Here is a 126,968-nt window from a genome sequence, read left to right on the forward strand (position 1 = left end):
CACATTCAGATTCGATATCAATCTTTCAACCATCAGCTTTGCAAGTCAAACATCTGAAGTGTCGAGTTTTGAATTGCACTCGAAACTCATTCAATTTTTACCAATTTCTAAATGATCCGCAGCACAATCGCGTACAAAATCAACCCACAGATAATAATTTAGAGTATAAAAACATTTTGTAAAATTGTAATGTTAATTTTCTTTTTTTACATCTTTTCAACCGTCAAAATTGTATTGGAACACTTGTAAACCATACAAGGACAATCAAAAATAATTCGAAGTCAAGAGTAGGGTTTTTTATATACCTCAGAGTTGGGTTTTTTTATATACCTCAGAGTTGGGTTTTCATATTAACAGAACTCTTATATAAACGTAGGCGTGACTTTCACCTTGCATCATAATAAAGGCGCAGATACACGTTTTTTTCTTCGAAATAGATGTAATGCGTTATAAGTAGAGGTAGGACCGGAAGCGCGCCGTCTATTGTTCCATTGTTGTAGATGCTTTGTAAAAAAGGTTCGGCAAACCTTTAAAAATGCATTTACAACATGTGAACAATGAACAGCGCGCTCTGGGTCCGCTCTTTAGTTATAAGAGGGTTGACTGGACAATACAATTTCTATCAAAATTTGAGTGACCGCTCCCAAAATAAAACTCTGTATGTATATATGTATAGCTAGCTGTTTTAGAAAATCTGTTTACTTGGTTACCATATCAATTAATCAACATTCAATAGTATTCTATATAATGTGAATATTTCGTGTTTTCCTATACTCGAGGGATGAAAAATTAAAATTTTTAAACAGTTTTACACGATTTTTTTTTTAATATTTAATTAAATTTAACGGATGCGGTGCATCCGCTCTAAAATTGAACGACGGATTAACGGACGGCTGCTTTAAATGCAATTCTCATCTTCTCGAATGATAGATTGCACATCAGATGACGGGTAACCTTTCGATGTGCACAGATGCAATTATTAAAATGGTAATTATTAAAATTGAGTTGGATCTTTCAGGCGAGTTTAATAAGGCAAGATTCGATAAGTTCCGAATCTTGCCTTATTAAACTCACCAGAAAGATCCAACTTAATTTTAATAATTGCATCTGTGCACATCGAAAGGTTATTCGTCATCTGATGTGCAATCTATCATTCGAGAAAACGAGAATTACGTTTAAAGCTGCCATTCTGTTAATCTGGCGATTTTAGAGCGGATACACCAAACCCAAATTTATCTTACAATTATACGATGAAAGTGACGCCCATTGATACGCTGAAAAATTAGGAAAGCGCCATGTGTGCGCCGTTTTGCAAAATCGTTCCGTGTGTTTGAAGGAAGCAAGTCTAAAAACGGGATTTGCGACACAGCCTTCCCGCTTTCATGGCAACTTTGAAAAGGGCATAAGACATTAGCCGAGAAACAGTAAAGCCTTTTGCCACCGCCACACAAAGCCCCAAATGAAAACTCGCAAGGAGCAAAACATCAAAAGGCAGCAGAAGGGCCCCGCAAATAATAATGCGGCGGCCGGGACGAATGGGGCCTTTTAAAATTAAAAACAGCGTTTTGCGTTTACCCCGCGAATTAAGCCGTCATGTGGAGTTTGCGAATGTTGCCATTATGAGCGCGGCCGCGGAACAAAGTGTTATTACTCACCGGCTTTCTTTCTTATTTATTCTTTGTGCACTTTGTCTGCGCGCGCGTGCGCGCGTGTGTGTGTTTGTGTATGTGCGTGACTTGTCTCCATGTCTGCCTCCGCACCAGCTACTTTGCGACCTTTTTCTAAAGACTTAAAATGCTAAAAAGCCCCTCTTTGACAGTTCTCATTGCCGAACATTTGTGTGTGTGCTTTCAGTGCCTACTATTTTTAATTAATATACCTTTGCCCCCTTAGCAATGTTTTATATACCAAAATGTTAACATTTTTATCATACATAACAAGTTGCCCCTAGTCTACATTCATAGCCAAATATATACTACATAAATTTATATGCATAAATGTATTTATTTAAGAAAACTTGAGAGAGGCGGCATAGCCGATGGTCCCGAATTTGAAGTCATAATCAGGCAGTCAGTGCTCACAAAAAATATTATGAGCCAATTTTTGAATAACGATTTCGACAGTTAAATCAGATAAATTAGAAAACTCTGGTAGAAAATAAAAAAATATGTTTTTACTTAAAATAATTATGTTTTTATTATCAATTTATGTAATTTAATAAACTGTCAATTTTCCAAACAAAATAAATAAATATATATATATATATATATATATTTTTTTTTTTAACGAAATCGTTTGAAATTAAACCAAATGACATTCGAAAATATGTATGTATCAGTGGCGGGTTTGCTACAAATGGTTGCAAACTACGCGGCTGCATGCTCATTTCGATTGAATTTTGACTGTTTGAATTTCAACATGAGATATTCACGGGGTTGCGCAGATGACATTTCGATGTACATTGATGATTGGCAATTCTTAAAATTGAGTTGAATCTTTCTGGCAAGTTTAAGAGACAAAAGTATGAAATGAGCATGCGGTCACGTAGTTTGCAACCATTTGTAGCGGAGCGATCAGTGGCGTGCCGTCTTTGGACTATAGGGACTAAGGGCCGGGCCGCACCGTGCAACTTTGTCGGCCGACTAGTTGCGCGACACGAAAAAATGTATAGAAATTTGTGCGACAAACAAGTTGACGGGTGTGGCATGTCCCATCTACCTGCATGCATTGGTCTGGTCGCCCTCAACCAAGTTGTTCGCGAGTTGAGCGGTGCGGCCCGGCCCTAAGGGCCTCAGCACACTTACCGGACCGTCCGGTGCGGTTCTCCCGTTGCGTACATCAGTACATCCGTTTTCATACAAATGAGCGATAGCCGCCAAACTATGCGGACCGCCCGCAAGCCCGTCATGCGAACCGCAGGCCTCTGCGGATGTTTCAATTCCGCATGCAGTTGTCAGTCGGTCGTCGGCGCGCGCATTCGTGTATAGCTTGAGTACTACACGATTTTCGACACCGGTCGATTCATTTTTGAAGTCCAAAGTAGAGTATGCCTTTGGGACTTGAAAGACAAAAGCTACAGTGATAGGATCGCAAAGAGACGAGCATGGGACGAAATTTTAAAAATTGTTACGATCGAGGCGGATTCCGGCTTCCCCCTCAATGCGGCCGCGATCGTCCGGAACGGCTACCGGGCAGCTTGCGGGCCGCACCGGACGATCCAGCAAGTGTGCTGAGGCCCTAAGACAGTCCACAAAAACCTTTAACCTAAAATTTAAAAATATCAACAATTCATATCGTTGTCGATATTGCTATGATATTGGCGAAGTTTGGAAACCGGAATCGGCCCTAGTGGAGCGATAGTGAATTGTTATGGTTGGAGATCGGCGGACAAATTGCTTTTGTCCACAAAAAATGGTTCACTATTGTCAATTACTATTGTCCTAACGAATCAAGAGAGCAAAAAAATTGACAATAGTGAACCATTTTTTGGGGGCAAAAACAACTTGTACGCCGATCTCTGATTATGGTATGGTTTGACGCGTCGTTCGCTTGCACGTACTCCGCCGTTTCGGTTATGTTCTCTTCGTGGTACTGGTGAATTGTTACGTAGAATTTATGGAATTTTCACTAATAATATTTTGATTATTGTCTATCAAACATCATTCTGACTTATTCTTTTTGTTAATAACACATTTACACAGAACTTCTTGAGTACACGTATGGCAAGGGACTCGACTCGCGAAACGATTCCCTCAAAACAAATCAGTGTGGAGTGCGCGGAAACAAATAACGAGGCCCTTGGAATGTTGCATTCTCGATCGATTGTTCGACAAATAATTCAGAAGATTAGGTTTTGAAGACAAACAAGATGCTATTAAGAAAGGTAGGCTACTTAGGATATTTCTGTTTACAAAAAAATATGCTCATATCTTCAAAACAAATTACTATAATTCAAAAATTAAAATATTTTCTTTTATACATATATGTACATACATATATATTTTGTCTATACCTTGTCCCCTGTTTTAAAAGTCACGACACGCTACTAATATGTGTGTATGTATGTACGTAAAGCACTTTTATATTAATTGATGTTTATTTTAGTTGATAAATAATTGACAAAGTGTTGCTAACTCGAGTGCATTAATATAAATGTTACTTTTAGACCTGAAATGCAATTAAAATTTATTTGGAGGTTTTGTCTTATTTAGGGGCGGTGTTTGTACAGTGCATTGGGATGCAAAATGGAAGGAATTATGTGTGATCCAGTATGATTATCTATCTAAAGGAGTCATAAAGCTTCGTCTTATATGTATATGTATGTACATATGTATTATACCTTTAGAAAATATCTAAACTTCAAACTTATGGCACAAACGAAATTTGTACTATAATATCACTTTCTCCTATAGTTAAACAAGTAAACGATGAAAAATTGACAAAATTAGATAAAAACTTAAAGTTGGTTGTATATCAATTCAATCTTTGTGCAATGTTTCTTTGTAATTTCTATCACGAAGGATAAGCGATTGTAATAATGTAGAGTATGCGTCCATGAACTTTTTCTATAGAAAACAAGAGACGAAGAACAAAAATACTAGATCAATGCAAAAAAACTTTTTTTCTATTTTAAGAAATACATATGTATATTAAGATTAACCTGTTGATACTGCATTATTTAGATATATACCGGATAATTGCAATTGGTATGTACCTAATAGATATTTGTGCGAAGACCTCTAGTATTGATGAACATCCTTTGTTCTTCGATTCCGTTTAGTTTGATTGATCAATTCTCACAGCGTGCTTCCATCTAGTTACTTTTCAAAGAATTAAGGGTGTTTTCCCGAAGGTCTTTTGGGACCCGCAAAGCGACCGGAAGCCGACGAACGGAAACGTGCATTAGTACCTCTCGAGACCCTCTCAGGAACCATTTGTTTTGTTTAAGGCTATCGAACAAAATGTATGTATTCTCTTAGATTTCATTAAATAGTACTTTTCGTTAATTTTCCCTTTTACTTTCATCTGTAAATTTGTTTTACGTGAAACTGCGTATTTCTCTGTGAGTAAACTTGTGTATACAAATTAATTATATTGTTGCATATGTACATACATATGTATTTGACGGATATAAAATTATATTATATCTATTTTTTAATAAACATAATATACATTAAAATTCAGCATCACGAAATACATACCTTACATGAACATCTGGGTAGGGAAAATGAATAATAATAATGATATGTTTAAGATTTTTATAGGGACCATGTAAAATCATTTTTGGTACAAAGTTACACTCGTCATTTCAGGGGTTGACATTAAATAAGCGTATTGCATATTATATATCAGGTACCATTTATCGGCCCGGCAAATAAAAAGAATGCCCCTCTCTAAAATAGCTCGCACGACAGATTCCGTTTTCGGCCGGCAGATCAAACGTCAAATGGGTTGCCAGTAACAAAAATAAAATTTGGCAAAAATAAATACGGACCCTAACAACCTAATTTTAAGTGAATAGGGCCAACCCGAAATTAACCTATCTTACCTAACCCTTAAATAAATAGGTGTTGGCTACTAAGATATAACGATTACCCAGTGAAAATGTACCTGGTTATGATTTCATTGAAACGTCAAATTTTATTTTTGTTACTGGCTACCCGATTGACGTTTGATTTACCGGGCGAACGTCGATTCTGTCGTGCGACCTATTTTAGAGATGTTAATTTGACATTAAATATCGTTTTGACATTTTTGTGTTATTTATACAGCCGTGCCAAAAATATTATCCCTTATATATGTATGTACATATATATCGATGTAACGCAAAGTTAATTAGCCAATATTTTTTTTCGCATCAGTGACACGTTTGTCGATCACATTCCTAGTATACCAGCAAAACTTGATACAGCGAATTTTTATATTTAATATTTAATCCTTAATCAGGATTTATCTTTAGAACGCGAGAAAATCAAAATAAAATATGGAAAATTTTTCGGTTTAAAATAATCTTAAACCGAAAAAAATGGCACGATACTTTATATTTTTATCATTATTTACTTATTATTTTAATTTATGTTTTTATTATTTATATTTTTATCATCTAAAAAGTAAAATAAAAACAAATTAGATATTTACATTAAAAATTACTTTTTCCTTCTTTTCTAAAGTTCATTTAAAATATCTTTTCCTTTATACATACATATGTATGTACATATATGCATATGAATATTTACATATGTAAAATAGTCAAACCATTCAAACGTTCTTGAGATGTAGTGTTTCTCAAATGTGTTTATTTGCCTTCGAAGAGTTGACTTTTATTTTCAAAATAATGACGGGAACATGGAAAAAATGAGGATTTTCTGAAAAGAACGCTTCCCCCATACAAACACCCATTGCGAGAGCGGGGCTTTTTGTACGGGGACTTTCGGGCGAAACGGCGACCTTTAATACTCATTAATCAGCCAAAACTAATCATTGACTAATTTAAAATGACGTAGTCAATTTTTGAACTACTTTAAAAATTGAAATTATTTTCAAAGAAGAGAATCCTACTTTTTCGAAATTTTTGTGGAGATAAATCGAGAGGTTAGAGGCACAGGGCATTGTTTAAAATTGATGAACTTTTTTATTTAGCAATTCTCTGATGCGACAAATGTTTTCAACTAAATCAAAAATTTGCGTTTTTCGCTCAGGCCGTAATGTACATATGATTTAACTTACTTTTTTATTTATTTAAATTTTCGACATATCCATAAGGTATTCTATATATTTAGATTTTTTAAATATATTTTTCAATTAATAGAGATTTATTATATTTTTTAATGATTTTTGAGAATGCCTGCTCGAAAGTGATTCACCCATATATGCCCCTCACTTCCCCTGTCCTTTGTGAGGCTCGGCGGTTTCCCTTTGACGTGTATGAATGTATTTGGCCGCGCTTTTGATACAGTTTTCGGGTTTCGGTTTTGCGTCCTACTCCAGCGTAGATGGCACAGTACAAATTTTCTATGCGGCTTATTCGCTATATTACATATAATCGGTGCATAGTTCGATTTCAATGCAATTACATCTAAGATTTCACCGTCGAATTGCAAATTAGCTGTATTGAATGTGTACCTTTATGTCTATAAAGTTGTTATTAAATGTATGAAATGATATCATATATTTATTGTATTTATTAAATACCATAGTTTTATAATGTTATGAAATGTTTTAAGTACTATTGTAGCTATTTAAATATACACACATACATATATTAAGAATTAAATTTTCGCTTTTGTTTTTCAAACGAGGTTATTCATTTGTTTCGTATTGATGTTTTTATATATGTAAATATTTGGTATTTTGTTTTGTTTCGAGTTTCATTAAAAATATCATTTACTTTCCAATGAAAACGTCAGCTGCATATACGTGAGAATAGAACCACCACGACGACGATCGTGACAAATAACGTTTTATATTATTTTACAACTGAAAGCACTCTTTCAGATGAATTCATCACATATTAAAGCCTGTTGAGTGGTTTTTACTTTTTTTATTGCCTACGAAGAAAATCTGGCGAAGACAGTTGTGAAACTCCCTACACCCCCACCCTATCTTCCAACAGAAACTGCTCTTCATAACTTATGAATGTCATGGGTTCTTTTTTACTTTCAATATACATATAAATAAAATATATCTTAAATTAATGATATGAGTATCTACGGAATAAAAATTGTACTAAATAGGCTGCAATTATAGTATTGTTGTTGTTTTAATCAACAATTCAAAGCTAACACAAAAAATAAAAAAGGAAATTTGACAATTCATCTAAAAATCTCTTCGCGTAAAAATATCTGACTCTAACTATCACAATATTGTTGTAATCACTGATGTCATCGGATTTCCGTAACAATGGGCTTCCGACAAAAATTCTTCCAATATATGTATACAAACTATTTATAAGAACCATTTTATTAGCCGTGTTATGATGATATTTAAGTATTCCTATAGACGTGATTTTTTTACTTTATCATGCGAAAATTCGAACTCGAGACTGACTGATTCGAACTCAGAATTGATCACTGATCACGTTTTCATGATTTAGAAAAAATGTGTGTCTGTGTAATTTGGGGGTTTTTTGAACACCGTTAGTCCTATCGAACTGAAATTTTTATCGACACGACTTACATTTTTTTCAAATTTTTAAGTTGACTGGAAATGGTGCCTTTCCTTATAGGTGTCCCATTTTTTTATGTTTTTGAATTCAATTATCTCCCCAACCGGTAACTGGATCGGGCTGATTTTTTTTATATACATATGTATACTGCTCGATAAGTTTCTCATCAAGTATAATTTATCACAAATTCATATATGCTCATTGTTATTAGGTATATAGAAACGGTTCAATTTTTTTGGGGATAGTAAAATAAATGAATAAGTTTACATTTAAACTCCAGATACGCTTTTTTTAAGACTCGTTCTACTATTTTGACTGCGTGTAACTGTTACTAGTAACCTGGTGCACACATTACTGCACTTGATAAAAAAATATTCGAAATCCATGAAGTGAAAAGATCACTAATCCCGAGCTAATGTCCTTTCCTTTTTCATCTTCGAAGAGACATTAACGTGATTCAGTATCTCGAAATTTGACGATTTATACTAAAAATGATGCTCCAGAAATGTAAGTTTATTAAAAAATGATCCATAGATGTCTCTATGTTGCTCTGTTAAACTTATTCTAAAAATTGTATATCGATGTTTGTAATTGGCAAGGAAGACGCATTAAGGTTTACCTATTAGGCCTTCCTGGAATGCAAAATAATGTATGTAAAATAAAAATATTAAAAATTACCAATAATTCAATAAATTGGGTTTACATGTAAATTTTTAGTGATTTTTTTAATTCCTTTATTTTTTTGTAATTTGAAAATCGCTATTATTTTATTACCAACAACTTTATACGTTGGCAAGAAAAGCCAATCTTACTAAAATCGTTCAATTTAGAGTCGGAGTCGAATTATAAAATAAAGTCAGAGTCAGTAAATTATGATCTGACTCCACAGCCCTGATTTATTAGTATATTATCGTTATGATTAGTCACCGGAGCCTGAGGGGGCCGTGTATTGTTCAGAGGTTGTAAATGCATTGTTAAAGGTTTGCCGAACAATGGATAGCACTGTGACTATCCTACCTCTAGTTATGATCAGAGATCGGCGTTGGGGTGCAAAGATGGGCTCACCATTGTCAATTTTTATAGTCAACCTTTTTGGTGTTTCTATGTTCATATTTGAACTCGAGAAGTTCTGTGTAAATGTGTTATTAACAAAAAGAAAGTCAGAATGATGTTTGATAGACAAAAATTAAAATTTTATTAGTGAAAATTCCACAAATGCTAAGAGATGAATAAATTAAAAAAAAAACGGTTTTTTCGACGGAACGCCCATACGTAACAATTCACCAGTACCGATGTACCGTGAAAGAAACATAGCCGAAACGGTGGAGTACGTGCAAGCGAACGACGCGTCAAACCATGCCATAACCAGAGATCGGCGAACAAGTTGTTTTTGCCCACAAAAAATGGTTTTTTTGCCCTCTTGCTTTGTAGGACAGTAGTAATTGACAATTGTGAACCATTTTTTGTGGGCAAAAGCAACTTGTCCGCCGATCTCTAACCATAACAATCCACTAGGGCCGATTCCGGTTTCCAAACTTCGCTAATCTGAGTGAGCAATATGGACAGCGATATGAATTATTGATGGCAATGGGAATGAACTCTCTTTCCTGGAAAATAGCACCGTCGCGCCGTCCTTTAGTTATGATTTTCTCCAGAATTGGACCGTTCAAGTAGCACTCTGCCTCTGGGAATGTGTCCCCTCTCGCCAGCCCTGTAAAGGAGTATCTAAAAGGACTTCACCATGTGAAAACAATTGAAGCCGGCCATGCACCTGTGTATGTAGATAGACACGGCTTGAATACATTTGCATGGAAAGCAGTGCGACCAATTTGAAGGCGTGAAAATAATCGCTTCGGAATACTGTTTTGATTGGTGAAGTTTGGCGTCACGTGCGACACGGAGCAAGTCGCGTCCATGGTCGAGTTGACGGCTGTTAAGGCCAGTGTAGTTAGCGGGCGCGCGTCGGTGAAGCAGCGCGCTGCGGGCGCCCCCCTGCCCCGCCGCCCCTCCACCCCTTCGCCTCGCCCCCTCTCATGGAAGTGCGACCCGCCCGCCAGCGAATGCCGGGTATTTCATCACACCCCACGCACCCCACACACCCCACCAACCCCACCAACCCCGCACACCACACACACACCACGCACGCCACCGTCCCCTCCCCTCTCCTCTCCCTTTGCCCTTCGTCTCCGTGTGTCGTCCACCTCGCGACCCTCGACCTGTCAAAACTCACAACAACTCCTTCCTGCACTTCTTCCCCGCCGACATTTGGCACTCACGTCTCAAACATTCTTAATCGTTTCAATGTTTTTATTAACCCCATACTTGCACCTGACCGACTCGAGAGTTCCAATCGCCCCAGGTATTCCACACCAAGTCAACCTCACACTCACACATCTGCTCCGTTGATTGCAGTGTGTGTTTCAAATAGTCGATACATGACCACCTCACTGGTGGACCGATTAGGGGAGATGTTTTTTTTTTTTATGTCTGTCTATAAACAGATTTTTTTTATTTACTATTTGTCTTTCAAGAAGAGCACCATATTTTATATTTATTTATAGAATAGGTGAATTTACATGTGTCTTATATTGTATATTCAAAACAGAAGTTTTTTACTCGTCAAATAAAATAAAATCTATTCATGCTTTATGAACTGCTATAGACGTATTTGCAGTTTTGGCAGTCATGTCAAACTCCTCCATTGACTCTTGTTTCTAATTTAGTGGCCTTCTAAATGTTACTGTCGATATGTGAATGTAAATATATGTATATTGTTTCCAAATTTCTAAAAACAAAAAATATTTTTGTTAATTCACAAAGTTTTATAAAAGTTAAAGTCAAGTTATTTTATACTTACCATATTAGTTCATTAAGAATTCAACGCCATTCACAGAATTACAAATAATATGAAACTTCTACACATGTATTACCAAATTGGTCCAGCTATAAAACGAAGTTTTTAATTAACTTGTATTTTACTGGTAGGTATTTTTGTTACATACCTCTTCTTACTTCGCCTTATTGTCAGTATTTATATTAAACGGCCAGTATCCATCCTTCAGTACACAAATGGCCAGTATTACTTTTTGGTCGGTATCACCATGACCTTGATACAATCTTTATGGACAATTTCATTATACAGACATTGCTATTTATTTTGGCGAATGTACGTCAGATTTTTATACTGTCCATTTGTTATTTATACTGACATTTAATAATATAATACTGACCATTTTGTTAATATATTAATGATTGAAAACTGATTTATATACTTACCGAAATTGATTATAATATTGGCCATTTAATTTGTCGCTTTTTTAATTTAGTAAAAGTGACACGAATATAATCATTTCTCAAACAAACTAATGAGTAAATGTTTATTTCCAAAACGCAAATTAAAAATAAATAGGGGCCATCTTACAATTAGAGCACCGATACGATATATGAAACATTCCATATGTGGAGTTCTCTCCTGTTGATATAAAACATTCCTTTTTTATATTTTATCATGCAATATTGTATCCAATTTTTAATATTATTAATAAAATATAATGTTTTTACTTACATTGTTTGTGATGTTGTATTTTTTGAAACGTGAACATATGAACATCTAAATTATCTCTATATTTAAATATTGTAACAGCAATAGCACTTCTGTAAAAATACCCGGTTAGTAATGTGGCTACGGTAAAATTTACTCGTGCACATTACTCGTACACATACGTCGAAGTAAACAAAATCATATTTTCTAATAATAAATCTTTATGAATAAAAATAATACTTGCTAATATATGTTGTTGCTCCGGTTATCCCATATCAAAATATTCTATTGTGTGGATTTGACATGAGTCATAGCGTCTGTTGAATATCGATCGATTTATGCCACGCGCAGATGCAAACGGTACACGCCACGGGTGGAGTTCAAATTTGGCTTCCGATGAATACATTCAATTCATGAAAAGCATGCAACTCGATCTCAAAATGTGTTCCTTGTTAACCTTTTTATATCTACAATGTTTAAATATGCTTTTCATATTTATTATATTTCATAAGTCTTCTCCGCTCATTCGTACATGTGACTGCACCACTTTTCAAGTACTATTCTCCATCCCTTTCCCGTTCGGCTTTGCAATACTTGAAATGTTTTGAATGTAGATGTGTGAGTTAGTAAATATATATTTTGTGGTATTAAATTGAAATTTTTTTTTTGTTCTAAAACTTTTTGACATACGTAAGAACAATAATAACAAATTGAAGATGTTTCACTTTTTCTACAACAGAGATTAACTTAATTTGAAACATATGTAATTTTTCACCTATATGAATTTGTTTATTCAATGTCTTACTTGACTTTGGCTTCTGTATAATTGTAGAAAAAATTTCTTTACATTACCAATTAATATCTATAATATATGAAATACACTTCAAAAGGATTCAATTTTACACTTATTTTAAGAATTATCAGTGTTTAGCATAAGGAAATGTTTTTAAATTCATTTATATTAATGTAAAATAGATGTGTGATAATTTTTACACAAATATTTTGTACACGTTAACCGGTGTAGTTTTTTTTTTTCAATGTCTTCTCCGCGCACACACACACTCGAGCAGCGTAGAGCATCACCGATATCGTCGCACATATTTCCATCTCAAATTTTGTATGCGTCTATTCGTTTCTCCGACATTGATCCCGACAGTCACTCCGGCTGTATCGATTACTCCGTTTGTGGTCTCGCATCATTACGTGCTCGGAATCAAATATTTCTAGGGCAAAAAAACTCTTTTTGAATCGAGAATATCCTAATATGGTATGTGTTTTGTATTTTATTAGCACAATGTGCATTTATTCCCTTATTTTTTTTCTACCTATTGTGCATTATGGGTTCGTTCACGTGTAAACAGTTATGATATGATGCTCTTCGACAGGCGGAATGAATGGTTCATTTGATGCAACCTTTTTTTTTCTTCATCTGAACCTATTCATATATTTATAAAAAAACATTTCAATAATGGTCAACACCAAATTAAAGCTTTCTGGTTGTATATATATATACGTATGTACATTTGTGTGTGTATTTTAGGTAAAATTGTGCTTGTTTACGTTTCTTTTGTATTTTTTTTTTAATATTTTCAGCTCCAATACACTCTTTTGACATCCATTTATGTTGAAATTTTTATTTATTCCAGTGTCTGTCTCGCCATGCTGTTTTTGGGTGGGAGGAGGGCCTGTGCGCCATGAGCCACACCCCTGGGGGCGGTCACCCGCAAGGTATCATCTTAATATATTCATAAACATTTCCTAAAATTGTTACAAATGAAGTACCCAATCATTCGATTTGGTATTTTGTGCTGCTTGGCTAATTTCATTCTCTGAATTGATTTTTTTTTTATTTTTGTGCTTTAATTTTTTGTATTATTATATTGGTTTATGCTCTTGAAGTTTTATTAGCAGTTGCATTTTTTGTACTTGACTTTTATGTATGGGTAGATAAGAGAAGATGGGTGTTAGGTTTCAAAAAATTATCTGTTCAGTAAACTAACCATTAAAAAAAAAAAAATAACAGTAGAGTTGATTCAAAATTTTGTACCTTCAAAAGTTTATATATATATAAATATTTTCCAATGTTTATTTTCATTTCTTTTGTTAATTTGATACCAAGACAATTTATTATGTGTGTATGTATTGAATTACAGTAAAAATTCAACATTGATATTTTAGTGTTAATTAATTTAAAAACTATCTCGTTAAATGGATCTTTATTATTATTTTAGGCTGGGAAAACAAACTTGCTGACAGGTCATCTTTGCCACCAGTGCCAGGAGAGGAGAGGGGGCGACCCCTCACCCTCTATCCAGAGGTTGCAGGTTCCACAAACTTTCACAGGTTCGTTAGTTATATTTAATGAAAGTTTTCTTACTGTATACTGTGTCTAACTAAACTTTCTATTTGTTAGATATCATGGAGCTAGAGGATCATCTGGTCGAAAAAATGTTAATGTCGCCGGGAGTGGAGATGTACCAAGTGGAGGACGTTCTTCTCCAGCCTATTTACGCTGGGCACGTAACTTGCGTGACTTACTCGAGGTGCATACATTTTTTTTTAATATGCTTTTCAGATTTTTTTAACATTATTATTTTGCATTTTAAAAATAGAATAATCTAATAATCTCAATATGTGTAGAGAGTTCTTAACATGTTTTTCAGAATTGTTTTTTATTTTTCGTAACTTTGAAGTATGAATTAAGTTTTACTTACTTAACATAATTGACGTATTGTTTGCGTTTCGTGAGAGAAAGAAATTTTTATGGTATGAAACTTCAAAATAATATTCATTTCAGGATGCAGAAGGCGTGTGTTTGTTCCGGAAATATGTCCAGGAAGCAGGGCCACCACATGTGGACCGACTCAACTTTTATTTTGCGTGCCAGGGGCTCAAACAAAACAAAGATCCGACACTACTTAAATCTATTGTTGCAGCCATATACAGGTGAATATAATTTTTACTATAAATACATAATGCACCTAGTAGTTCAATGACATTCAGTGATAAAAAATATTTTTTTATAAAATATATATTTTTTGTGTAAAGGTTACTTAAAAGATCGGAGCTAACGATTAACGAAGACGTGCGGCGCAGGATTAAGAATGGACTTCGAGATGAAGGCTTACTTGATGCTGAAATATTTGATTCCATGCAAATCGAGGTGAGTTTGTTTTAATTATTTTAAATAAATTATAAACTTTAAACTCTTAAAAGTTTTTTTTATTTATTAAATAAAAATTGTTTCAGGTCGAAAAATTAATCAAAGAAACCACCTATGTAAGTTTCCTGCGTTCTGACACGTATCTTCAACATGCACAATCTGCCCATTCCACTAGTACGCATTCTAGTGGAAGTCTATCCAGCTCTTCCAGCTCTAAAGAGGTACAAAACTATTTTCAAATCATTACGATTTTTTTTAATAAAATGAAAATTCTATTTTTATCTAATTTTTTTTTTATAAATTTATTTCATAGCTATGTGGCTCTGTATTACCTAGTACTCTTGCGACGTTGCACGAAGGCGAAGAACTTAGTATTCAAAATCAGTTAATGCCAAACACATCTCGAATGCCCCAGAGATTAACTAAAGATCTACTCATGGCAACACAAAAAAGACGGCTTCAACCTGAAACTTTTACTGGGTTTGTACCATTTCTTTGAATGTTGCGATTCATCTATTAGCTTTCATTTGTTTTAAACTACCTTTCTTAACTTTTTTTTCAATGAATGATTGCATGTTAGAATTTTTATGAATAGAAAGATTGCAGTATGTAAAATTATGTTATATTTTCTGTTACATTATAAGTCTTCAATAATTTTTTTTAATAAAATTGAAATGGTTTTCACCAACTACACTCTGTAGCAGATATAACCTTTTTTTCATACTTTTGCATATTTATTTTCATATAAGGCTTCATTTGTTATTTTTTCTTTCCCATGTTATGTATTTATGAAATGACACAAAGCATGATAATTTTGTTTTATATTTTGAAATTAATTTTTATTTGTATCTAATTTATCGTGAATTTACTTCACTGTTTATTATTTAAATTATGTACATTGCTGATTTTAACGGAGTTTGATTTTTATTTTTCTTTTTCTTTTTTTTGCTTTCCCCCCATGTTCCGTTGCTGTTTTTTGCTTGCCGATGCTGCTACAAATACTGCTGTTTCTTGGACTTGTGATACAACTGCTGAAATCAAAATCGGTTCACAATCAAATGCACACATGTTTTGCAATTTGGATGAACAATAATTCCTGTCAATAACACAATCTGAAATATGAACATTGACATAAACGATAATGGCATGCTGCTTTGTCCCGATATATTTCCCTTTTATTGACATTCAGTGGTGTGAGAAATTATTCCGTTTATTCGCACCCACACTTGTCATATTCAGCGTATTGTACAACGTCAAGACAAGACTCCGAATTGCAATCAATGAGCAGTGGAAGAACAGATTCAGACGCTTTGTCCATGTCTGGTAGCAGTGTGTAAGTATTTACACAAGTAATCCATATTCATGTTTTTATGAACTTGGAAATATTTTAGATTTAAATTCTTTCGGAAAAATATATACATATACTTATTACGCTAAAATTGTATATAATTATGATGTGTTTTATCAAATGATTTTTTTTAGTGACGGAATAAGTATGTGCCGTTCCGGCCATGGAACAACAAGAGAGCATATTCGCCATCGAGCAATCATGGAAAGTGCAGCTATGAACAAAACTACCCGTACTCATGACATGGTTTGTATTAGTCTCTTTTTTCTATTTCAACCCTTTTTTAAAAGCTTTTATTTAGTTTGTTATACTTGACAATTGATGTGATCTATTTGTAAGAACAAGAGAAATGTTCTTTATTTATAGTTATAAATTCTTTCAGGTAATACCTCGAACTTTTCGATTACAAAAAGGACAGTGTACGGCTATGAAACCAGATGTATTTGCTACATTATTAATAGAAAAATTAGAAAAAGTAAAGCGGGACCAAGAAAATCAAGAAAAACTTGATAGAAAACTTATGGAAGTATGTGCTTTTGAGTACAAAACAACTTTTATAAATATATTCGTAATTTTATCAATTATTTAACATTTCAAAATTGACTCTTCCAGAACAACGACGATGGTCCTGTTCAATCAGTACATCCAAGAAATTTAACTTGTAACTTGGCTGCTGCACTGCGAGAAAAACTTCAAGTGGACGATGACAACAATGATCAGGATATTTTAGGTAAAACTTTTATAATAATATTTAATTGTATAGTCTTAGGATGATATATTTACATATTACACAGTTGTGTAAAAGATTTCTATAACCAATCAAATTACTTTCATTTGCAATACAGATCAGCATGTGTCTCGAGTTTGGTCAGATCTCACACCGGCACGCTCTCCTGGTAGACCAACTTCGCCTCCCCATCCACATGGTCACAATCGAAGATGCCGTGACCACCATTCGACATTATCTGCCCAATCTGCACTTTCAGCTGATTCTGGAAATGTTCGAGACTTCGGTGATGCCTCGAGTAGTGAAAGAACCAGCAATATGTGCGTCAGCAAGAGCCGGTCTGTTCCTGATTACAACGATCCATTCCTGAGACAGTCCATTGGAAGAAGGTTAAAAAATTATAAATTAATAAAACTTAAATGACTGGATAATGTGCTTAATATTTTTATTTAAATTAACTTTTTTCGTCGTTTATATACATTGAGTACATTTTTTTTTTTCATTTCTATAATAAAATGCACATTTAAGTGAATGCGTTTTTATTTTAATTGTAAAATTTTAGGTCGTCAAGTCGCAAAACATTAACTGACCTCACAGACAGTGGAGTTTCTGTTGTTAGTGACAATCTTCCGCTTCATTCTTCAGCTCTTCCTTCCTCACATCAACCACATTCTCGTATACTTATGTGGATACAAGAGGGCGCCAATAGTAATATTGACAGGTAAGGCTAACTCATTTATTTGTTATTTTCTTCAAAATGGTTTTTAAAATGTTGAATTACTCATGTTTTATTGTTTATTATAGATACGGTCGTAAGTCATTTAGTCGTAGTGGGTCTGCTGAACGACCAGGACAACCTGTAGCTACAGATCCACAAATGCCTCCTTTACCATCACCGCATACACCCACCCAACTCGATGAAGCACGTCGACGTTTATTATTAGATCACCATCAACTTCCTTCCGGAGGCTCCTCTGCTCCTAATGCAAGACACTCAAAAAGGTACACTTATTAATGATGGAGTATTATTTATTTTATTGAATTATTTAAGTAGAAAATATTTAGTTTTTATTGTTTACATTCCATTTGGACAGATCTGGACAAACGAGCGGAAAAATTGCCCCAGTGCCACAACACACTGATATATTGTCTACTGTAGTCATGTTTACATTTTTGGACGAGCCTGTCCCCTATCGAACAAAAATACCTGCCGCCCCAGTTACGTTGAAGCAATTCAAGGAATTTTTACCCAAAAAGGGAAATTATAGGTAATTATTTTCTATATAAAAAATAAATAAAAATTTAATGTTTGTCTATGCTAAAATTTTTATATTTTAATATATTTCACTTATTGGTTTTTATAGCACACTTTTAGGAATTAGTCAAAATTACAGGTGAAAATCATATGTATTTCTCTTTGTCGTGTCAGTCAATACAGTCAACTTTATCGAATTGTTGATTTTTCAATTGCTGGTAGTTTTCTTACCATTTTCACCTGTAGTTTTTTTTTATCAATCAATAAAATTTATTTTATTATATTACGTTACCAAATGTGTAATTATATTTTTATTTCAGATATTTTTTCAAGACCGAGTGTGAGGAGCTGGAGAATACACCTATACAAGAAGAAATATTTAATGACACAGATTTCCTTCCTCTATGGGAAGGGAAAGTTATGGCGAAAGTGAAAAATTTTGAGTAACTATAGGAGGAACAATTTAGTGAAATTGAAATACGCTGAAAATATTGAGTACTTATTTTTATTTAATATGTTGCATTTAAACGGGTATTAATGTATGTAATCACGATGCATTTGTAAAACACACATTCACACTCCCAAATGAATATTTACTAGTTCCACGATTTTGCTATATATTAAATATATCATAATTTGTACTTTGCATAAAAGAAATTCAACATATGATTGGTTATTTACAATGCAAATAAACTATTGAATATTTAGTTCTCACCGCAGTTGTTATTTAATTGTATCATGTCATAATTTTAGGCCATTTATATTTTTAATTTGTTTTATAAAATATTTTAAAATTATCTGATGAGCACCAAAATGCATTCGCATGTGTATTGTGCGATAATCAATGAATTAAGGTATTATTAAATTTGATACCTAAGTTAATGTTGACTAATTTTCTCAATTAGACGTTAATGTTTAAATAACCCCTGATATTAACTTCTTTGAAGTTAAATGATTGTGAATTATTTATTTCTTTGTTTTATGTTTTTGTACACTACAATTACAAAACCTTTTATAATATAATTTATTTTAATTTTGTACATATTTTAATATTATTTGTAAATTTATAATTTTAATAACTGAAATTTGTATATTAGACTTGAGATTGCATAAATCTTTGAATTCCATCAAAATTTAAAGATGCAATACCATTGGCAGCAAGTTCCCATCGCATATGATTGAAAAGTGGATGTGAAAGCATTGTGCTATATCTTTAAAACGTCTGCAGTTTTAAACTTCATGATATTTTACGACTTTTCAAATAAATATTTAATTTTTTATTAAGAATTGGCTCCATCGGCCAGATTTAATTTAATTTTCTATGAAGGTGACCCTAAAATTAATATTAATTTTAAATCGAAATTCATATTGGGATGAATAGTTTTCGAATTGGTTGTGCAAATTTTCGTAAAATATATATTTTATCTGATTTTATAAATTCGTTAAAGAATTGATAATTTTTATATTTCGCAAGCATTCATAGTACAAAATATTTATCATTTTATTTGCATCACTCAAATTTTGAATTATATGCGAAAAAGGTGCATACTTATTTTTATGTTTGTCAATGAATTACCTTTTAATTAAAAATATGTTCCAAGTTTCACCATATTCATCGTAAAGCGTGTCAATCATGCTAGTCTGTGAAAAAGTTTTTATTCAATCGTAACAAAACTTTTGTGCCATATGTTGAATTGGGACAGACTCATCGTTTTCAAATTGTTTATTATTACTATGAAATATATTTTATTGCATTAAACCAGATTTAGTTTTAAATCGAAAAGAAAGAATCAATGCAAATATTGAATGGACGATATATTTACGTACTTGTTGTATTTTTAAATTGTAACACAATTGAACAATGAAATAATTTATATAGTATATATAATTGAAAAGAAATATTCATTTTAAAAAATGCACATGCCTAGTAAAAGATGTGTTTGTAATTTAAAATAGATGACCAAATGAAGTATGTTGTCTAAATGCGTCGAGTGCATTTTGTTGTGAATGCCAAACAGGGATGAACATTATATGTATGCAGTGATGCATATTCTCACATCTATTTCGAAATTCTTTCATACATATTTGTCGGATTATTTAGAATGAAACATAATTACTATTAGTATATTAATATTATTGGAATATCCACAAGAAAAATTTTAAAGTAGTATTAACGCATTTATTGCATATCACAATTACCCCGAAATGCGAAAATATACGAATCTCTTATATGTAAATTGAAAGAAAATTTTATAACTTTTACGGAAAGAAAAGGCAAATTTTCATTATTTAATAATCCACTTATAAAAACATTTTTTTTAATATATGTATATCGCCTAATTGAAATATAATGAGATGTATTCGTTCAGTTTCTCATCCCTGTTGTGTGTATGTATTTATTTGTACATGTTTATAAAATTAATGGTCAGGTTTGCATGCCTAACGTCCAATGAATGAATATTTGTTTTGCTGGCACTTGTGCGTGTCCACCGTACGTATTTATATTTATATGAAATAAAGTTAATTACACATTGTATATATTTAATTCGTTAATATATTTTTTTATGAATTAATGAGATTCATTTGTGATCTCTTGTAACCTGGCCATAAGATATAGGAAATAAAATCAGGTGCGTTATATTTGTGCCTTTATAACGAGTTAATCGATTAAATTACATTTGTATATTGAAGTAATTAGTGATTGTATCTGAAAAATTAAATGTAAAAATTTAATACAATTGCTTGACTTGCACTGTTAGTTTAATAAATTTTTTTATGAACAAGTGTATTATTATTTTTTATTTTGTTCCACCGTCCTTGCATCTCCCTAATTGAATGGAAAACCCCAATGTTATAAAAACAATTAACTTTTCGAGAATTTTATTTTAAAAACACTAATATTACACTTTACATTGTGAAATTCTATGATAAACTTAAAAATGCATAATGGTTATGGATACATGCTAATTCATATTTATATTATTTCTATTACAGCACCCACTTTGGTGAAAGCTTCCTTTAATTTTTCAGCTTCCTCTTTAGTTGTGTCTTTTTTTATTATTGTCGGCAGTGCTTCGACGAATTTCTTAGCTTGTACAAGATTATATCCCTCCAAAAGATTTTTAACTTCTTTTATCAAGGCGACTTTTTGCTTCTCATCAAATGATGTCATTTTAACCTTAAAATAAAGAGATGTACAAATTAATAGAGCAGATGACATTTAAGAAAAATGATAATTTATAAATTTATTATGCTTACTGTGAATTCGGTTTTAACTTTGGTAGCAGTCGCGGCGACCTCTTCTTGGTTTGCAGCCGGTGCGAATGCTTGCATCGAAAAGTTAGCGGGCATCATCGGCTGGTCAGGAAGGTTAAGTCGCTTTTTTAACAGCTGGCTAAGTTCGCTTACTTCCAACAGATTTAATGTCGAAATATCTGTAGCTATTTTTTCTAATTTCGGTGAGAAAATTTTATCTAAGCTCTCTGATGTAGGAATTGTCAAAGGTTCTGGAGGAATAGCTGGTCCAGTTGTAGACAATTGCTGAGCAATGGAGCTAAAAACCATTACAACGATCAAATTCAAGTCGAAACACAGTAAAACCATTTTTAAGTTTTTTCAAAATATTAAGTTTGAACATGTATTTGTAGTTTTGGTTATGTCACATATACCACAAATACTGTATTTAATAAAATATTATTTATACAAAACTTAAGAAGAATATTTAATACAATGTTAATTTTTAAAGTCAACATATCGATTAAACAATTTTGAGTTCACATATAGAAGCATTTGTATAGCGGTGAAATTTAGGTTATGTTGCATCTGAATAAAAAAGTAATAAAACGAACCATTTCGAAAAGTGACGATAATGTGTGAGGTGGCGCCGAAGCAACATTCTTGGTACAAGCATTTTGGGTAAATAAGTGGGGGGCGTAGCACCGGAAAATGAACTCCAACCAGCTAAGAACCCACACTCAAAACCACACTGAAACTCGCCGTAACCTCTCCTATTGCGTCCATAAGTTTTATATTATTTATTATTTTTTTCATGGAAAAGAATCGGTGAATTTTTGACATCGACATTTTGATTAAAATAATACAGTCACATAAATTGGCGGTAAAATAATACATTTCTGTCAGAAAGTAATTAACAGAAACGTCATTGAAGGAATAGAATATACAAGGGGTTCTTCTTTTTACAAACTTTTTTAATTTTAAAATCTAAGTTGATGAAGTTTCAGTAATGATGGTTTAATTAAGGCCAGGTGTACACATAGGAAAGTGGTCCAGTAGGACAGGACTGCTCCTTAGATTTGTCGAAGAAAATGTATATTCAAAGAAAAATTAAAATTCGTTAAAAGTCTTTCCTAAAAATCATCGTCTTTAAAATGTATACCTACAAATAAGTATAAATTGTTTAATTGCTATGTCCTACTGGTTTATGGAAATAGTCTTTATGCTATTGTTTAAACGGTAAACGGATTATTGCGCAAATTGGGATGGCGCACACAACAATCGTTGTTACAAAAATCGCGAATACGGAATATTTGGCACTCGAGTTTTCGTTAGTACAATATTTCGCGTGGAGTTTTTGGGTACCAGATGTTCCGTGATCCCTGAAAAAATGGTTCGGTGATTATTGCCCACAAAGAGCTCACCCAAAAGTGATTAAAATCTCTATAACGGAACATGTGGCAGCCGAAAAGTCCATCATACTGTTACGTACGCCGCGGATTGAGCGAATTGCACTTAGACCAACGGATATCTGTTATCGGATTAACTAAATGCATGCACTTACTTCCAAAGATTATATCTGGACTCTAAGTGCATTTAGGCTAAACAATGACCGATATTAGTTATTTCTCAGAATCGGTACGGGGAGACCCAATATCGGGGAAATACATATCCGAATACGTGACTATACAACAGGTAAACAGATTAGGCGTCCTGAGAGATCTACCCTTTATAAGGCGGTACGTAGGCGATATAATTCATTCTGGACGGAGCAGTGACACTGCGTGTATCTCCTTAATCATCAATAAATGCTGTGAAACGACTGTTGGCCTTTTACTTGGATCCTCCACCCACCCCTACGCAACAATACTAACAAAAACTCGTGTGCCAAATATTCTGTATTCGCAATTTTCATGCCAAAAATTGTCTTTTAGGCGATCGCAATGTGCGTAATAATCCAATTACCGAAAAAATATACCACATACACAACTGATTAAGGCCTAAAAGATTAAAAGCACGGCTTTTTAAAATAAGTACTTGTGTGTATTTTCTATTTCACATGCAAATTTGCATGCTTTAGATGATTTATTGTCGTTTATATTTGTAACTTTACCATAATAATGGTCGTAGATTCAAAGCATCGCTGGATTGATTTTGTTTGAAAGTATGCTTTGACCGCTCATGGCCCAGTTTTGTACTTTTACGATATACTCACAAGAGGTCGCCGAAGGTTGGAGAGGAAGGGAGGAGGGAGAGGGGAGGTGACTCGTGGTTATAAATACGTGGGGTGAAGTTTTTACATCAGTCGGCATTCGGTTGTTAGCGGCAGGGTTTCGTTAGAGGTGTGATTGAATGAAGGCGTGCGAGACGAGTGTGTGCGTGACGTGTGATTGTGATTGTAGTTGTGGTTGTGACTGCGACAGGCCAAGTGTGATGTCTCTGCGTCAGATTTCGCTGAACTGCAGTGGCCACACCCGGCCAGTCGTGCACCTCCACTTCAGCGGCAGCACTGCTTGCGGCTACTTCCTCATCTCGGCCTGCAAAGGTACGTCCTTTCATCCATTCATCCATTCAATTGTGTACTGAATAATGCAATGGCGAGCTGGTCGCGGTTGGGGTTGGGGTCGGGGTCGCGGCCTCGCCATCGCCATCGCCTAAATAACGCTCGCTCAAGGAGATCAACCGTTGAAAGCTTTCGCCACGATTTCGCCAGACACATCGCAGATCGCAGCCTCAGCCTCTCAAATTCCATGCCACGTTCTTCATTTCCAATTTCACCTAATATTTATTTTCAAATCGTCGTTCATAAATAGCATAACCCCATCACTCAATACTGTACTTTTATAAGAAATGTGAAAGTGCCAAATGTATAGCATTGAACTCATTAAAATTATATACTATTCAGATTATGTTGAAATACTTTCATATGTATTCAATTCAAATCAGGGCTGTGGATTCGTTAAAAAAAAACTTTTACTCTGGTTTTAAAAATTTAATATTTCCCATAGTGTTTGTTTCCGAATGTTTCTAGAGTAATTCTGGGTGCCACATATTATATATGTATATACGTATATAGTGAGTTCATAAATCGTTAGCTTTTAATTAAATTTTTAGTCGTAACAATTGGTTAAATATCATGCCTATATTTGATTTGGGTCTACCTCACGGGACCGAAAGTGAAAAGGTCGAAAAAGCAAATATCGGAAGGCAAAGATCGAAAATCGAAAGATCTTAAGTCGAAAGATCAAATAAAAAGGGTGCATGGTAAACGGTACTATGTATATATAATATATATATATATGAGTGGCATGCGGTGAAATTATCTCTTTTTTTTTGTCATACAGCCTTGTTTAATGTGCGCACGTTGTATACTGCTCGCGCAAATTAAGTGAGGACGTACGCAGGGGAAAGAGAGAGTTTTATCGCACGCCATTGATATTTATACCAATATATTTATATTGATATTTATACTAACCGTTTTTCATATGTATGCATGATAAACGAATATTTTCGACTTTTTCATGGTCACCCATTTGATTTGACCCAAACATGAGAAAAAGGCAAAGTTAGAAAGTCTGTGTCTGTCTATTCAGATACATTATTGAGTAAAACAAAATAAATGGATTTAAACGCAAAATCAAAGTTGGAGAATTCGAACGTCTTCAGCCAAAATGACAACGACTCAAATTTAAATTCAAATTAAGGAAGAAATTTTCAAACTTGAATATGAATGAGAACTCAGAAAATAAATTCGCGTTGTAAAATACCATTCTTGCAAGTAATTTTATTTTTATTTTACATAGATATATACGAGGAAGGCCTAACAGGTAGAACCCAATGCGCCTTCCTGGACAATTAATTACAAACATTGCAGCATTTTTATTACGTAAATCGTTGTATTTCGAGAAGCTGAAGAACACGAAATTAACAATTAATTAATTAATTAACAAATAATAATACTTAATTGCGATAATGCCAAATTTTAAATGTTTTCAGAAAGAAATATCGACAAAATTTCAGTAATTATCTTTTATATTGAATACAAACAATTCTTATCTAAATGCAACTTTTGCGTTCAAATTAATTTAATTAATCAAGACATTGTATACTTATCGGAATTGATATGCCCCCTTATAATTATTCTTTCACCATTGGCAAAAAAATCAAAATCTATTAATTATGAGCCGTTATATTTTTAAGTGGTATAAGTCCACTTTTATTTAATTCGATAATGTTTTGCGTTTAACAATATTTAAAAATACTGTTGGCCTGTAATACGTTTATTTTGTCAATTTGTTCTTTTGTGTACACTTGCAAGATTGGTTCGTGTATGAACAAACTAGTGTGTTCATGAACGAACGAAATGTACAGTTGGACTGTAACATATACACTAATCAATGTTCGTTTAGATTATCGCTTTGAGAAAGCTATCGTCAAAATCGATTTCTAAACTGCACCGAGTGTTTCGTCTCATCGAGTCAGATTCATAAACGCATTCAGAAATTCAAAATAAACATATTATTATAGATCGTGAACTATTTAACTACTTCAATATTAAAATTTGCATTCTCACCGTTGAATGTGCAATCTAAAAAGATACATTTATCACATGTGCAAGTGTTGATTGTGACGTTTACCTTGTGACCCATATGTGGCGCCGTAACTTCCTGCATGCAAGTTTTAATAAACGAGACAGTTTCCTCGGTACATGCTCGTGGACAGTTAGTTGACCTTCCATTTCTCGACAAATAGGAAGCACCTTGATTTATACTCTCCGACACGTTGATTTATCAAAGCGTGACCAGTTCACCTTCGCAATTGCCCGAAAGCACTATACAAATTTGTATTATATGTACCTTTCAAAGCATTATGTTGATACACATGATTCTCTTTCCCCCTATCAATAGGTCAGTAGGTGTTCATATGTAATATAAAATATTTTATTAATATTTCGAACCGTACAAATGCGGAACATTCGAATTTAGAATATCAAAATGTAGAAAATTCACTTGTATCTGAGATTAAGAGGTAGATCAGTCAGTAGGTTATTATTATTCCTTGATATTTGATACTAGTGTTGTACCCGATGAAATATCATTGCATGGCTGTTGACATTTTAAGTTATCAAATAAAAAAATAAATAAAAGTAATGTGTCGGTCCTGTGTTCGATCCGCACGCGGTCGAATTTTTTGCAAATACCTTTTAAATATATTTAATTTAATATTTATATTTAATTGTTTAATATGAAAATAAAATGGTAAACAACATAAAAAACCAATAGAAAAATAAATTTTCAATAGATGGCAGTAAATTCTCTGCCAAGAGGAAACATTGGTAGCAAATAGTATATATATATAGACGTTTTTTCTTTTATTGTTGTATTCCTATATGTATACGTTTTGGCAGTGGTTTAGCTGTGACGTATTTATGTATGTCGAATCGAAACGACTATTATAGTACGGCGAGCGTTATCTCAGACAGACAGACACAAGGACAGAATAGCGATATTATATATATGATAATTTTTTTAAGTTCGAATGTTCTACATTCATACAATTAGAAATATTGATATTCTATGTATAATATACAATCATTTATTAATCCAGAGTTAGGTTTCAGATTCGATTTGTATTTTTTATCGTATATTAATTTATCACGTTGATTCCTATTCATTTAAATTATTTCTACTCTTTTTTTATTCAATTCAATAATTGCTCAACTTTTTGCTTCATTCTTAACCTTCGTGAATTAAAAAAACGTTCATTTTTATTATGTTAAACATTTCTATAAACTGCTGACAAACTGTGACCTCTAATTCTGCCCTTTATGAATTTTTATGCTATCTATTATCTACTTATTTGTTATTCTTACCTTATATGTATACGTAATTGCATCAAAACATCTTTTGTTCAACCATATTGATATGTATGATATGATATAAGTATATGCGTAAATAAGTATATATTTAATATAAGCATATATTTATCAACGCGATAATTCATTTTAAAATACTGAGAATCACAGGTCTTTTAATACTTTTGGACTTCAATAGTTCTTTATTTTCGAAAACTAAATTGTTTTATTAAGTTGAATAATAGTGAATCTACATACATATTTATTCCAATTTCGTTCTATACAAACACTTTGATGAATTTTGAGTATTACATTGATTTTTTTTCACCGAAATAGTTCTAAAGATCTTTTAGAAAAAAGTTCAAATCATCCAAGAAGTTTAAAATAAAGCACGACTTTATTATTTGACAAATATATACCAGTAATTGGATACTGGCATCAAAATTGAAAGGTTTCTCATATACCCAATTGTGGCACGTGTTCTAGTTTGGATTTATCATTTAAAAATTTGGCTTCCTATTGGATATCTGCTTGTGAAATTTTATTTAATCCATATTCAACATTGTTCTTAGATGGAAACCCGATGTTACGACAGGGTGAAACCGGAGATTGGATTGGAACATTCGAAGGCCACAAAGGTGCTGTATGGGGTGTAGCATTAGATAAGCCAGCGGCTCGAGCAGCAACTGGGGCAGCAGATTTCACAGGTTTTTCCTATTTTCAACACAGTCTATATCATTTTGAGACGATTAGCTGTCAATTTTAGAATGTATTTACTATTTTTAGCGAAACTGTGGGATGCTGTATCTGGAGATATTATTCATACTTTTGAGCATGAACATATTGTAAAGAGTGTAAATTTTAGTGAAGCTGACAAATATTTAGTCACTGCAAGTAATGAAAAATTATTAAGAGTGTTCGACTTGAACAGGCCTGAAAATGGTAAGCCTTTTTATAACAAGCTTCTTATTATTCTTTTTGGTTTTAATAGTCATCAAAATGATAAAATTTTGTATATTTTTAACAGTCTTACAGACGTTTTCTGGACACACAAGTGGAATTCGACATGTATCATTTTTCAGAAATGATTCTGCTTTAGTATCTGCAGGAGACGATAACACTGTTAGAGTATGGGATAGAAATTCTGGAATGGTGAGCATACATTTTATATTTGTTGAAATAATTTTTCCTTTAAATAAACTATTTCAAATTGTTTTATATTTTGTAGGAAGTGCAAAAGATAGAATTTCCTTCTGTGCCAAATAGTTTAGAAGTATCGCGTGATGGAACTATAGTTACAATTGCCCATGGTAATATTACAATTGTTATATATTATTATAAAACTATTTTTTGTTTTGTTTTTCAAAAATATTTCATCTAATTTTTCAGGAAGTAAAGTATGTTTCTTAAATTCAAATTCCTTGGAAAAAATCGCTGAAGTTACAGTTCCTACCAATTGTTATTCAGCTTCCCTACACCCAGATAAGAAGGTATTTGTATGCGGAGGAGAAGATTTGAATGTTTACAAATTCGATTTTGCTACCGGAGAAGAAATCGGTATGTAACAAATAATATACATATTATAATATGTACTATTATATATTTTATCTTACATATTTCTCTTTATGATTTTTCTACAGAATTCAATAAGGGTCACTTTGGGCCTGTTCATTGCATTCGATTTTCACCTGATGGCGAGTTATATGCGTCAGGATCGGAAGACGGTACTGTCAGGATGTGGCAAACGTTTGTTGGGCGATCTTATGGTTTATGGAGATGTTCTGAGAATGGTCCTCAACAAGCACCTAATATGGAATTGCCGGCCACACCTAACAACACTTCCGATGTAGTTCACGTAAATGGAAATGGAAACTATGACGAATTTGTGGACAGTTGTAAGTTAATTCTTATATCATAACTTTGAATTTGATTTTTAAAATTTTTTTATTGAAGACATTAATATTTTTTTTGTTTCAGAGTGTTGAATTGAATATAAAAAAATTGTATTTGTAGTAAAAGTGAAGGGACCAGGAGTACTTGTGTTAAAAAAAAAAAAGTGAAAAAAAAAAAGAAAAATACCTGCAATAAAAAACATATTAGCTAGAATTTTATCTGCAATATGGAAATAAAAATTGAAAAAGTAGTTATATTGATTCTAAATAATGTAACATATTTATGAAAAAAAAAACCTTATTTATTTTTATTGAATATTATTCAGTTAATAATGTTCCTGAGTTTTAATGTTATTGTTAAGAAATTATTGAAATTCATTGCGTTAGTTTGAGTTCGTAATATTCTCAGATATCTTAACAAAGTAACTTAAAGCTTTAACTATATTGTTATCATAGTTTAAAACCATTTCAGTGCATTGTTGCTAATCTTATTGTTAGTAAATTATTATACACACCTCTCATATAGTAATAATGTAATAATAATTCTAAGGGGATTTATAAAATCATGTAACATTTCAACCTCGTTGGCTTTAGTATTTTATCATATTACTGAAAAGTCTGAAAATGTTTTAAGGTATATGTAATAAAACTCAGTATTTTAAACTAATTTTCGGTCACGATTCGGGGGTTGACATTTCGATGGAAAATGTGCCTTAATGTCGCTTACCAGTAGCTTGACATTAATGACATTTCACCTAAAGATGGTGTGTTATGAACTTCACCAATATATTTATTTTTTTGTTGTTTGATGTTTTTATTAATTGCATGGATGCATGCAAAATTTAAGTATGTTTATTTGTTATAAACACAGTGGTGTATCTTTAAAAAATTAACTTTAAATTAGGTCTGTCACTTTTATTACATTCTATTTGATTTTGTAAGTTTTTTTTATCAAGTAATTTTTAAGTATTTACATACATATAGGAGAGACGGGGAATTATATTTTAACAATTTGCATCCTTTAAACTCAAAGAAGGTGTGCTGATCTCTGTTTTAGGTCTTTTCAGTGTTGCTGTTGCCTTCAATTTGAAAACGATGGAACGAATGAGAAATGTTTTTATTTTTCATTAACGCCAAGTTATTTTAAACGACGTTAATTGGTTTAAGTATATAGTGTAAGTGACACTGAAAGGGAAAACATCCAAGTGCTTTTGTGTTTAAATTTTAATATAGATTTTGAGAAAATATCCAAAATTTTCATTTTACTTTTTGCATTATGTACCTATGTATTTGTGATTTATTATATAATTCGATTATTATGAATTTTTTAATTGAAAACTTTCGCTGATGTCGAAAACTTATTTTAATAACATTTACAAAATAATTTTTGTTTCATTGTATTTCGCATATCCATATGTATATTTGTATGATATTTCATTTGAGTTGATGACTTTGATAAATGATGAAAGATATTATATTCTTTGATTTGCAATGATAACTGTGATTGCCGATTTGAAATCGAACTACATATGTATTATGTACTGTCAAATCAAATATGCTTGAAAATAAATCAAAATGACTGAAAATACTTTTGTGTTTGTTCTGGTAAAATATTATAAGATATATAAGATACCAAATATTTGAATCATACATTCAAATATATTTTGGCTACATGGTTAAGAGAAGATCTCATGAAATGAAAAATACATATATTTCGGAAGTTCTGTATTTTTCAAAGAGTATGTACACACATAAATGCATCACATTAATCAGAAATCACAATTTCATCTTGATCAGTGGTGCTTTCTTCTAATGTTTTACTTCTTTTGTTTTTACTATTCTTATGATTGTCTTTAGATTTCCTTTTTGGAGACGACACGTTTTCTTTTTTTAGTTCACACAATTTTTTTTTTTTTGAATCATCTCTGGGTATATTTGATTCTGGCAATTTAGTAGGAGCTGCTTTTTCTAAATCCAGCGTATTAAAATTTTTTATTGTCATTTTAATTTCAAAGTTTTTGTCTAATAGTGTCGATTTCGATCCTACTTTTATATAACTAATAGTGTTATAAGCAGTAAAGTGAAAATCTTCTCTTAAATAACCTTCAATTAAAAGAAACGTAACAATACTTTCTCCTTGTCCTCTCACAAAAGTCGGGGGTGTGACAGACGAAACTCTCAAGTTCACTGCACCTTTACCATACCACAAATCAATAAGTTTTTGAGCTGTAAGCTTAGTATCTAATCCGGAAGCATTTTTCAAAATTTTGTATAAATCTTTGCAGTGATTTTCTATACGAATTTCCTTAAATTTGTCATTAGTATATAAACATCTATCACACATTTTGTGGCAATCCTCAGACCCCCATTCTTCATCGAAATGCTCGGCAATAGTTTTCCTCCTGCATGAAAATGGTTCTAAGCAATATCTTACCATTCCGTACAAGTGCTCTAAGCTACCAGCTGATGAAAATACCATGGTGCTAATTCGGAACACATCTTGCATTCTAAACATCATGACACATTCAGCTCTATCACCGTCTCGGCCAGCTCTTCCACTCTCTTGATAATAACTTTCCATTGCTTTACTGAGTGAGTGGTGCAGCACGAATCTGACATTAGGTTTATCAATTCCTAATCCAAAAGCGACTGTCGCAATTATAGCTTGATAATGTTGCTGCATCCACTTTGTGTGGATGGTTGATCTCTGTTCTGGTTCTAAATTTGCATGATAACAAGCTACTTTAAGGCCTCGGTTCCTCAATCCTTGACTTAAATCTACACAGTCTTTAATACTCATAGCATAAATTATACCGGATTGATTATTGTATCGATAACGTAAGAGCTTTTCGAAAATATCGATACATTCTTCAGAAGACGATGGTTTTGATATTATTTGGTAAAATAAGTTCGGTCGATTAAACGATGATTTAATTAGAAGACATCCTCTTATATCCAACATTTTTTGAACGTCAACGAGCACTCTAGATGTAGCAGTGGCTGTTAATCCGAGAATTGGTATTCCAGCAAACATTGCAGATAGTACTCCTAGAAATTTATAGTCTGGTCTGAAATCATGACCCCATTGTGAACAACAATGAACTTCATCAATTGCGATTCGTTGCAAGCGACCTTCTGCATAAGCTTTTTGGAGTTTTGCCATGAAACGTTTACTTTTAGCAAAACGTTCTGGCGTAACATAAAGTAGCTTGACAGGCGAATTCTTATCTGTAATATCATTGAGTGCAGTGTTAGTTTCTTGTTTTGATGTAGTACTAGACATTAATTTAGCACATATGGATTTTTTCGTCAGTGCCATGACTTGATCTTCCATTAAGGATATAAGAGGAGATACTACAATAGTAATCCCATCGGTTATAAGAGAGGGGAGTTGGTAGCAAAGACTTTTTCCAGCACCAGTGGGCATTACAACGATAGCGTGATTTTTTGCTAATGTGGCGTTTATAGCGCTTAATTGTTGTGGCCGGAAAGATTCTATACCAAAAATACTATTCAAAGCAATGGTTAAACGTTGAGACCATTCGAAGTCTGAACGTTCCCAGTTTTGACTGCCGAGTTCTTTGGACGTTTCCAAGTGTTTTTCATCTTGAAATTTTTCCTTCATTTCAAGTAATTCCTGTTGGCGAGATCGGAGCCTTCTAAGGTCGGATTCTATTTGAGCTAGTTCTTTGTCGATTTCACGACATTTTGCATCACAATTTTTAGACATCTTTTAGATTTCAAAATTAATATAATCCCAAATTTTAGTAGGTGCTGAAATCAATAAATCGAAACTTTAACATTTATTTAAATAACGATCATATGTATGGCAGTAAAATATTAGAAAGTAGAATTCACATTGTCAGGGGAATCTTGGTGGTGAATGATACCATGTGTTCCACAATGCTCTTCGTACGAATATGTAATTTAATTACGAACAAACAAAAGTTTTTGGGTGCACAAATATATTTGTATTTTACAGCATATACAATAATTAAACCCAATTGTTTCAATGTTATTAAGAGTCTTAGATTTTCATCTCATAACATGCATAGTCATAATTGCTATAAGTTATAAGAATGTATTTAAATAGCACGAAGTTTCTTATAAATCACTAAAATTCTTCAATCAACACTCTTCAAAACGATTGCTTATTAGAATTTGATTCAAAATATGTAGTATACCTATACAGGATATAGGTACATAGCGCACTCTTTGCTTTTTAAATTTTATTTTCTTTTACATTTGGCCGATCGATCTAGCTTTATAAACCCAGTTTAGACAATGAAATTATCAGCGTGTCGTTTAGCCTTTAGAACGATAAGGTTCTAATAACAAAAGTGGTGGTTGGTTATCAAAAACTAGTAGGGTTAAGCCTTTTACTGATACCATTATATTACTATGTAATTCACTAAAACCCTCACTATTCCTCGAAAATGCGAATTCTACCCTACCCAGTAACTAACTTATTTATCAAAGTTCCACACTATGCACCGCTGCAATCCATAATGACATAAATGACAGCAGGCAACGACTGTTTACGGTGTGACCATAGTGAAGGCTGAGGCGATTTCCATTTCTTTTCTGTTTTCTCCTTTTCTCTACTAGGCCAACCGTAGCACAACTCTTATATAGCTTAAAATGATGCAAAGGCCATTGGTACCCAATATTGTATTTTTACACCCAATGATTATTTTAATAGAAAAGATTAATGTCACATAGTGATGACTAATCAAAAGTATTCTCTTTTTAGTATAAAAAGATTATTATACATATTTAATTTGTCACGTCAGCATTAAAAGATACAAGCCGTTTGCATATATGCTAATTTCACATTACTATGGAGGCTCTTTGGTTAGAACTTGTAAGCATTATTTTATTGCGTTGCACTACCTTATTTAACAAAAATATTGCCGTGTAACTAAATCTTTATAGTTATTAATTAATCAGGCTATATTTATTTTCTACCTGGAATTTAATGATAAGAAATCAGAATTTTGTGAATTATTTTTATGTGGATGTGAAGAGGAGTTTCTAGATTGTGAAAGACGCGGTGAATAATAGTGGTAGAACTAGTTTATTTTTTAGATTTCGGACAGCCAGCTTCAAATGAATCAACGTTTATGGGTAATCCTCAGTGGCGGCTGGTGAGAATTCACAGTGAAGGCTGCAGAGATTAATTGGGCTGTAGTACCTCGTTGACCATACCAGTGACCAAATGCAAACAATGCATGCATATGTACTATATAGGTCTACCTCACGGGCCCGAATGTGAAACGCCGGAAAACGCAAATATCGGAAGGCAAAGATCGAAAATCAAAAGATCTTAAGTCGAAAGATAAAAAAAGGGTGCATGGTAAACGGTACATACTCACTTAATTTGCGCGAGCAGGATACAACAGGAACAAGAGGAACAGGCTTTTCCTCCCGTATTCTGCGCGCGCACATTAATACGGGAGGAAAAGCCTGTTCTTCTTGTTCCTGTTGTATCCTGCTCGCGCAAACTAAGTGAGTATGTACCGTTTACCATGCACCCTTTTTTTATCTTTCGACTTAAGATCTTTTGATTTTTGATCTTTGCCTTCCGATATTTGCGTTTTCCGGCGTTTCACATTCGGGCTCGTCACGGAGTCCGGTACTATATATACTGGGAGATCTGCAGCCCGCAGTCCATATGAGCATAAAAAATAGCATGTATATGGACTATACTGGGGAGGGCTGCAGTACTGCAGCCCATATGAACGAGCCGCCACTCTTAATCTTTTATTGATAATTGAAGAACCAGCAGAGTAATCTGCCGAAGTTTTATTCTCAACATATTATGTGGGGTACGACTGGTTTATATAAAATACGGGGAGGAAGCAGGGACATCATTTGAGAGGGGGAAAGGGGAGAAAGACATTTGCCAAGGACATGCATGTCATTTGATAAAAAAATATGAAGCGTAATCAAATCGACTATTCGTTACTGAAAATTTATACATGAAGATTAGAAAAAATGGTTTTGTAAAATATTGTTGCGTAGGGGAGGGTGGAGGATTCAAGTTATGGGGATCTAGTCTTGTTGTGAAGGTCTTCTTCACCACCAGTCCGCCATGTATTATAGACAGGTTCGTCTGTGTTCGGTATTAATACAGCTATATGTTGAATATGGTATTTATTTGGTAGTAACACGTATACACAAGTATGGTTAATTGTTGGTAAAAGTATGTCGTTCAGAGGTCTCTGGATGTGGTAGAGTGTCGCTGGCTCGGCATTCGGCTATGTTCAGCAAGTCTCTGGATACGGCAGTGTGTTGCTGGCTCGTTGTTCGGCTATGTTCGGCAAGTCGCTGGATATGGTAGTGTCGCTGGCTCGGCATTCGGCTATGTTCAGCAAGTCTCTGGATACGGCAGTGTGTTGCTGGCTCGTTCGGCTGGTTGATCTTCCAAGTCCGCGTAGTGAAGTGGTGGCTGGTCAGGAGCTGGATGTCGACTGGCGTTGTTTGGGTTGTACCTCCTTTTATAGTGTTTCTGGAATCACCTGATCGATGGAAGTGGTTGTTGATGCGTACGAGAGGAATTTGCTTTTGTCGAGGGGTAGAATTTTCTGGAATGCTTGATGGAAGTGGTTGTTGATGCGTACGAGAGGAATTTGCTTTTGTCGAGGCGTAGAATTTTCTGGAATGATTGGCGCCGTTCCGCTCGATGTAGTTTAATGGTGGCGGCGTGTTTCGACCGTTTTGGTTCCACTCGACTGGTAGGGGCGTTCCGCTTGAGTTTAATATAATGGTTGCAGGTATGCGACGTCTGGTTTTCGGGAATGTATTCTGCGTCGCAGTAACTGCTTTGATGAATGTGACGAGATTCCCACAAAGTAAAAGGCCAACAGTCGTATCACAGCATTTATTGATGATTCAGGAGATACACGCACTGTCACTGCTCCGTCCAGAATGACATGATATCGCCTACGTACCACCTTATAAGGGGTAGATCTCTCAGGACGTATAATCAGTTTACCTACTGTATAGTCACGTATTCGGATATGTATTCCCACGGTATGAGAAGTGCAATCATTGTTTCATGCACTTAGCTTGTCGCTAATCCTTATAACCACTTACCCCGGTCACACGGTCTCTCAGGACGCTACCCGGTCTAATCCGATCGCAATTACTCGGCGGCTCTGTTTAGTATACGTTACAATATAAACACAAACTATCCAACTTTTGCCCTCCCTTGCTTTTACCCTAAATCATCGAGATTATCCTTGGATACGTGTACGACGAAATAATTCTTCTAGATGCCATACTTTGTTCCTGCAGTTTTGTGGTGGTACGCATAATTTCCCACAAGCGCATTTATTAAATACTAGTGGTTTTACCCGGCTTCGCTCGGTATTTGTAATATAAACAGCTTAAACATGGCAAAAAATCTAATAGTAAGGCCTGTCGCAAACACAGCCACTTTTGTTCGCCACTTTTCGCTTCAGAGAGTAGTGTTTTTGTGTAGTTGAAATATGGACTCCGACTCGGAAGCACTCTTTGCGCTGTTGACAATACGAAGACGTCGCATTGTCAACAGTGCGAACCGTCGAACAACAGTCGAAGACCGTTGAGGGGCGAATGGCGAGTGGCGCGTCGCCGTGTTTACGCGGGAACAAAAGTGGCGAGTGGCGACCACTCGCTGTGAGAGCCGTCTACCGCCCTAGCGTGTGGCGAGTGGTTGTGTTTGCGCGCGTCCCATACGAACTCTATGAGAGTGGCTGCCACCGGTGGCTGTGACGAGTGGCCGTGTGTGCGACAGGCCTAAACATTAATTTGTTTTTTTTATTAAATTTATTTGAATCGAAAAAAAAGGAGGTTTGTAAAAAAATGATATTCAACGATATCGATATCGTCGTCATAGAAACTTTGATTTGTTTTCAATGCTAACAAAAAACCTTTAAACCTTACATAGATACAAAGTTTATTTCGAAATGATATATTAGATGGTGAGTGAAATTGTGCAAGAATTACACACGTACTATTTAGATTGGCAGACCTGAGGCCGCGAATGCGTGTCCGTGTCCGTGGCGGTGCGGTGCGGTGTGTGCGATGTGTGCGTGTTGCGCGTGGTGTGGGTGTATGGGGGTGTGAGCGAGTGTGTGTGTGTGGTGTGTGGGTGTGTGAACGAGCGGTGGAATCCGCGTGTGATGCGCTGTTCGGGCGGCTGGCTCGGCGCCCGCCCGCCCCCCGCCTCGTCGGCGTCCTCGGCCTGCGCCCCCGTCGCCGCGTGCGCCCCCCTCACCACCCCCGCCCCCCGGCCCCTGTAGCGCCTCTCGATGGAACATGAACCTTGACCCTCTCTCGTTTTGTTTGACTCAGATCAGTCAACTGGTTGACGCGCTCACCAAGAAGAACCTCAAGCAGACGGGACACGAGCTCGCGCAGGTGACACCGCCCCCCACCCCAACCCCCCGCCCTCCCTCGCGCTGTCATTCGGCCGTTTGCCCCTCCCCCCTTCCCCCTTCCCCTTCCGCGAGTCTTCGCACCCGAGTCCACCTGTCGGCCGAAACTTACTACTAATTCGTTGTATGGACTCGTTTACAAATTTCTTCCTGAAACCGAAATATCCTTGACCCATATATTATTTTCGCCATATTGTTGTATGTGTCTCGATCGCTAACCTCTCATAGTGCGATGCGTAATAATCTCTTTTCGCTTTAGATTCTTTTCACAATTTACATTCGACCCACTGAAACATAACCTAACTTCCGCGCTTCGTCTTTTGTTCGATTGTAAAATTTGCGCTATTCTGCGTTGTTGAATTATTATCAAACTGGTTATTCAATTTTTACTGCCAGTCACTTATCATAATTTTAAATTTCAATAAATTATTCGCTCATAGCTTTTATTGTCTAGTACAACGGTATTGGTATTGGGTTCTAAAGACTTCCAATGTGACATTATAGTTTTTAGTTTACCCACTGACGAGTTCTTCGTAAATAAAAAGCAGATTTCACAATTAAGAAACTTTCGACTGGGTTTCATTCATTCCTAGCGACAAGTTTTAGTGTCAAATATCTATTTATTAATAACCGATGATTTCTTCGTTTATGTTCTTGCAAGAATATTTTTTTTCTACTTATATACACCATTGCTGAAGTGTTGAAACTTGTAAAATAATGATGTATTACAATATATTTATTTATTGTACAATACTAGTACTATATTACAGTATATTATTGTACAATAACACCACACGAAATGTATATTTAAACATACTGACAATAAAAGGGTTAAATCTCAGAACAATAATTTTCATGTCCCGAAAAATACGTTATCAGGCAATAATGTAACAAAGTTAAAAATAAAATAAATTAAAACATGAATTTTCTATTGTTATTACTTCTATTATAAGAATTTGTTGTGTAAAATAACTGAAATGTTTTTCTTCGGTATGTGTACGTTTGTATTTAACATTTTTATATTTTATCCATAGCTTGTTTCCTTGCACGGCTTGGAAGCAGATAAACAATTAGTCAAGTGTTTGGTTAAAGAAGCATCTCGTGGATTGTGGGAGATCGGAAGAGCTGGAGCAGGTGTAATACACGCATCGTTGTTAACTCAACAACTCAGCGCTTTGCTCAATCACCCTATACGAGTTTCTATTCTCTGCCATGCTATCGACAGACCAATCCCAAGCAATCATAAGGTCATTTTCAATTCTATTTTTCATGTAGTGCATTAATATTCAATTGCTTATTTTATTCATTAATTTCTATGAATTGAAATATTGTTTGTTTTTTTAGGTTCATAAATCATCGGTTGCTCCTTTTAGTCAACTCTTTCGCGTATTGAAACTAACTACTGTACAAGAGGTAGCATTTTGTCTCGCTTTGAGGAAATCCAGCAATATCGAAGTTGCCAGTCTCGCTCATCAACATTTGAAGAAACGTTTGCTCGATCTTATCCAGTGTTATCTTGATACTGGTATGTATATCAATTTATAAATTCCCAGATGTGGGTTACATTTAATTATATTCCTTTTATCTCTAAAATTGGACAATGTTTTCACCTTGAATTGGTATGCAGTCATTTAGTTATATGTACAGTGATATGTAGGTATGAATATTTCATAATGACTACAATAATATTCAAACTTGCAAATGATTTTAAGGACTTAGCTGGCTAAAACTAAATGCTTACCATTAATTTGATGCATATGTTGTAATTTTTGAATTTTAGATACTGGTCGACAAGCTGAAGGTGGTGGATTACAAGACTGTAGTCCTGAAATACTTCAATTAATCCTCGTAAGTTTTGTCAACGAGAACTTTGGTCTTGCAGCTATAACTAAAGAACTTTTCCTTGAAAGACTAAGAAGAGAATTTCCACGGGAACTAGTTCCTGTTATACTTTCGCCTCTTCTTTATCCTGACGACACAGAATATCCTTTAGAAGAAATGACTTCAGCTGACGATATGGCGGGAAGTTTAATGAAAAATTCTTTAGCTGATCTCGTGAGAGAGATAGGTTACTCGTTCACGTCATCTGTAGAAGAATGTAAGAGTAACATCTTAAATTTAGGTGGACGCGATATATCATCAGCAGATGTGGCCAGAATACTTATAACTATGGCAAGAAATCCTACTTTTTCATCTGATAATGCTCCACTACAAACACCTGGAAATTTTTGGATTAGTAGAGATTCAATTAAAAAAGACCCAATCGGTCATGGATCTCAGGATTCGTGGAATGTGGAAGTTTTCGTACAAGCACTAAAAGAGTTATTCCCTAACCTAAATTGGACTGATGTTGTTTTTCAATTGGATCATCCAGAATTTTTGATCAAAGATCGCCAGGGATTGTTCTTACTTATTTCAGCATTAAGAATGGGATTGCAAATTAGCTTTTTAACAACGTTTCCTACAGATCTTTTTTATCGACATTGGACAAATACCGAAGGACAAATGAGTCTTATTACTCATATTATAAAAAATCCAGATGTGTTCAGCTTTGGAGAGAATTTGTATCATCCAGTAGCAGTCGATATATTAAAACTTCAACCAGAGTCCGACAATAAAGAAATTTCAAATTGGCAGTCTTTACATTTAGTGGAGTTATTACTATATCTCTCTGATAGAGGATTCTATTCTCAAGTTCACGAATTATTCAAAATACCAATCCAACTTTGTCCAGATGTGCTATTTTTGGCTATACTTCAAATTAATATACCACCAACAATTTTATGTCAAGAGTTGTTGCAAACGCTTATACCTATATTTCTCGGTAATCATCCGAATTCTGCCATCATTTTACATCATGCATGGCACCAACAAGGCATCAATGTTAAGTCTATAATTATGCATGCCATGGCTGACTGGTATCTGAGAGGTGAACAAGATCAGTCAAGACTTTCACGAATTTTGGATGTAGCTCAAGATTTGAAAGCTCTTTCACATTTATTAAATACAAATTCGTTTGTATTTGTAATTGATCTTGCATGCTTGGCATCGAGACGAGAATATTTAAAACTTGACAAATGGTTGACAGATAAAATCAGAGAACATGGAGAAACCTTCATACTAAGCATGGTCAAATTTCTACAAAGGCGATGTCCTCAAGTTATTGGTGGAAAAATTTCTGATGAACAAATGCCAAAAGTGACCCAACTTCCACAAGAAACAATTGCAACAATGCTAAGTTGTTTGCATATTTGTATTAACAATGTACAACCAGAGTTGTCAGAAATGATCATGTCGGTTTCTAGTAATTGTTCTATCTTATTGAACAAAGGAAGACCAACGATACCAGCCGGTCCTCGCACACACCGAGGAATTGACACATCATTCAATCCATCTGCACTCAGTGGCCAGATATTTAACGCTCCAGGAGCAGATACTATTTCGACACTAGGCACTAACTTGGCTAACATGACATTAGGAGCACCTGGCAATACTTCCTTCCCATTGCCAGGATCGCTCGGTCCTCTCGTAACTACTCCTGGTTCACCCTCAAGATTAATAACTAGTGGACCCTCAAATAGTCCATTTACGATGATGCCTTTTCAACATAATACTAATATACCAAATATGATAATAGCAAATAGAGGTAATTCGGTTGCAACAGTCGCTGACAAACGAATAAATGAAAGTCAAATTCTGTTTCCTGAGATAGTTCAAATGGTGTCTAAAGAAATAGAAGATGAAGCGAATGGGTTCTTTCAAAGAATTTATAACCATCCACCGCATCCCACGTTATCGATCGACGAGGTGCTGGATATGCTCAAGAAATTTCAAGAATCCCAAAACAAAAAAGAGAGGGAAGTGTACAGTTGCATGCTACGCAATTTATTTGAAGAGTACAAGTTTTTCCCACAGTATCCAGAAAAAGAGTTACACATCACTGCCCAATTGTTTGGTGGTATAATTGAAAGAGGACTCGTAACAAGTTATATGGCCTTGGGTTTGGCTTTAAAATTTGTTCTTGAAGCGTTAAGGAAACCTCATGGCTCTAAAATGTTTTACTTCGGAGCTGCTGCTTTGGATAGATTTAAACCACGGCTAAAAGACTATCATAAATATTGTGAACATATTCGAACGATTGACCATTTCTTTGAGTTTCCCCCACATCTCATAGAATATGTGGAATATGGATTGCAAGGGCAAGAACCGCCTTCAAAACCTCAAGGACCAATATTTTCGTCCAGTTCGTTTGCTCCACCCAGTACTCCAATTGTCACGGGCAGTACAACATCACTATACAAGTAAGCGTATTCGCATTAATTCGTTCGTAGTTTTAGAAAAAAATGTAGTTCTAGTGGTAATAAAACAATTTTTTTTTCTATTTCAGACCTGCAGTATCTACCGTACCATCGACTGCTAGTTTTACTACCAAAATATCAACAACACATACCAATTCAAGACCTTCGATCGCGAATGCCACAAATATTGATACATTGCTAGTGGCCACAGATAGAGAAGAAAAAATTACTATTCCTCCAGATACAATTCAAGATAAAATCGCCTTCATATTCAATAATTTGAGTCAGCTCAATTTAGAAGCGAAATGTAAAGAATTGAGAGATATAATTGGAGATGATTATTGGCCATGGTTATCGCAATATTTGGTAATGAAACGAGCGTCAATTGAATTAAATTTTCATGTATTATATTCAAATTTTTTGGAATTCCTCAAAGTAAAGGAATTATGTAAGATGGTTACAAGAGAAACGTTCCGTAATATTGGTGTTCTTTTGCGCTCTGATAAAGGTATAGCTAATTTTTCTGATCGTTCTCTTCTTAAGAATTTGGGACATTGGCTTGGAATGTTAACGCTGGGTCGAAACAAGCCGATTTTATTTGTCGATTTGGACTTTAAAGGCCTGATTTTGGAAGCTTTTCATAAAGGTCAACAAGAACTATTATATGTTGTACCATTTGTCGCAAAAGTTTTGGAATCTTGTGCAAAAAGTAAGGTTTTTAAACCTCCCAATCCATGGACTATGAGCATAATGAACGTTCTGGCAGAGTTGCATCAAGAACCTGATTTAAAATTGAATCTCAAATTTGAAATTGAAGTTCTGTGTAAGAACCTAAGTGTAGATGTTACAAATTTGAAACCCGCTACGTATTTGAAAGATGCTGATAATTTGCAAAAGATTCAAAATCAGCTCTCCAATACCATCAAAAAAGAAGCTACAACACCCGTTTCTCAAACAATGAGTACACCTGTGCCATCTACTGTTATTGCCTCAACAGCTCTTGTGCCTTCTGATGAAGTCAGCAGAATATCAGTTACCCCGACTATGATTCCAGGTGAATCTGGAATGTTACAAATAGTCGGTATTCCAGAACCGAGATTCAATTATGTAGATTTAAATGTTTCCAACACATCTCAATTCAATCAATACATTGTTATAAATCCTCATCTTATTCTATTCCAAACTAATCCACACTTAAAACAATTCGTGAAATCGGCAATCGAAAGGTCTATCCAAGATTGGATACATCCTGTGGTGGAGAGGTCTATTAAGTATGCATTGCCTGCTTGTGAACATATCATCCGTAAAGATTTTGCTTTAGATCCTGAGGATTCTCGTATGAGAACTTCGGCACATCACATAATGAGACATGTTACAGCCGGATTGGCAATGACTAACTGTAGAGAACAATTGGCGAAAGCAATAAATGCAAATTTGATAAGTGCTTTCGTCAATGGGTTGATCGCCCCAAATGCTCAACAAGTAAGCATTTTTGTATTAAGTTATTTAATATTTCTTTTTTAAATGTATTTGTAACTAAACATTTCTCTTAACTAATTTTCAGAAAGAAATAATGGAAACTGCTGCTTCAGTTTTAGCCAATGATAACATGGAATTGGTTTGCGCATTTATTCAGAAAACATCTGCCGAAAAGGCTTTACCCGAGTTGGACAAAAGATTGATGAATGACTATGAATTGAGAAAGTCAGCACGTGGAGAAAATCGTAGATACTATGATACTTCCGTCCTCAATTATCACAATGAGAGAATGCCAGATAGAATTCGGCTAAAAGTTGGCGGTGCTAGTGAGTCACAGATGGCAGTGTACGAAGAATTTGCACGAAATATTCCTGGTTTTGCTCCGATCAAAGAACGGAACACGGCATTAATGGTACCTAAACCTGTCGCGCCAAATCCCTTGCCATTTCCACCGCTAGTGTTTAATCAGATGAACCAAAACGTATACCACGGAGGTGATGAATTGAGTAGATTTATAAGAGACGCGGAATTCGTACTCGAGACTATGGTTGGTGTGCCAAATATTACACTGCAAATTAGAAATATGCACGCTATATTAGATTGCCTACATTTCATTGCAAGATCACAAGATAACTTGACGTCTTATAGTCTATTATCAAAGGTAAAAAATGGACACCATTTTAGACATTGGTATTTTGGTATACATTTAATAATTTATTTATTTTTTACAAAAATTATAGGCAGTTGAAGGATTATTGGAAGGTTATACAATAGTAGGAGTTAATTCCGAACAACTGGATGCTATAAATCGTTACAAAGAGGTTCACATTAGAGCGTTAAAGTTTTTGCAAGACTCATTGCTCGGTCAAATATGGACTAGCAAACAAGTGACAGGATGTCTTTCCGAATGTCGTGACGAACTCAGGTTCTCTAATTTAGATGCAGTCGATGCGCTTATCCGTGCCAATCTTGTCAATATACAACAGGTGAGAATCAGATATGAATTTTAAAAATATTTTCTAATGGTTAATATGTGCAAATTCATGATACGTTCAATTTTCATTTCAGTACGATGTAGCATTAGCTCAGTGCATGGATAACGGCAACAACTACATGGCTGTAGCTTTTGCTATGCAGTTTGTGCAGTTGTATTTGGTGAACGAACGAGATTCGATATTAATGACTGAGTCAGATCTTGTAAATACGATAGATGTGCTGGTGAGAATTGCGTCCCATTCCAGACAACCACCTGAAGGTCTGGCATCGTTGGTCAAGTTGCTCAGAGTCGATCAAGATATATCGAACGTGTTAGGGAATAGACCTCAAATTGCACCATTGTCGCATATGCACTCTGGTGTTTTTCATGCTAGGGTATATAAATTGAAACCTTGCGGTGAAATTTATTTTATTTTTCAAAATATGTTGAATATGGTTATACTTTTAGATGCGAGATGATTCTTGGGGTGTAAGCGAAAAAATAGAAGGATTATTACGCGACTGGGTGAATTTGTATCATAATCCAGCGCCGAATAGGGAGATCATGAAAACGTTCAATATATTCGTGCAGCAGTTGAATGCGAATGGAATCTTTAAGAATGATGAGGCGATTACGCAGTTCTTCAGAGTCGCTACGCAGTTGTGCATTGATAATGTTTATGTGTTGCTTGAAGAGGACCGAATAAATCCTCCAGACAACACACAAAGAAATAAGTTCTATCATATGATTGATCCTTATGTGCGACTTGTAACACTCTTGATAAAGAATTCCGGCGACGCCGGCAATACTATACCTAAAATCAACCTGTTGAATAAGGTAACTTAGTTTCAATAAGAAAATGGATGTTTTTGATTTTAATATATGTATGTATAACGAATGAAATGTATTTCAGGTTCTGACTATAACAGCACATTGTTTAATACAAGATCATAAAGAGAGAGGCCCTCTTTTCCAACAATTGCCCTATTATCGAATTTTGATTATGCTGTTTTTAGATTTGAACGAATCAGAACCAGTATTGGAAGCCATTAATTTCCAGGTATGCTATTTGAATTGGGGACGCGACAATTGTTGCAAGTCCAAAAGGTTCAACGACAAAATGTGCCCGAAAATTAGTGCACTGACAAAATGTACCTGTGACAAAATGTTATTAGTATAATTGTCAGGGGTTCTCAACCGTATCCAATATTTACTTATTTAAATTGAAATTGAATTTATACTAATGTTGCGTAGGGGTGGGTGGAGGATCCAAGTAAAAGGCCAACAGTCGTTTCACAGCATTTATTAATGATTAAGGAGATACACGCACTGACAGTGCTCAGTCCAGAATGACATGATATCGCCTACGTACCGCCTTATAAGGGGTAGATCTCTCAGGACGTCTAATCTGTTTACCTACTGTATAGTCACGTATTCGGATATGTATTCCCACTGTATGAGAAGTGCAATCATTGTTTAGCTTACATGCACTTAGCTTGTCGCTAATCCTTAAAACCACTTACACCGGTCTCACGGTCTCTCAGGACGCTAACCGGCCTAATCCGATCGCAATTACTCGGTGGCTCTTTTTAGTATACGTAACACTAATTTAATAACATCCGCGATCTATACAATAAAAAGTACCATATACATCGATAGATATATAACATATAATACAATAAAAAGTTACTTTTTCCATTAAAATAGGAAAATTTAGGATTTTTGAACATTTTTTCGCTTGAACATTATTTCCGTGGACATTTTGTCGCGTGAACATTTTGTCGCGGGTACATTTTGTCAGTGCATTAATTTTCGGGTACATTTTGTCGTTGAACCTTTTGGACTTGCACCAATTGTCGTGTAACCATTTGAATTCAACTAACTTATGCATAGTGTATGGGTTTTCTAGTTATTATAAACTTTTTTTTTTATTTTCAGCTTCTTACAGCATATTGTCATACTTTACACATGGTACAACCGCTTGTAGCACCAGGTTTTATCTATGCCTGGTTAGATTTTGTCGCTCACAGAGCTTTTATACACAGAATGTTGGCATCTACTCCTCAACAAAAGGTATTTTACTTTTTATTTGTTTTTTTGTATATCTTTTTGTACTTACAAGCATTTTAAAACGTTATATATAAAATTTTAAAAACTACCTTGTTTCCACTTTATATACTATTTTTTTATATCAAGCAGTCTTTTTCTTTTCAGGGATGGGGCATGTACTCACAACTTTTGGTTGACTTATTCAAGTACATCAAACCATTCTTGACCAATACTACGCTTCTCAAGCCAATATCCTTGTTGTACACTGGCATTCTGAAAGTTCTGTTGGTTTTGTTGCACGATTTCCCAGAGTTTCTGTGCGATTATCATTATATATTCTGTGATGAAATATCACCAAATTGTATTCAAATGCGGAATCTCATTTTGTCTGCATTTCCTCGAAATATGCGGTTGCCTGATCCGTTCACTCCTAATCTTAAATTCGATTTATTGGCTGAAATATCTCACGCCCCTAGAATATTGGCTAATTATACAGCTTTAATTCAACCGCCCAGTTTTAAGAAAGACTTAGATTCGTATTTGGAAGCAAGGGCACCTGTTACCTTTTTGTCAGAACTACGAACAATTATGCAGGTATTATCAATATAAATAATGAAAAAATCAATTCATGAACGTTTTTTGTGATGGTCTAATACTACATATGCTATTTTTTTTTATTAGATATCAAATGATCCTGGGAAAAAATACAATGTCCCTTTAATGAATGCTGTTATTCTTTATGTGGGTACTCAAGCCATAACATATATAAGATCGAAGGGGCAAACACCGAGTATGACAACGATAGCCCACACGGCACATATGGACATATTCCAAAATTTGGCTGTTGATTTGGATTATGAAGGAAGGTAATAAAATGTACCATTTTGTTGAATTAATTAATTCTAATATTGATGCATTTGCTTTCTTACTGTGTATATAAATAAGTTAAAAGTAAGTTGTTAGTATTTAATTATTTTTATTGTTATTTTTTAGATACATATTTTTGAATGGAATTGGTAATCAGCTACGGTTTCCCAATAGTCATACGCATTACTTCAGTTGCGCTCTACTTTACCTTTTTGCCGAAGCAAATTCTGAAGCGATACAAGAACAGATAACTCGTATGCTGTTGGAGCGGATTATAGTTAATCGACCTCATCCATGGGGACTTTTGATAACATTTATTGAACTAGTTAAAAATCCAACATACAAATTTGCAGATCACGATTTTGTACACTGTGCACCTGAAATTGAAAAGTATGTTCTTTTATTTCATGTTAATATTGCTCTCATTTTACAGAATTCTTTTTTATCGTTCTTTATTGCTTTCAGGTTCTGTTCAAAAGAAAATATAAAAGTTCTGACAAAAAATTTGCTTTAATTTGCTTTAATATGTTAGGATATATGCTGTTTTTGTTATTATCAACACTATTATCATTTTCTAACATTTTACCAAATGTTATTATTGTTTTCAGGTTGTGTACGAAAGAAAACATCCAAGCAATATATACTGCAAAGGAGAGTAATGATACCCGAAAATGATAAGCAGTTTTAACTGAGACTACAATACGACACTTAAATCATATATGTATTTAATCTATTCTCCATATGATAGTGCTATTTATTTTAAAAAATATTTGATGAATGTTAATTGAGAACATTATTAGTTATTGGATATGTATAATTATTACCTTTTATTTTGTCTTTAAATGTTTTTATTTTTTTATTCGATTCTTTTATAGGAATTTAAATTGAATTTGTAATTTAAAATATGTCCATTTCCATCCAAGACGAAAAAGTTAACATTTTATTGTATTTACATTGTCTGGATTCCATATAATGAATTTTCAAGTGTCTTAAGTAGTCAATGAATTTGCACAGTGCATTTTATGTAAGATTGTGGATAATTTAAGCTGTACATGCAGTTGAAGCATTTTAATTTATTCAGTCTTATCATTTTGTTAATTCTAATTGAATAAGACATTTTAAAGAATACTTAGATATAATAAAAGTTGCTCTGTAAAGCGAAGAAAAAAATCAGTATGACAGGACCATATTGTAAACTGCTGTGATAAAAAACTAGTTTTTATAATTATGTATGATAATAAACATGCAATTTAATTACTTCTGATATTTTTGTTGTGGTCATTCGTGTCATGCAGATTTCATTCTTTGTTTTAAAGATGCCTGTAGATCTCTTAATCTTGATTATTGTATAGGTTAGGCAGAATTGTGTAGTTAATGTACATTTAATAAGGAATTGTTCCTTTTGATTACATAATTGTAACATATGTTTTTTTTTGTATTAAAATAATTTTGGTATATTGTAATAATAAAGTTTTCAAATAAAGGTAAGAATTCATTCTCATTTTAATTTATTTTCATTTTACACACTAAATAATAGCACATATACACATGTTTTTATATTTTACATTTGCAAAACATTTAGGCGACTTATACATGATCTGTTTATTGTATATCGCAAACAAAGGGTATAGAAATAAGTATACTTGATAGTTACTGTTATAAATAGATAGATTACTGTTTCTATACATTTTGTTTTTAAAATATCAATATATAATATTGTATCATGTATGAATGGCCAAACAGTGAAAAAGATACATATATAATTTATTTCTCAGAATTTACACAATTCGCATGCATACAAAAATTGATTCATTCTTTTTTCGTTGCTTGAATATTTACACATTTACAGCAAATCATTTGTTTATAAGTATTGACCATTTCTATCAGAGGTATTTTTTTAAGATTATGCTGATAAATTCAGTCATGCAAACATTTGATCCTGTTTTATCAATTTTAATGCTTTCAAAAATTAAGTATCATTAAAAATATTTTAAGTAATAAAATCATAGCTTTAAATATTAAAGTGAGGATATTTTAAAATTACATTATTTACATGATTATATAAAAGACAAAAGATTGGCTACATGAAAATTAAAATACTACTAAAATACCAACATTTCAAAGTAAGAAATTTTTGAATCTTTTCTCTTTGTACAAATATGTATTTCTATGAGCATACTTTTGAAAATTGGAAAGATCTAATTTAATCATTTAATTTAGACTACACAAATTCAGTGCAATTTTCGTACCTTTGGATTGGGTCAATATTTCAAATTCTGAAAATTCGTTATAACCAAGAATCATAAATTATAATGGCACCTAATACATTAAAATATTCCTTGCAGTCGACATTATTCGATGGTTTGAATTTCAATACATGTTGTTTTTGAAGTCATATTTTGACATAAAAAAAAAGATGATCACTTCGCGTGTAATTTACAAGAGGTTGTAATTCTTTTTGTAAATACGAAAGGTATGAAGTTCCAACTTATGTAGATGTCAAATTTGTATTGGTTGCACTGTTGTCCTGTAGTTAAATCAAATATATAATACAATCTACACATTTAATCATCCGGACCTTTTATATCGATTGATGATAATTGTATACAAATTACAATTAACGTGATCTCGACAATCATCTTTCTAATTTTCATAATTACATACATCTATATACATTCATAATGTTTGCATTGCAAATCAGATAAAAAACTAAATAATCTCAAAGAAGATCCTTGAGCACTAGTATAAAAATTAAGCTTTCATTTTTTATTTATCTACATATTTTACCTGTACGAAAGCTTATTTTTATAAAAAAATATTTTTTGACATATCACAAGTGCTACATAATAAACAGGAGCAAAATACAAAGTATGTATGTATATGTAAAGGGCACTTTTTCTTCAAACACTTAAAGTTAAAGCATCTAGGTTGTACATATACGCAGTTTTGTAAGTTAACATAAATATTTTCATCCCGTTTTGTGATATTACACAATTAAAATTAAATTAACAATAGCATTGTATATCCATCATTTTTAGTTTTCTAATATTTTCAATTAAAATTCATACAAATGTGCATACACAACAATACATATGTTCACAGTCATAGTAATGGCGCTCCGAGTGAAGGTCTTACGCACAAACATATATTTTTCAAACATTCTGATTTTTTTCACATACATACATATATATAAAAAAAATCATCTTTGCATACATGATTTACACGTATATGTACATAAACCTTCATTCTCTCTACTAAAACTTAATGCACATATGTATTCGAATAGATATAAATATTTACAGAACATTGACACTCGGTAAATTGTTAAATACAATTTTTTCAGGGCTATTTCAGTACTAAAGTAAGTAACAAATATCAACAAAAATGCATCGAAAACAATTGGTTTAAGTCTCTTTATGTGTTTTTTTTTTTTTGTAGTTTTATTTGGACACAAATTGCGCGAGATCTGGTACTTTGAATCCGGAGAAAACACCCGGATTTCTTCTAGCCTGTCGCGGTGGTGGAGGTATCAAATCTTCAGTTATGCCGGACGATGCGGTCAATTGAGCTGATCCACTCAGGATAAACCCACCGCATTGAGCTGAACACACATCGTCCCGCAGTATCGCCTCCGTCGGCCATTCTCTTTGCAACTGTGCACAATCTGTTATACGAAGCGATGCACATTGAGCCTGCAATACAATATACAAGAGATTTAGTAAAATCAGTAAATCGAGGATATTAGACGATGGCTTAACAATATTTCATACTCCTTCTGTAGTGCAGATGCATGATGTGCAAGGCGTTGGGAAAGCAGAACTGCCGACAGCAACATTTCTTCCTGCAATTTGACAACCTTGTGCCGAACTCTCTCTCCATGCAGATAAATCGATTTGTGGCAATGAATGACACTGTACCCGAGGATTTCTAAAATGTTTAAATTATTTTTAACTGCATCGATAAATAATATACCAAGCCGATATGTTACTAGACAAAATCCACTTACAAGAAATTGCTTGGAAGATCGAATGCAGCTTTCTGGATATCAGATTGTATGTCAAAGTTTTCGCATAAAATTTTAGAGAGTGTTGTTTTTCTTAGTTCTGTCATTTGTGCTTCTGTGAAGCGAACAGCTGGATCTTCATTTTCATACCTAAGATAAATTTTAATTTAATTATTAATCATAGAGATGATCAATAAATTGTATCATGTCAATATGTTTATTTTATGATTTGAAGAAAATGTTTACCAAAAGCGATCACATTTTCGGAGTTGTCTGAATTGGATGGCGATAATGCAGGCAAAAGTTGGTCCAACTAAACCTCCTTGAAGTGGTCGTTCGCTCATTCCTCCAGGGAATAGATCAATATCATCAACTGTGGCATAAATGCGCTTCAATCTATAAAATAAAACATATTTTTAATACTAATAATAAAATAGTGCAGTACTGACTACATTATAAATGTAGGTATGTGTTATATGAATTACCTGGCAATTACTTCTGGAGGAATTTCTCTTGACAAATCTTCAAATGAAGATGCTCTCTTCAAGTTACACAATGCTCTGTAATTATTATATGATGGGATTCCGTGGTCGCGAGCTCGTTGTACATTAAGAGCAATTAAATCAATGCCTGAAAATGGAATTCGCCTGTCTTCAAACAAATGATTGGTGACTTCTCCAGTGATGAATTGATCCAACGTTTCCATTGGTGTTGACGCTAAGCCACGAATTAATTCCTCAGTCATAGATGGCTGTGAACAATTTATACAGTTAATAATTGATCAAAAATTGGGGATTGAATTAAAAAAAATGGCAATACCTGAAGGAAGAAATCTGTTCTGAAAAAACCATCTCGTAAGAGAATTGGTGGATCGATAGGTTGGTGTGTGGGAGACAATCTAGGAAGATGAGGTCTAAGTAACGAATGACCAATTCTAAAAGCAGCCGCTCCAAATTCTGTTACTATAGCTGGATTGCAAGTAGGTGAGTAGTCTTTGTAATATCCTACAATAATTTTATTTTTAAATTAAAAGTAGTTGAATATAATTTTCATTGATGAAAATAGTTGCATGTGATATTACCAGCTGGTAATAATTTAAGTCCATATAAATTAACTGCATTCCAACTTAAAATACGTGGTAAAAATTCATTGTATGTAATGTGTTGAATTTGGGCTATGTGGATTCTTCTTGCATGTTCATATAATCTTTCTCCATCCCAATGAGGGTTTACACCTCTTAGACCTTCTACAATTCTGTTATGCTCTCTCAAAAACATTGTATGAAGTGCAGTTAAACCAGGCTGTTCAGATGCTCGTCCGTCGCCTATTTGATTAATCCATAAATTAATAATTAAAATCATATACTACTTTTCATTACATTTAAATTATTTACTAACCGGCGACAAAACAGTATCCTGATGCTGCTTTACATTCTGGATGAGAGTCAGTTCTTGGTAAAAGTTCTTTTCCTCTGACTGGATGCACAGTTGAATTAAGACGACCGTTAAATCCCTTCAGAGAACGAGCTACACAACTGTTTTCTCCGTAAACCATTGAACCATCTAAGAATGCTGTATTTTGATTGACTTGCTCACGAGGTCCTATAATAAAGAAAACGTGAAAATCAACTCTCGATCTCTAATCATTTATAACAATTTTGTAAGTTTATGCTTACCAAGCTGCTGCTGTCCGGGCAAACTTCTCATGAATGGGAAACAAAGTCTTTCACCACTGGTAACGTTGACTTCTGGATAGAAGTGATCTCCACGAGGTACTGGGAATGGATTGCATTCTGGATGAACAGTTCTGGGCGAGTCGCAAGATCTGCAATTGGGAATCGATTCGTGGAAACCTTTGTGAATGGGTGTCATCGTCAGATCGTGATCCAATATTTGAGCATACTGCATGACCATAAGAGTGTATCGATTATGAAGGTTGGATATGTCAGGATGAATCACAGTCGAAACGGTTCTTGGCGATGGAAGTGGGGCACCGGTGACAGAATTTGATCTTGGCCTAGATACACCTGAAATATTTTCAAAATATTGTATTAAATTTGAATATAAAAAATTAAAGGTATTAAATAATAATTATACTGACCATCTTCATAAACAGGTGGTAATAATCTAGCAAATGTCGTTAAGCTTTTTCCTAATGTTGGATTACGAAGATTGTTACAATGTCCTGTAAAACTCCTGAATGGCGTTGAGGTGTCACAAGTTGTTTCAAAATCATCACACTGGGCTTCTAAATGAGGTGCTTGCGAATTTTGTAAAAAGCCACTTACATCAACACTTTGTAGAGCATCAACAAAATCGTTTCCAGGAGCAAAATTAAGAACATTACTGTCGAAAATTTGACGCTTCTTTCTCCGTTGACTGTAATACAAATTGATATGATTACATATATATGGAAAAAACATAGTTTTAAATTTATTTTATGGTTATATGAACTTGCTTACCCCATGACGTTATTTAATATTTCATTTGTGGCATATTCAAAGAACAAAGATGTGTTTGCAAGTAAAAGTGCATTTTTGTTAGCTTTTGAAAAGGAAGCTGCTGTTCCTGCAGGAGATTTGGGATCGACTCCTCCAGCTACAAAATGTTATATTTAGATTATTGAAATTATAATAAATTGAATGATAGTTATTTATATTATACAATATAAATATTAATTTACATTGCTCCCAAAGTTCATATTCAAGCCTCTTTCTTTCAATCATGTCGCTTTTGGCTTTTTCTACAGCACTCATCAACATTTCATCTGAAATTTCTCCCATATCCATGTGATCTTGATCTAACCACGCTGATAGTTCCAATCGAGAATGCTGGTTACAAGATTGTGGGGAATTTCTAAAATAAAATTCAACATAAAAAAATTAAAACATGCAAACTATACTTGAACTATAATAAGTAGCCATTTCAGTTTGACTTACAAGTAAGAATCCTCAACAACAAAAGCCTTTGGTTGTACTTCACGCACTTTTGTATTGGAAGAGCAAAGCAGACCAGCAAGAGAGACTCTTCTGATTGCTTGCAGTTGCTCTGGAGATAGCGATGATGGTGGCAAATCGTTCTCATACCAAAATCTATGAAAGAAAACAGATGTAGTGAAAAAAAGCTTGTAATAAACAGCAATATAACGGAATTCAGTGTGAGAATATTACCTATCACTGTTTCTTAGCTTAATAAATTGTTGTTTAAGCAGGCAAACGGTTGTAGGACCAACCATTGCTCCATCGATCGGTTGTTCTAAAACTGATCCAGCCAATAAATCTACATCATTTACATTACTGCAAAAAAAAAAATTTGGTTAGTAAAAATTTAATGGTTACATATCGAATGATTAATTCTTTTAAAGATATCAACATACTTGTACAAGGCACGTAGTAACTTTTGACCTGCTTCACCGATTCCGACCTTACCCAAATCTTCAAACTTAAGTTTGGATACATCGGGATTCACTTGAGCTTCACAGAGGTTTAGGAATTTTACATACGATGGTAGTCCATGATCTCTTCCCTGGTGTAAAAGGAATGATGCGAAATCTAAATCTGAATTTTTTTGTGTGAAGTGCAACGAGGGTGACCTTGCTGGAGTTTTCAATAAAATTTCAAGGGAGAGTGTTTGGTTCACCTGTTGAATGATAAGATAATACAATATTAGCATAATTTTAATTTGATTATTTATTTATACATATAATTAACACATAAAATATATTTCAGATAGCAAATTATTTTAATGTGTATTTAATTTGATAAACTTATGTACATATATAAAAAAAATTAAGACTTTAAAAAAATAATAAAGACACATGTATTTTGAATACAATGTAAAATACTTGGAAATCAGTTAAAACGTTTACCAATGATGAATGTATCATCGATTTGAAGGATTGAAGAGCACTCATTGCCACTTCATTGTATATACCAGCTCTATTGGTACTGGAATAGCCTTGGAAATGACCGTTGCTGAGGGGACGTAGCTCTGACTTGGACATCACTATCTGAAAACGAATATTTTTTATTAATTTTTTCATCGTTTTTTGTTATCTAACATACATAATTACTTTTATATATGGAATAATACCTCTCCGAGGACAGTAGTAAGAAATTCAGTGTAGGTGATGTGTTGCAAAACTGCTGTGATTATTCTCTTCGATTCTAAGAATAATGTAACATCATCCCAGTGAGGATTCAAATTACTCAAAGCTCTTGCAATTCTGTTGTGCTCGGTCAACAGAATGTTGTAAAGGGGTGCTAGAATTGTTTGTTTGTCGTTACATCTGAAACGAATTATGATTCAAGAATTTTAGTACATAATTGACTATAAGATTACTTCTAAGGGACGATATTGCAACTAAATGGTATGTGCGTGCGTTTAATATCGAATTTATATTTACAGTGAACCATTTAGCATTGACTTCGTTAGTGAATCACACGTTTGCTCCATCTATCTGATCTTTCAACACATTTACTTAAAACTTTGTTTGGTCGCTCTTGAATTAAATATATAAAAAATTCAGCCCTTTATTTATTTAAAAATAACAAATTGCTAATTGAATTTGTTACAAATAACAAATATAATTAACAAAACTTTAATTAGTAACCCTAATATAATACAATACCGAACATTGCATTTTATTAAACTTATATATTTACATCATCTTCCACAAAGGTATCCATTAACACCCTTCAAGAAAGCACCAATGTTATTAGCACTTCTAATGTTCTCAGGAAGGGCATTATAGATTTGAAAACCTCTGTGAAAGACACCTCCTGCAGTTCTTGCTTTTTTACTCTGCCTATAATTAATTTATTCCTATTTAAAGTTTTATAATTATGTAAATCTCTATTCCTAACTATGTAATTATTAAAATATTTGGGTAATAGATTCTTGTCTAGCTTATATACAAATTTTAATGTGCTTAATTTAAGACTGTTTCTAATATCCAACCATTTCAATTCATCTAACATACTTCATACTTTAAAATAGTGTCGTTTAAGAATATGTTGTTACTGATGAGTGTTTACAATATGTCGTGTACAATATGTCATAGTCGTGTCTGTGATTGCATAAGAATGGAAGTAAAAAGCTTTCCAATAAAGTTTGCGTGTTGATTGCAGAGGAGTGCGGTAGTTACTAAGCAAGAGTCAAGGTTTTTTGCATGAGTTGAATGTGCTTTGACACTGTTTTGAAGTTTCTATTATGAAATATGACATTACACCAGGACAGAAGTCTGCAACTATTTTATTATTTATTTATTTTTAATCTTTACCATGAAGGCCTAACAGATAACCCCAATGCGCCTTCCTGGCCAGAAATATTGTACATTCGATACAAGTATTATACAAAGTAAATACATGTCAATTAACACCCACAGAGACATCTATGGTCAAATTTGTAAATTTGCAGCATTTTAAACAATTCAGCGAAATTCGAGATTGATGAAAACTCGAGATTTGCGAGAAAATGGGTAAGGTTGCCAATTTGCTGGAACCGTTTCAATGAAAATCAGATAAATTGGCAAACTCTGATAGGAAATGATCGACCTAGAGTCCCAAATTCAAGGTCTGGTCAGCAGAAACCAGTGGGTTTTGAACCCGTGACCACTTTGTTCAAAGCATTACATGCTAACCACGAGTCTATTCTGCTGGTTATTTTATAAAACTATCATTGTTTTATAATACTATGTAAACTATATGTAATGTATGTATGTACGTATGTATGATAAGAATCCAAAATTGTATTTAGAATTTAATATTAAAGCATGTTAAATAATTAACAAATATATGTTAAATAATTAACAAATAGATGTTAAACAATTAAAAAATTGAATCTAAACAAATATGTAGATGTTGTATAATTTAATTTGTTAATAGAAAGACATTTATAGCTCGGTGATCAATTGAAAAATTGTAAATGAACTCATTTTAATATAAGAGTATTAAAACTTGTGTGGAATGCATTTATTATTAAACGAGAAATGATCCATAAATTATGAAATTTTTTTCAGTTAATTTGCAAACCTATTGACGATGTCTGGATTCCAACAATGGAGGTAAATGAAATTGTAAATTGATGAATAAGAAAATTACATAGTGCAGATCTAAAGAGGATGTGTCCCCAATTCCTATAAATCTTATCCTATGATTGCGGTTAATATTTTTTACCTTGTACAAAGATACAGGTACCTATCTAGCTTTAAATTTAACGGATGAATGTTTAACAATCACCAATTTAATTTGTGGAAATGATTATGCGCACACGTATACAATAATGTGACTCAATAGTAAGAAAATCTCATGGATATAGTGATTTTTTCGCAATTAAGTTTCCCATACAAGCGTACAGACATATATTGTATTGTGATTATATATTCAATTTATATATAAAATCAAATTCATCGGTAGATATTACTATTGTGCAGTTTCGTATGTTTGAATTTAAAATATAATATCAAATGTAAACAATTATATTAAAATTGTTTTATATTCAAACTGATTGGCTATTAGTATATGTATGTAAATTAATATAATGATATGAATCGCTAACCTTTTGCAAGCAGCTACATCTACTTTTCCGCCATCGTAAAGTCGTATAGATCGCAGTTCTTTTTCAGTCACTCCATATAAATCAGAACCATCGAGGAAACCGGATGCAAGGTTCATCTGTTCACGTTGTGCTATTATAATGATTACAAGCGGGTAAGTATCTGTGTGCATATATTATACTTGAGGATAGATAAGTTTACATAAATTAATTTACTTACAAAAATTGCATTGTTCAACTTCACGACCTGGAATTGTTCTCATGTACTCCTTGCAACCGCCTTCTGAGACAATTTCGTAGCACTCTTCATGATTTGGCACATTCACAATTCCGCTACAGCATTTGATCTAATACAATAATTAAACATTTATTGTAGCATTGTTGATAAAAATGTCTGTATATACATATATTTTTAAGCAGTCAATTATGTGCATACATATGTACGAAGGTGTAAGAAAGACCTCACCATATAGGCAAGGCCATTACGGTCTATGGTCACGACTGTTACATAAAGTGATAGTCACAGTAACAACCGTTTATTTATTATTTCACATTTTTCCGAAACATGTTTGGTGATGGATTGAGGAAGGAAGATTGCGAAGAGACCTTGGTTTCGAAGCACCGTCGGCGACGATAAAACTTCAAAATCGAAAGCGGAAATCGCCCTGCAGCCGCGGAAGTTGGGGAAGCGGTGGAGGAGGAAAAAGCGCGAAAAAAAGCTCAACGTCGATCGTGATTAAAAACGAAGAAATAATTTCTTTGTTTTTGCCATTTGTCCGAGTCGGAAACGAAAGTTGCGAGTTGCGCAACACCGATGCATTAAATAGCGTGTCAATATCATCGCCACGCAACTTTCTCGATGAAAAGTCCGACTTGCGTAAGTGAGGCATTCATATTCGCGATCAAGGATGCGAGGAAAATTAATTTTATCATACAGGAAAAAAAATACATTCGTAAATAAAATTCATAAAAAGCTGACAGAAATTGTCATTAAAAATATAAGTTTTCAGCAGAGGCTTGGAGCAGAGCTCGGAGCTGGAGCATAGAGCAGTGTAGCAACGAGACTTTGTCCAGAGCAGGAATGGAGCGATATGTTTTTGTCTGAATATATTTCTTCAATAACTATATAAAAGTAAAATTTGTCTTTGAAGCTATTGATTTTTATCCAGAAATGATTCAGACAGCATGTCATTGCATCAAGTATGCCCACTACACACAATGAGAGAAGACAAATAATGAAAGATGATTTGCTCTCTACCATATTATATTACAATGTAAATAATAAGATGAATGTATTTATATAGTTTGTATATACATATGTATATAGCTCTCATTGAAACTTTTTGCCCGGAGCTTGGAGTGGAGCACGGAGATTAGCTGTAGCAAATACTTTGATACCGAAATGGAGCTGGAGCAGAGCAATTAAAAAAATATATTCCGATTCAAGCCTCTTGTTTCCTTTCCGGGAATATGAAAATTTCGTACTGAAAGGTGGCACAGAGGCTGTCTTCTGATTATTTTTCATATTTCAGAACTCTAGATAGAAAATAGTTAACCCTACCTTAATTTATGCAGACAAAATTATGATAATCCCAAATTTTTGCTGAATAAAATGTCCTTTTTTTAACACTAGTTTAACACTAGAACATATTGAAATCCAACAACGAATTGAAAAAATAGTCTAGTAAATTAAATCACGATAAAATTCCAGTTCAAAAATCAGGTTTTTCCAGGGGGGAGGCATAAGTTAGTCTGGCTAGTATGTGTTTGTATTTTATAAGACCATCTTTTTTTGGAAGACGCTTCTTATCGATATAAGGAATTAGATATTAAGGGCGAAAACACACTGAGAGGCCCGAGGCACGAGTTTTTTTTAAATAGTTTTGCACACGTAAAAAAAAAACGCTAGCACGCATAATCTTTTCTATTGAGTATTTTCGGTGATATATTTTCCTTGTATTGACATAAGTTTGACAGTGATCAATAACATATTTGAAGAAATATAGTAGAAACTTTTCGAAATAACAATGATATAAGACATGACAATTCACATCTGGATTCTATCTATTCTATGTGTCTGCCACCCTAATTCGTTGAAGTTTCTATTAAAATTTTAGTAATGAATAATCAATTTGATTAAGATTCATAGTATTTCACAAATGACACGCATGTTCCTGGTCTGGCTAGATCTGGGGGGAGGGGCGATATCCCCCTCTGTAACAAACCTCGCCTACCAAGCATAAAAATGTATTTTTTCCACCCAAAAATTCAGTCTATTATACTGAAAAATTAATTGCTATCTATCTAATTGACTATTAAGCGAGTAGCAATTGTACGATGAAAAGTATACATGGGTCTATTAGTCGATATAAAGATAAAAGCGTTGATCTGTTAGCAACATCCTGCAACCTCGACCTGAAAAACTATGTCTAGGAAGAGAAAAGGTCTAATTGAACCGTTAATTTTGAATGTTATGTAATACGTAGTTGTTGAAGCAATGCGTGAGTCACATTTATTAAACTTACTACGGTAGGAATATTTTATACCTTCATATGAACGTACCCACTCGAAAAATAACTGCTCCGCTATTATAGCTACGACGTGAAAGATTCAGACGGAAGAGCGGAGTTCAAGCCGATGATTAAAAGTCATGACGAAGCACATGCTCGACCGGATCATAATCTCTCGTCAAATTGCGGAACAACGGTGCACGATTGGCAAAAGATGGTTTGCGGTGTCGGGCCGCGGCGCGGGAGAGAAAACTCGCATTTTCTGTCGGGAAAAATTAACGATTGTTGCACAACGAAAACGCTTTTATGCGAGAATTGCACACTTGTGCAAGAAAGAAGCGGTGCGAAAATCTGCATTCCAAGCTTGCCAAACACTGCGTCGACGCCGCTAATTAATAAACTTGATTGCCTTCTAAGGTGATCAGATCGAATAATGGTCGGAGATAACGAAATAGCGTTGCGATCGTGATCGCTTCTATACGCTCTCATAGCATTTGGAAACAATGCCAAAAATACTTGAACCAAATGCATTTTATAAGAGCGAAAGTTTTCGTATGCACATCGCGGGCAATTGGGATGATCATCCATACATATGTTACATTGAGTAACTCTTCACTATGAAGTTGGATATAACCGAAATCAATATCTATGATAAAATTTTATCAATCGTCCATGGACTTAAGTGCCGACACATATATGTATATATTTTGATACTAAAATATTTAGTAATCGTGATTATTGGATGTTTATCATACATGAATAAATTTGAAAAAGGTCATAATATATAATATGAAGGACTGAAAGTCAACTCAAGGATAAGTACACAACAAATGACCTTAGGGAGTATTGTTTTGTGATGGTATATTATATTGTTTGAAATTGGAATATCAATGTTTTCAATTGAGCGTCAGTTTCGAAACCAAAATCGAATGTTTTGATTTTTGCCGTCGATAATTTTCACTAGTATTCGTCATGAATGCCATGGCCGTTTGAGCGATAAGTTGCAGACATAATTTACATAATATTTAGATACAAACAAACATGACAGACGGATCTGTACATTCTCAAAAAAAGACAAACTTTAAGCATTCACTCGGTTACTAACGATTTGTAGCGCAAACTTTCTTCCAAATTTTCATTTACATATAAAAAGTTTCATCTATTTTTTTTTAATTTTATATATAATACTAAATATACTACGTATAAATATGTAAATACTCAATTTTCGCACGGAAAATGTTCATGGAAAATATCCTACATTATATGACTGATACGATCATGTATGTATATATTTTAGAATATTGGATTGTTCATCACTTAATTTCAGTCTATAATTTTACCTCTACACACACGAAGTTTTAAAAAAATCCGATTGTACATATATGTATGTACATAGTACGGAAAAATCCTAGCTTTCTACTAAATTTTCCCGTATGATAAGCGAGCATTACCGCTAGGGACTGCAATACCGATAGTACCGATACCAGTACTACCGGAAGCGACCTTCGGTGTTACCGGTTTTAAAAGAAATACCGGTTGTATCGATGTTTTTCAAAAGCATAAATTTTATTTGTTGAAAAAAATATCTCAATATCTAAAAACTACGAATGCGTACATTTTTCGAAGGAAAGATGCGTATATTTTTAATAAACAGACAATACAAACTATGTAAATAAAAGCTTTCAAAAATGCTTATTCTGGTAAATTAAATGTGTTGTTATCGGCGTTGGATTTCAATATAAAATTATACAGTATTTGCGTATCTATTTTTCGGCATTTCAGGAAAATTTGCAGTTATAAACAGATATTGGCGCTAGGACGATCCTTTTTGCACAAAAAATGGTTCACTATTGTCAATACTATTTGCTCTCTTGCTTTGTAAACTAATGGAACGGTCTATTATTATAGTTGTAAATAGTTGTAATTTTACCATTTTTTTCAAACACAAAAATCTACGAAACATTATAACCCTCTGTACCTGGGCCGTACCTACTTCACAGTATTCTGTATTTTAATGTTTGGTTTTGGCGCCTTTTTTAATAAGCATATTGAAACATGCAAGTCATACTCGGTTCATCGGACGTATTGGTCATTTTTATTACTGATTAATTAATTCAAAAAAACATTACCGAAAGTACCGATATCACCGTTTTTTCCTTTCGGTTATACCGATATTGAAAATTTCGATATTTTTGCAATCTCTAAATAACTCTAAATAACTTAATAAATATGTAGTCAACTACGTATTTATACCGTACCTTATCAACTTGAGGGTTGACTGTTTTGCTCAAATCTTCCAAAACCATTTCACCCCATGCTGCGAGCAGACTGTTAACATACATATGATCGCTAGGAGGCACGGCCTGTTTTATCGAACGAGCCACAGTTTCCCCACTGGGCAGAGCAGACGTCCCACTCGACGCCACTCGCGGTTGAGAAACCCCTGAAAAACGGAAAAAAATATAGTTAGCAGATTGATTAACCTCACAGTGACGAAATTAATTAAATAGAAAATAAATCCATTAAGTAATTTGTTAGTTTGTTGTGTGTTGCCAGTTACGAAAACGATAGCGAGTACACGGTTGAGCACGTTGCGCAATATCTACGAGCGGTTAGCTTAATTCACACTTTATTTCACGACAGCCAATACATATTGTGTATGGCAGTATGGCGCGTTGGAACGCTATTGTCTCGAGAGGAGAAAATGTACCCAGAATGCTTTTGTGTTATTGGTAGACGCAAACGCCAGTTTCGACACTCGTCCATTGTCTTCCGCGTGTTCGTACTCACTTCCAACGTCGTTTTCGATAACATGGAAGAGCCAAGCTGTGGGAAAATTGACCGCAAACTGCGTCGATTATTTACACTTTTAGTCTTAGGCGGTTTCGTGTGCAAGCTTTGAGATAAAAATATTCATGGCTCGTCTTCGTTCGTGACATTGAGCTACTACCTCTGCGTAGTCGCCGGCAAAACTTTGCTGCGTGACCGGAAAATGTCAAATCGACCGAATCAATGAGCGATTCGTGGGTTTGCACCTAAATCGGAAAATAAAAATAAATATATCGATATTTCGTCAGATCTAAGGAAAGGTCAGGCTTAGCTTGTGGCGTTTATCTTGTTAGAATCTCATACGAAATTTTCGGAGATGGTTGGATTATGTTTCCATTTGCTAAAGATTTTTAAAGCCAGTATTTATATTCATAAGTGACATTTAGTTTTATAACCTAGAATAGAGCAAGTATGAACGCATGAGAAGAATGAATGATGAGGTGGTAGCATGTAATGTGACCGACAGCCTATGTCTCCAGATCCTACACATAAATGTATGTACACATAATACCGTCAATTTAGTATGAATCTCGATTTTATTGCAAACAATCCTAATATATAAAGTACATATGTACATTACATTCAAATTTTATTACCAGTTGTAATATATTTTGACTAGTTAAAATATAGTTCTTCTATTCCGCGTAGCCATTTCGTATGACTTAATAGATTTACAATCTGACTGGTCAGCAGTAAATATGTATTTAATTCTTCATTGTATTCCGTTTCTTTAATCTACTTTTTGAGAATGATTCACATAACCTAGAGCTTTCAATGTGACCTGATTTCGATTTTATTTAAAGAACTGCTCTTCGTGGAATCGTCAATTGACTAATAATTAATTTGAGTGGGAAAATCTATCTTTGTTATGAGCAAATCCTTAGAGCGCAGATACACAGAATCTTACGTGGTACGTATTTTATTTTATATAATTTTGCAAATGTAAAAAAAAAACGCTACCACGCCTGATCAATTACGCGCCAAAATCACCGCATGGAGTGTACGAACGTACGATCGAACAATGACGTGAAGAAACGCCAATCACCGCTGGAGTCTGCCTAGGCGTGCCGTGTCGTACTTTTGAATGTGTTCTATCATAAGCAGCATATATCAATGGTTAACATGTAATGCTTTGAATTGCGTGTTCACGGGTTCTATCCCTGGTGTATGCTTCTGGCCAGACCTTGGATATGTGACTCCGAAATCGATCGTTTCCTATTAGTGTTTGCCAATTTATCTGATTTCATTGAAATGGTTGAATGAAATCAGATAAATTGGTTCAATGAAATCAGATAAAACCCAAAAATTCATCCCAATTCTGACTAATTTGTATAAATGCTTTAAAATTTTCCATACATGTCTCCGTGAATATTAATCGATGCTTGTATTTACCTTGTATAATATTATACAATACTTCTGTAAAATGCTTGACCATAGATGTTGTGCTTAATGTAAATATCTGAATATATAATTAATAATTTTTAATATAGTTTGTATAGCACACTCGTCGCGTTGGAGCAATCTGTTAGACGAGTATGCATGCTTGATTGAATAAAATAAATAAAGGTTTTCTTAATATGAAATTGTTTTCCATAGTTTGCATAGTATATGTAAGTAATATTTACTGTTGGATCCTAAAACACTCTGTAAAAAAATCTGAATAGTCAAAGCATATATACATACATTTACTGGATATTACCAGTGAAATTGTATTTTTGGCTGTATAAACATACATCCATATATCTACTAGTAGATTTGTATTCGAATATGAATTTCTATCTAATATATATTTTAGTTTGTAAGTATTGTTGGTTGATAATCGAAAACAAATCAGCATCGATTCAAATAAATTTAATAAAAAAACAAATGAATATTTACTATTAGATTCACCATGTTTAAGCTGTTTATATTACAAATACTGAGCGAAGCCGGGTAAAACAACTAGTTACCTATAATGCCAGATAAAATACATTACAACTGGCAATACACTTTGACGGCAACATTTACAAACCACTATCTAATTTGTATGCATCGAATAGATACGTTGTACGTGGGCGAATGTAACAAAGTACAATTTGAAACATTAGATATAAATTTGGTTGCAATGCGACTTTAGATAAATCAGTGATACTAGCGTACAAGAATTCATTTTATTGCGTACTAGCTGAACCCCGGCATGCGTTGCAATGCCATAATAACGCATGCAATTCCCGTTCCCGTTCTCGTTCCCGTTCCCATTCTCGTTCCCGTTCCCATTTGTCGGAAAAACGCAGGCAGCGAACACATTTGAAATTATTGCGTTGCAATGACACTCATTCCCGTTTTTCCCGTTTTTTTCCCACAGTAATCTTCCCGGAAATGCATACAACAAATCCTGAAAGTTCCATCGTAATCGGTTCAGTGGCTTAGGAGTCTATTCGAGACACACACACAGACATTAATTTATATATATATATATATGTAGATAGATGAACGGAACGATTTCGCGACTGAGTGTAAAATAAATATTCGTGGAAAATAAATTTGTAATTAAATATTTGACATATTATGCATACAAACTATGTATGTATATATGAATACAAATTTAAACTATAAAAAATACACGGTACAATTTAGAATTAAATAGCTCGTTGCAAAATTTGACAAATAGTCCAGATACTGAAACAACCATTGTAACAAATTGCATTGGTGGTCGTTACACCAGTCTTGATTTGTGTGACAGTTGCTATTGGCAACAACTGCTTTAATTGCTTTTCGTTCAGTTTTTGATGCAATTCCTTGCAATTAATTTATTTTTTTGGATTTTGGCTCACCGTCAGCATAATCAGGTTTCATCAGTCGCAGGAAGACGTCTCCTCTGTTCGCCCATGATCTATGGCGAACATTGTTACATTCTCCGGTTGGACTGCGGTATTTGCTCGGCGGACATGGTGGACCACCAACCCCTTCTTCGGTACACGATTGATTCGAACTGAAAATTAAATTTTAATTCATTAAAATATTCTGCGATAGAAAATTCCATTCTGAATGAGATTCGCTTAAAAAAACCGGGTCGTTGACACAAGGAATATATCTATTTTGAATACGAATGCGACTACATATGTACATATGTATATACAATGCGCGCGCTTATACACGTTTTCACATACTTTCATTGGCAATTAATCGAAGTTCATTGTGTTTGTTTGACGTGTAATTAATTTATCATGAAAAATCATTTCGATCGTTTTAATTAACCGGATACGATTCTATCTCACACTTTTACATAGTACATATGTATATACTTAAATGCCAATTATTCGTTTTTCTTCGACCGTTCGTTAAATGCAAATTAAAATCATCAATTACTATACAATTATTTTCTACTTGGAGTGTAATTTTATGAATTAAATCAATTACTATCGAACTTAGCTGTTATTATTTTTTTTACGCACACGATAATAATTAGGGGTTGTAGCTTACATTTCTCTGGCTGGTGTTCTTTCTGCTTGTAAAGCCTCTGATAATGATCTTCTCAAATCAGCCGGCGCTGCCAAAGATGCATACTCGTTTATGGAGTGTCCTTGCTGTGCCGAATTTTCCACGGAAAATGCATCCGTGCAAGCTAAGACGAAGCAGAGCAGCGACCAAGGCAATAACCTGTTAAACAAAACAAATCAAAACATTAAAATTCAGTCATGTTGGCAACATTTTCTTTGCATAATCATGAATCGACACTTCTGAGCTTAATTGACATTAACCCTGACTTTCGATTTTCATGACGAGATCATGTTTTACAATTAGAGGAAATTATTCAATTGGTTTTATTTATCTTTCCGATTTTATAATATGTACTTCAGTGGTAGCCACGGTGGCTTTTTTAGGCGTAGTTTATATTTTGGGTGTCAAACTTTTTTTCCGGCTAATACAGGACGAATACCAGTCAAAAAATTGATATTCTTCTAGCAGCTTTTGAAAGGAAATAACTGCAATGAATACTTATGGTATATTAGTACTTGCTATGCCCGTTCATTGAGACTATTTTTGTATGAAAATACTATTAATTAAATACTTTGTTCTCCAACCAAGACATTATTTAGCTGCCAGTAGGAATGTTAATTTTATTTAAAAATAATACTCTCAAAGGAGACCAATAGTTAATAGACCAACAACAGGAAATAATGTATATGTATTACGAACGGACAGACCGATGTGCAAACCTAAATATAAAAGTAGGTATAAACCTCCCCGAAAAAGAGAAAAAGGAAACGATTGATCTTATCTAAAATATTTATTACGAAAATATTTATAGTATTATTGATTTATTTTATAACAATACATAGTACTTGTTTATTTATATTATTAAAATACATATTATATTTTATTTTGAAAACAATTGTCAACTGCATCTATAAAAAAAAAATAGGCTAAAAGGATAATATTGGAATAATTAACTTCGCCCAAAATAGCCCACCTGGCCACCTCTGATGTACTTACTATGTGAGTTCTCAGTTAATTAGTACTACATACATACATTTGTATATACAATACATGCAAATTACCACTGCTGCTGAATAACCTTGCCGAAAGCAATAATTGCGTACACGCACTTATATGTTATGTTTTACAAAAAAAATAATGATTTTTCTATTTTAAAGCCGGGAAAAATCATCATTATGTCATTAAAACAATGGAGTATGCGAGGTTTACAAATGAGTACGTATCAACATCTACACATATGTACATATATACTAATTTATTTTTATGTGTGTAAATAATAAAATAAGTATATCTAACTAGTTTTTATGTATAAATATTAAATAATGTTGTTTTCCTTCACCTCGGTTACCATGTATGTATGTATTTATATGGAGATTCGTAGTCGTGATCGTTAATATATTAATGAGAGTTTTTCCGTTTTCTTCATCACTTACAAGTACTGTAAGTATGTAAATATTCAAATTATATCATTATAAAATGAATAGTATTTTTTATAGATTTATAATCAAGGTCATAATAGTTGGCACCGAAAGTTAAATGGGTGCAATGCAATTATGTTTTTATTTATTTATTTATTTATTATGTCGAGTCACACTCTAGGATTGTTAGCGTCGACTTCTGACGTGTTTTGTAATAAAATAATTATGAAGTATAAAGTTTAATTTCGTGTATTTTTTATTTTCACAAAACGCGACTTCTAGGAAGTACATATAAAGATCGTGTGATATATGCATGAAAAAATATTACACGTATATCATCTGGTTTGCCCACATACTGGTCCGCATACAAATCAGTTTTTGTCGGTCCAGGTGAAAGTTTTTGAAACAGTCGCGAAGTAGAATGCGAGTTGGATATTTCGGGTTTGTACCGTGATAGGTTGTGAATGTTAATCATTGGCGATTATTCAATGACTGTCATAACGAAACGAGTTTGATTATTACAATCATAATTAGTGCATAGAGTCATTGTGCGGGTGACGTCACAATCGATCGCATACTTCCATTGCACGCTGAAACATGCGTTTACGGATTTTCGTCGAGCAGTTGTAATTCTAGAGATGTATTTGCAAAGGTATTTGCAAAATCGATGGCACCCGGATGTCGACGAGTCGCCAGGGAAGGTCAACCGAAAACCTGGCTGACGAGAAAAACATGACGACGAACACTATGACACCGATCGACCATTAAAACTGTGGCAAAAAAAGTAGTTGCAGTTGAAGATGGAGATTTGCCTTGACCTCTCGTCTCTTGTTTAGCTTGAATTGTATTTGAACATTGGTATGTGATGGGTGGATCGATTTGATTGAAAGCTTGTCGTTTTCATCTTGTAATTAACATATTTATCATATCGACATATGTATGATAGCTGTGTCTGCCTAAATTTTCAAGAGAACTATTTACTCAAAAATAAATGAAGCGAAAAATAAAGTTTTAAAAATAAAATTTTGTTTTATTTAAAAATAAGAAGCGATGAAAAAATTGACGATGCATATTTGAATTTTTTCTAGTTCTAAATATAATACATAATTACGAAATTAATTATTCATTTTTATGTTTAATGTTAATTTGTTGCTATTTTAGTCCATTGCCTGAATGTTGTACATATGTATGTATATGCATAATTTTAATTCACGATTTTGTTGTAAAACTTTTTTAATATATGTACGTTTCAAGTACATAGGTGAAAATTTACTGTGAAGAGCAGTAAATGGCAATGATTAATGTCCTTTGAATAAATAAAAAAAGGTTGTGGCTATTTGCAGGTACTATATGTGCGAATTATTGGCTATTTGCAGGTACTATATCTGCGACAGGCGCAAAGCCTTCTGCGCATGCGCGTGAACTTATAATCTGATTATAATTTCTTACATTTATAATGTATGCTATACTTGTTTAATCAATCGTTCATTAAACATGATAAAAATAAATTTCGCACGTTATTATAATAGATTTATATCATTTAGCTAGTTCGCGGCTTGTACTTGTATGTAGGTATTATATGTTATATATGATAATAATTTTCTAACAATTAATAATATTAACTAATTTGGATTATATTTTTTACTCTACGTCGCTTTACGAGTTCGAACTAAATTTTAAGAGGTTTAAAAATTAAGAGGCTTTAGATATATGTAGTACCTGTAAATAACCAATAATTCACAGATATAGTACCTGCAAATAGCCAATAATTTGTAGATATAGTACCTGCAAATAGCCACAACCATAAAAAAACGACCTTAAGTATTATATTATCCAGCAACGCACGTCAATAGCTCGGTACGACACAGCATGGAACTACTAGTTCTGTTCACACTATACAGCACCGCTCGTTTTCGGCACGTTCATGCTTGCTTTGGACGAGTGCAAGGCAAAATCGGCTAGCATATACATTACAGAGTGTGACGATATAGCGCAATTTAGCTTGCTTAGTAATCACTGATCATGATAATTCAAAACTACATATATACACATATTCATTTTATTCATAGGTTTTGGTATTTGTATCAGCTGAAGATATTTTAATTATTTTCATTACACGATGTTGTATTTTCTTTGGATTTTTATATGGAAAACTCACTCCTTGTAGAGATACGTTTTTATTGTATTTTAATAAATTGAGCAATCATCTCATGTTTAAATATATTTTTGAACGTTTTAAAGATATTTTTGAACGAGTGTTTCAAATTTTAAGGTCATCATAAACATCATCATATTCGAACACCCCTCTAAAGTCGATGCACATTTTTCTTTTTTATTTGTGTGTGGGTTTTGTCCTTGAGCATTTACCATTGTCTCAATTGAAGTGTGCACGACCGGGTCAACTTTTCTCAATCTGACTTCGGCTGATATATTATAATAACAATAACGAGTCACGCACGTATCATTCAAAATTCATCAACAAGGGAAAGAAGATGCAGCGAAATAAACGAGGTCGACCAAGATGGTTCACACTGCACGTTGGAGAAAAATTTAAAAAGAAACTATTTAACTCGGAACAAGAATTAACATATGAAAAGGTGAATGAAAAAAAAAACCAACATTTTTTTAAGAAAATGTAAATAAAACAAGTGTCGTATGGTCGAAAAAAAAAACAACAAAATACACTTTCGAAAAATTGCAAGCGTTCGTTGAATGTGTCGTAATTTTTTGTTTCTCCTTCGAAAGAGTCTTGTTTGTTTGATGATTTTTTTGTTGCGTTAACACTATTAGCGACAAAACGGATCGTATGAAAATGTTGCGGCAACGTCTGTCTCTCCGTCCGTCGATTTCCGCGTGAAAAAATGATTTCTTTTCAAAACGAAAAACAACAATTCTAAAAAAAAAGGCACAGCGATCGGTTAATAATAATGATCGAGTGGCGTGGCTCGCAGAGCACCGGATAATAACTATTTCGAACGCCAAGATAATACCGTGGAATTATTATATTATCACAATTAAGCGCGAAAATGTTCGAAATTGACCCTAGGGGTCAAATTGCCGACCTCTAGACGACCAAAATACTCATCAGTCGAAGCTCGAGACTGACATGTGTCAAAATAATTGCAAATGCTGAGGTTGTTGCACCACCATTATTGTTGCGTGCATTTAGTACAATATGGTTGACCTCCAGCCGATTAACCGATCGATTTCTTCCACTGATGCAAGATTGTGAAGGTTGTCAAATTCGCTGGTTGGTTCAAATTTAAGGCCACTTTACAAGTGCCTTTATAGACACAGTACAATGCATGCGTTTTTGATATTATACACATATTTCCATAGTCATAAGATAGAGGTACTCGTCACGATTTTGCCATATTGTAAAGAATCATTGATTTCCACTACATATATCATATTATATTATATGCAATTGTGAATAAATCACCATTGTCAATCAGTAAAATAATTTCAGCCACATTATACATACATACATTGTTTAAGAATTCATTAAACGATTTCAAATTATGAATCATGCGGTGCATTTTTGTGAATTGTCATCATCGCATCGTATTATATATGAAAAACGATTATCAACTTAATATTCGGTATTCTTTTGTAATATGATATGTAATTACGTGCTTTAACTATGTATGTACTTCCTTATAATGAGTACTCTAATTTAGATCGAGTGTTTCCCAATCTTTTTTGTCATTTCACCTATCGGGACATCGATCGATTGCGCAGATGTATAAATAGATAGCCCTTATAAGCGATCCGTGTCAGTTGTGCCACTTTCGAACAATGATGCTATAACAATGTCATCACTTGTCCACAAAACATTACTCAAACACCTTTATACGTTTAAATGAATATAAATAACAATATAAACGTTCGTGTGTGTGTGTGTGTTCGTACGTTTAATTCAAACGATTATGCTTGGCAGAGTCGTGACTGTGATGAGTCCATAGGTATTTGAGGCACGCACAAAAATGCCTCAAAGCACAGACTTTACACCTGTGTTGTAATGGCGAACAGGTCAATTAAGCTTATAGAGTCGTGTTTGTAACGTATACCTTTGTACTGACATTTTACAGTTTCGTTCCTAATTATACACATCGGGTTTTGTTTGAAGTTGGCGTAATAACTATATTCAATGCGAACGTAGGTATTGTCGACTTGACAGCTTTAGATTTATAGTTTAAAAAATTAAAATACAGTGAAACCTCGATTCAACCCACTAACAATGGAAAGGGTTCGTCCATTAAACTCAAATATTTATAAAGTCATTATTAGGTATTGATTTAATTTAAATAATCGTAAAAGGAAATATTTTAGATAAGAAAATGTCTAAAAGGCGTTTAATCATCTCTATATTTTCATAGATTCCGAAAATAGCGACATTTGTCACAAAAAAATTCACACTACCGATAGTACTGATATATACCGGTATTAGTTTATTGAAGCAGTGTGCAATAAAATTTAATTACAAAATTTATTGTAGGTTGATAATTCATTATTTTAATCAACTAATTTTAATAATTTTATTTATTTACTTACTAAATAACAAAATTATTCTCCGAGTCCTTCTACATCGCACGGTCTACTGATCAGTTAATTGAAATTAAAATGTATAATTAATTTTTATGTGGAAGGGATGGTTTTGGCTTATAAATATTATATACATATGTATGCATTCAAATTATTGTCAAGTGAAAAAAATAGGTTTCTAAAAAAATCGGAAGGCGACGAGGCTTCCCATTGTTATAACAGTCAGTTATAAATCAATATACTATGTATGTATCCGGAAATAGTCTCAGGTATAGGTACGATATTTTTGGCATACTTTATCCTTGAATTAAAATTTATGATACATTTAGCAGCTTCTTTGAAACGCAGGTCAAAAATAATCTTCATTCTTGACTCATTTTTGATTAATCCATATGAACTAGCCGATACAACGTTTACTTATAAATTGAAATAAATTCAACTATAATAAAATTAGTACTTCGGTAGTCTATTTTGTACTACCGGTAGTACCGAAGGTAGAATTGTGACCAAAAACCGTTAGAACTGGTTTCGATAGTACTGGTATTGGATTTCCTATATCCAATGTAGGTACATACATATAAAGACACAAAGGAAATTAATTCGAACAAATTTTCATTGCGGATGGAGAGAGACGTCTAGAGACATATAATTTGAGGAATCACCAAAAGGCATACCGGCATATATGTATGTATGTATGTACGTACATATGCAGTACGAAGAAAGACAAACATTCCATTTTTGGAAAACATGTCAGGGGAATGTCCGGTGCATATATAATATGTACGTAAGTTTTTCTGTAGATCTTGCATTGAGTAAAAAACATTGTTAGCGCTCAAAGAGCTTTTCGGAAACATTACGAGGGAAAACCGGTCGGAATTTTCGTTCAATGCGGATTCTTCTCATCAAAAAAAAAAAACAGGTATCTTGTGTCTACATAGTTTCAGCAGTTTGATAAATAATTCTTGGGAAGTGAAGGTCGGTCAAAATTCACGTACGGTCATCGAATGTATGAGAAGCGCGACATTCGAGGAATCCTGTTAAATGTTACCGCGAATTTCCATATACCAACATAAATATATACTTGTCGTCTCGACTAAAACTCATATGCAAATTGAATGATGTTTTATTTCGTGCGGTTGTTGTTAACTTTATTGTGGTCTAAGTTCATTGAACAAATCTACATTGTTAGGCTGATTAGGTTGATTTGCATAATAGCAAATGAAATTCAATGATAATTTTGTACGAAGTGTAAATTAGGTGCTAGTTCATGTTAATGTATAAAATCAAGCACAGATGTATCGTGATAATGAAGCTGAGTTTATTAATCAACAAATCAAATATTATTCGCTCAAGTTTAAAGTGCTGAAAATATGCGATTTTAAATAAAAGTTATTTTTTTACACTAGTAAATTTTTTGAAATGTAAATTTCTGTGAAAGTTACCTACCCATAATAAAATTTCAAAATAAAATTCCAACATATCAAGTGCATGTAAATCGTTTACTAATTATAGGAAGTGATTGTATGTACAGAGTTTGATCTTGGTTAGTCGTATGATGTTGACATGTACAAGGAAAAAATATATCGACATTCAATTTTAGTCTGCGGTCATCTATCAAATAAAAAAAAATCATATCGAAAACATAAACAATCTGAAATGTTGATTTTATATTTACTTTCTTAGTTCTATATGTATAAAAATTTAAATATCAAAAAAATGTATGGAAAAATTCAAGTTTTCCACAAAATTTTCCTTTTTCTTAAGAGAGAATTATTGTTAGACAAATACACATTTTAATGTTTTGTATTATTTACATATAAAACAAAAATATTCGAATTTATAGAAAGACTTCAAGGTTGCATAAATAATATATTTTATCGAACGGAATATGAACATGCATCTGAAAAAAAGTTGTCACCTGCTATGCAGTTTTCCGCGTCAAATTATAATACAATACGACTTCATAACATAAAAAATTTTCATACAATAATATAAATATATGTAAATACTATGTATGTTATATAAATATTTTTGTTTATATACGGATTTATTGAATCTAAATGTATTAAAAGGCATATACATATATGTAGGTGCAGATATTCGAGACATATCAGTGACGTTACCTCTGGTTGGCGGCCATTCGAAGAGAAACCATACAGAACAATCGAATCCACGTTAGATATACCACTCACTCTCTAGACTAAGCTAGATTTTATATTGTCTGTAATATATATTTATGGTTTCGGCTACGAATATGTCGCTACCAGTTGCAATGCAATCCAACGAAGCGGATGTGCCTCCGTTGAACCGTTTCGTGGTCTGCGTGGGTGGTTTTAACCTTTTGAGCGCGTGCCACCTTTCCGAATGCGCTTTTATCGTCGCACACCCATTATATGTGTGTTTGGTATATACCTATATACGAATGACGCGAATATATTATTGAGAACTGGTGAATGCGGGCAAAAACGCTCGCAATCACTCCACCGCCCGTACATTTATCGGCGATTTGTTGCAAAATCGCGAAAAGTTACGCTCATTCGAATTGTTTTGACGTAAAATATTATTTTTGTTTGGGCTCGTGAAAGTTATGCGAATTTTACGCAATAGTGTTCGTAAGTGTGGTGAATAGGTTGTGTATAGGTCAATGGCGTTGTTCTTTTTCTAAAGGTTTCTTATGGGTGGTAAATTATATATGTTTTAATAACAAATAAAGTACCTGATTCCGCGTAGGAAGCATTTTTACTATATTTATGATACATTGGAAATCATACTAAATATTTTGAATTAAAATAAAAATAAAAGAATAATATTTATATCAGTTTTTTTTAATTATTATGTTCTGTCAAATGTACTTCGTGCATTGTTTAATTATTGAGAATATGAAGTATGATAAAGAAAGTGTCAACATTTAAGTTTCAACATGCTAAAATAAGCTTTCCACAAATATGAAAACATGCAGTATTGTAGGTTTGCTTTGTAAACAAAACATGTATTATATATACAAGTAACGTAAGTCAAATGCTTTGATTCAGTTCGTGCTTTAATATTGTTCTTTAATTTTTCAGTAAAGAAGATCTGTATGGATTATTGAGTCCTGATATAAATTTTAATACTTCGTGCAGGCTATAAAAACTGCTGAAGTGAATGGTATTTACATATGTACATAGCTTTAATGAAGATGCTATAACTATTTTTGTGGTTGTGAATTGTACACAGGTCGACAGTAAAAATTTTAATACCGGTACTATTGGTTTTAGACGAAATGTTTTATTTGGTACTACCGGTAGTACCAAAATATAATAATTTTATGTTAGTTGAATTGCTTTGACTTTAGAAGAAAATGTTATATCGGCTAGCTTGTATGGATTAGTCGCAGAGCGAGTTAACACTCAACATCCTATTTGACCTGTTATTCAAAGGAGTTGCTAAGTATATGATACAATTAAAATCAAAGATAAAGTATGCTAAAAATATCGTAGTCAAACCTTAAACTATTTCCGAATATATACAATCGCATTATAACTGATTGTTAACAATATGGTCGCCTTTAAATTTTTTCGGAAACCGAATTATTTGAATACTTGTTTAAAAGCTATAATATTTAAAAGCTAAAGAATTCTACTCAAAAATTCTTCAAAGCAAGGATCACGCAAAAATTTACTTACTTCATTTTAAAACTAGTCGATCGGTACTTTGCACGGTATAGAAGTACTTGACACATAATTTTGTAATTAATTAAAATAGGTTGTGACTATTTGCAGGTACTATATTTGCGAATTATTGGCTATTTGCAGGTAATATATCTGCGACAGGCGCAAAGCCTTATGCACATGCGCGTTATATCCGATTATAATTATATACTACCTGCAAATAGCCAATAATTTGCAGATATAGTACCTGCAAATAGCCACAACCATTAAAATAATTTATGATTTACCAAGAATGAATTAAATTTTATTGCACTAATTGTTCAAACAAATCAATATATATTTTTGGGTAGTGTCGGTTGTGACAAATGTCGGTATTTTTAGTCAACAAGTACGTATGTGAATTTTTCAAATCTATCATACTCGTACCTGAACGTAGGTGTAAAAATGTCTGGCAATTACTTTTTAACAATGGACTGTATATGCACACATACAAACATACGTACATAAAGTCATCTCAACAAAACTGACTAAATATTATTTTGCATTTTATGAGATACAAAACAGTAAAAACAAATTGACGTTTGTAATGTTACGTTCTTCCTACTTTCTATAGAGTCTATGAATAGGTCATTTGGTTTTTTACGGTACGTTTATTATATTAGGTGCGATTTGCACACAAATGCACATTGAATTTCGGTTTGATATTAATTGACGACGATGCTCTCGAGTTATTTTCCACGAATGCGAATGAATAAATACGTGTACGAAACTAGTTTTGTAAGTTTATGATATTACGAATCTACGAGCGGCGAAATCTCACGGACGTCGAGTTTTGCCGTAATAAGACCGTTTCATACAAATAACCTGTTGCGATATATGGGGACATACCTAATGCACTTTCATGAACTATGAACCTTGTGAAAATACACTAAAATTTAATTATATATTCAAAATTATGGTTAATTGTACTGTCGGCGAAGCTGATGTTAATTTTTTGATCAAATTTGTAACAAAAAATGTGTGGTTGAATGTACATACATACATACATGTATATTCATTATCTTCACGGCTTTTTTCATTAGCATACATAAATTATTAAATAAGTGTGTGTTCATTTGATTTTACACCAATGCTTTTCTAGGGTTGATTATCATTGACGAAAACACGTTTTTTGATTATGTTAATTTTGGAATACATAATTTTGCTTTTAATTTTTAGTATACAATTAGTGGATATATATTGTGTTGTTGTGTTAATTTGATATATAAAGATACGTATAAAATATATTTCATCCTAAATTCAAGGAAGTTATTGAATTATGAAATATTTTTGTATCAAAAATAGCCGATTGCTTAATCCATTTGGAGAAAGGAAAACAACAATTTCTCCAATTTCATAATAAGTAATTAGTTGCACATGTGCTACGATCGTGTGCACTCATCATATAAAAAACTGATACAAGATACATATATTATACTACATATACATATGTAGATAGTAAATTTAAATTAATTTAATTTCAACAGCGTTTTTCAAGAAGGATAAACGAACAAATTATGTTATTTTTTAACGTGTTGTTAAGTTTTTAATAAATAAATTAGGATTTACATACAAAACATAGCAAAAATAATATCGAATTGACGTAATATAATTAAATTCAAATGTAGACATTCGAAACGATGTCAGAATGTCAAGGGTGCCGAAATGTCAAATTTTAGCGCAAAAATGAAAAAAATTACATTAAATTAAAATAATACACATATGTATGTACATAATTGCCGAAGAAAATGTTTGCTAATTTGAGATGTTGACTAATGGTGTATTGTTCTTCATTTTTTTGGGTGTTTAGAAAGTGGAAAAGATGCGTACGCAATCTTCAAGCAATTATTATTGACAAAACAAATTAGAGCCCCGGTCAACGGTAGCGTTGCGGATTTATTGAGAGGAAAGTGAATTCACTGCTCGTTTTCGTAAACATTTGAATGGATCGATAGCAAATGAAAAGTGGGTTGAACGGTGTGAAGTGGATTCCGAAAAAACTCCGTTTCCATGAAGATACATCAGTGTCTTTCTCGTATCCATGCGTGTGAAAGAAGATAAGACATCCATTTGTTCATGTGCACTTTATGGATGGAAGCAATGGTCTAACAAAACCCGTCATATACAATAGTAGAACGCAAAAATGATTTTAACGATTCATTTTTGAGAGTTTTAATAAATTGTGTTACATGTTCGAGTCTGGCTCCTTTATATGGTCTCCCTATCAACTTCGATACTCTCTACTGTTGGAACGAGTCCTAAGGAAATTCCTTAGATTTTTTTATATTTGAAGACATTTGGGCTTTATCCATATCTGTTCCCTAGTCTTGGGACCTTTGGGTTTCAACTCCCTGGCAAAGAGAATAGATTTATTTCTTGGGAAATATTTCGTAATATTACTTAGAGGAGAGATTCACAATCCCGCTATCCTGGAGAAGCTGAAATCATAGGGTTTTACGAAAGCATGTTATCTTGCTGCAAATTAGGCTCCCCCCTCTCGACAGCTGTTCGACTCCTTAAATTACTGGCAAATTCTTTGAACCTCTTCAATGCCAGTTATGTATGTTGAGTTGTTCGAACACTTCCTACATAGCACGATATAATTATTTAAATAAAATAAAATGTACTTAAAAATTAAAAGATATGTTTATGTGTGAATAGAGATGTATCAATCGGAATTTTAAAGGTCGTTTAAAGTGAAACAAGTTTTAATTTTCAGCAATTGAATAGTATGTAGTATAAAGAGTTAAGTTAATATAAGTATATAGAGGTAATGGTTTGTGATAGGTTTGAACAATGTCTATGGCAAAGTGAAGGGCCCAAGGTGGTCACATTTTTTTCCCAGAGAGAGGAGATTGAAAGAGGGGAGGTAGGTGAAGGTTGGCGACACCTGTTCGGTGAAAATGAACGTACAAATAAATGCTGAAGTGGTAAAAGTGTTTCGCGACCGAAGCTATCGATGTTTGGGCCGCGGGCTAAAGAAAGTGAACTGAAGAGACTCGAGTATGTGTCTGTCTGGCTGTGTATTTGTATGGGATTCGATACTTCCGCGAGACTCTCGCACACCGTTTTGTTACTCGATTCGTTTGTGGGTCGTAACAGTCATTCGATACCGTGAAAACTTCTCGAGAATAATATTATATCTATGTACTTCCTATGGTAATTATAGTAAGGCAATTATTTCAACTAGCTCGGCGCTATGCATACAATATTATAGGTAGATATGCTTCCGTTGAGTGCCTGTTCAATACATTTTTTTGCAATGAAACGTCTTCACATAAGTGGTGAATGTAAATATTCAAAACAAATTCCTATTGGGTCTTTGAAATGGAACTTTTAAACGAAGATGCAAATTTTAAGGAAACTGTCGGAAAGTATAAATCCGTCAAAAACTGGCGGGAAATTGAATGCGCTGTCGAAATTTAAGGAATGATTTAGTCGAACAATTATTTGAGCCGTTATAATATATTTGTCCATTGTCCATTTATAAGTCCATTTTTCTTTATTTCGAGAAACATCTCGCAAAATATTAAATATAATGTTTTGAGTTTTAAAATATTTATGTAGAAATACTGGTGATACGTTTATTCTGCTTTCTCGAGATTCTAGGCATATCGAATCAAAAGCAGTGATAACAATTTGAGAATAAAATCAAACTGAAATAGTGCTTTTGGAACTGAAAATTGGACTTTAGCCACTTTCAAATATAACGGCTCATTTATAAAAAGTATTTTTTTCAAATACAGCATGGTTGCCATACGAGATTTTTTCGGGTATACATAGTTTATATTTTGTTATGAATCTTTTTTTTGGCTTATAAAGGACGAATACATACAAAGGAGTTCATATTGTTTTTGTTTATTTTTTTATTGTGATTTATTTTATTAAAATACATATAATATTTTGTATAGAAAACCTCTGTCCACTGCATGTATAGATAAAAAATCGTTTGCTAGTTAAGAAGAGGTATGTAAAAAATAAGCCAATAGGATAATACTGGAAAAATGAACTACATCCGAAAAAAGCCCGCGTGGCAACCACTGAAATACATCAGCATTATATTTTTATTCTTTCAAATAATTATCATGTCGTATTTTTTAATGAAGGTATAGAAAAATCTAAAATTGCTTGAAAAATTACGTGATTATAATTTGTTCGGCTATAAAAAAATAATATAACTAGCCGAAATATGGTTATAAGTCGTCTAAAAATAATTAATAATAAAATAATGGCATATGTATGTAAGCATAATAGTTTATTTTAGGAAAAAAAATTACCCAGTTAAAAATGTATAGTTCAATTAAATTGTCATTTGGGGGAACTTTTTTCAAAGTCAAAAACTTACCGAATTTTATCCAAAATTATATTAAATTAAATAATTCAGAGTTCAGATGATACATTATGTTTTCTTGCGTCTATTTATCTACATAAACAGCGCCGATGTGAAGCAATCAAAATTCCATTTGTTGCGTTGTGTGTGAACTTAATGGCGCCTAACGATACGACATTTTGTTAATTTGCAAAAATGAACTTTGGCGATTTTGTTTATGGATGCGTCGCTTTTGCAACCAAATTTCGCAAATTCATTACAATTATATTACATAGATATTTTTCGTGCGCGAACAACAAGAAAAAAATTGGGACGTTCGGTGCAATATTAGACGATTAGACGGAGCACGACTTTGACAATTCGACAATGCGAAATTTTCTCAGAAGTAATTTATTATCAATTTTTTTGCACAGTTGATTACGACCGGTGCCTAAAATCTGGCCCAGTTTCAAACGGCTTTATCGTTGTTATAATGTATATAATACTGCTGTTGTTACGCATACGTTACGACAGCGATTCGGGACACGAGAAGATGGGTGGAAGTCGAACGAAAGAACGAAAAAAAAAATCTTGACGAGACGTGGAGGAAAAAGTGGTCTTTGTTGGCTCGGTGTCCAGTAGACGCACCACCTCAGGTGAAATTCACCAGGTAGACGAAATTGAAAGTAAAAGTTTTGCGCATTTGCTCGCTAGCTTCCTACGACGCATTCCTTGGGCGTATATTATGTATCATATATAATACACGTGTGGATTATATACACACACTTTCATTCGCTTCTGATCATTTACATAATGTTAGGTAAGTTGCCGCTGCCAAATTTGAACATCCCCTTTTGGGAGTCGAACGTGAGTGACGCATTCAACCTTCTCGTGTACTGTTAAATGCGGTCAATGTGACAAAATTTACAAAATAAACAATTTTATATCATCTTCACCACGCTGAGATTAAATTTGAATGAATTAAGTTCAATATCAGAATTGATTTTAGCATAAAATCGATGTATGTATAGAAATTTTGAATTTGTACACAACTTAGCCCTGTATCTAAAATGACTATATTAAATTTTACATTGATTTTTCAATGATATTAAAATGGGCCGTCTTTATATCTAAAAACGTGAAGACAAGAAGTTTTTTTTTAATTTATATTTCCCCATTATGGTATTACAGGTTGCCCCTGAGTGACACCTATGCTATTAAACTTGTACATATGTATGTATATAATTTTGGATTCATATTCAAATAGAGGAGATATATTGGGTTTTGTTAATTTGATGAGGAACCGTTTCAACAATGGAATCAAATAAATTGACAAATTCTGATAGGAAATGATCGACTTGGAGTCATAAACCAGCAATGGTTAGCGGTAATGATTTCAATTGTGTGGTTACGGGTTCAATCCCTGGTTGCTGGTTAGACCTTGGGTATGTGACTCCAAGATTGATATTTTCCTATCAGAGTGTGCCAATTTATCTGATTTCATTGAAACGGTTCCAAAAAATTGGCAAACCTATACTATTTCTTTGCAAAATTCGAGTTAACATCAAATTTGCAAATGCAAATGCTGCAAATTTGAGCATCTCGAATACGTCGATTTATAAAAATATGTTGCATTTTTATAAATCGCAAAGATTTGTAAAAATGCAAATTTATCAAAATGTATCGATAGATGTTTATATGATGCTCTGTAAAATTGCTCTATAAATTGTTTATCGATTTTTTTAATTGGCCAGGAAGGCGCATTAGGGTTTACAAATGAGCGCTTCCCGGTATATATACATATATATGTATGTACATACATATAAAAAGATCTGTATACAAAAAATAAAAAGATCTGTCAATCAAAGTTTGTTCCTGTTGTGCTATTTTTAATTCGTACTTATAAAATATATTCATAATAATTTCAAAAAATATAAATTCAAGTTTCAAGTGGGTAGTCCATACATTCTCGTTCGCAGAGTGAATTTCATAGATTGTCAACCTTTAGTTCAATTCAATTTGGCAATCATGCAGTGTTGTGCATCTTGTGAAACGCAATTTTCTAATGGAGTTCAATGTGCTAATTGTAAGAGGCATTACGATTTTAATTGTGCCAAAATTACTGAAGGCGGCTACAATAAATTGGGAGCTACTAAAAGGGCTACATGGAAGTGTCCACGATGCCGTAATCCACAAAGTCCTCAGTCTTTGACCGAGTCACCTTCGCCGTCATTGGGTACACTACTTACGGAGATCCTGGATATCAAACGTAACATATCATGCCTGCCGTCGCTTTCAGAGGACATAAAAACGATAAAAACTGATATTAGCGACCTCAAAGCTACTTGTGAATTTAACAGTTCAAAGATTATTGAGGCCGAAAATAGGATAAGTGCAGTAGAGGATAAAGTTAAAGACATCGAGTCACTTAAGAATATTGTTGATGTATTACAAAATAAAATCGCAAGCAATGAACAGAGATTAAGGCTCAACAATGTTGAAATAAAAGGAATCCCTTGTAAAAATAATGAAAACGTCTTTAATATTTTTGACTCGATCTCCAAAACTGTAAATTGCAATATTCCAAAATCAGAAATTAATTATATCACTAGAGTTCCCACCCGCACTTCGGATAAACTACTTGTAGTGAGCTTCATCAATAGATATATTAAAGAAGACTTTGTTGCGACTACCCGTAAACACAAGAATCTCACAGTTAATGATATAGGTGTTGGTGTTGATAATACCAAAATCTACATAAATGATCAATTAACCATTGCCAATAAGCAACTTTTGACCAAAACAAAATCCTATGCTAAAGATAAGGGGTTTCAATACGTCTGGGTAAGAAATTCAAACATACTTTTAAGAAAAAACTCCACTTCAAAGATTCTACACATAAAGACTTTGGACGACCTAAAAAAGATTATATAAATATTTTTTCAATGAATAAGCAATCAATTCTAATTTTTTATTTATATTTTTCTTACCTTCTCTTTTATGTGACAATTATATTTACCGATCCTGTTATTCTCTTCTCTATATTTTATATCTACATTTCTTACTTTATTTTTTACTGTATTTTCCACCACCATATTTTTTACTATATTTTCACTTTTATTAATAATAATTATTTGAATATAAATATTATTATCAAAGAATATACACTAACTAATTCCATATTTTATTTTGCTTATACTTATTTCAATTCAATTGCTATCATCAATAATTGTTGTTTGATAATTGATTCTATATCTTCATTTATAATTACATATACTTGTACATGCAATTACATTTTTTACTGTAATTTCTTCCATACTTTTTGCTCTATTTATAACTATAGTTTCACTTCTATTATTGATTATTGTCTTAATATTAATATTATTGTTAAAGAATATAAACTGGTTAATTCCATTTTTCACATTGTTAATATATGTTCAGATTCATTTACTACCATCAATGATTATTATTTGAACAATAGTTCTATATCTTTGTTTATAATTATTGATGCATGCTCATTTGTATACATATGTCTATGCTTACCTACGCATGTAGACTTATACGTCTATCTTTATGCACTCTATCAATTCTACCCATATATTATGGTTTTTGTTTTCTTTATTAATTATTGGTTCTTTCTTATATTTCTGAACGCACTTTATTTTCAATTCTATCATCAATTGTCATCTAAATCATTGTTTATTATTATATTATGAACAAATACTTGCCAAAAAACTATATAATTCGCTTTATTAATTTTATTTTAACTCAATTGGTATCACGAGTGATGGTTTGCTCGGTAATTCCGTATCGCTTCTATGGATGCAAGTATGTATGTGTATATTTATATTCATATACACATAACTGCTGATATTTATGCTTCTAGATATCTACACGTCTATCACTACGTACTCATCAATTGCCAATTCTATTTACGTTTTACAATTTATCTTATTTTTATTACATTGCTATATTTTATTCTGTGTACTTTCCATGTTCCTTATTTCCATGTGCTTTATTTTCCTACTCTATTAATACGTTTCATTTTTATGTTTGCATACATATTGACATGTGTATTTTCGTGTATAATTGTATGTACATATGTGTGTATGTGTTTATATGCATTTGTATATGCACATATATATATGTGTGTGAGTACCTTTTTATTATTTTTCTGAGACCACTTAATGGATTCTATTAATTTATATTATCAAAATGTACGTGGTCTCCGTACAAAAACTGATATTTTTTTACGAAATATAAACATGTCCAATTATGATATTATTTTGCTTACTGAAACTTGGTTGATGGACACTATAAGTGATCAGGAACTCTTTGATGAAAGATATATAGTGTGGCGAAGAGATCGTAATTATGTTAGCTTAAACCAAATACGTGGTGGTGGTTGCCTTGTGGCAACTAAGCGTGAACTTGGAGTTGTTTCACGTCCAGAGTGGCACTCTTCTGCGGAGGATATCTGGATATCTCTCACTTTACGCAGCACCACTAATCATCGCAACCTTCTCAAATTTCATATATGTGTATTGTATTTATGTTCTGAGAACATAGGTAATTCTTTTAATACTCAACTTACTAATTTTCTTGAAAACATGTCTACTATTTCAACTAACTACCCGGATGATAGATTTTTAATTGTTGGAGATTTCAATCTAAGTAACATCCAATGGTCCCAGGATATCTCCAGAGGAGGACTTATACCTATCAATTCGTTAAGAAGCACCGAAATGACTCTTATTGATGCATTACATTTTTGTAATTTTAAACAATATAATGGAGTACTTAACTTATTCGGCCGTATTCTTGATCTAGTTTTATCAAATGAACATTTGGTAGTAGATGCCTGTTTAGATCCTCTCGTTCCTGAGGATCCTTATCATAAATCTCTGTTAATTACTGCTGATCTAACTTTTTATCGATCACTTAAATCTAAACCTTATACTAGATTCCTTTTTGATCTTGGTAACTATAACGAGATTCAAAATGAATTAAACTCTGTTTCTTGGTCTTATTTACATACTGTTTCTCTTGATGATGCTGTAAATTCATTTTATAATCTTATATATAATTTAAGGGATAAATATATCCCACAGAAACATGTTCAAAGTAGAAAATTTCCCGCTTGGTATACTGCACCCCTAAAAAAAGTCCTGAAGGAAAAGTACAAATTTTTTAAGAAATTCAAAAATTATAACAACCTGGCTGACCATCATACCTTTGTACTATTACGCAATCGGGCAAAAACTTTAGAGAAAGAATGTTTCAAAAATTATATGACTTTAGTAGAAAACGACATTTCCTTGAATCCCAAAGCATTCTGGTCCTACATTAAATCAAGGAACAAAAACAACGTCCTACCTCATATTCTGTATCATGGTGACATTACTGCTGATACGGGGGTGGACATTTGTAATTTGTTTTCTTCCTTCTTTTACTCGACGTTCCTTAAACCTGTCTCTAATCAATCGACTTCCTCTTATCCCTTACCAACCAACGTCTGTTCTGTCACATCTTCCTCTGAAATTGGATCAATTGAAATTCGAAGTGAAAAAGTATTAAATATTTTGAAATCAACTGATATTCATAAAACAGCAGGCCCAGATTTAATTTCTCCAATTTTTATCTCAAAATGTGCTGAAAGCCTAACTTTACCACTAACCATTATCTATAAAAGATCTATTAGTGAGGGCCTTGTACCTTGTATCTGGAAATCAGCATTCATATCTCCTGTACATAAGAAAGGAAAAAAAAACGAAATTTCCAATTACAGGCCTATATCAAAGCTATGTATATTTGCTAAGATATTAGAAAAATTAGTGTACGACCAACTTTTTCCAGCTATCTCGCAATCTCTTAGTATGCAACAACATGGTTTTCAGAAAGGACGCTCAGTTACAACAAATTTACTACTATTTAATGATTTCGTTACTAATGCCATGAACGATCGGTCTCAGGTTGATACTATATATACAGATTATAGTAAGGCATTTGACAAGATTGATCACGATATTCTCCTTGAAAAACTTTTACAGATCGGTATTCATGGTGATCTCTATAGATGGTTCACCTCATACATTACGCGTCGATCACAGGCTGTCTCATTAAATGGATTTATATCGAAATGGATGAATATTCCTTCTGGTGTTCCACAAGGCTCCCTCTTGGGACCTCTATTATTCAATATTTTCATCTTCGATATTGAAAAATGTTTTCAGAATTCAAATGTACTATTATTTGCTGATGATATGAAGATTTTCAAGAGAATAGACAACCGAAATGATGCTTTGGCCCTACAAGATGATTTGTTCAGACTAGAGGCTTATTGCAGCATAAATAAGTTGGAAATTAATGTAGCAAAATGCTCCTGCATAACCTTCACCAGAAAACTATGTCCAGTTGACTTTCCTCATTCAATTAACGGACATAGACTCACAAGGGTATCGGAAATTAGGGATTTGGGAGTCTTTTTAAACTCTGATCTATCCTTTAGTAAACATATTGACAATGTTGTAGCTCGAGCGTCGAAGGCCCTCGGGTTCGTCATCCGGTCCTCCAAATGCTTTACTTCTATAAAATCATACAAAATACTATATTGTGCATACGTAAGAAGTATTGTTGAGTTTGCATCCCAAGTTTGGAACCCAGATTACTCTGGTGCAAGAGACAGATTGGAGCGCATTCAGAAGAGATTCCTGAGGTACGTCAGTAGCCGTTTTGGATTAACCTATACTTCCTATGAAGATGCTTGTAGGTGTCAGCATCTACTTCCTCTTGTTAAAAGAAGGGAGATAGCTGACATCTCAACAATTTTGAACATCCTTAACGGCTCGATTGACTGTCCTCAATTATTGAGCAGACTATCATTGCGTGTACCAAATAGAATGACTAGATGTAATGAGCTCCTTTACATACCTAATACTTTTTCTAATTATGGAAGAAGCTCATTCATCTGGCGTGCAAGCTCCACCGTCAACACACTAATCTTAACAATTTCTATGTTTGACTTATTTAATATTAATGCTATACAAGCTAGAGTAATTATTGCAAATTTGTTTTTCGATGATTAATTTTAATGAAAGTTTATGATTATGATTATGAATTTTTATTTTGATGTATTTATTTTGTCTTTTTGTTTTTTGTTATATATTATATTTTTTATATTATTTCATAATTTTTATCATATTATTATTCTTATTATTCTGATATTTTTATTATACTGTTATTTCTATTTTTTTTCTTTTTTTGTTTTCTTTAACTATCTTACTCTATTATCATTTTTGTTTCTTATTTTAAATGTTTGAGCTTTTCTTTTTTTACCTATATGTGAAAATTATTAATGGTTTACTTAACATAATTATATTTTTTTTACTATCAATCTAATAAACTGTAAACTGTAAATTTTCCAAATAAATAAAATAAAATAAAATAAAATAAAATAAAATATACATATTTTTAAAATAAAGAAATATCCAAGTCTGGACAGCAGCACTACAGAAATACTTCTGAATAAAAATTAATTTTAAAAATCAATTGCTTCAACTGAGGTTTGAAACTCAATTTAAATAAACCTATGGATCTGAAATTAGTGTTGAAACAAGAAATCAAAGAACAGAAATACATATGTATATTGTTTTTCTATATTGTATATAAAAAATCTACACAAATTTTATCAATTCAGAAAGCACCAATCCACGGCTTTACCGCATTTGAAATAACTTCATGTGAAATAGCGCTTTGTTTCCGCTCTGTTTTTTCTGCCATTGTACTGATTTTAGGGAGATACACAGATTTACGAATATTTCACTAACACGAAATACATACATATGTACATTAACATACATATGTATGTAGGTATATAGCAAATGAACGAATCATGATTTCCCCACTGTTGTTTAAGACTACAAATGCGGTTTTAAATTTGTCTTTTATACTTGAAGTATTCACATCATGTTATATGCATATCTTTTTAAGTTATTTATTGCCAGCCATTTAAAAAAATACGAATAAATGTGTTTTTCCCTTTTTTATATACATATGTATGCAAGTACACTAATAAATCATGAATGAAAAGCAGATAATTTATGCGATGAATAGAAAACCAAAATTCAAATATGAATGGTCGTAGCGTGTGCATATAATTTTTTTGTAATAGAGAGTAAAGCGATTTGACCTACAAGTGAAAGTTGACCTACTGACGTTAATGACGAATTTATCAAGTTAAAAAGCATGTGAAGAACATCGCGTTTATCGCTTGTAATATAATATAGTTCATATTGTGAATGTAATTGATGTACACGCACGTCAGAAACATATCCTGATTATATCATAATTCCGATAAACGGAAGAAACGATGACGTGACTTCGATCTTCTGCGAAATAGACGTGCATTTTTTCTGAAGCAATTTATTATGGAAATATTATTATTGTCGACAGGACTACAAATCACGTAGTATGTGAGGTCAACGGTTGAAGATGAGTAAAAAAAATAATCAGGAACATGTGAACGACCTGTTAAGGAAAATGTGGCATGTCTATGGAATGTTTACGGAAGACGATTATTTTCAGAGGAAGTTTCTGGGCTTTATTTTGTGACCTTGCTTTCAAAAGTATATTTTTAATGATTTCCATAAAAATGCCAAACGTTTCAAAAATTAAATAGATACACCGAACGTTTACGCGTATTAAAAAGAATGTGATCTTGAAGTGAAAAAAATCGCACGGAACGCTAATTACCGCGTGGAGTATGCCCATATTAATCACATTCCACTGTGTAATGATGACGTTATTTTAAATAGTATTCTTATTTTATTCTCATCGGATGGTGACTGAATGTTGGTTTTTATTTAAAAACGGAAAAAATAAAATTCAAAATTGTTTGTAGTGAAAATAATATCAGGTTTTGTTGAAAGTTTTGTTAAAAATACTAAAATGAGTTTGTAAATGGCTTTTACTTCCAAATGAAAGGAAAAGATTCATTATTAACAAAACTAAATGCATTTATACTGGCGTAAACTTTTTCATTTTTCAGGTATCGAGAAACCTTTTTTCCCAAAAAGCTAATACTTTAATATAAATAAGTTATTTCTATAGTGAAAATCTTTATAAATCAAGGAAACATCTTTAAAATTTATTTAACTCTCTATACCCACTAAATATATTTAAAAACACATTCAAAATTAGACTTACTTGAATGCGAAAATAAAAATGGCCAACTTTAAAGATGATTATAATAAGAAAACGAAAACTGAAAATAGATACCAGTAAGAGGAAAATCTAGTAGAAAAAAATTTCGCATTAAGTTACGGTGGTTTTCCGGGTAGTGTTCCACAATATGAAAATTGCCACGATGATGGTTAGAAACCTCCCATAGAAGACAAAGAAAAATAGATCAATGATCTTACTTTTAGATAAAACAATAAACATCTCATAATAACAACTGAAAGTGATCGCATATTATGTGATCTAAACATGCGAATAAAGACGTGTGTTCAAGGTTGTGAACAATCTTCATTTCATTTAGCTCGTCTTCGAAGAAGTTGAGGAACTGTTTGCTAAGGTTAAGGTTAAACACGACTGCGGTGTATTCAAATCGATCGCGCACATTCTCAATTAAACGACCGTGTTTTATTTGAAAAATACTGATATAGAAATACGTCTATTCGTAAGGGTACATATTTGCGTTTAGCCACTACATACATACATATATTGTAAATCGTACTCATATTGTTGAATAGAACAAGAATAGCGTTTAAGCTAGTGATTTTGCTAGTGAATTGCGTCTCGTTGTGACGATAATAAATAAAACTGTCATTAGTTATATTTATATATTTATATTAGTTACGTATGTTTTCAATACAAATGTACAAGAAAATTAAATAAACAGGGCTGTAGAGTCGGAGGTGTCATTCAAAATTCGAGCGACTCTGACTTCGCTTTTAAATCGCATTACTTATGTCTTTACTTATTAATGTACATGTGCATATATGAATATTGAATTACTAACGACATTGTTTCAATCTTCCGATGTTTGACAAATACGTTATGCCAAATGCGTAAATTTTATTAGTATCATTCGTAAATGAAAAAGCAAAATATTGAAAGAAAAAAATAATTGAATTAACAGTTAATGATTTACATGTGATCATTATTACTCTAGAGATATTGGAAAATCAATTCAATGGGAAAAAATTGATATTTATAATCGGAGTAGGATTTGAGGAATATGTCGGAGTCAGAGTCGTAGTCGAAGTTGTGGTTTTTTAACGACTCGACACTTCTGTTACTTTGCGTTTATATCGGGGATGTGAGCTCGGAGTCAGAGTCATGGAGTCAGGATATTTCAAGCGGTCGGAGTCGTAAAACATCAATCAAAAACCGACTCCTTTTTGTTGTTATTTTTTAATTAATAGTAGTACGGTATGTGTCAACTAAACTCTAGAGTCTCCAATTTTATTGAATTAACTCGATTAATAAATTTAAGTTTAATAATTGCTTTATAAAAATCTCGAATTAAATTATGTTATAAATCTTGAATTGCATTTATTTTGATGTGTTGTGGCCGAAACCGATTGTTTTCTCGGTCTCATACTAATTTTTTTATTCTCATTTTTCTAATTAATTTATTTGTGTATGCACTTTTTATTTATATTTGTATAATAATCAATAATTCAATAAATTGGGTTAAGTGTAAATTTTCAACTATTTTCTTAATTCTTTTAATTTTTTATATTTTGAAATACGCTATTATTTAAAAGTTAAGCGTTGGCAAGAAAATTCGATCTTACTAAAATCGCTCAAGTTGGAGTCGGAGTTTGGAGTAGGAGTCGGATTCGAATCATAAAATAAATTCGGAATCGGAGACGGTAACCGACTCCACAACCCTGGTTTAAGTACAGGGGTAAATCGTCTTCTACCTGAGGAATTTTTATGTAGCTTAAAATCGCGACGAAAGCATTATTAATTTATAATATTAGAGAATTGTGTAATTTTATTTGGTTATGAAAATTCTATGAGATTCACTCGTTTGGCTTTGAAGATAATTATCGCCGTAATGAAAATTTGAGGTGTAACACCAGTGGCCAAGGTCGTCGTGTCGTCGTGCCGAATGATAATGGTAAAAGCGGTAAATTTCGTCGAAATGTGGTAATCGCTGCGGTCAAAGAGATTTTGCGTAATTTCGCATCACTAGTTCACAATCTGAATTATTCATTCGAATTAGCATGCAAGCGACAGTCACACGCTAAAAAACATTTATCGGGCCATTTTTGGTATATCGCGCGATAATAGGCCTTTTACGTTTTACCACATTGACAAAAAGTTCAATAGTCATCGGGGTATTTTTACCGTGAAATGGTCGTGTCACAGATTTATGTATGCATGTATGTAGTAGCTGGTATTTCCATGCACTTTGATCAATATTAGTCAGAAGCAGTGGGAAAAGAGCATTTGTAAAGTGTAACAACAATGGGTAGACGAATTGCAAAATGCCGGTATGCGCACATCCTCGTCGTTGTGCAATTCTCTTGTCTTCCATTTCTGCATACAACAAAGAGGCAAAGGAGTGCTGATAATTATCGCTGGGCCTATTATCCGCCATCGTTCGGTCACGAGGAAGAATGATCACTTCTTGTTTAGCATTGATAAGTGTATTAGCATTTCAGGTGTGTGTTTTCAGAATTATGATAGCACTACGGTAAGTTTTGTTTAACTAAAAATATTTAAAAAGCAATTAACTACTTGTTTTTTTTGGACAGATAAGTGTGTTTACATTTCAGCTACGTGATTTTTTTCTAGGAATTTTTTAAAATTATATTTACATTGTACTTTTTTAAGCTCCCTTTGCGTTTTTTTTTGTTGGAATAAGATTGTTAGCATAAACATAGTTTGAATATGGTAAATCATACAAATTTCCTGTCAACTAGTTTTATTACTGTTTTTTTAGACATTTATGCCTACTATTTATTTCTATCTAAAATCGTAAAGTATGTACTATATATATAATTGTGTAAGCTATGCACCCTCCGATAATTAAGACAAATCTATGACTAATATTTATAATTTTTAAAGCAAATATGTATTTTCAAAAGTTTAATCAAACGATCTGATTTAATCAATAAATCGTCGTTGGCCGTAGCCAGGATTTTTCTAGTGTTTTAAAAAAATATCTATTAAAAAAGCTATTTAAAAAATATAATTTCATAAGCATTTTTTACGTACCTAGGATTCGCGCAAATTTGAATTAATTTATAGAAATATTAGGTAGAAGTTCTTCGGCACATTTTAAAGAAATATTTGTCCAGGGAATTCAATTAATTCATTTTTTCGAACCAAATTATCAAATTAATTTTGCTACGTTTTAATTTACTTAATTTTGGTGCTTCAATAAGGTTTTCTTGTTTATTCAATATATTAAATAAAATATGTGTGTAAAAAGGCGCAAAGAATTTATTTATGAACAAGATATATATCTTGACATAATTCTTATCATTATAATATATTATTTTTTAAATTTAGAGGGGGTTCTGGAACCCCCATAGCTCCCCCTTGGTTACAGCCGTGTCATGAGTAGTCTTCGGCATTAGCTAGGTGCTCGTCAAATAATAATAGTATACAAAGTAAAATACTCCATCAGTATACAAAGCAAAAGAGCAAAAAAGCATAGTTAGCAATAGAAATTGACAATAGTGATAATTTTTGGTGCCAAAAGCATCTTCCCAACGCCGATATTTGGTCATGAGCAGACTTAGGCGTTCGCTAGGTGCTCGTCAAATAATAATAGTATATAATAATATACAAAGTAAAATATTCCATCAGTATACAAAGCAAAAGAGCAAAAAAGCATTTTTTGTGTCAAAAGCATCTTCCCAACGTCGATATTTGCTCATGAGTAGACTTAGGCGGCCAAAATGCTTTCACCCTCAAAAAATGGTTCATTTTTGTCAACTACTATTATCAATTATTTTTTTTGCTCTCTTGCTTTGTAGGACAATAGTAATTGACAATAGTGAATCATTTTTTGTGGGTATAAGCATCCTAACCGCCTGAGTCTGGTAATGAGACATAAGTATTGTGATCATGCACCAATTCCACTTGTTACCAAGTGTTCTTTAACTTGATATGTATTTTTTGTATGGACAAATTGATTTTTATTGGGAAACTATTCGATAATTGTCAAACTTTCAAGTTTAATTTTTTACGGAATTATTCTTTTTATCCTTGTGTAACGTAAATATGAGTTGAATTAATAGAAATGAATATTCAGTAGGTTAATGCTACTTTATCCTTAAAGTAATTTTTATTATGATTCAACGTATATAATAAGTTAATTGATAATGAAAATGGGTGTTGAATCATATTGCCGTCATAAATTTACACCATGCTAGTGTAATTGACAGTTTGAGAAGTGACATTTTAAAATGACAGTCGGTCAACGCTGAACTAGACCGTTCGTATACAAAACTGCGAATGGTAATCGACGTTGCGCAATCGGTAAAAACCACTGTTACAGTTTCACTTTCATTATTATTATAATATAGCATTTTTTTATATTTTTTATATTCCGTCGGCGTCGTTCACGTCTCTTGGGTTTTCTTTATATAATAAAAAATTACTGCAGATAAATTTCGGCGCGTCAGCCGATTGAAATTGGTAAACGATGACAGTGACAATGAGAAATATGATAATGAGGAGAAAGTGTATGGCTGTATGCAAATGAACAAGTATGGATCGCAAAGATCTTTTGGCCAAAATTATAAATTTAAATCTGCATCTTCGCATCGAATGCGATCTGTCGAAACTTTTTTTAACGCGTAAGCTTCCTTGTTTGTTTCGTTTATTTAGCTAGAATCTGTTGTGTGTGTGTGCAGAGCTGGCAGTACAATATTTAAATCGAAAATATTTATGTAGTTAAAAAAAGGAGGAAACAAAGATAGGTTGTCTCCTAAGTCGTCGCGTTATTCGTATGCTAATTGTTAGCACAAATTTCTCTCCGCATTATGTATATTATTGTGAATTCGTCACATGAAACTCAAGCCAAAGACGAAAGTGTGAGAAACGCCTAATACAAATGTGCACATTTAACGTTTTCTCATATTATATTAGTAATAAAAGATAAAAAAATTGGTTACAATGAGTTAAAAATGCGTATAAAATAATAAACGATCAGAAAGAAAATGAAATATTGTAGAAATTGTCGAGAGGTAAACGTTTAATTAAAATTTTAGTACAGAGCGAATAATAAACCGAATCGATGAAAGTTGCACGGTTTGTTTATTTTAAATATAATTTAAGATAAAATTTTAGAACTTATGCATATTTTGAAATATTTTATGGTATTGAAGATCATAAATTTAGCGAGATTTCACCTTTTTTTGCTCGAACGCTTATTTGAATAATGTATACATCCGAAATAATCCAACTATAATATACATATATGTATGTATGCAAGTCTACCATGACTATTTTCGATCGCTTGAAAAACCCTTAATTTGAATCGGCATTTCACGCAAAAAGATCAGATAAAATCGCTGAATGCAGACAACTTGAGCCATTCAGGTATAAATATAAATTGCTGACTAAAAACTAATACTGAAGAATGTATACATTTTTTGTTTTTTGTTTCACAAAACCAATTTAAAATGCCGAAAAAAAAGCTTAATTTTCCAAATACAAATCACTCGATAAACACTAAACAAGGAAGCTTCATTCGAGGTCACATCAAACGCTTTAAAAATTAACTGGTCCATGAAAAAGTATGCACACATTGTTGTTATTCCATCTGCAATTAAAACACTAAAATTTCACTGATGGGATAAGTCATCGCACTTACCTCATTGTGATGGTGGAACTGCGAGACGCTTTTCCCGGAAAATTTGGCGGCTGCTGACAGCACTTGTAATCACAGTTAGTTCACACTGAAGCACACTTCGATATGATGTAAGTTATCGTCGGACCGTCATAATAATTTCGCGTGTTTTTATATATTATATATGTATATTATATGGGTGTTTATTGTCGCGAGGTGCTCGCAGCACGGACGCCGAGCACACAGTGATGTCCGTTGGCGTTCGCGTTCTTCTACTGTCGGAGAAAGTGCCGAGGAGCCTTATCTGAGCTGAGAACTGCTCAAAGGTCGCACAGACTCCCCCCCTCTCCACCCCCTCAGAGACTGCCCCCTTACCAGATCAAACTGGATCCCAAGATTTTCTGGATTTTTGTTTTTACGTTGTGATGTCATTCGGTAGAGGTATTTGGAATGTAGGTTTATGTTGCGGGACAAGGTAGCGCCGGGTATTTTACATATTAGGAATCACGTGGTCAATGTGGTCAAGGAAAAAAGGATGAAATAATGAATCTCTCTGCATTAAGAATAATAGTGAGGAGAATAGAGCAATCCACATTGTCCATGTAATCTAATATATAATTTCGAAAGAGTTTAATGTACACATTATGTAACTATGTATGTATGTAATGTATAGGTGGTGGAATCCGTGATGTTAAATTTAATAAAAAAAAAACAAATGCATATATTCAAATAAATTTAAATAGAATAAAACTATTCAAATAAATTTAATAAAATGTTTACTATTGATTATCCATGTCAACCGGTTTATATTATAAGTACCGAGCGAAGCCGGGTAAAACTACTAGTAAATAATATATATAGATGTGTAAGGTAACGCCCGCCACACTATGATAGTTGTTTCGATTCGACATACAGGTGTTAAAACACTGCCAAAAAAACGTACGAATATAATTATTATTTATTTAGGTAAAAACAGTTATATACAATTATTTAATAAAACACATATGAAAAAACAGATCTAAATTACCATAAATTTGAACAATCTTATGAATAAATGGCGGTCAAAATCAAACAATATAATGACTATGAAATAATAACAATATACTCAATAACTATGAAATAATAACAATATACTCGAAACTAATGCAACAACAAATCACCCAATCTTTTCCTGAAAACAAATGTATCGGAAAATATATCAAGGTCATTCAAAACTTTATTAAAATGTAAACAGGACCGTCTGAAAAAGGTATTTTTCGCGTAGTTCGTATCAAAATAGGGGATTTATAATAGAATGTATCTTTTGAACGTGAGTAGGAAGACTGAGGAATTTTAAAAATATATATATATATATATTTTATATATATATATATATATATATATATATATATATATATATATATATATATATATATATATATATATATATATATATATATATATATATATATATATATATATATCATCATCATCATTTACAGCCATTCGCCATCCACTGCTGGATGAAGGCCTCTCCAACACGCTTCCACTCGTCTCTGTTTTGCGCAACACTCATCCATCTCATTCCGCACATTTTCCTAATTTCGTTCACCCATCTTCCTTGCGGTCTTCCTTTTACTCTTTTGCCTTCTCTCGGGTACCATTCAAGCACTTCTTTTGTCCACCTTTCGTCCATCCTCCTAGCTACGTGACCCGCCCATTGCCATTTCAATCTCTTCATTCTATCCACTATGTCCACTACCCTTGTCATATTTCTCACCCACGTGTTCCGCTTCCTGTCTTTCCTCGTTATGCCAAGCATACAGCGTTCCATACTTCTTTAAGTGCATTGGATTTTATTTTGCATCTTGGCGTTCAGTGTCCAAGTTTCACATCCATACGTCATCACTGGCAAAACGCATTGATCAAAGATCCTTTTCTTCAGGCAGAGTGGCATTTTTGATTTAAAAACAGCATTCATCCGTCCAAATGCACTCCACCCTAATTTCATACGTCTCTTTATCTCTTCATTTTTACATCAGACATGTCAATTATTTGACCTAAATATAAATAATTATTTACTACTTCTACTGGTTTATCATCTAAGGGGATGCTATCAGGCATGCAATAACTATTGAACATTAGTTTAGTCTTATCTACGTTAATTTTTAATCCTACTTTTCTACTTTCCCTGTCCAGCTGTGTTAGTCTGATGAGTAGGTCAGCTGAATCACGAGCAACTAGAACTATATCGTCTGCGAACCGAAGGTGACTCAAAAAGCGACCATTGATGCTTACTCCGGCTGTATCCCAATCCAATTTCCTGAAAACTCCCTCAAGCACCGCATTGAATAACTTGGGCGAGATTGTATCTCCTTGTCTTACTCCTTTTCCTATGCTAAATCTATCTGTACCTGAAAAATTTTTAACCGAAGCTGTGGCATTCTTATATATTGCAGCTAACAGTCCCACATAGGGTTCCGGCACTCCCTGTGTTTTTAGAGCGTTAAGTACTGCATTATGACTAACTGTATCGAAGGCTTTCTCATAATCGACGAAACCTAGGCACAATGGCCGTTGATATTCGTTGGCGCGCTCGATTAGTTCGCCAACTACTTGGAGGTGGTCCATTGTGCTGAAATTTGCCCTAAACCCTGCCTGCTCTATAGGTTGGTTCTCGTCGAGGATATTCTTCAGCCTTTCTGTAATAACCTTCGTGAAGAGCTTGTAGACCGCTGAAAGTAGACTAATGGGTCGGTAGTTCTTGATATCGCTTTTGTCGCCTTTTTTGTGTATTAAAATGATAGTTGCGTTATTCCATCCTTCTGGTATAGCTTGGTTCTGGATGCATTTGCTGAAAAGCCTAGCTAAGATATTAATTAGGGGGGGGCCGCCACATTTTAGTAAGTCAATGGGAATATTATCTTCCCCTGGGGTTTTACCGTTCTTTGCAGTTTTTAGCGCGGCCTCTACTTCGCTAGGCAATACTGCAGGAACCCTTTGGCCGTGTGTCGATTCCAGAGCGGGGAATTGGCTGTTGTCGTTCTCGTATAGTTTTGCATAGAACGTGTAAACTCTGTCTATGATTTCTTCTCTATTCCTAATTATTACTCCGCTCTCTGATCTGATTGCGATCATTTGGTTTTTGCCTAAGAAAAGATCCTGTTTGCACTTTTTCAGGCTACGGTTATTCTTAATGGTATTTTCTATTAGCTTGCTGTTAAAATCCCTGACATCCCTGACTATTCTCTTTTTAATTTCCTTATTTACTAGATTGTATTCTTGCTTATTATTATCCCTATCTAAATTCCTTTTATGCTTAATTAGGTTTTTTGTTTCCGCTGAAATTTTGCTTAACTTAATCTGTTTCCTGAATCCACCTAATTTCTTACCTGTTGAGGTTAGAACCGAACTAATTACAGTGTTCAATTCCTCGATGTCTGCTTCTGGGTTTAATTTCCCGTATCGATTTCCAAGTTCGAGTTCGAATTCCTTTTTCCTAGACCTTAGTTGAGCGAAATCTGGAGAGTTACTGCATCCTTTTATTAATTTCCTACGTTCGCAAGTTATATTAATGGCCATCTTGGCACGGACTAATCTGTGATCGCTACCTATATCTACTTTACTTAAAACACTAACGTCTTTAACGGAGTGCAGGGCATTTGTTAGGATGAAATCGATCTCGTTTCTGTCTCCTTTAGGACTCTCCCAAGTCCACTTATTGTTGGTGTTTTTCCTGAAAAATGAATTAGTGATAAAGAGCCTGTTGTGTTCTGCGAATTCTATGAGGCGATCGCCTCTGTCGTTTCTTTGGCCGGTACCAAAATTGCCTACTGCTCTTTCTGTATTTGCCTTTTGTCCTATTTTTGCGTTAAAGTCGCCCATGATTATTTTAAAGTGGTGATGGCTATTATCGTATGCGCCCTGTATTTTTTCGTAGAAGTCTTCTATTTCCTCGTCTGGGTGGCTAGATGTGGGGGCGTACACTTGGAAGATTTGACAAGTGTACCTGCTCGAGATTCTTAATACTATATAGCATATACGTTCCGATATGTCGCTTATTTCTATAATATTTCTTTCTATTCTCTTATTGATAAGAAACCCTACTCCTCCTATTCTACCATTTGGTAGCCCTCTCCAGTAGAGACAGTTACCACTTTTTAGGATTATTTGGTTTTGCTGTTTTCGTCTTACTTCACTAAGTCCTACTATATCCCATTTGATATTTTCTAATTCATTCTCTAATGCAAGCACACTTCCTTCACTCGATAACGTTCTTACATTGTACGTGGCTAAATACAGGTTTCTATTAGCTAAGCTATCATCCATCGTCACTCTTACCTTGTTGGAGGTTTGGATATTATTTTTCTCGCATTTATCCAAGATGTGTTGAGAAAAAGGCGGTACTTGAGAGAGATTTCCATTCAAGGAGTGAGTTCTTACCGCCATAGACTCTTCTCTGTGGTCAGCTTTGACAGATAGTCATCCTAGGTATCACTTGGATCACTTATGAGTTATTACATGCCATTTAACAGGGTTACTTTGTAAGTGAAAGTAGTTAGTTATGATAATAATAGATTAGCAATTGTTATACTACTTTTTTACAGATCTTTATCGTGAGACGCCTCTTTGGAGACAACGGATTTATATATGTGAGTGCGGTTTGCAATTTAATATTTTAATAATAACTTTAGTAAAGAATATAAAATTACACGAATTACTTTAATATAATTTAAATATGAAAAGAACTGATAGACAGTTGGGAAGCACCGTTTCTGTTTGCTATTATTCTATTAAGTAAAGTTCGTTAAAGATTTTTTGGCTGGAAGCAATTATGTGGAAGATTTATTGCTTCTGTGGGACCGAACCTTGGCTGACGAAGGACCCTTTTTTTTGTATTCAGGTAAGGAGATGTATCTCGTTCGTATATGCTTTTGTTCAGATTCGACACAAAAATTAGCACAAAATTTTTCGAAATAACTGGGTAATAGCGGGGAGAACGCGGAAGCACGTCTTCCCCGCATGACACGAAAGACCGAACTCCATATATATATATATATATATATATATATATATATATATATATATATATATATATATATATATATATATATATATATATATATATATATATATATATATATATTTAAAACTTATATATACACTGTTTGATATCAATGTTTCCTCTAAGCAAATTAATCTCTGAGAATTTAGCGTCATCTATTGAAAATTTATTTAATTAATTAATTTTTCTATTGGTGTTTTATATTGTTTATATGTAGGTAGGTAGGTAGTTTTTACCATTTTTGTTCATACTAAATAATTAAATATAAATATTAAATTAAATATATTTGGAAAAAATACGACCGCGTGCGGATCGAACACAAAACCGACACATTTCTCTTAATTTTTTTAAAATTAATAGCTTAATAAGCCATAACCCATGTGACGATATTCCATCGGGCTCAACACTAGTATAATATAATGATAATAATAATATATGAACATATAACAATAATAATAATAAGAAAGTCAATTTATGGCGGTTTGTGAAGCTCTATCCACCGAATGTACAGAGAAGAGTGGAAATGAGATGACGCGGCAGCAAGCAAACAAGATATAAATACACGACGACGCAGAGAGGCCGCTCTCATCCTGAGAATGACCTCAAAGTGAGGCATATGCCCTTCTACAAACATCTGTGACTCGCTGCAACCCCACGGTAGCCCGAATAGCAAGACGAGAAGAATATTGGGCGATTTACCACTTGTTATGTAACTGTTCTATTAATTTTTTTAAATATAAACAATCATTTGAGAGAACACTCACAGACTTAAAAAAGTCAAATCCAATAATAATGTGTTGCAATTCCATATCCTCAAATAGAGTGGTTCAAGCTTGTAATAGTTTACCAATTCATTGAGTTATATCAAATAACCTCATCTATTAAAACCATCTTGACCTTATAGTTAATTCATACTATTCGGTTATTTTTGAAGATATTTTAAATGTATGTATATGTGTCATTTTTAGCATATACATATTTCTGTTTACAATTTTTTTTGTATATTTTAGTTAGTATTATAGTTTTTTGTTCTTGAGTGACAATCCCTTTGGGTCCATTGGCTTTACCATTTTCCCAAGAATAGTACGTAATTAAACTTAAACACTATTTGCATATGTACATAGGTATGTCAAAATATTTGAAATTCGTACATACATACATATGTATATGTATAAATATATTGAAATTCTCTTGGAAATGTGTTCATCTCCAATTTGCTTTTTCCCGTTTGCAATTTTGCAATTTCTCGTTTGCATGGGCACTGAAACTGAGTAATTAGGATTTTGAAGAATAGATAGGATAGATTTTTAATGGTGCCAATTTTGTATGGAGACATATCAGCAAATGTTGTCAAATAATGTGACAAACTCTGACAGGAGATGGTCGATCTGGATTATACATATATAATAATTTAGATCTTGATGGCAGCGATATAATCGTAATCATCGAAAAAATCGAATAAACTTTTCGATTTCGATCAGAATTTGAACCTAAGATAAACAGTTGTCTAACCAGTGAATTATGCTGTGGCTATAATTCATGTATGTATGTATTTACATACTATATGAGTATATCTATTATATTAACAAATACATACGCAAATACACAATCTTCATGGTTTAAGTACATAGTATTATTATTTGAAATAATTTCACCCAGTTGTTTTCGAGTTGGTTCTACATATATATTTTGATCCTAAATAACACGCTTATAGGATCATCAAGATATTGTGATAAGGTTGGGGTGACTTTTGTTGAATTGGAGATTTTACAAATTATACACGCTGACTTTTTATTATTTATAAGTAGATACAGCTTATCAAAATTAAACCTTGATTCTTTGAATTATTTATTCAAGTGTTTTTACTAAGAAACTGTCTTAATTTGATTTTATAATTACAATTTCTTAATACAGTAAGAATACAAAATTTAAGCCATACATATATAGATAGCATTAAAGTGAATACACGGAAATTTTCTTAAATTAATTTTTCTATTTACAAATGTTTAAAAAAGATAGACTGTACAAACTAACTGTCAACATGTTTTATTACTTTTTTGTATTGGGCTGATATACATACATATTAGTATTTCAGGTAAGTTCTTTTAAAAATATTATATTTGTATGTTATTAATTTTAAAATTACCATTATTTATTTTCAGTTTGGACGGAATCGTATTAACAGTGACAATATTTATAGTAAACAAAGTAAATTTCTATATAAAAACAATCTATAATATATGTATTATAATTATACACATAAATATAAATGAATGAAAAAATCTCCTATATTTAATATAGTATGTACATACATATATACAATAGATATTATAATTAAAATAATCCTACGTATAATTAAAATTTAATTTCTAAGAAACTTAGGTGAAAAATATTTACCCAGTATATGTATATATGTATGTACATACAAACACACATACATGAGAATTCTAATCTTCATTACTACATTTTTAATTTAACAAAATGTATAAAAATGACTTCTGAAATTTAGTGTTTTGTTTATTATATGTACGCTCTCTTTACCTTTCATTTGTGGGATTATGATTTCTTTGGAATTTTTTAATAGATGCTCTTGCAGAATTATGTATTGACTAATGGATTTTCGAAGACTCCGAATCTGACACAAAATTGTAAGAAAAATGTGTATTAATTATTCATTAATAATTTTATTTTTAAAAAATTTCAAATACATAATATTACTATTCATATTTATAAACCGAAGAATTTTAAATTGATATTAAACAGTCGTAGATGTAAGTAGTGATCATTAATTGAAATGGAATATTGCCCTTAATGTATTTTTGGAATGAAATTTTAAAGAAAATTTTCATCATTTAACTACTGATGTTTATCAATTTGATATGTTTTATTACCTATCTAAATAATCGCGCAAACTACCCCGAGCGGTCGATGTTAACGTCATAAGTAATTTATTTAAATCCTGTTGTGTGTTTCGGCTCAAGAACAATGTAACCACTATGGTATAAGTATTTACTGATAAATAATAAGATTTAAAAAAAATGTGGCAAACAGGATGAACGCGGATGTTCCTTGCGAGTGAGTCATCGTTCCACAGGTAGGTATTTCCAGCACATCGGATAAAATCAAATCCGGATTTATAATGTTATAAACGCTTCGACGTAAACTTTGTGTGTAACCTATTGTATCAGATAAATAACTAGTCATTATTGCATAGAATTTACCAGATTTGAGAATACTTGGAAGACGCAGCACTTCGATACGTTTTGTTACCTACCGCGATAGAATGTTGTTCTAATATAATATAATACGTTTAAAATGGAGATTCGCCGAGAGTGTTGCTTAAAAAAAAAAATAATTATATGCAAATACATACAGTTCAAATTATGGTTCGAAACAAGGCGATACAATTTTTTAAATGGTCATATTTGAAATACGTCTGTACAATGAAAACTAAATAGGGATATAATTGGTATTTTTAATTAATTCAATTATGAAATATTCAATTTTAAATATAAATTTATTTTTTTGGACTTTTATCATATTATTTGGGTCTCATAAATCAATACCTAGAAAATCGAGCATTGCTCTGTAAGAGATGCTGAGGGCATACACACATATTTATAGGTAATTATATTTATGTATATGTTACAGTATCATAGACTAGTGGTTAATACCTACATAGATATATGTTTATAATGATTTCGAACAAAGTGGTCACGGGTGCTGCTTGGATATGTGACTCCAGGTCGATCGTTTCCTATCAAAGTTTATCAATTTATCTGTTTTTTCTTAAACCGGTTCCAAAAATAGGTTAAATTTCCTCATTTTCGCATTTTTCAGCACCTCGAATTTCACTAATTTGTATAAATACTGCAAATTTGTCCATAGATGTCTCTGTGGATCAATTTTTATTGTTTAATCGATGTTTGTATTTGCCTTGTTATAATAGTTACAATACTTCTGTACAGTATTTGACCATAGATGTTGTGTTTAATGTAAATATACAAGGAAAAAAAAATGATCTGATTTTAAAAAACTAATTTAAAATGTAAGATTATTCAAATTTTTGACCTGAACGTGATATTTTATAAAAGAAGAAAGGTCAAATTCCTTTACAATTTTCAGGTAGTTAAGACCCAAATGAAATGCAAAAAGCAAATTTACGTTCTTCTTTTGTTTGACGACCGTTCGTCATTTGTTTTCCTTGATTTGATAATTTGTCTAAAACTATACCTGTTCAGATTTTTCCGATCGAAAACTGTATTCACAATATTAATTTTTTTATAAAAAGCGTTTGAAGATCGATTTATAGATTTTAAGAGTAATTTAAAAGTGTTTCAATTTTTCCAAAATCCATTTGAAGAAGATTTTCAATTAAAATTAATCGATATTCAAGCGAATGATGGGTTGAAGTCAATATTTAAAAATGAAACGTTAATTAAATTTTATGCTATATTGGTGGAGTCTGATTATCCAAAAGTAAAAGCATTTGCTAGAAATATCGTATCAGTATTTTGTAGCACATACATATACGAATAGACGTTTTCCAAATTGAAATTGATTAAATCAAAAAATCGATCATGCTTAATCGATCGGCATCTGGAAATTTTTTTACAAATCGGGACGTCAAATTTGAAACCATACATAAAAATTATGCTTTAGATTAACATTAGAATAATATAATACTGTGATTAATAACCAAATTAAATTAAATTGTAAAATAGAAAATGATCAGTAGATCAGTAGCTATTAAAATAGATATAAGATGTATTGTGAACATAATTTCGTAATAATAAAAAGCATTTAAAAATCAAAAAATACATAAAAATTAGTTCCTCAAAACAAGCGCAAACATCGCACTAATTAAAATCTTAACATATTTTTGTTCCATCAATAATTATCTTGTATTATATATATGCATATGTATATGCACCTGTATGTAAAAATAATAAAATAAATAAATGTAATAATTTTAATAAAATTTAAATAGCTTTCAATTTCAATCAACCTTTTTATTTTCGAATTTGTATTATATATAGAAACACATATGTTTGTACATACATACAGAAACATGTACACATTTAGAAACATGTACATACATACATACATACACAGAAACATGTACGCATAATATGCAAAAAAAAAATGTACATATGTATATATAAAAATATATGCAAATTTGTTTGAATTGGATTTCAATAAGATTTTTTTCATCCGGCCCTCCATACATTTCAAAATTCTGAACCAGCCCATTTCCCAAAAAAGGTTAAGGACCCCTGACATTAAAATTTCTCAGATTTAATCCCAAAAATGATCTATACTAAGGTTGCTAAATCGATTTGTCTTCATTTTATAGTTTCATCACATTTCATTAAAATCATTGAGTTTTCAAGATAATAGACAATCAATCATACGAATACAAAAAAATAAAAATCTCTCGTTTAGTATATGTACGTAGATAAAACACATTAAAAATGCTATATTATTGCAAAAATATTTCTCCAATTAATACCAAAAATGCTACAAAATGTAGTTTGTAGGTGTCAAAATTATTTCGCATTTTTAGAAGTCTATTATCATCAAATACACATTTTTATACGTAACATAACATTTTATAGGCGCAATAATTATACTCGAACGTCGACACAACAAACTGATGCTGCTTTACCTGACGTCAAATATGGTCTTAACGACGACATAATGTCAAGGGTGTATTTTTAACATTATCGACGAATAGCCATGTAAATTTGAATACTACATGTACATACATATGTATATACAATGTATAGAGAGCCCACATTATAGGCAACATTTTTCTACGATATATTAATACATGTGTACATGTGGAGTATAAATGTCGACTGCCGGAATGGACCGCGTACTTGATTTGGAAACGACATACCCCGACTTGTGGGCGTTGTGTCGGTCCGTTTTCACTTTTCCACTTCGGATGTGGTCATCATCACGTTTTGTCTTCGAAAAATATAGAGCCAAGGTCAGACGAAAGCGACCTGAGCCCGATTTCTTTAACGGCTCGCATCGATCAAACAATTTCTATAGAAAAGGAAAGCTTAAAATGTTTCAAACACTCAGGTCGACCTGATAATGTGTAACATTATCGTACGAGCATGTTTTTTTTACAGACACAACAGAAGAATGTCAAAGTTGGATTTTCCCTTCTGCATCCTGCTCATTGAAATATCACCGAAAGGGGATCCGGGCTGTGGATTATTTATGGTAATTATTTCGGCTTTTAAAAATGCATTTTATGTATGTTCGTGTCGTTAAAATGAGCTTATGTTATTTGTTTTGTATGATTTGTCGAAGATTAAATTTCAGATATAAAATTATGCGCGGAGCCTTTGAATTTGGAAAAGATTCCAGGAAATATTTTTTACGATAAATATAAATTGATGAACTTTTATAAAGAAATCTAATATACATATAATTTCGAAAGAGACTTTGCATATATGTATGTGAGTAACCTTCGTTCGTTGGTTCATAGACAACACATTCGATTTTTTTCGATTCAAAGGATTTGAAGTCCCTGGGGGCGAAGTCTTTGAGGGTGAAGGCACCGAGGGCGCAGGCGCCGGATTCTGGTATACATATAATTTCGAAAGAGACTTAGTGTATGTGTTTGTTTGTTCGTGACAGTCAATTTAATAAAAAAAAACAAACGAGTATTCAAATAAATGTATATAAAATGTTTACTATTAGATTAGTCATGTTTAAGCGGTTTACATTACAAATATCGAGCGAAGCCGGGTAAAACCACTAGTACATGAATAAATTAGTAGAGTATCGTTGAAATGAAACTGTACACTATAATAACGTGTAAAAAAATGTATTAAAATTGCATCAACTGCTAGATCCATCCTTTGAAAATGCCTGTACAAATTTTAGACCGCTTATATTAATACTTAGATGTAAAAATAGATTTTGGAAATTTTAAATATTGATTTTTTAATTTTAAAACTCAATTATTGTACATTGTATTTTATTTATAAATTGTCAATAGCACCGATATTTCAGTTTGACGACAATGTTGCTAAGCAACAACTCGTTGTAGACGAATATGCTTAGCGTATTTTGAACTTGAAACATCCTCCTTATTATTTAACCACATAATTGAAATTCCACAGTCAAAATAAGGAAATTTATGCGTAAAATAAAATAATTGGACGGACACATTTGACATAACATTTTTTTAAAACATACATACATACATACATATACAAATTATTAAATGATAAGGCTCAAAAAAAAGTATTTTGCGAGTTTTCCTTAATCATTTTCCTTATATTTCCTTAGACTCATAACGGGACGCTCCGTAAAAAATTGTCCCCTCTCCCTTATAAAAAAATGACGCAATATTTTTTCAGAATTTACAATTCTTGTATAGAAAGAAAATAGAAAAAGATATAAAAGAAATAAATAAAATATTTGATAATCATACGCGCCACAGGCTGATTTTTTTGGGCTGTCAAATAAAATAACTACAAGTTTTACAAAAAGATATTCTTGGTTCTTTTGATTGCAAAAATTATGTACAACTGAAAACTTCGATTTCTTCAATTTTAATTTAAAGTAATAAAATTTTTTTCAGAAGGAAAATTTTCTTAAAAAAAGAAAATGAAACAAAAAATAAAATATTGTATTTTACAGTTATCATATATGTATACATAGTATATAATATCGCTATTCTGTGTGTCTTGTCTGTCTCTCTGTCTGTCTGTCTGAGATAACGTTCGCCGTACTATGATAGTCGTTTCGATTCGACATACATATGTACGTCACAGCTAAACCACTGCCAACAATATAATAACAAAAGAAAAAAACTTCTATATATACTGTTTGCTACCAATGTTTCCTCTAGGGAAATAGACGGCGCTAAATCTCGGAGGATTTATCGCCATCTATTGAAAATTTATTTAATTTATTATTTTTTTTTGGTTTTTTATATTGCTTATATGTAGGTAGGTAGGTAGTTTTTACCATTTTTGTCATATTAAAAAAAAATATAAATATTAAATTAAATATATTTAAAAGGTATTTGAAAAAATCCGATGATTTTTTTCAGAAACATGTAAAATGAATTATATATATATATATATATATATATATATATATATATATATATATATATATATATATATATATATATATATAAATATATATATATATATATATATATATATATATATATATATATATATATATATATATATATATATATATATATATATATATATATATATATATATATTTATTTATTTATTTATTTATTCTAATCCTTAGCCTTAATATCGCACTCTAGTAAAGTATTGCTGTATATAATTAAAGATCGTTTGAGCAGTTACCTTGGATGGCAAATACCGAACGAACAAGCAGGGTTTGTAAAAGGCAAAGGGACGAGGGAACAAATACTGAATATACGTCAACTCATTGAAAAATGTCGGGAGTTTCAAACTCCAGCCGTTCTTTGTTTTATAGACTATAAAAAAGCTTTTGACTTTGTGAACTGGGACTATCTGTGGAAAGTTCTACTGGACATGGGAGTCCCCATGCATCTTGTAAAGATAATACATAACTTGTATAATGATAACAATGCAGTAGTTCGAATCAATTCGCTAAACTCGACAAATTTTCGAGTACAACGTGGAGTAAGGCAAGGGTGTATATTATCTCCAGACCTATTTAATATATATGGAGAGTATATAATGCGTAGAGCACTGGATGGTTGGAAGGGTGGAGTGTCCATTGGTGGAAAAAAACTATCCAATCTTCGGTATGCGGATGACACAACGCTCATAGCTAATAATCATGAAGAAATGGCCGAACTGATCCGTCGTGTTGAGACAGAGAGTAATGTGCTTGGCCTCCAGATAAACCGCCCCAAAACAAAAATTATGATAATTGACCGTCACCAACAGCTGCAAAACAACAACTCAGCTTTAAACGGTATAGATGTGGTTGATAATTTTGTCTATCTGGGGTCACTCATATCTAACAACGGCGACAGCGAATTGGAAATACGGCGCCGGATTACATTAGCAAAATCGGCAATGTCACAACTAACGAAGATTTGGAAGAATAGAGCCATTACAACTGCTGTCAAAATCCGTCTCGTGAAGAGTCTCGTTTTTTCTGTCTGCCTTTATGGTGTCGAGACGTGGACCATGAAGGCGGCGGATAGACGGAGAATCGATGCCTTCGAGATGTGGTCCTGGAGACGGCTACTGCGCGTGCCTTGGACCGACAAACGCACGAATGTGTCTATTCTTGAAGAATTGAAAATCAAGGATAGATTGTCAACAATATGCCTGAAACGTATATTGCAGTTCTTCGGCCACATTGCACGAAGAGGTGAGGAGAGCCTGGAGCGGTTGGTTGTGGTTGGTAGCGTCGAAGGCAGAAGAGCCAGAGGCAGATCCCCCGCACGCTGGACTGACCAAGTATCTGCAGCGACGGGCGCTTCCACGGTAGCAAGTCTTCGCCTGGCCGAATTTAGAACTGAATGGAGGCAGCTGGTTGACCGCACATCATAGTCACGATCCTCAGTGATGAGGGAACCGACAGCAATATATTCTAATCAGACCATTGTGGCATAACAGGAATTCCTAAAGCGCCATAATGGTCAAAAAATATAACACAAAAACAAAATAACAATCATATATATAACAACGGTAATCTGTGTGTGTGTGTGTGTGTGTGTGTGTGTGTGTGTGTGTGTGTGTGTGTGTGTGTGTGTGTGTGTGGGTGTGTGTGTGTGGGTGTGTGTGTGGGTGTGTGTGTGTGTGTGTGTCCTAACTCTCGCCGAACATAATGAACGAATCGATAAAAATCGATTTATTCATTTTTCGACGAGACGACTTTGTCGCGACTCGAACCGATCACCCCAAATAGCCTGAATATGGGTCTAAATGAGCTAATCGTCTCAGACATCGTGCCAAATCCAATTTTTCATTTCGCCTTTTTTTTTTTTTAACCCTTTGACTGCTACAACAACGATAAATCGTTGTTTTGAAATCGGCGAAGATTGCTACGACGATCGTTGTTGACGTCATTAATTGTCGTATTTCAATACTTTCTTTGAGCCACCAGCGCATCAGTGGCACGAAACATTTTTTTTATATACGTATTTATATTTATTTTTCAACCAAGCTTTATAAATATTTATCAATTTTTTAAATAAAAGCTCTTCAATTTCGGGTTCATCATCAAAGTAAATTTCGGGTTCGTTGTCAATGTCATATAAGGAGTTATTACTTGGGAATTGATTATTGTCGATAAATTCATTTTCAGAATCAGTAGAGCTGCTGATTTGTCGAGTTCCTCGGCGAGGAGCTATTATTTCGCTTTCATCACTTTCACTGTCCGATATCATTTTGCAGAGTTAAAATAAATGGCAAAAAACAATAGAAATCCGCTTTCAATTATATAGGTCACGAGACGTCACGAATTCATGCAATCAATCAAATGCAACTGAAATGCATACAAAATGTTTATGATACATGTTGAAAAATTATTTGATTATTAGAAACTTCGCATCCTTGTGTGTCTCGCTCACACGTACACAATTAAAACCAAGAAAGAAAGAGAGAAAGACCGCTACCTGTTTCGAATATATCGCATGTTGTAAGGATACATCGATATCTAAAAATAGATTATTGAAAAGAATAAAGCGTCGGAAAAAAATCGTCAAAACTTATTTAGTGTATATATGTAGGTATCTCTTTCGCACGCACGCATGTAAAAGCAAGACAGAAAGAGAGAGCACGAGTCCACGACTGCTTCTTAAAAACGTATATAAAGTATTATAAAAATTACGAGTGTTCGGCGAAGTAAGTATGTAAAAAAAAATATTATATTTTTTTTTTTTCAAAATAATTACAAATGTTAGCATTTTTCGCTTGGACATTGAAAAACCTCGTAGCAGCCAAAGGGTTAAACATTAATTGAAATATTCCTTCTCGCCATATAAAAATACATAATTTTAATAATTTCATTTATCGAAGTTTTGAACCATTTTTTTTTCTTTTCATATAAAACAATTAAATATATATTTTTAATTGAAATTATTGAAATTGAAATTAATTTATATTTTAGCGATATTTGAAAAAATAAAATCAATTCCAGGACGCCGACTCGAACCTACCCCCATCGCGCCCAGATCAATATACACTGACCAGTACACCATGATACGGATATAAAGGCTGCTCTAAATAACGTTAATATTCAATAATCGTACAGAACGTATGGACAACCAATCAAAACGGAGTCATATCTTCGGTAGTTGTCGGAACAAGTCGGAATTAGTCGGGTGTCATGGATCGAGTGAATCGATTTCGATTTGCAGTATCGCTCGGGGCGATAGCTAATAATAATAGAAAAAAATAGGTCTTTAAATAAATAATTGAAAACTCTCTATGGGAGTCTGCGTATTTTTAAGAATTGAAAATTATTACAAATAAAGAATTGAAAACTATCTATGAGAGTCTACGAAAATAACGGTTCCGGTTCCGGATTTTTTTTTTAGTTTTATACGAGTATATAATAATTTTATACCCATGCGATGATGTTTCATCGGGCTATTCACTAGTTAAACATAAACATAAATACATCCATACATAAACATAAAAAATAGCATTTAATAATAACAGATAAAGTAAAAATATCAAATATAATATAGCATAAGGAATGCCTTGCACCTACAGCCAGTTTCAATAAATATGTAAGAAACAACTACAAATACAAAACATCCCTGTAAGGCAGCGGTTTCCAAACTTTATGCTACTGCGCCTTCCTAAAAAAATTTTTTTTTTCCGCGCCTCCCTACCTTTTATTTTTTAATAGATATAATAATATAGACACGTTTTAAATAATAAACCTTTATTTAAAGAAAACACTGAACACTACAATAGACAGAATAATAAAAAGGTTTTGCTAGGTTTTAACTAGGGTTGCCATACGTCCCATATATACGGGACATGTCCCGTATTTCACTACTCGGTCCCGTACTACAATTTGTCCCGTTTTCTCCCTAAATTTTTCTCCAAAAACAGACTGTTGATTTCTTTAAAACTGCATTGATTAGTGGTCCCAATCATTCAAAAAATTTAATGCTTTTGATTGGATGTCTCTCAAGCAAGTTCCTGAATGGGGGGAAATAGAACGAACCGTTGAATATTTGCAAGTAAGGAACATCGATGTTGGAAACAGTGAGCTTCTTTTCAACCAGTTCGTATATTTAAAAGATTATTTAAATAAAAATAATACCAACGAAAAGTGGGAGACAACGCTGAAATGGAGTATGGAAGAGAGATTGCTGAAGTTTTTTAGAGATACCAAGCATATTGAACAGAAGTCATGTTTAATAAAACTATGTGAGTATATATTTGCCATTCCAGCCCACAATGCCAATGTGGAGAGAATATTTTCCCTGATGTCAAACACAATAGTCGGACGAAAAAAATAAGCTGGCAGTTGAGACGGTTGAGGCAATTTTGGTTTGCCAGTATAATTTTAAAATGACTTGCGCCCAATTTCATCATCATGTAAAAGAGGAAAACGATTTAATTAAAAAAGTTAAATCATCGTTAAAATACGATTGGTATAAAAAAAGACAAATTTTTTAAAATAAACTATTACCTACCTACTTTTCCATATTTTATTTATGTAGCACTTAAATGTCCCGTATCAATGCTTGACAATTATGGCAACCCTAGCTATCACATAAATTTATACGAACGCGTATATTTATTTTTATATTAAATTACTAATTAAACTACATCTAACACATCAAAAATTAATGCGAAGGATTTTGTTGTTTATCAAATCTTGGGGGCAATATGGAGAGTGCCACTCGTAACTCCTTTTCGACTATTAAACTGGCTTGATATTTGGTTTTTATTGCAGCTAGTTCCGAAAAGCCCGTTTCGCATAAATACGACGTTACAAACGGTAGAAGTACTTAAATTGCTTTGCAATACAAAGATTTATACTCTCCACTAAGATTCATCCAATTATCATTTTTTTTTTTCGGTGGTTGTCAGCTCGAATTCGTCTTCTTCATTGTAGTTAAATGGATTCTGTATCCACAAAAACTTTGAGAAATCAAGGTCTTTGAAATAATTAGAAAAATGCAGCACTAAACCATCCAAGTGGTCGATAAAAAGATTTTTACTTGCTTCAATATTGGCTGTGGCCCAGAAATCTTTGGAAAGTGAAAAAATATCCAACTCATTCTTTTGTAATTTTTTTTTTTTTTTTTTTTTTTGTGCCATCTTATCGATTCCCGATAAATCATCACCAGCGATATCGTTGCTCTTCAGATCATGTACGGGCACTACGGAATCATCACTCCGTCCCCAAAATTGTGAATTGGGCTTCTGAATCTCTCACATTCAGAACACCAATTCGTGAGGCTTTTTTCGCTTTAAACGCCTCTGCTGGTGAGTTGTGTCCAATAGCTGCAACGCTTCTATGTTAGGGTGACGGTGCAGTCTCAACTCGTGCCTCCCGGCGCATTCTCGGATGACTTCTTTTACTTTTTTGATTTTAAGGTCCTTGTGGATCTCTTCATTTGTGACGAAGCGATATGCATCGGTGATAATCCTCAAAAACTGGTTTTGACATCTTTGCATTTTTTCGATATTGGATGGCTTACTGCATCCCCACAGTTGTATGCCATATGTCCATATTGGCTTCACGATTGCCTGGTATATCAGTTTTTTGCATTGTAGGTCTAATTTGGAGTGTCTTCCTATTAGCCAATGCATTTCTCTTTGTTTAATTCGAATCTGTTCTATTTTTTTTTTAATGTGATGCCTCCACGTAAGCCTTGAGTCAAGATGCAGTCCTAAATATTTAGCTGACAAAGCTTGTGGAACTTGGATTCCGTTTATGAAAGTCTGAGTGCTGACACTATTTCGTCGCAGTGCAAATGTGACCTGCATTGATTTTAGCTCGTTGAGTTTCATTTTCCAGTCCTTGGTCCATTTGCTGATCTTGTCCAGTGCACGCTGCAGGCGTTCAAATGCTTCCTTCTGTGACTCGCTCGATGACATAATGACTGTGTCATCTGCAAATGTTCCAATGAATGTCTCTTAGCTTGTCGGGATGTCAGCAGTGTATATCAGGTACAGTATAGGCCCTATTACGCTTCCCTGTGGTACTCCTGCAGAGGCTGTGAAAAAGTTAGAGAATGCCTCCTCATGAGCAACTCTGAATTTGCGTCCGGATAAGTATGATTCCAGTAATTTGACATAATTTCCAGGTAATGACTTGCTGATTTTGTGGATAAGTCCTTCGTGCCATACCCTGTCGAAGGCCTGTGAGACATCAAGAAATACAGCTGGACAATACTTTTTTTCCTCTAGCGATTGCTCTATTTTTGAAATAACACGGTGCACTTGATCGATGGTAGAATGTTTCGACCTAAATCCAAATTGGAAGTCGGGAACATCGGTTAAGGGCTTGAGTCTTTTTAATAATAGTTTTTCGAATAGCTTAGAGATCGCAGGCAACAAGGATATTGGTCTGTATGATGTCACTTGTTCGGGTGACTTTTCAGGTTTCTTCAACATTATGATTTGAGCAGTTTTGAAGCACTCTGGCACATGCTTGAGCCGGAAACATGCATTGTATAAGTATGTTAGCATGATAATAGCCTTTTTTGAAAGTTCCTTGAATAGTCCCGGTGAGATTTCGTCAATTCCAGGTGCCTTTTTAGGATTTATATTGTCATCTATTTCTTTAGCTACGTCCATAGGGGTGACAGTTTTGATTAGTTGCTGTGGTTGATACATTGGTGTATAATCAGCATCAGATTGAATATTGTGTGGTTGGAATACTGTCTCTAAGTGTTGTGCAAACAGCTCAGCTTTTTCTTTGTTGCTTCTTATCCACTCTCCTTGCGCATTTTTCAGAGGTGGTATTTGTAGAATTGGTCGTTTGAATTTCCTAGTTGCTTTCCATAGTGAGTGATTTTTATCAGCTGCAGGGCCCAAACCTTCCAAATATTTTTCAAAACAATTTTGTTTATGCTCTTTAATAAGTCGGTTAACTTTGTTACTTATGTGGTTAAATTCTCTTTTGTCTGCAATATTTCTGGTTCTATGCCATATTCGTCTTGTTCTACGTCTTTCTTTAATCAATTGTCTAATTTCCATGGGGTAATTAATGATTTGGTCTGGTTTTTCTTTTGGTACAGGTGTAGCTTCTTTCGCAGCCTCTCGTACAGAGTCAATAAAATTTTGAGTGTGTAGTTCGAGATCTTCTATAGTTTTAAGTTTCACTATTAAATTTATTGATTGGTCTAGTTTTTTCCTGAACATATCCCAGTTAGTGCGTTTATTTGTCAGGTTCTGTCTCCTTATTCTTTTAATTACCAGTGTGCTCAGTGTCATTAGCACTGGTGTGTGATCAGAAGTAAGGTCCTCTATTCCTTCGACCTCAATGTGGTTTGGGGCTATTCCTTTGGATATAAAAAAGTCAATTAAATCTGGTACCTTTTTACTGTCGGTCGGCCAGAAGGTTGGTTTTTGTGAGGAATGATACTCGCACGAGGAGCTCTGAATCGCGTATAGAAGGTTGTTTCCTTTACCAGGAGTTATAAGTCGTATATTATATTATATCATATTATACCATGTATATCATATCATGTATATCATGTCGTATATCATATTATACCATGTCTAAAGTTGACCGTGGACAACAAGTTGATGTAGCCTACTTTGACTTTCGAAAAGCATTTGATCTTGTCAACAATGACGCTCTTATGATCAGATTAGCTGAAGTGGGCTTTTCTCCACGTCTTCTTAAACTCTTTGCTTCTTATCTTAGTGATAGGAAGCAATTTGTTAGATATGGTATTTATGAATCTCCTTCATTTTTTACGCGATCTGGTGTAACTCAGGGGTCCACCTTAGGCCTTTTACTATTTACAATAGTCATTAATAACCTCCCAAAAGTACTACGCAATGCTTCATGTCTCTTGTTTGCTGACGACGCTAAACTATTCTTTGCTGTTAAGGATGAGAGGCAAGCCTCTCTCCTTCAAGCTGATATTAACGCTGTTTTAGAGTTCAGTTCCAGTTTAGGGCTTGAACTGAATACTAGTAAATGTGCTATTATGAGTTATGGACGTGCGAATTCGCTCTATTGTCACGGATATTCCATTGGATCCGTATTGTTGAAGCGCGTGGAATCAATGGTCGACTTGGGTATCACTTTTGATCCTCAATTCACCTTTCACAACCACATCAAGACAATCGCTGACGTTTCCTTTCGTCGACTTGGATTTGTCTTGAGATATGCTAGATTATTCTCCAACCCCTTGTCTTCTCGCTTGCTTTTCAACTCACTTGTTAGAAGTAAGCTAGAGTATAATGCAATTGTGTGGAATCCGCATGAAGCAAACTACTCTCTCATTATAGAAAAAGTGCAAAAAGCATTTCTTCGTTTTCTTTATAAGAAAGAGTATGGGTACTACCCATATTTCTATCCTACTCCTTTCCTTTTGGGCATGCTTGGGTATAATTCCCTTGAACTTCGGAGAAACTTCTCGTTAATTCGTTTCGTTCTCCAGCTATTGCGTGGTAATACGTCATGCCCGTTGTTGCTGGAACAGTTGGGACTTTATGTCCCTAATAATTATGTGCGTGGTAGACATCATCATTTAATGGTTGTACCTGCTGCTCGCACAGTTCTTTTTCGAATGGCTCCTATTCCAAGAGCTATTCGACTTCTCAATGAAATCGTTGCTGCTGTCCCTGAATGTGATATTTTCCACCTTGGGGAGCGTAGATTGTCGGATATTATCTTAACATATTTATCTGGTAACCTGCGCTCATCATTACTTTCTTAATTTGAATGTGATGAATGAGTGGAATCTTAATCTACTCTCTTCCATTTGGACCTCGCTGTGATTTTATTTTTTATTCATATTTTGTTTTATTTTATTTTATTTTTTCTTCCTCTTTTGTACATTTTTATATACTATTTTAATTTTGCTCAGTGTAAACAAAGAATGGGATTTATGGATTTTATTTTTAATTTTTACACTTTTGTTATTTTTTTTTCTCTCTGAATGAGGTATTATTTTCCTTTTGTTACTTTTTATTATTATTTTATTTTACCATGTTTTCTGCTTTTGCTTTTTTCCTTTATTTACAGTATACTTGTTTTTATATCATGTTTTTATATCTTTTTCAAATGTAGGCCATTGTGGCGCATTAGGTTCTTCCTGTAATGCCACAATGGTCCAAAACTATTAAATAAATAAATAAATAAATAAAAATAAGTCGTGATCCCCAAGCTGTATGTTTAACGTTGTAGTCTCCTCCAATAATAAATCTTGGCCCAAGGGAATTAAAGATGTTTATAAATTGGTATTTTGTGATGGTATGCTTTGGAGGACAATATGCTGCAGCAATATTTAAGTCAGCATTGCCATATTTAATTGTGATGATAGTAGCTTGCATGAATGGTTCTCTGATATCTTTTTGTTCGAAGTGCTGGATATTTTTTTTGATTAAAATAGCAGTACCACCGCGAGCTCGTTCACTAGGATGTGTTGTCCAATAAGCCGAGTATCCGTTTATCTTTATGTAACTTCTTTGTGAAAAGTGTGTTTCTGATATTAGTGCTAGATCGATGTTGTTTGTCTTTAGAAACACTTCAAGTTCATGGACTCTCTGATTGAGTCCGTTTGCATTCCATGTTAATATGCGTAAATTTGTAAATTTGATTTCCATAACTTCAACTTTTTAATGAAAGCTTTTACTTTGATACCTGCATTGATTTATTTAAACCGCACAATTTTCCAAAAATTTCAACCAAATAGGCAAGTTTAACAATAAAATTATCGTTCGTCCACAAATGTGCCTCTTCGTGTTGGTTTTCTTTGAGAAAGGTTGCTATTTCTTCTTTGAGTTCAAACACCCCTTGAATCAATTTTGCACGGGATAGCCAGCGAACTTCACAATAATACAAAAGTGAGGTATAATTAGCTTCCATAGGACATTGCTCTCAAAGGACTGTTCTTAATGTAGTTTATAATTTTTATAACTTTTGTAAAAATGCTGTTCAGTTCCTCACTTATATTTTTTGACACTAGAGCTGCTCTGTGAAGCATACAGTGCGTCCAGATAGCATGTGGTGCATTATTTTTGACCAATGCTGGAAGACCTGCTTTGTGGACATTGAGTGAGCTCCGTCGGTACACAGTCCAACGCAATTATTCCACTTTATGTCGTTTTCTTCAAAAAAAACTGTCTATTATATTAAAAATTTCAATGGATGTGCTCTTCCCAAGAATGGGTTTGCAAAATAATATATCTTTTAATATATTATTATCCGCGACATATCGAACATATGCAATTAAATGGGCATATTTAGCTAAAACAGAGCGTTTGCAAAGGTGCAATTTTTTAAATCTTCCTCTCCGGATAATTTTTTATAGGAATTAAATGTACATATGTATATACATATATAAAAATGAAAGAAAAATAAAAATAAACATTCATACATTGAATTTTTACTGTTAAGCTACGATATGAAGTTTTATTTATTTGTTGATATCATGATATGAAAATTATTTTTTACTAAAAAGTTTTGGCGCCTCCCCTGGCAATAGTCCGCGCCTCCCAGTTTGGAAACCACTGCTGTAAGGCCCAAATGGAAGAGAGTTAATCAAAATTTCACTCATAAATCACAATCAATCATGAAAACAATGATGAGCGCAGACTACCAGATAAATGGGTTAGAGTAATTTCCGACAATTTACGCTCACTAAGGTGGAAAATATCACATTCAGTCTCGGTAGCAACGATTTCATTAAGAAGTCGGATAGCTCTTGGAATAGGAGCCATTCGAAAAAGGACTGTGCGGGCAGGAGGTACAGCCAGCAAATGATGATGTCTACCACGCACATAGTGATTAGGGACATAAAGTCCCAACTGCTCCAGCAACAACGGGCATGACGTATTACCACGTAAGAGCAGGAGAACGAAACGAATTAATGAGAAGTTTCTCCGAAGTTCAAGAGAATTATACCCAAGCATGCCCAAAAGGAAAGGAGTGGGGTAGAGATATGGGTAATACCCATATTCTTTCCTATATAGGAAACGAAGAAATGCTTTTTGCACTTTCTCAATCATCAGAGAGTAATTTGCTTCAAGCGGATTCCACACAATCGCATTATACTCTAGCTTACTTCTCACAAGCGAATTGAAAAGTAAGCGAGAAGACAAAGGATTGGAGAATAATCTTGCAACAATATAGTCAACTTTTACTTTAAAATTAATATATTGTATATACATATTTATTTATATAATAATGTAACATGAGAGAGAGAGTATTAACTGTCTACGTGCATTCGTGGGTGAACATTGAACAGTGAATAGAGACCCCAGATTAGGCTAACGGGACTCAGTAAATTGCCGAACAAAGGATACGCTGGAGTTCTCACAGACCAGGATGAATGCGTGCGTAAGCAATGGACTTGCAAGGGTAGACCATTGCATGCCTAGACAATAGACACATTAATGGATCGGGGAAGATGGGATGTGCAACTTGTCCTTTATAATGAGGTACACACGGCAGATCAGATTATTCTGGTGTGAGCGGTGGTTGCGTGTGGACCTCTCGAATCGTTGAATAAATGCTGTGAAGCGACTTTGGCCTTTCATTTGGATCCTGAACCCCACCCCTAAGCAAATTTTGAGAAACAAATTGTGTTGAAATACAAACAATGTCAATGAAAAAAAAATTTCGTGTTTCGTATTAAATAATTTTACGAAAACGACGGGACGAACTCAAAGCGCGTAAAAAAACGGGACTGATCCGGCCAAAACGGGATCTACTTGGATATGTAAACGTGTTGTTATTTTTAATGAAATTGATTAACAGAAATATTTTGCAGATATCACCGAGCCTAACATTTATATTATTAGAACACATTTCCATGTTCAACCGTTAAATAGTTTCTATATCGAAATTCATTACATCAAATCTCGTTCGTACGCACGTTCAACGTACATATGTATCTCTATAGTTCGATATGTTTTTGTCCGCGGAGCGATCTCGCAGAAATTTCCCTTTTTACTGACCCACAATCAGACGAGTGCACTTTCGCTGTTAAAGAAGCTGTAATCAAGTGGTAGGTAATAAATGTCGAAGCACGAAGCGAGTGTAAAAACAGGATATGATGCGAGATGACCACATACAAAGCCAGGACTTGTCACATATTATACGTAGTACATATGTATGTAAATTGTATGTAAAGTTTGCACATGCAACATAAACCAAGAGCTGTCGAAAATCCAACCAACCGGATATAACGAGCATCGGATACGCGCGGATAATCAATTCCAACGAATTTAATTTTAATACGTATATGTAAATATAATCGTTCAATTTTAGTACTCGAATAAAGGGGGTTTTTAAAAAAGAAAACAAACGAATATGACTTAAAAATAAAACTATTGTCATTTGTATTTCCATACATAAATAAATCATTAACGAATAATCGATATAAAAGTCTAAGGTTTTAAAAATAAAGTAAAAAGCCCATTTATTTAATGAAACTTACATATCATCTCATTGAGAATAATTGCAATAAATTTGGTATAAAGATAAAAATATTCAGTTTAATATGCGAATTTAAAGGGAATAGGATATATATAATACATAATTGTTAATAGTTTTTTGGGCTTTTTTTCCTACTATGCCGTATACACTTACATTAAAATAAGATAATTTTATAAATCCTACCAAAAAAAATAATGTGTAAAATATGTAATAATCAGTGGACCAATATTCATTAGAATAGACCTAGAATATAATATATGAACAAATAAAAACATTTAAAAATCAAAATTAAATGGGGGAAAATACTTACAATAGTTATTGGCTACGCTAAGGAAATTTGCCACTTTTATTTTAAAATTAAAAAACAAGAACCTGTGATATAATTGAGTGCCTTATTTGCTTTCGATGGTGGTCTTCATCAATACTAATCGATAATCAATTTCAATCTAACTAGCGTATGATGTTTTCAACTGAGGAGTCATAAATTCAATCCCACGGTTCCAACGGTTCCGACAAATTGACAACCTTGTCTTATTTCCCATAAATTTCGAGTTTTCAGCATTTTGAATTCGCTGATTTATAAATTCGCTGATTAGTAAGTAATTCTTTCAACATGTTCAATTGAAAAATATGATGCAAACATTTTTTTCGGATGTTTGAAGCCTGGGATAGAATATTAGCTTAATGAGCCACTATTAGAAGAAGAGTATTTTCAAAAGTTTTCATATATACATATGCATATATGTATATTATATGTATTCATAATAAATTAACATATTTGTGTGTGATGAACCAGAGTTTTACAAAGTAATCATTGCTGATGTATTTGATGCGTTCGTTGAATTCAAGTTTTCTCATCAGAGGGACATGAAAGACTGAACAAATATTAAATTCACGAAAGAGTATGGAAATATTAGATTTTTTACGAGAGGGAGTGTTACTTTTCTGGATTTCACGAAAGGGAGCGGCGTTACCATGCGCTTCCGTCCATTTCGAGCCCTGATTGGACATAAAGGCGCATTGGGGTTTACCTGTTTTGCCTCCCTCTGATATATATTAAATACATATGTATAAAAAAGTAGACAACGACTGAAGTGTTTCCTATATATGGATTTAATGTGAAACAGAGTCTATATCATTGAGTAAATCATTGACATCACCCACGCCAAGCGCTAAAATTACTCGAAAAATATGCACGATCGTAAAAATCGCTTAATGTGTAACGCGTATTGATTTTAAAAGCAAATTTTTCGACTTTCACGCCTTTCTAGAAATACCACTCGAAAACACGTGTGTATAGACAAAAAAGGCGTCACATTGTAAAAGTCGTCAACTCGACGACGTACGAATACGTTCGGTGCAAAAATTAAATTTGAGACTTTTTTCGACGACACGCAATCGTGTGGTTTTGTCCGGCTTTCTTTACAGATATAGGGTATTCGACTACGTACATACATATGTACTTGTATATGTATGTATGCACGTACGTAAGAAGTTTCCAATGAACTCGGCCATTGACAGGTTAAAAAATTCTCCGATTCGACCTCGGCGCATCTTCTTACAGACCTTCGGATCTCGTGCGCCTTATCAAAAGTCGATTTTCATTTAAGTAAAATATCACTCGCTTTTAGAGGTCGACTGTATTTAAGTGTACGTGGGGTTTAACCAGATGAAATTAAACATTTTGATATTACTAAACATGATAATAATTTAAAATTGGATTTTTTTTCGGCACAATCAAAGTTATATTGTAATATTATATACATTTGCATATTGAATTGTGTATAAAAATAAAAGTAACGTATTAAAAACGTGATTAAAATTCATATTCCGTTAGTTTTTTGCTTTTTTTCCGCTCGTCATGCGCAGTTAATTTCGTAAATCTGCTATAATCGCTCGACGAAAATTTCTCACAAGGCGTTTAAATAATGCCCATATGCATTGTTTTTATTTGTGATTAAAAGTATTTGATAGTTTAATGGAGAATTTGGGCATGCCGTATTGTTGAATGTCTGGGCACGCGCACCACAGTTTCGTCATCGGTGATGTGGGTCACTTTGCACGTGCATACAAAGTACCTACATAGGTTCAGTGTTGTACAATGGAATTTTTCGGTTTTTTAAACAAGTTTATGTAGAACTATTTCACGCTATGAATTTAATTAATCATTGCGTGGACGACTAATCAGTCGATTACGAGACTATTTACCACGTAAACGGAGCTATTGAATTTATATGTAATTTTTGTTTTCCGATCGCGTATACAATAGCCCTGAATTTGAGACCACATAAAGAAATATATACTTAAATGTGAGCAGTGAATCGTTAATGAGGAATGAATATTTTAATGTAAGACTGGATTATCTATACATAGTGAGATGGAACAGATTGAATTGAAGGTTTGTAGGCGGGAATAGTCAGAATCTTCTACTATGAATGTTTGTTGGTTTGTTCATTGTACAAATACACAATTTACAATATAGAACCACTGAATTCGGTATTATATTTTTACATAGTTTGTAGACTTTTACATAGTTTGAAGAAACAGATTTTTACTCTTCTTCCATATTTCATCCACCTTAAATAATGTCGGAAAATCAGGCAAAGTTTTATATGAAATATTTTTTTTTATTCATTTAAATTACTTGGGTGAGGTAGCATAGTCGATGAATCGAAGAGGTTAGAAAATTGAAAAGCAATAAATAAAACATGAGTAAAATACAACAAAAAAATATATGAAAAGCAAATACAAACAGTAATTTATAAAGAGACAAAAAATAACAACAACTGAAAAAGAACAACTACAAAAACCCATATTTTTTTTTGAAATCTTCATCTAAATCTAAATTTCATATCACTAGAAGTTACTAATTTATAAGTAGACAAAATTCCAAATTTTAATTGAAATCTTTATTTAAAAAGAAAGAATCGTTAATTTTTTTTTATAAAATACATCGTTTTGGAGTTCGACAGTGTAATGACTAGTCACCGGACCCAGAAGGTGCCGCGTATTGTTCAAAGGTTGTAAATGCATTGTTAAAGGTTTGCCGAACCTTTTTTACAAAGGATTTACAACAATGGAACAATGGATAGCACTGTGACTATCCTACCTCTAGTAATGACCTCTCAGATGAGTGCTTTTGTTAAACTTTAGTAGTTTATCGTAGAAGAATTGAAGTGGTTATTTAATTTTGTAAACTTATGTAGATTGCCTCTTAATCTGCTTCTCGTCTTAAATGGGGATAAATTCATTCTTTTCAATATCATGTATGATAGTTTGAGAGACTCTGGAATTTTTCTTTAAACTCTTTAAATACGTCTAATGTTCCTTCTTAAAGAGGGTTCCAAATAGCATATACAATTTCCAATTTAGGTCTAATATAAATATTATAAATTTATATAAAATTTCAACGCTTTTGCAAGTCGATCACCGTGATTATTTTGCCTGAGATTATTCCAATAAAACGTGTTGCACATTTTATTTTAATTTTTCCAATTGTAATTCTATTACTAATAATAAATTAGTCCATGTTTAAAACCTTTTCAATAGCAATCCACAGGAAAATTTTCATTTTTCTTGACCGGTCAATGCATAGCTTTATTAGGAAAGTTCAAAGTCATATTTCAGTAAAAATAATCGGGTTTACGTTTTCACGGCAGAGAAAAAAAGGTTGGGAGTATCTGATAGTAGTGTGTGTGGCGTTTCGTCCATGACGGAGCATTTCTCCGGATGACGTAACGCTCGGCAATAATGACCATAACACACTCTTCCACATTCCATTTCAGTGGTGGCACGTGATCAATTTCTCTCTCTTTTATCAACCTTTCCGTGCAGTGGTCCCCCACCGGTGGTTCGCAGCTTTCTACGTGCGCTAATCGCTAGGATGGCGCTAGCGAGCGTCACGTTTCTGGTTAAACGGTGTTACAACATACATACATACACACATACGCATATTATATTATACCCCTCTCCACACGCCACGAACAACCTAAACTGGTGCTAAATTACTTTATGAATTATGCGGTCATGTGATACGACATCGAAGTCTGGTTTCACGCCACTTACGACATTTTCACTCAATTTCGCAATTTCAATTTCAATAGTTCCGGGTCAAAGATTTACCAAACTCGGTGCGGTGCGTTCAATCCTAGCTTAACAATCTCGAAGTAGGCAGGTATATGATTTAGTCACAGATTTGCACATCTGTCTATGGACGTTTACCCCAAGACACGTACGAGCTATCAATTACCAGCTCGAAATACTAAAACTCATATATGTATACGAACTTTGCCTGCATATAGACGTGATGAATATGAATTGAATATTAAATTTGCTTATTTAAAAAAAAATCATCATCATTTACAGCCATTCACCATCCACTGCTGGGTGAAGGCCTCTCCAACACGCTTCCACTCATTTTTGTTTTGCGCAACTCTCATCCATCTCACCCCACACATTTTCCTAATTTCGTCTACCCATCTTCCCTGCGGTCTTCCTTTTACCCATTGTGCATTGGACTTTGTGTAGCATCTTGACGTTCAGTGTCCAAGTTTTACAACCATTCGTCATAACTAGAGGTAGGATAGTCACAGTGCTATCCATTTTTCGGCAAACCTTTAACAATGCATTTACAACCTTTGAACAATACACGGCCCCCTCAGGCTCCGGTGACTAGTCATAACTATCAAAACGCATTGATTGAATATCTTTTTCTTCAGGCAGAGTAGCATTTTTGATTTAAAAACAGCATTAATTCGTCCAAAAACACTCCATACTAATTTCATACGTCTCTTTATCTCTTCATCTTTACTACCGGACATGTCAATTATTTGACCTAAATATAAATAATTATTTACTACTTCTACTGGTTTATCATCTAGTGGGATGCTATCAGGCATGCAATAACTATTGAACATTAGTTTGGTCTTACCTACGTTAATTTTTAATCCTACTTTTCTACTTTCCCTGTCCAGCTGTGTTAATCTGTTAAGTAGGTCAGCTGGATCACGAACTATTAAAACAATATCGTCTGCGAACCGAAGGTGACTCAAGAAGCGACCGTTGATGTTTACTCCGGCTGTGTCCCGTTCCAAGTTCCTGAACACGCCCTCAAGCACCGCATTGAATAGTTTAGGAGATATGGTGTCTCCTTGCCTTACTCCTTTTCCTATGCTAAATCTATCTGTAGCTGAAAAAAGTTTAATCGAAGCTTTGGCGTTCTTATATATTGAAGCGAACAGCCCCACATAGGGTTCCAGCTCTCCCTGTGTTTGTAGAGCGTCAAGTACTGCATTATGGCTAACTGTATCGAAGGCTTTCTCATAATCGACGAAACCTAGGCACATTGGCTGTTGATATTCGTTGGCGCGCTCAATTAGTTGGCTGACTACTTGGAGATAGTCCATTGTGCTGACATTTGCCCTAAGCCCTGCCTGCTCTATAGTTTGGTTCCCATCGATGATATTCTTCAACCTTACTGTGATAATCTTTGTAAATATGTATCTTATAAACCGTTGACAATAGACTGATGGGTCGGTAGTTCTTGATGTCATTCTTATCTCCTTTTTTGTGGATTAAAATTATCGTTGCGTTGTTTTATTCTTCTGGTATGTTTAGGTTCTGGATGCATTTACTAGTATATTATAACGTACAATATAACGCTTAGTTGAAGTTTTCTGATTAAATGGAAATATGTATGTTAAGAGATAGAAATCATTGACTTTCTTATTGAGTTTAAAATATGTTGGTCTCTATTGATGAGCTTTGGATTGCATTAGATGCAGAGTTCTGTGATATATATACATATGTATGTAATGTCAGAATTCGCTGTTTTCATTAAAAAGTATGAATATGGATCGAAACTACTATATAAAAAATACGATAATTGATTGAAAAGTA

General features: G+C 33.3%; 6 protein-coding genes across 11 annotated transcripts; 3 read left to right on the plus strand and 3 right to left on the minus strand.

Moving 5' to 3' along the window:
- Nucleotides 1–10,063: 10,063 nt before the first annotated feature.
- Nucleotides 10,064–19,241, plus strand: Axn (protein axin). Its single transcript, XM_077438683.1, has 17 exons — nt 10,064–10,231; nt 13,352–13,433; nt 13,937–14,048; nt 14,119–14,248; nt 14,503–14,651; nt 14,754–14,868; nt 14,955–15,089; nt 15,182–15,348; nt 16,058–16,201; nt 16,351–16,462; nt 16,599–16,742; nt 16,829–16,946; nt 17,062–17,332; nt 17,506–17,664; nt 17,748–17,945; nt 18,038–18,211; nt 18,519–19,241. Exons 1-17 carry the CDS (start codon nt 10,079–10,081, stop codon nt 18,643–18,645), a joined length of 2,490 nt encoding a protein of 829 aa, XP_077294809.1. The 5' UTR covers nt 10,064–10,078; the 3' UTR covers nt 18,646–19,241.
- A 1,600-nt stretch (nt 19,242–20,841) lies between these two features.
- On the minus strand, nt 20,842–22,297 carry mRpL12 (mitochondrial ribosomal protein L12). Its single transcript, XM_077438707.1, has 3 exons — nt 22,047–22,297; nt 21,457–21,751; nt 20,842–21,376 (listed from the first exon to the last, which is right to left on the minus strand). The coding sequence occupies exons 1-3, from the start codon at nt 22,106–22,108 to the stop codon at nt 21,173–21,175; spliced, it is 561 nt and encodes a 186-aa protein (XP_077294833.1). The 5' UTR covers nt 22,109–22,297; the 3' UTR covers nt 20,842–21,172.
- Nucleotides 22,298–23,636: 1,339 nt separating this feature from the next.
- wmd (serine-threonine kinase receptor-associated protein wmd) lies at nt 23,637–30,760 on the plus strand. The gene is made up of 8 exons (XM_077438704.1): nt 23,637–23,977; nt 27,859–27,993; nt 28,073–28,228; nt 28,314–28,438; nt 28,515–28,596; nt 28,676–28,843; nt 28,927–29,181; nt 29,264–30,760. Coding segments are annotated over exons 1-8 (1,116 nt in total). The 5' UTR covers nt 23,637–23,784; the 3' UTR covers nt 29,266–30,760.
- LOC143917212 (ATP-dependent DNA helicase Q1-like) lies at nt 30,345–34,071 on the minus strand. 3 transcript variants are annotated; one of them, XM_077438693.1, is made up of 2 exons: nt 33,645–34,071; nt 30,345–32,952 (listed from the first exon to the last, which is right to left on the minus strand). In XM_077438693.1, exon 2 carries the CDS (start codon nt 32,906–32,908, stop codon nt 30,944–30,946), a length of 1,965 nt encoding a protein of 654 aa, XP_077294819.1. In that variant the 5' UTR covers nt 32,909–32,952; nt 33,645–34,071; the 3' UTR covers nt 30,345–30,943. The 3 variants fall into 3 exon arrangements, with proteins under 3 accessions (XP_077294819.1, XP_077294820.1, XP_077294821.1); XM_077438694.1 differs by having other exon boundaries at nt 33,037–34,071; XM_077438695.1 differs by having other exon boundaries at nt 30,345–32,972; nt 33,645–33,741.
- A 3,128-nt stretch (nt 34,072–37,199) lies between these two features.
- Nucleotides 37,200–48,775, plus strand: Not1 (CCR4-NOT transcription complex subunit 1). 4 transcript variants are annotated; one of them, XM_077438667.1, is made up of 16 exons: nt 37,200–37,584; nt 38,636–38,848; nt 38,946–39,126; nt 39,382–41,902; nt 41,989–43,381; nt 43,464–44,039; nt 44,119–44,364; nt 44,447–44,749; nt 44,823–45,191; nt 45,268–45,414; nt 46,293–46,427; nt 46,554–46,997; nt 47,085–47,269; nt 47,397–47,660; nt 47,736–47,797; nt 47,879–48,774. In XM_077438667.1, the coding sequence occupies exons 1-15, from the start codon at nt 37,483–37,485 to the stop codon at nt 47,782–47,784; spliced, it is 7,128 nt and encodes a 2,375-aa protein (XP_077294793.1). In that variant the 5' UTR covers nt 37,200–37,482; the 3' UTR covers nt 47,785–47,797; nt 47,879–48,774. The 4 variants fall into 4 exon arrangements, with proteins under 4 accessions (XP_077294793.1, XP_077294794.1, XP_077294791.1 ...); XM_077438668.1 differs by having other exon boundaries at nt 46,569–46,997; XM_077438665.1 differs by lacking the exon at nt 47,736–47,797 and having other exon boundaries at nt 47,879–48,775.
- LOC143917204 (uncharacterized) lies at nt 48,746–95,725 on the minus strand. Its single transcript, XM_077438676.1, has 23 exons — nt 95,453–95,725; nt 66,629–66,805; nt 65,980–66,137; nt 62,596–62,780; nt 58,048–58,174; nt 57,831–57,960; nt 55,365–55,560; nt 55,141–55,281; nt 54,649–54,911; nt 54,443–54,568; nt 54,212–54,364; nt 53,956–54,128; nt 53,735–53,870; nt 53,374–53,651; nt 52,949–53,299; nt 52,671–52,874; nt 52,355–52,597; nt 52,093–52,277; nt 51,759–52,024; nt 51,520–51,669; nt 51,277–51,423; nt 51,041–51,197; nt 48,746–50,962 (listed from the first exon to the last, which is right to left on the minus strand). The coding sequence occupies exons 1-23, from the start codon at nt 95,455–95,457 to the stop codon at nt 50,711–50,713; spliced, it is 4,203 nt and encodes a 1,400-aa protein (XP_077294802.1). The 5' UTR covers nt 95,458–95,725; the 3' UTR covers nt 48,746–50,710.
- Nucleotides 95,726–126,968: the final 31,243 nt, after the last annotated feature.

Source organism: Arctopsyche grandis, chromosome 9 (assembly GCF_051622035.1).
Source record: "Arctopsyche grandis isolate Sample6627 chromosome 9, ASM5162203v2, whole genome shotgun sequence".
Taxonomy (NCBI): Eukaryota; Metazoa; Arthropoda; class Insecta; order Trichoptera; family Hydropsychidae; genus Arctopsyche; species Arctopsyche grandis.

Coding starts and splice junctions, on each gene's coding strand:
- wmd (XM_077438704.1), top strand. CDS start 23,785: ATGAAGGCGTGCGAGACGAGTGTGTGCGTGACGTGTGATTGTGATTGT. Junction 28,597..28,675: donor TATAGTTACAATTGCCCATG/GTAATATTACAA, acceptor CTAATTTTTCAG/GAAGTAAAGTATGTTTCTTA. Junction 28,844..28,926: donor TGCTACCGGAGAAGAAATCG/GTATGTAACAAA, acceptor ATTTTTCTACAG/AATTCAATAAGGGTCACTTT.
- mRpL12 (XM_077438707.1), bottom strand. CDS start 22,108: ATGCTTGTACCAAGAATGTTGCTTCGGCGCCACCTCACACATTATCGT. Junction 21,752..22,046: donor TATCGTCACTTTTCGAAATG/GTTCGTTTTATT, acceptor AATGGTTTTTAG/CTCCATTGCTCAGCAATTGT. Junction 21,377..21,456: donor AAGTTAAAACCGAATTCACA/GTAAGCATAATA, acceptor CTTTATTTTAAG/GTTAAAATGACATCATTTGA.
- Axn (XM_077438683.1), top strand. CDS start 10,079: ATGGTCGAGTTGACGGCTGTTAAGGCCAGTGTAGTTAGCGGGCGCGCG. Junction 14,869..14,954: donor TTGATTCCATGCAAATCGAG/GTGAGTTTGTTT, acceptor AAATTGTTTCAG/GTCGAAAAATTAATCAAAGA. Junction 16,463..16,598: donor CTACCCGTACTCATGACATG/GTTTGTATTAGT, acceptor AAATTCTTTCAG/GTAATACCTCGAACTTTTCG.
- LOC143917204 (XM_077438676.1), bottom strand. Junction 52,598..52,670: donor AGGATACTGTTTTGTCGCCG/GTTAGTAAATAA, acceptor TTAATCAAATAG/GCGACGGACGAGCATCTGAA. Junction 51,424..51,519: donor CGAAAATGTGATCGCTTTTG/GTAAACATTTTC, acceptor AATTTATCTTAG/GTATGAAAATGAAGATCCAG.
- LOC143917212 (XM_077438693.1), bottom strand. CDS start 32,908: ATGTCTAAAAATTGTGATGCAAAATGTCGTGAAATCGACAAAGAACTA.
- Not1 (XM_077438665.1), top strand. CDS start 37,483: ATGAACCTTGACCCTCTCTCGTTTTGTTTGACTCAGATCAGTCAACTG. Junction 44,040..44,118: donor CTTATAGTCTATTATCAAAG/GTAAAAAATGGA, acceptor CAAAAATTATAG/GCAGTTGAAGGATTATTGGA. Junction 46,428..46,553: donor CATCTACTCCTCAACAAAAG/GTATTTTACTTT, acceptor TATATCAAGCAG/TCTTTTTCTTTTCAGGGATG.